We start from the raw sequence: 143165 nt of genomic DNA, 5'->3' as shown, positions 1-143165 counted from the left end.
AAGATGCTGGGCTCGCCAGGGCTTCTACCAGCATTTATTTATCAGCTGGAATGACTTCACGTTCCACTTGCTAAATTGGATTTCTTTCAGAAAAGGCAAGGGCGGCAGATAAAAGCAGATTTTACGGCCCTCCGATCAGAGGAAGTGGAATTTCATTTGAGCAGGTGAGGCTGGATGTCTTTCAGTTTCTCTTTTAAAACCTGGGAGGAAGTGGTGAGATGTCGAGGCCAATTCATCAGGCTCTCAGAGGCTTTTTTATTAGTCACTTACAGCAAGCATTTCCCCTTTACAGATGGTTACCTATCGCAACAAAAATCCCGGTCCAGGCTCAATGCCAGGCTGAGACTTGGGGAGTGGGGGGCAGGTCAACGGCAGCATCTCATTCCAAGTCAGGGAGAATTCACCAAGGTGCTGGGGGCGGTGAGGGGGGGGGAGCCAAAGGGGCAGGCGGAGGCTTGGGGACGGGATGATTCCACAGTCTGTGCAAAAAAAAAAAAAAAAATGGGCATCAACACTTAGCTCTCACCATATATGAAGATCAACTCAAAATTGATCATAGTATTCAATAGAAAGCTTAAAAATATAAAAAGCCTAGAAGAAAATTTTTGTGATCTTGGGCTATGCAAAGATTTTTAAAGATGGGTCACAAAAAGCATAAGCCACAAAACATAAAGGGTTGGTAACATGGGCTTCGTTAAAATCAAAAACTGTTCTTCCAAAAACGTTTCAGGCTGGGAGTATAGCTTCATGGTGGGGCACAGACTTAGCACAGCGAGGTCCTTGGTGAAGTCCCCAGCATCAAAGGGGGAAGGAGGAGGGAAGGAAGGAAAGGGAGGGAGAAAGGAAGAAGAGTAGTTAGGTAGGTGGAAGGAAGGAAGGAAGGAGGGAGGGAGGGAAGAAGGAGAGAAAGACACTTTAAGACAATGTGGAGGAGTTAAAGACTAGAGAAAATGTGAAATATATCTAAGAAAGAACTCGCATCTAAAATATATAAGGGATTCTCAGCTCAATGATTAGAAACAGACACCATTTAAAAACGAGTGAAAGATCAAAACAAAAACCTATTCAAGACACAGATGGTGAATAATGACATGAAGAAATGCTCAGTCGTTAGCCATTAGATGAATGCAAGTTAAAGCCACAGCAAGACACCTGTACATGCCTGTCACAACGGCAAAAGCTGGCACCAAAGGAACGAGAGAATTCACATTCTGCTGTTTCCTCCTCCAATGGGGGCGAGGAGCAACTAGAACTTCACCACCGCCTCTGGGATGCAAAATGGTGCTGCCAGCCACTGAGGAAGGAGGGCTCACCCTTCTTACACTGCAGTTCAATGTGCCGCTGCTGAATGGCCCAGCGATCCTGTTATCGGGGTTCACTCCAGAGAGAAAGGAAGAGGTATGTGCACAAACAGACCTGCATCCAAATGCTCACAGTAGCTTTGCTCTTGATCCCCCAGATCAGAAAGGACCCAAACATATAAACTGTGTCTGCAGGATGGAATGTTCCTGAAGGCAGGAAGGGTGAGCACTATCTATGCACTCACGCAGATCACACTCAAGCGTTTTGCTGGACAAAGAAAAGGTTGTGTGTTGTATGATGTTTTAATATGATCATCTGGAGAAAAAAAACAGAGTCACAGGGAAAGAGCTCTGATGAGTGGCGGGCAGTGGGAGCAGCGTTGGGCGCCTATGGACTACAAGGGTCCCTGGAACCTTCCAGCATGACCACAATCCTACAGCTGAACAATGGCCATCACAGAGCTAAGCTTTTGTCGAACTGCACTGAATTGGACACTTTAGAAAGACGACTTCACTTTGTAAATTGTCCGTGAAACCAACCTTGAACCAAAGGAATGAGAGAATTCATATTCTGCTCTTTCCTCCTCCAAATAACAATAATATATAAAAGCAATAATGAAAACCAAGGTGGAGGATCACAAGTTCAAGGCCAGCCTCCGCAACTTAGCAAGACCCTCAGTAGCTTTGTAAGACCCCATCTTGAAATTAAATAATAAAAAGGCTGGGGATGTAGCACAGCGGTAAAGTGTCCCTAGGTTTAATCCCCAGTTACCCACAATCTCCCTCCCCCCCACAAAATAAAAACAATGTCAGCAGAGTTATTCCAGTTACAGAAATGCACTCGGCAGCACACACAGCCTGTGTCCTCCAGGGCATCGGGTCTATGAAATCAGATAACCCTCCTCTACCTGCTGCTTCTGTCACAAAACAAAATACACAGAAAACAGACTTTTATTTTCCAAAATGTTCTTTTTCTAGGAAAAAAAGAAAACATTTTATTTCCTTATACCCTGTTTCAATTCACAGCGGAATAGAGGCAACTTGCAAGAGTGCTTTCAATAAAGCAGAGGCTATAAATTAAAAATAAGAGCCAGAGAAAATGTGTCTCCCAGGAGAAGGTCAAGAACGGGAGGAAGCTGGGCTGCAGCCAGGCAGGTCACGGGAGTTCACACAGCGATGGGAGAGACAGGTCGCCAGAGGTGTCTCAACAGCTGCTCTGCTTCTCACTGGGCTGGGTCCACGAGAGAATTCAAGTGGAAAACCAGGAGCAGACATGGTTTCAGAGAGAACGTTTCCCACGGCTATGGTCCCGTGTCACCAAGTTGTCATCTGGATGGCCTCTCTGCCTGCTACCAGGAGGTTCCCAGGGGAGGCCACATGGACTCCAGAAAGGGCCCTGGACAGGAAGTCTCCCTGGGTTCTCAGGCTTGCCCATTTCCTGCTGCTCAGGTAGAATACCTGGCACTGGATAACTGATAAGGAACAGACTCATTTCTTACAGCTCGGGAAGCTGGCAAGCCCCAGGTTGGGGGGCCTTGTTAATCCTGATGGACACCACGACTGGGTGGAGAGAGAAATCAGTCAAGCACTCTGGGTGTCTGTGAGGGTGTGGCATGTGGGACAGCAAATGAGGGGGCAGACCTGCCCTGACTGTGGGCAGCACTGTCCAGTGGACTGAAGGCTACACGGAACGCTGGGGGAAGCTGGCCAGCCAGGGGAGGCCAGGTTTGTCCTGAGCAGGTGCCACTGCCCTGCATGGCAGACTCCAGCTTCGTTAGCCCTTAAACAAGGACGCACACCGGCAACTCTCCAGGGAGATCTCAGGACCCCAGCCTCAGACTGGAGCTGATCATGGGTCCCTCTTATTGTGAGGCTCCTTGGACTCAGCAGCTCCTGGTGTCTCCAGTTCTTCAGCCTATAGATGGTGAATAGGGCTCACCATCCCATAAGTCCCCTACTGTGAAAGAAGTGTGTGTGTGTGTGTGTGTGCGTGTGTGTGTGTGTGTGTGTTCTTTCTTTTGGTTCTACTCCTCTAGGAAACCTGAGAAAGTCCTGGCCCAGCCAGGATCTTCTTGCTGAGTCATCCGTCCCATGTGACAAGAAGACAGGGCCACACTCACTTTTTTAACAAAGCCACTCTCCTGACATCTAGCCTCAGAATGACATTGGCCTATTCAGAAGGGCTGAGCCCTTCGTGGTCTCTAAAGGCCCCGCCTCCCAGTCCTGTGGCAGTGGGGGTGAGTTCCCATGAACCTGGGGGACACTTCACTCCACAGCATTACCTATGCAGGAACCTCACGGGCTGATGAGGATCTGGTCACCAGAGGTGGAGCTGGGTAAGAAAGGAGGACGCGAGCCTTGGGGTGGAGGCCTCCTCCCACCACCTCCCCAGCCTCCAGGAAGCACGCAGCTATGCTTAGGAAGGGCAGTGTCCTGAGCACTCAGAGCTGACCAGAGTCCCCTGTCTTGACTGACCCACGGGAACAGCCCTCTCCCTGGGGGTTGAAACGCTCTACCGTCATCTTGGAGACCAGGAGACAGAACCGGGGGAAAGGGAGCTCCTCTCAGAACCACGGGATCACGGTCATTTTCTCGCAGCAGGGAACCTGAGTGGGCTGGCACCGGGTCCAGAGCCTTCCCCATAACTGCCATCTCTAGCCCTGCTCCAGGGCCTGCATCACTCAGCACGTTGCATCAGCCTGTCTGAGGGCCTCCCATTGCGGGGTGGTGACAGACACACGGGAAAGACATAGGGCAGGATATGGCAATGGCTCCTCTCAGGGGCTGAGCTACGGAGGTGCTGCCACCTGTAACTGGAGGCCCTTAAGGTGGGAGGGCTCAGCACCTAAGCCAGTGTGGCCATGTCCTTGTAGAAAGGAGAAGTTTGGATACGGAGGGAGAAAAGCATGGAGGGCTGACACGTGAGGAACCCCTGAATCTACCAGAAGCTAAGTGAGGGGGAGGAGCAGACCTCTCAGCCCTCGGAGGGATCCAGCACAGCGACACCGCAATCTTGGACTGGCAGCCTCCACCGTGCATTGCTGGCCTTGAGCCACCCAGGGCAAGGTGCTTCGTGCTGGTACCCACGCACAGTGGAACAGGGCTACCTCGGTGCCCGTGGGGAGCACGGGCTCGGCAGTGGGCAGAAAGGAACAGTGGGAGATTCTCCAGAATTAAACTGGCACAATGCTGCGTTGCCACAGAGGACCCGGGGTGGCACCCTCCAGCAGGCTTATTGTTGGGTTAATTAAGGCTCTCTTAGTTCATCTTACTAGAATCTTTAGATTTCTTGGATTTTTAGATTTTCAGAAAACACTGGAATCGATCCCCACCAGGGGCCTTTTCTCACTCTGTTTTTGTGACTCTTGATGAGCAGAATAATACCGCAAAATAAGAAGGGACACAGCCACTAGAATGGCTCCTCTGGATAGCAAGGACCTCGGAGGATTGTCTTTGTCCTCAAGACTTACAGCACAGGCCCTGAGCATCGATCCTCTGGAAGGAGGGATTAACCCATTAGCAACATGGAATGTGTTTTGTTTTGTTGTTGGTACCGGGGATTGAACTCAGGGGCACTCCATCACTGAGCCACATCTCACTCAGCCCTGTTTTGCATTTTATTTAGAGACAGGGTCTCACTGAGTTGCTTAGTGCCTCGCCATTGCTGAGGCTGGCTTTAAACTTGCCATCCTCCTGCCTCAGCCTCCCGAGGAGCTGTGGGATTACAGGTGTGCACCACCACCCCAGCTGGAGTGTAATTTTTGATTCAAAGGAAAGTAAGTTGTCCTGAGAAAGGTCCAAGAATGCTGGAGATGGGTCCGGCCCCTCCTGGGAAGGCTTCCACTTCCCTGCAGGAGCCATGGTGGGCCTTGCAGGTCCATCATGTCCTTTGCTGTGGTTGAACGCAATTTGTCCCCAAAGGTTCATGAGCTGGAAGCTTGGTCCCCAGTGTGGTGGTTTGGGAACACAGTGGCACCTTCAAGAAATGAGCTTGTCTAAGGCCATTAGGTCATTGGAGGTACTGTCCTGGGAAGAGGTGATGTAGTTTTCCCAGAACCCCCAAGAGCTCCTGTGAGGGTGAGTTGACATAAAGAGCAAACCCAGACCCTGAGTCTCCCCACATCCCTGTCTGACCACGTGAGCTCTCTGTCACACACGAACGTATTCCAGGATGCCATCTACCATGTCGTGATGCAGCCAAGGGTCACCAGAGATGGGACAGGTATGGCCACACGATCCTGGACTTTCTACCTTCAGCACTGTGAGATGAACAAGCCTCTTTTCCTTACAAAGGAACCAGCCTCAGATATTCATTACAGCAACAGAAAATGAACTAACGGCCATATTTCTCAGATCCCCAGTGAGCATTTCCAGCAGCCACCAGGATCCCGACTTGGCACCTGTGGTGAGTCCAATCCTTCTCCAAACACCCAGGAAATAAACACTCTCAGAAACTCCACCAGCCCCGGAAGCGACCTGGATCCCTCCCCGAGGACATTCTGGCCTCTCACACACAGGTCTGCCACATACCCATCCCCTGCTCTTCTCTGACTCATGGTGGCTCAGGGCCTGTCCCCCTGAGTACCGAAGAGAATTTGTCTCCTTAGCTTACTTGCCCCAGTGGCCGGTGGCCATCGAGTGGCTCAGGTAGTGGAACCAGAGCCCAGACATCTCCTCTGTTTTCCTGTGTTCTTTCTGGGATGCCCCACAGACTGCATGTCACAGTCCCAATGTGACAGGTTCTATCCACTAACTCCGGCTGGTCTGCTCAAGGTGTCCTGAAGCAGAACGGAGGTAGCGCTATGGGTTCCTCACATCCGGGGGCTTCAGCTCTGTAGTCCTCCTAGGACACGCTGCACAGAGGCTTAAAACCTAGAGATGCCTCCTCTAGGTCCCGGATGCTAGGAGTCCAAGACCGTTGTCATCTGCTGGAAACCAGAGACCAACAGGGCCCCTCCCTGTGAGAGCTCTGGGGCAGAGCCATCCCAGTCCCTTCCTGTTGGCCGATGGCGCTCCTTGGCCTGGGGCCCCATCACGCCAACCTTCAGTGTTTCAAATCTCTTTCTGCTCCAAGGTCATGTCACCTCTCCTCTTCTGTCTCAAATCGCCCTTGGTTTCTCTCATAAGGATGCATTTAGGGGCCACCCGAAGATCAAGTTAATCCCCCAGCTCAAGCCACATCACGTCTTTCTCCAGGAAGGTGACATTCACTTTGCCACTGCTATGGATTGTGTCCTGTTATGGTCTGGACGTGAAATGCCCCTGTTATGCCAGATTCGTGGGACCCCAATAGACCTCCAGGAGCCGAATCCGATGCAATCACACAAGAGTCTTTATTGCAAGCTCAAGCCTGGACTCACAACCATTCCTGGGGAGTGAACCCCGGTCTTTTGTTCAGTGAGACCTTATAGGTTTTAGGGGGATACCCTATGCGTCACAACATCACACAGCAAATCATTCCATACCACGGGAAAGTCAAACAACTCTTAACATTGATTAGCACATTCACTGGTGAGAGCAAGTTGGGTAGGGGTGATTAGTTAGTACAAGAGGGGGATTCCTTTGAACTGATTGGTTTAGGCCACGAGAGGTATACGTGCTGAACTACATGGTTTCCCAACATGTTATCAACTACCATAAACTACTGAGTGGGTCATCTGGCATCCCAGGTATTTTCCCTGTCTCATGCTGATTGGAGGTTGCTAGGGGGTTGCTATGTGTCCTCACCTAGCCTAACTGAGTCAGGGACACCTAGCGCTGCAGATCTCTCCTGTTATTTGCAGACAAACAACTCAGCAGGGTGGGTATGTGCCGAGGAGTGCTCTGTGGGTTTTTCCAAGGACAAGGGTCACGCCCCTTCCTTAGGACAGGCTTTGAGGTAGAAGCTGCTGTTATTTATTTATTTTAAAAATAGAGTCACATTACTTTCTCACCCCTAAAGGCCACATGTTGGAGACTCGATCCCAGCCTGTGGCACTGTGGGAGACATGGGCACTTAAGGAGTTGTGCTCTAGTAGGAGAAGGCAGAGGAACATTTTTCAGTGGATCCCCGGGGCCTTTCCTCCATACTCCGTCCTGGCCATGTCCATCATGGTCAAGGAGCTCATGTGTAGCCATTGAATCCTTGGGCTGCTGGGGTCTATGTGAGCTCACACCCGTGGCTGGGGTCGGGGTGGGAGGGGAGTGGTCCCTCACAAGTGTCAAGGCTGGTAGTCAATGAGAACGAAATCCAGGCAGTGCCCAGCATGTCCAGCAGACGGGATGGGAGGAACGCTGTGCTCCAACCTCAGCACTCGAGGTCTAGAGAGAAAGAAGGCCGCTCTCCAGCTTCCTGTGCATGTGCGTAAGACCCTAGTGCAGCGGCCAGGAGCGCAGGCCCAGGTTTCCCACACGATGGAGACATTCTTCTGTTAACCATTAAGTGCCTGCGCCCTGCAGCCGATGAAATCACTTGCCCATCCAAGGACCCTGTCCTCTGTTCCCTCCTTTTAAGGTCTTGGGCTTTGGGGCAAGCTACTCCACAAGCTGGGAAGGTCTTAGCCATCAAGGTGGGTCCCATTAGCCAAAGTGAGCGCAAAGTTGACCTGCTAAAACCAGCAGAGTGAAGATGGGGAAAGGTAAGGGATTGCTAGAGCCTCGTCATGTCCAGAGTTCTTACCACATGAGACTACAAACCCCTTGATTGCTCAAGGCCATTTACGTTGGAGCCCAAAGTATATTGTCAGTCCCCTCTGACCAAGAACATGATGTGGACAACGTTTGTTTTTGCATTGGAATCCATTTTTATGTAACCAGTTGGATCAAAGTGAACTCACCAAGTTCCCCTCGGAAGTGACAGCTGTTTCAGAGGGAAAAAAAAAATAGTTTGATAAGTGATTGAGTCATAGCAGAGAATGTGAAGCATTACGCATGAGCAGGGCTTTTTTAAGAAGAGGATATTATTATTTGTTCCTTGGGAGGAAGCAGAGGAAGAAATAAGATGGAGGAGACAGGGAAGGGATCCTAGAGATGGCAGAAAACTAGGGCACGGGGGTCAAAATGGACCCCTCCCAGTCCCCGCACCCCCCCCACTCTAGTGCAGTTTTTAAAAATCATAAAACTGGACCACTGGTCAAATCCAATGTCGAAGTTTATTTGGGGAGTCGTGGGGGAAAATAAATTTCACTCTCGGAAGCAAAGGTATGAAGACAGAATGAACCATAACAAGCTCTGCCTACTGAAGATGTCCGAGTGACTTCCCCCAAATCAGAAGAGACCCTTGGTTCTCACTGAACTTTGGCTTGGGGACCTGGGCGGCAGGGAGCTCTCCATGACACCTGGGCTACACGGCTCCTGATATCACAGTATGTACATTAGCATTAATGCTGTCACAGATTGCACTAGGCCATCTTGTCCAGTCTCTCCCAGGATTTGGACCCTCATGTGTCAGGAATGTTCACTCTGAGCACTGCCACTACCTGGGACCCTGCCCCACTCTTGCCCAATGCAAGCCAGGCTCATCTGACCCTTTTGGAAAACCACCCAACGCCCACGTGCATCCAATACAACTCCCCTCCTCCATTTTGCTGGCTGCTCTACCTTTTGTGTATCTGCGAAGGTAGTTCCCAGGCTTTGCAGCATGCAGAGGGGTTGAACACAGCCTTTCCGGAGGAAATGCCTGCCTAGCCGAATTTCCCAACATGGGCACTCCAAGCTGCCATTTGCATAAGTGAGTAGTCATTTGTACAGATGAAATGAGCAGTTACATATGTGCAGATAGGTCCTAATAGGTACCGTATGTTTCAATTACCCATTTTCCCAGCCCCCCGGTCTGATTGGTTATTAACGCAACAGATGGAGGAGTTTAGCACCAGCAATCTCCCCAAGTGCCACCCTCCCCTCCTCTTCCCAGACCCACATGCTGCTCCTGGCATCCTCCCCGTCTTTGTCGTTGCAGAACGAATGCCACTGAGCGGTACCCACCACGCACCCTTAGTTCCGCTGATGGCCCAATTGCATTTCCTTAATGAGGGGGCCACACGGGAAGCCCCCCCCCCAGGCCCTCACTGTCAAAGATGCTCAAGTAGCAAAAGCCGGGTTTCTAAATTGCGTCCTCCATAAAAGCCAGCTTGTTAGGAGCTTTGTCAGCTGGAAATCTTTGAAGTTTAGGGAGTTCAGAGAGAATCCATGTCTGCCAGGAGGGCCCAGAGTTCCGATGAGGTCCTGGGTTCCTTGTGAGCCGCCATGGGAGTGTGATGACGTTCAGCACACACACATCCCCCCGGGACCCTCGGAGAGACTCGCCTCCTCAGAGTGGAAGCAGCACCCGGTGGCCAGCCAGGTGTCACACTGTCTCCTTGGAAGCCCTGCAGCCCAGGGAGGTCCCTGCGGTGGTGGGAGCCTCCTGGGCTGGGGGCCTGCTCTTCCCAGCTCTGCCATGAAGCCCATTCCTTTTGGACCTGGAGGGTTTTATTATTCATCGAGCTTGTTCACAGGAATAAAAGATTCATGGTCCCAGTGCATTGGACAACCAAACGGGTTATTGGCTTCTGGCCTGGCCTTCCGAAATCTTCCAGGTCCTTGAAGAGATGAGGTGAGGGAGGCCGTGGAACAGAGCCCGCTACAAAGTTTCCTGGAACTTCCCCACTTACTGAGTGCTCCCTGAAATGTCCTGCCATGGTCTCCCTCCCTCCAGCACATCTGTCACAGGCGGTCACCAGCACAGACTTTTCCAGATTCTGGGCCTGCGCAGGGGGGTGTTCCAGCCACAGCTCCTTTTAGGACCCTAGGTGTCTTGCACTCCATGTGTCCAGAACTGAGGGGACAACCTCCTCCCTGTCACCCTGCCCCTGGGCATTTCCCCTTCAGCCTCAGGCAGTGGACGCAGGAGTCTTCCTTGAGAATGCCCTGCCCCTCTCCATGGGCACCCGACCTCCATCACGTCCCCCCCACTCACCCTCGATGCCTTTGCTGAACTCTTACCGGTCTCCTGTTCCCCGGCGTCATCTACTCCAAAACCCACCTGAGTGGACACCGCCAACTCCCCCCGTTCTCTGCTGCTCTTCCTCCTTCTCCACCCCCGACTCCATCTCGCACGCAGCTGAGTCAGCTCTTCACCAGGCAGGCCAGACCACATCATTCCTCCACCTGTCACCTTAATGTCCTCACGCCTTATGACGGAGAGCACAGTCCTTAACACGGCCGGAGACTGATGGAGACACAGCCCCGTTGCTCCCCACATGACCCTGGCTCCCTGTGGTCCAGTCACACTGGCTTCCCATTTCCCACCACAGGGCCTTTGCTCATGCAGTTCTCTCTTTCTAGGAAGCTTCTCCATTCCTTTGTTGTCCAGGTAGCTCTCATTCATCCCTCAGAGCTCAGTTCCAGCCCTGCTACCTCTGGGACTCTCCATGTCTGTGGCTTCCAGTGCCTCTGGATTCTGTTGCCACCTCTCATGGCACCGTGACAGTCCCATTGCATATCATTTGATGGGCATCTAATCTGCTCTTGACGCTACGCCCCCACAGCAGCCAGAACTCCATCTGCCCTTGCTCCTGCCGGTATCCTCAGGGTCCTGCAAATGCCCAGCACATAGTGTGGGCTCCGTGACATCTGTGGGAGGAAGGGATGCAGGAGGAAGATCTCCGTGCTGTGGCCTCTGTCCTCTGCGCTGTCCTGCTGGCCGCCGAGTGCTAATGAAAAGCCTCTTGTTTGAAACTCAAATGATCAGTCCTGTTAAGCAGTTTTATTTTGCAGGCAGAATTTTTTAAATAAGTGGTGGAGAAAAACCAGAGGAATCATGGGTGAAGAGTTTGCAAATCCCAGGCCCCAATCCCCGCCCCCCCCAGGCCTCCCATTGACTGACATGGGCTATTTGCCTGGCATCGGTTCATCTAATTTCCCAGCAAGCTCAGCGGCAGGCATTTGCGTATTTTCTGTAAATGAGGAAATAAATGGAAGCCGAGAGAAGCTGAGCAACACCCTCAAAGGCACACAGTGGCAAGGGTCGAGGTTGGGGCTGGCCCCTGTGTCTGTCAGAATCCAAAGCCAAGCTCTTTCTGCTCAGGCTGCTGATGGCTCCCCACAGCCACACAGTGGGGGAAACCCAAGTGGACAGAAATGACTCGTCCAGAGTCAGGCAGCTGGAAAGGGACACAGGGAGGACATATCGAGCCCCAACTCCCAGACCACCACCACATTTTAGGCATATGCTACTATATCCAAATCTCACAAAAGTGTAGAAACCACTGAGGGTCTGCAGGAGACTTTAAGCAGCCTGAGGACGTACCGTTAGGTACAAAGGTCTCCATCTGTGACAGTGAGAGGGCTGCTGAAACAGCCTGAGGAGGGGCCACTTGCTAACACTCTAGGGGCGTGGTGGCAAGCTGCCCCACATCACACAAGAAAACAAGGGCTGGATGAAGGGGGGCTTCCAAGGGGGGACCCGCTGGCTCTCTTCCCGGCCGCCACAGCTGACTAAGGAAACAAGAGGGTCACCTAGCACTATAGGCTAAGCCTGTCCCCCAAGCTCATGAGCAGGAACCGTAATTCTGCAATGAGACGAGCTGGGGGTGGAGCTCGTGAGCAGTGCTTGGGTCATGGAAACGGGGCCTTGGCAACTGGATCTGTGCCATTCTCACGGGGTTGAGTTCTTGCTCTTTCAGGACAGAAGCGTGCTGTCATAAGGCTGGCCCAGGCCTCGCCGCTGTCCAGCGCATCTGCCTGCCCTTCCACTCCTCCTTGTGAGTTGAAGCAGCAGCTGCCCGATCTTGGACTTCCTGGCCTCCAGAACTGTGAGACAAAAATGATCTCTTTTCTTTATAAATTTCACAGTCTCAGCCAGGTGCAGTGGCGCACACCTGTGATCCCAGAAGCTCGGGAGACTGAGGCAGAGGATCGCGAATTCATGGCTGTCTGGCTCTTGGTCCATGTGCCTGTAGAACACGTCCCCAGAGGAAGATTCACCAAGGAAACCCCAGCTAAGAAAGGGTCTTGAGAAAGGGGCCAAAGTAAGAAGTGGTGTCTTAGCAGGAGTGGCCATGACAGCTGGGCCTTCCTGTCCTCCGTGTGTGGAGCCCAGAACAAAACCCAGGCTCCTGGGTAGGATGTCCCTCTTCTTTCTAAAGCCTTAAAGAGCAGCTCACCTGCAGCCTCACCCACAGATTTAAAGAGCAGCACATCAGCATCAGCCGTGGGCAGTCAGGCTTGCATGGACACGGCCCTGAGGCCTGCACAGTCAGGGAGGTCAGACTTCTGCATAGTCCCTGCAGCAGGTCAAGTTCTCCCCTCCACCTGCACTCAACTCCAGGGCCTGCAGAGAGCAGACACCAGCCGGATGGGGTGGACAGATGACAGGATTTCTTACGAGGTAGCAGCCCGAGATCAGGCACCAGACCTGGGGCAAGAGCAAGGTCAGGACTGTGCAGTCCAGTGGGATAAGCACCACCATTCCTCCCCCACCCCAGTCTCACCAAACGGGGTGCCTCTCCTGCTGCCAATCACTTCATATTTTCTTTCGACTCATATATTCTGGGGGGAAAAAAAGGCTACTTTCTTATTTTAATCAGCAAGATGATTTTTTAAAAATTATGCAACCAGAAATTATTAAAAGATATTTTTAAAAATTGACTAAGAATCCTACAGATACCCAGCAAGGTATAAGAGGACTCCAACTTCAGGAAAGGTGTCTGTGGGAGAGAGATCCCCCTGGGATCCAGACAAGAGGTCTGTGTGTAGGCTGGCACTTCTCCTACCCAGAGCCCCCCTCTCCTGCACCCCCACCCCACTCAGAATCTCCCTATTGTCTCTGGGCCAGGTGGTCTCCTCGCCACCCTAAAAATCCCTTACTGCCTGGTTAGCTGGTATTTTTGTGAAGTGGGGTGGTGGCAGGAGCACCCCATATCCAGCCATCAGGGGAGATGAGTGAACCCACACCGTGTGCAGCTCAGACATGTGCAGCTTTGCCCAAGACTCAGGAGCCCTGGAGGAAGTGAGTTGGATACTTTTCCCAGGTTGTTCTAATGGGACATGGCACCTCCACTTTGGAATTCCTAGATTTAGCTTGCTTTAGTAACTATTTTCCTTTTTAATGTATCCTGAGTTGGAGCTTTTCTAGATGCAACAGAAAAAATCTTTCCTGGGTGCATTTAAGCAAAAAAAAAAAAAAAAAAAAGGGAATTTGTAGGCTCAGAAAACGGAATAATTGGACAACTTCAGGTAAGTCTTGATCCAGGGATAAAAATCCTGTGACCCGGATGGGTTTTTGTCTCCATTTATTTACTGTCATTCTTCAGTGCTGCTTCCTCCTCTGCAGGCTGCCCCCCTTGTTGTCACAGATGACTGACTTGAGTGCCCAGGGCTCATTGTGTCTAGGCTTAAAGGCAGCACGAAAAGGTAAACCTTACTAAGCCGGCATTCTCAATGAAATCCTGAAATCTGTTCTGGTTGGAAAACCTAGGGTGCGTGCCCGTCCTCAAATCTATCAATCACCATTACCAAGTAAATGGCATTTTGATTGCTTGGTCTTAGGGCTGTCAACGCTACCAGAGGCTGGAGGTGGAGCAGGAGGTGGTCACATAGAGGAAACCTGCGAGGGGGTTTGGAGAAGGATGGACAGTGCCGGGGGCGGGAACACGTCCATTCAGCCTGCTGGAGTCGTGTGCAGCTGGCTGCCCACAGTAGGAGAGCAAAAGGACTTTGGAGAGATAGAGTGGTCCTCTCCACGCACTGCAGAGCTGTGTGGGGCGGGGAGTCCTCAGGGATTTGGGTGTCACTCTTCTCTGTGGCATCATGGTCTTTGGTGGGTGCATGACCAGTACCCAGAGTGGCAGCAGAGGGGTGGACACTGGAAGGAGTGGAAGGGAAGCCCAACACAACCACTCACGTCTCCTGGCCACGCCAACTCCGAGGTGGGGAAGGCTGGGCGGGGGTCATCTGTTCTCCGGGCAGCTGGAAGTGGGGACTCTGTTTTCCAGAATGCTTGGGACACGTTCCCTCTGGCTCAAGCTTAGCACCTGCACTACCTCTCAGGCATGTTTCTTTCGCCTTCCATTGACAGCAGCTGTGACCCTGAATGCCACCTGTGCCCTTCATCATATTTGATGCTTACAGACCCTGGGTGGGGCACTAACTGCCCCATGCTGTGCAGGCATGAAAATCAAGTTCAAAGAGGTCAACAGACTTATGCCCCATCCGACAGCAGGCAGGGACCTCCCCTGAGACTCGTGCTCCAGTTTTGATGTCCTTTTTCACCAATTCCACGTCCTCACTGTGGCTGCCCCACTGAGGAGTGGGGGACTTAGGACTGTGCCCCAGCATTGAGCCTTGATCAGGGAATCCATGCAGCTCTGCTGATGACTGCCTGGACCGTGACAGGCTTGGGGTAAAGGGAGTAGGAGAGTAGGTGGTGGTGGCGGTTCCCTGAACACAGCCAGATGCACACACTGATAGGCTCTCCAGAGCAATTGGTTCCTAATCAGAAATTGTGCATCAGAACAGAAATGCCTGGGGCCAGGGGGGTGGGCAGCTCCGTGGTAGAGTCCTTGCCCAGCAGACACCAGCCCCTGGGTTCATCCCCAGTACCACAGAAAAGAGAAAGAAAGGAATAAAGGTGGAAGGAAGGAAGGAGGGAAGAGGGGATGGGGGAAGGGAGGGGAGGGGATCCGTCTGCTCCTAGACATGCTCTCCTAGAGCACAGTCACCCGGCAGCTGGCACCTCTGGGCTCCGTGGCTTTGCCCTGTTGACTCCCCGCACAGCACGCCCTCCCCCTCCACCTGGGGTGGTGCTTGCTAGGCTTGCTGGGGGCTCCCTGGAACCTGCCCTCCCTGCATTTATTTGCCCACATCGGTGTTTTTAAATACTTATGTTATTTTGAATGTCCTTTGACTGTGTCTGTGCAGTCCCATGGCTGGCCCAGGGACTGCGGGTCCGCTTGGCTGACCCCTGAGGCCCCTGCTTTCACCAGATCTTGGTTCCGATACGACTTTTAAAGGCTGGCTGTGGGTTTTGTCTTCTTTCATTTTTCCAGGGCGGCGAGCAGCTGAGTCGCTGTGTAGCATCTCCTCCACTCAACTGGATATTCCCTTGCCACCAGGAAAAGGCGTCACAATAATCCTAACACATACTAAGCACCTACTAAAGGCCAGTGCAAAGTACTTTATGTGCAAGACCTCATTTAATCCTCGTGAGTTACCCTAACAGTATTTTTCAGGTGAAGATATAAAGATGTCCTTTTCTTCAAGCCTTGAGAGCAAATCATCTTTGAAATGCATCAGCTCTAGTCACACTGGCTGTGGTAACCAATAAACATCAAAGTCTCAGTGGCTTAAATTCATCTCGTCTATGTAAAATCAGCAGGTGCCTATATTCCATGCAGTGACTCAGGGGTCCAGGGTCCTCTTTACGACTCTGGACGCCCAACACCCTCACAGTCCTTCTATTCCAGGTGTGAGTGAGAATAATGAGAAAGGGTTCCAGGGCTGAGAATTTCATGCACAGGCCGGGAAGTGTTGACATCATGTCTGACCACATGGACAGGACTCAGTCTCATGACCAAACTGAGCTGCAAGGAAGTGGGAAATGGGGATGGCAGAGGGGAAAGAAAGCCCCAGAAGTGAAGATGAAGAAAGAGTCTGGAACAGCTCCCCAGCTTCTAAACTGGGCAGCCACATAAGTGGTGGTCCCATTCACTCAGTCCACACTTAGTAGAATGGCCAACTCCCAGGGCGCTGGCAACTCCCCTCACTGGCCGGGATGTGGAGCAACAGGGACTCTCCTTTATTGCTGGTGAGAATGCAAATGGCATGGGCACTTTGAAGAGAGGTCCACCTGCTCTTACAGAGGTGAACACACCGTGCCAGTTTTCACCCAAAGGTGCCAAACATAGAAAGCTACACCCAAATATTTATTGCAGCCTTATGCCCAGCTGCCAACACCTGGAAGCAACCGAGATGTCCTCCAACTGTGGCCCACAGGGACCATCGGATGTTATTCAGTGCTAAAAAGCAATAGAGCCACAAAAAGATATGGGGACCTTGAGTATATTCATATGTGAATGAAGCCAATACAAAACAGCTTCCTAATGCGTGGAAAAGGTGAAACCATGGGACAGTGAAAGGATCAGCAGAGTCAGGAGGGAAGGCAGGGGAGGAGCAGGCAGGGCATGGAGGATTTTCAGGCTGTGAAACTGCTCGGTGTGAACACTACATTCAGGGGCACACGTATGCATCGGTACAAACCATAGCATGTTTGACATCAAGTGACCCCTGACATGAACAAAGGGCTGGCTGCAAGGTGACGTACCAATGTAGTTTCAGCAATGGCAACGAGTGTGCCCCCTGGAGGGGACGTCAGTAATGGGGAGGCTGTGTCCCGTGGAGCAGGGTGTGTGTGTGGGGGGCTCTCCGCACCTTCTGCTCAATATGGTTGCGAAACTAAAATTCCATAAAAATAAAATCGACTAAAAAGAGAAAGATAAGATGACTAGGGGAACATGGACAATCAGATCCATACACTGTAAGTACAAAGAGCCAGCGGGGTACATGTTTAGGGCTGAATCTGTGAGTCACTAGATCAGGCTCAGCTGGAGTTCAACGTCGAGGCCCTGGGAGCTCTGAGGGAAGTGCAGGCCTTCCTGGTCTCTGCTCCTAAAATACACAGCCTCCACATCCCGCCATACTTCCCGAGTCCCAGAGAGCAGCGCCACTGATGGATGCCCACTGTTAGCTGCAAGGAGCCACATGCACCAAGACCCACCTAGCTCAGCGTTCTCCAGGGGAGAAGTGCGCTACCCACCCTTCCGCTGTCCGTGCACTCTCTCCCTTTCCATCTCCCTAAAGCCACAGTACAGGTGAGAGTCACCTGGGCTCCTTAGGCCTCCCCAGCTCCCTCAGTTTATCAAATTCACAGTGAGCAAAAGGGATCCCAAGGACTGCATTTCACAAAGAACAGAGGAGTCTGATTTCAGCTCTGAAGATGGAGGGATGACCAGGCTCCTGGCCCTGAGAGACCAGGTCTACGCTGCTCAGAGCACCCTGTGGAGGTCTCTCCACTCCCCAATCAGAAACCCAGATGCACAAAGGGGTCACCCTCTTCCCTCCTTCACGATGCGTATGTGACCTCCCGCCCTCAGAGTCCAACAGGTCACCTCCCAGAACAGGGCCATTTTGGTCCTCTCTTCTTTGCTATCTCTTTCTGAATCCTGGGTTTGATCAGCCAGTGTGTAAAACATCTGCTCTGCTCTGGACCTTGGGTGAGATGCACATCTGCCCCCGCAGGCTATAGGGGGAACACGGGGGGCAGAGGATGAGGCAAGAGGAGATGGCTTGTTGGTACCCCACATTGGGACAGAGATGCAAGATACCTCCATCCAGTCCCCTTGCTCACCTCCTCCCTGCAGGGTCCCAAAGCAAGAGAGCTCTCTGCAATGATCAAGAGCTAAGTGGGAGTAGGCACGGTGCTTAATTAACTGGAAACTCTCTGATACCAACTGTCCCCCTGCCTCATCCTGAGGGGAACCTGCACTAAAACAGACAGCTGAGGCCAGAGGTCTCAGGAGCCCCCTCCCCCACAGATCACCTCCCTTCCGAGTCTAAGTCTCGGCCGCCTGAGCTGGAGGATGGGCAGAGAGGTGATGGCACACACACACCCAGCTCCCTGGAGCCAGTGTGCCCTGGGAGGGGGCTTCCACCCGCCTGGCAGTGGAGCCCAGGGGCTGAGCTTTGAGGTGCAGCTCCTCCCAGCTCCTGGCTGGCCCTGGCTCTAGGGGAGCAGTGTCCTCTTGCCCTGCTAGGGTGGAGCTGGAAAGGGACACAGAATGGAGCCTGGAGAAGGCCTAGAGGAGGTTCCTCCCTCTGCAGCTGCCCACTGGGGACCAGGACTCCAGCCCGAGCTGTAAGTGGTCCTGTGACATGGCCAGCGTCACACAGCTACCCCGGGGTCACCGAATGACCCCTCTGTGTTCACCGCAGCACAGCAGAGGACTGTGACGGGGGCTGAGAATGAGCTTTGGAGTCAATGATGAGGGCAGTCAGCTTGGCTGGGGGAGGCCGCGCTGCAGGCCCCTGCAGCCATCTCCCCAGCACAAGGACAGTGGGGAGCGTTCAGGTCAAGGGCAGCGCGTCCAGGGCACCTCCTCACCGTGGCTTGGAGGTGTTTGATCCCCCAGCGGCTCGTGTGCTGGAAGCTCGAGGCCCAGCGTGGTGAGGTTGGGAGGTGACGGGCCCTTCAAGAGTGGATCCCAGCAGGAAGTCAGTAGATCACCCAGCTTCACTCTCAGAAGGGATGGGCCCATTCCTCAGTCCTCCTTCTGCCTCCAGCCAGGTCTGTTCATAGACCCATTCAAAAGCCACCCAACAGCCTCAGTGTCCACCAAAGGACGAAGGGGGTGTTTTACAGCGTGTGTCTATGCGAGAGGATATCTCCCGGCCACAAACAGGAACAAAGTTCTGATTCATGCAGTGGCTGGGATGGACGCATCCTACTAAGGGCAGGAGGCCGAGCACAGAGGCCCACATGTTACAGGACCCATTCTACAAAATGTCCTTAAAGAGCAAATCCAACAAGACAGGATTGGTACAGGGTGGGGGCCAAGGGCTGGGGACGCAGGGATTCTTCAGGGGTGATGAAAATGTCCTAATATTGCTTGTGCTGAGGGTTGCTATTGAATTTTAGACGTTAAATGGGGGAATTGTACATGAATCACTTTGTGCATCAATTATCTCAAATATCTGTTTCTCTCAATAGCTCTGTTTCCCTTTGTCCCCATCTGGCAATTAAGTCCTGTTCAATTCTTATCTGACCCTCGGAGCTGGGCAAAGAAGAAGGAGCCGGAGCCCACGGGTGGAACAGTGGGCCTCAGGGTGGGGCCCTGGAGGTGACATCGGGAGTGCTCCCAGCAGGAGCTGACTGTGGCCACGCAAGGCCCTCCCCCAGCCCGTCTCTCCTCCCCCACCCCTGCTGAGCACCCATGGAGAATCCCGGGTGACGACTTCTTTCCTCACCACTATATCTTCATAAAGCTGTTCTCTCTCTCTCTCCTTAACTGCTCTGAGAACTCAAAAACCTTCTCCCTCCACTAAGCAGGTTACTTCTTTCCACCCTTTGCCTCATTGAACAAGAACCTTTTTTTCTTCTTTCATTCTCCCTAAGAAAAGAGTTGTGATTATAAATGTAAAAAAAAAAAAAGTCTGATTGTATGACTATTTGTAGCCTGAACTTCATTTTAACGCCCTCTTAGTGGATTATTGTTTTCTAAGAGAAATGGTATGGGCAGGTGACATTTCTCAGGGACTTTATCTCCACATAGCCTGGGAACCTAAAGCCAACACTTAGAATGATCATCAAAGGAAAAAGGAGTCCCTCCTTTCTAGAACATCGGATTGGGGAGTCATTAACAAAACAGTTGAGTGGTTTGCCTGGCTGAAAGCTTCTGCATTGGCTTCAGGAGAGGTGTGATCCAGCTGTCCCTGGATGAACCTAGAATCCTACACTCCTGCTCCTTCAGAATGGTTTCAGTCTCACAAGACTGTGTAGTTGTAAGGTGCCTGCCAGCCATATCCTGGGTCATGTGCCTTCAGAGTCAAGTCTAGTAGTACAAAGGAAAACTGCCTTACTATTTCATGTGAGTCAATGACCTAATGTTGAGCCTCGGTGGCTCTGATTCGCCTGACTCGAGTTACAGGGCCATCTTTGAACATGCTACTGTAGCCGGGCTTACAGCAGCGAGGACCCCACACTGGAGACGTGCTTGAAGTTCCCTGAGCAGCAACAACCACCCAATTCAAGTACACTTAGGGAAAAAGGCGATTCTGTTCTAAGGATGTTCACTGAGGTCTCTTCTGGGAGCGAGATCTGTATTATTTCACAAAAGGTTGGAGTCCAGCCTGAGTCGCACTTGGCCTTTGATGTAGGATCTCAGGAGGCAGAAGATGGAGGGCCAGGAGGGTGAAGAGGTAGGGAGGTGTTCCAGGAGATGAGGGAAGCAGAGAGGGGGAAATGGGGTGAGGGGGAATGATGTAACCAGGTCTGGTCCTGTTGGACCAGGACATGGCACTTAAGGAGGGCCCTAGGCAGCTGCCCAAGACGACAGTAACTCCTGAGAGAATCAGCTTAAGGGCAGGCTTGTTCGCTTCACAGAGGTAGAGGGTTCCGTCCCTGGCCAGCCAGCAGGTCCCTGGCCAGCCAGCCCCTCGTGATGGAGAGTACAGTGGAGCAAGCCGCTCACTCCAGGCTGGGACCCAGAGGAGTGGCTTTGCCCGCAGGGGCCTCCGATCCTGCAGCACCTGATCTGTTCACCTCCACAGCCACAGCGTGACAAGGGGGACCCATCCCAGCAGACCAGACCACGCAGCTTGCCAAGGTGGGCTGGGGACAAAGGCGCTTTGCTCGCGGTTCCTCAACACAAAGCTCCTCTGATGTCCACAGACTTGTGTCTGACTACTGGCCCTTGACAGCCCCCGCGCCACCTTCCAAGATGCACTCACAACCTAAGCCCTTTATAACCAGCGTCCACTGATCCAGTCTCCAGGTGGTGGCCTCTGCACTCCCACGGGGCCCGCCACTCAGCAGTATGGATTTGGGGGTCCAGTTTCTCACATGTGAACTGTGGGGACGCTCAAAGAAGCAGGGCCTGGACAGACAGCCCATTCCCTGGGGGGGTCCCTCTTCTCTGTAAATCCACAGCCAGAGAAGATGCTGCCAAGGAGCCCCGAGTCTCTCTGTGCCTGTCCAGACGCGGCTTCGACCCTGGGCAGACGGCCCGGGGTAACACACCCTGGGCGCCTGCCTCCAGCCTCACGGCCCCCTCCTCTGACTCCCGCTCTGTCCCTTCCATCAGGAGCATTGCGGGTTCATCAGGCCCACAGAGAAACTCTTCCCATCCCGAGATCCTGCTTCATCCCAACGCAAAACCCTCTGCCCTAGAAGGTAGTATTGGCAGTCCTGGGATTGATGGGGAGGTCCTCGGGAGGCTATCATTCAGCAGGTCACAAGGACCAGGCAGGGTCTCTCTAGTCCCCTCATGCCTAGCCAGGGGGACGAGCTGGCCAGACCCAAGTGGGACCTGTGTGCTGTGGCTGCGGAGGATCCTCTAAGAGGGGCCACTTCCACCCCAGCCCCCGAGGCAGGCCCTTGGCGCAGAGTAAGCGAGGCCCACGCAGCCCGTGCTCAGGGAAAGCCAGGGGGCTCCTTGGCATGGTGTCGGCCGGGCCGAGGTAGGTATGCGGATGAAATTCACAGCCCCAAATCTCAGAGGCGAGGACCTGGTTATGCCTGGTGCAAAGCCCAGCAGGCTCTGTGCTTCCCGAGGGTGCGGGAACCACCCACTCAGCAGTCCTGGCTGCTCTGAGCTGTGGCTCTGCCACCCTCATTAAGGCCTCCTCCACATCTGCCACTGCAGAGGAGGACAGAGGCCGGGGAAGGACACACGGGCTTCTCTCTACCTCTGTCCAGAAATAACACTCCTGCTCCCGGCTACATTCCATTGGCCAGGTCCAGTCCTACAGCCTGGCCCAGCCGCAGTGCTCTGTGTGCCTGCCTGAAGGGGGGAGCCACATGCTGGTGACATGGCAATGGCCCACGCCCATGCCAAGGGCTGCAGATCATGGGTCACTGATGGAAGAGGAGCCCAGGAAAGAAGCCAGGCTGCCCAGGAGCCTTCCCTGGCACACACGGTCCCGGTCTCTGCACCCCCGTGGGGTTCTGATGGGCCAGGGTGCCAAGCAGAGACCCTGGCAGGAAAGAGCGTTTCCCTCCCCGTCAGGTGTCACGGTCCTTGCAATGCTCTCCTTTCCCTGCCAGGGAACTCCGCACATAATTGGAATCTCTGAAGAGCTAGAGATGGTCTTTGGCCTTTGGGACAGACAGGTGGCCTCCTGGGATTTGCACGGCACAGGGGCAGGTGCGCCGAGGATGAATTCCTGCTTTATACCTGAGGTCACCACGCACTCTCCCTGAGGTGGACAGAGACGGGAAAGGGCTTCAGCTCCCCTGGGTTGCCCACTGTCCCCAAGACAGGTTCACCTCCTGGAGCCCCTCTCCCCTCCCCTTCATCCATAGTTTTTCTGTCCTCGATTTCAGTTGTTCATGTCAACTGTGTTCCAAAGACAGAAATATTTGTCCCCATTCAGTGTGGAGACCACCTTCGTATACATTGTGTTACAGTAGGTGGTTGTGATTGCTCTGTTGTTATTGGTCACTATTGATGATTTCTTGTGGGCCTTACTTATACAGTGAACTTTGTCATAGGAGTGGACATACGGGGCAAAGTGTTGTCCACGTAGGGTTCCATACTGGCCAGTTCTGCAGCTCAGGGTCTCAGAACACACCTCCCATGGATGAGAGAGGTCCCCAAAGTGGCAACACTTGCCCCCCAGGGTCTCCCTGAGGACTGGGGATAACAGGTGCACCTGCGTGGTCCGTACCCCCAGGGGATGCCAGGTCCCGTCCCTCCTATTCTGAGAGTTCTTAGCCTACAGGACCATCCTGGGGACCCAACGGACACTTGGGGAGGACACAGGAGACTTGACAGAAGACCAGGTTGAAGGATTGAGATTTCTCTTGTCCCTGCATCTCCTGTAACCCTGTCCTCTCTCTCCCTCCAGCCAGGGTGGACATTTGGTGCCCTTGCCTTGGAGAAGGGATGCAAAGAAGGACTTTCAGCTTCCAAAGTCGAGGCTCTTGGGAGAGCGCCCAAAGGTCCAGATGGTAGGTGAGCCTGGGGGATGGGTGGATTCGGAGGAACCAGATACCTCGCCTCCAAGTGGGGCAGGAGTGGGGCCAGGAGAGGAGAGGCTGACCTTGGTGGGTCCCTCAGAGGGCTCCTGAGCCCTGGGCTCCCCTGGAGTCTCTCTAACCCAGGGTGCAGGGGAGATGGAAACTCCCGGTCTGACCTCAGTGGGCACCAAGTGGCTTTTCTGGGAAAGCACTGGGGGTAACAGCCTGAGAGAGGAGCAGCATTGGTGCTGAGTGGACACGGGCCCTGGAGTCCCTGGAGTCCCTGGAGACCTGCTTCAGGATGTGGGACCCTTGAGATGGGAGGCTCCAGGCCACCACCCACACTGCCAGCTAAGCTGCCTTACAGCTGTCTACCTTCAAGGGCCATCAAGCGCATCTCACTTCCAGGTCTCCTTGCCTCTAGGAACCCCATGTGATCGAGTTTCCCCTCGATGACTAGGTGCTGGGCGGCTCCAGGGTCTGCGCCCTGTGGATAGAAAATGTGGGAGGGGCCAGCTTCTCCTGGTGCAGGGGCAGGTGCAGGCTGAACGTCCTCACCCCCACACCCGAGACCCAAATGCTCCAAAACCCAACATGTTTGAGCACCGACACGACAGGGGGGAAGTCCAAATCCTGAGATTTTGTCATACAAAATAAGTATGTCATACAAAATGTCCTTCCCACTGTGCACACAGTCCCTTCCCCAGGATGCCTCATTGTGTGTATGCAAAGATCCCAAATCTGAAAAGATCCCAAATCTGAAGCTCTTCTGGCCCCACACAGTCCAGATAAGGGACAAGCAACTGTCACAGTTCCCATCCAGCACAGCCGTGCCAGTGGGAGGTGCTGCTGGCACTGGCCCTCAGCCAAGGGAGACCTGGAGTGTGGGCATCTCTGTGGCTGATTCGTTCTGTGGGCCAGACTCCTGCGTTCTGTCCTCCAACCTCACACCTTCTGATAAATCCTGCTCTGCTTAAACTGAGAGAGTGGACTCTCTCCTTGGCTCGCCAGGTGGCCCCCAGGATGGCTCAGCAGCAGCCCGTGCTCAGCACAGAAGCAAGCTAGGAGGACTGTGAGGGCCACAGCCCTTGTCATCCCCGGCCTGGTCCCACAGTTCGCAGGGTCAGCTCTGCGGAACCCACACAAAACCTCAGTGCCAATGAGGGCGGCCGAACCGTCTGCAACCTCCGTCCCATCCCCGGCGAGGGGTGACACAAGGACGTGGTGCTGACTTCACGTTTGAGCCAGGGGCCTGAGAGCTCTGCCCAAAGAAGCGTTTGTGCCTCCAAAGAACCAGCAAAGAGAGAGTCCCAAGTCTCCACCTCACATGCCTGGGGTGTCTTCCATCAAAACAGAAAATAAGTGTTGGCAAGGATGTGGAGAAATGGAACCCTGGAACCCTGGGGGACAGAAAACGGTGCAGGCTCTGTGGACACAGTGTGGCCGCTGACCCAAGAGTACAAACAGAATCACCCTTGAGGGCACGCACGGAGGAATGCAATGAGGCCCTGAAGCACCCGGGCTCGCAGCCATGTTGTTGTATGTGACAGCCTCCACTTGGGTGGGGACAACCCACGTGTCCATCACTGACAGGCAAACTGAGTGGACAAACCATGGTATTTACATGCAAAGGTGGCATCACTACACCTTTAGGAAATTCTGACACATGCCACCACAGGGTCGGGGGGAGGAGAAGTAGAGGCCATTACAGTAAGAGCAAAAACCCAGGGTCCAGAGGACACCTGTCACATGATGCCTGGCTGAGGTTCCTAGAAGGGACAGGCTAGGTCAAGAGGCGGAGGCTGGCTGGCAGGATGCAGGAGTCGGGGAAGGAAGCTGTCCCCCCGCAGGGGCAGGGTTGGCAAGATGAAGTTCCTGGAGACAGGAGGGGGTGCTGTTCGCACAACCACGTCAATGTCCTAAAGCTCCTCCGCTGAACATTCAGAAAATAGTTTAGAAAGTAAATTTGGGGTTATGTTATTTGATCTTGATTAAATTTTTTCAAAAAGCTGATTCTAACCCTTTCAGGGAGATGAGCAGCTAGAACCCCGGATATGGGCAGGGGCCTCAGAGTCAAAGGTCACCTTGATTCTCAGAAGGGAAACCTGAGCCCCTGAGAGGGAGAGGCACTTGTCCAAGGGGACAGACATTTCATCCGGGCCCAGGGATGCTCTGCCCCACCCTGCAAGCTCGGCTCTGGCCCCTGCAGCTGGATAACTGAAGGTGACTCACAGACAGAGACGGGAATGGAACCCGCTGTCCCAGATGCTAATTCAGTCTCCTCCAGCTCCAGAGGATGGGCTTGGAGGAGCCTGGTCATTCAGATGGACCCTGGGTCAAACCTCAGTTCCCAAGTGGTGGTATCAAGGACCTTTGCCAGGTAGGGCCTGGTGCGAGGGGTTGAGTCCTGGGGACAGTCTTCAGAAGGGGGTGATGCTAGTCTCATGGGTGAGTCCTCTTGGAGACAGACTGTTTGAGTACTCTGATGGATCCGTGCTTGGGCCCTCCCTCCACGTCCCTCCTCAGGAATCGCTTTTCAAAGAAGAGCCTGGAAAAGCTGTGGGCTTATTGATCGGCCTTGTTTGCAGAGAATGAATGTATTTCTCTGAAACCTTCCTCAAAGCAGATTACAGAATAGTAGGATCAGAGCGTTCCCATTGCACAGACGGGGAAAGTAAGGCCCAGAGACATAAGTCAGAGGCCTCCGTGGGATGACAGAAGTGGGTGTCCACTCTGCTGCACAGTGTTGGCCGTGGGTATATGAGACACTGCACAAGTCTCTCCTGGGGACCTGAACTGAGGATCTGTATGTGCACCAGGAGCGGGAGAGTGCTGTCTCCAGCACCTGAAGTCCAGGACCATGGACCCAAGCCAGGCCTGGTGACCTCCCGTAAGGGAGGCATCTTTACCCTGTAGAGTAGGTGAGGAAACACCCTCTAAGGGGTGAAGCCCGGGACACCAGCCCCTCAAGTGCCGCAGTCTGGCTGGGCACAATTCAGGAGCCACTTGTCAAAAGAAATGAACTTTATTTTTAGAACCACACAGGGCAAACAAAACAGCTCCTCAGGAAAAACCCTCAGAGCCCAACTACCACCACCGGCTTCCCACAAGCCTCTCACCCCAACACAAGCCTCTCTCCACCTCCCACAATCCTCCTGCTCTTGAGGCCGATTGGCTGAGTCATGTGGGCGGAGCCAAAAAAGTCCCCCAATGAGCAGCTTCGTGGTCTGAAAGGGCAGGGAAACAGCCCAATGAGCATCACCGCAGAGGAGCCAATCAGCTAGATGTTGCTGGGGCCGCTGTGAGCCAATCATCAGCCGGCAGGTGGAATTTGCTGGGGCCCCTTCCGCTGTGGCTCTCAACACTCAAGTACCAGAGGCCAGTCAGCTAAAGCAAGGGAAGTTCACCATCCCACAGTTCCAGAGGCTCAAGTCCAGATCCAAGATGTCGTCAGGTCGGTTCTTTCTTGAAGTGGCCAAGGGAACTCGCTCCCAGGCCTCTTGCCAGGGCTGAGGATGGCCATTCCCCAGCCCTTGTGTCTTCACAAGGACATTCCTCCAGGCTTATCTGAATTTCCGCTTCTGTAAGGACTCAGAATACTGGATTGGGCTCCTTTTTCTGAGATGCTGGGGTCAGGACCTCAACCTGTGAATGGGGGGGGGGGCGGGTTGTGATTCAGCCCATCACAGCCAAGGAGCCGAGACTGGAGGCCTGGGGTGTGAACATGGAGAGCCCAGGTGGCTCAGCCCACCCCTCTCTAGAAAAGTCAAGGCCATTGGCTGGTCTTTAGCACCTTCCTCTGATGAATCACGAACAAGACCCCATTGTGTCCACGGGAAGCAGAAGGAGAGTTGCTCAGCTCCAGCTGCTGCTCCTCCAGAGCTCAGCATCAATGAAGAGACCCCACAGAAAGAAGCTCAGACGGCCCTGGGCAGTGACGGCGGGCGTCCTGCATGTCACAGTGAGAGACAGGACAATCCAAACTGCTGGGCAAAGCTACTGTTCATTTACAAAACCGACAACAGGCAAGAAGCTAGATGATACTGGTGCTGACAGAGCTGTGGGGAAACAGCACCCTCATCTACCAACAGTGGGGCGCACTCTGGGAGTGATGTGCCGTCATCATGGGCCAAAATCCCAAACGCACCCCCAGGCGCAGCCAGAGTTGCCCATGGCCACACCTGTCATGCAGCTCTGGTCTCCCTGGGCTGGCTCACGTGGGCGGTGTCGGGTTCCACTGCCCTCCCAAACTTGTCCTGAAATCAGTGGCCACTGTGGTGATATTGAGGGACCTTCAAGAAATGACCAGGCCACGAAGCTCTGCCCCAAGGAGTGGATTCCTGCCACTCATGAGGCAGTGGTTCACTAAGGAGGGAGAGGCTTCCAGGATGAAAGGATGAATCGGGGCCCACCCACTCTCTCTGACCCATGTGGGCTTGTTTCTTCACCCTGTGATAGAATCTGACAGCTTTTCCCAGAGTCCTGGGCCTGCCAGCCTCCAGAACCCAGACGGAAGGAACCTCCGTGGTCCATAACTTACCCCAGGCTGGAGCACTTACCTACAGCAGCAGAAGACGGACTAAGACATGTACACAGTTCTGAATCACAGTGTTGTGATAGCAAAAGACTCCACACAGGGGCTGGTGAGGCTCAGTGGCCCAGTCCTGGCTAGCTGCATGATGCCTGGGCTGCGTTGCTGGAAGAATAAAGGAAAGAAAAAGATTCAAAATGACCTAAGTGTCCATTAATGGGAGACTGTTTAAATAAATCATGGTAAGAGTCATACAATGGAACGCAAGTTTTAAAAAGAAGAAGAAAATTATTTATGAGACAATATGAGCAGAAAAGAGGAAGAGGGAAGCACAAAGTAAACCAAAATAAAAATAAGCTATCATCTGTGCATAAACCTAAAATATATTTACCTACTTGTAGAGAGATACAGCACCAGTGGCCCAGAAGGAGGAAAGGAAGGGCAGGAAAAGCACATTTTGAAGTCTGTTTAACATACAGAAATTCCCTCTTTTAAAATATATACAATTGCAAAGAAAATTCTGACCAGCAGGCTACTGGCTTATTTGATGGCCTAATCCTCTGGGCAAGATGTGAGTCTTTCAATAATTTTCTAAATAAATTTAATTAATTTTATTCTCATTTAATGAATCAAATTAAACCAAGGTCAATAAGGGGAGGCAAGGGACAGAGACACAAGGAGCCGGGAAAGCCCCTCTCTGGCTGTCCTCCCCTGAACTCTGCCTGCCCTGGGCACAGTCACCCTTCCCTCGGCCTCATTCCTGGCCTGGGAGATGGAACAAGCCTCCCCAGGAGCCAAAGACCATGCAGCAGAAGCGAGAAAGCTCTGTCCTCGCTTACCTGCCACAGAGGAGGATGGGGACGTGCCCTGCCTGCTGCCTGAAGGGCAGGACCAGTCCTTGGAGGCAGCGGCAGGCCCCCACCCACTGGGGCAGTTCTGGAGGAACCCACCCACGGAGCCAGTGCGGCTGCCAGCGGCACCCACCTCCGTCCCCCACGGAGTCACCTCCCAGTTCAGGCCTCTGCAGGCCCGACTCTGCTCTCCTTGGTCCTGTGGCTTCTGTAAGCCTTCTTGTTCTTTGTTGGGGTCCCATGTGTGCCAAAGAGGGCCCAAGGGTCTGGGTGTCACTGGGGAGCTGCTTGTTGGCACCCAGGGATTGTGGGTGCTTCTTGCATTCCAAGGGCTCTTGGGCACTCCTCTTTTGAGGCTCACACACCTTCCTTTCTCTGTGTCCCCAAATTCCTACCTCACCTCCACATCCCCCAAGAACCTATGGCCAGTGAGGCTCAGCCTGAGGCCCTGGGACATGCAAAAGCAGTAGGTGGGTCCTGGCTCTCGCAGAGCATGTAGGGCCTCATGGCGGTCACTGTTACTGCTCACTTTCAGGCACACACCAGCACGGGGCCGGGGGTGGCTAGGCAAAGGACAGTCCTCTGCTCTGGCCATGCTGGCACTTCCCAGGCTTCTAACCCTGCCCAGGACCCCCGAGGGCTGCTGGGAAGAGCACACAGGAGACGACCTGGGCTAGAGAGTGACAGAGTAAGCTCCCAAGGGCAGCTGGAATGCAGGCCTAGGGGACAGAGCCTGTCCTGGCAGATTTGTTGCAAGAGTGATGTGGATTCTGCAGATAAGGAAAGCTGGGTTTTAGCCTCAGAGAAGCCTGGGAGCCCTGGGTGCAGAGGCCAGTCCACTTCCACAGGGGCTGCCATGGAGGTGGCTCCTCTCCAAGGGTGTCAGAGCCCTACTCAGAGGAGGGGGACACCGCGTCCCTGAGACCAAGACAGAGGAGCTGGCTGGGTGGGTGTTCTGTCCCCTGAAGACTCCCCTGCTGGAAGCCTGTCCTCACTGTGGCCACGTTGGGAGGTAAAACCTCAGGAGGTGGGGCTGGTGGAGGTCCTTGGTCACAGGGGTGCCTTCAGAAGGGATTGTGGGGCTGCTGTCCTTCTGGGCTCTGGTTTGGCTATACAATCTCTTCCTCTGCACCTGCTCCTGACATTGCCATCGGCCAGGGGGTGCTGCAGCCAAGGGGAGCCCTTACGGAGCCTGCACCATGTCGTTTGGACTTTCAACTTCAAAAACAAGGAGCCACAGAGGCCTTTTGTCTTTATAAAGTTAACCTGCCTAGGGTACTTTTTTATAGTAATGAAAAATTGATTAACACAGATGCAGACACAGGGCCTCTTGATCTAGTCCCTTGGGGTTTTTAGCTTTTCAACAAAATCACAACTTTGATTCCAGAATGAAGAGTTCCTTTCCATTCCCCAAAATGCATCCCAGAAAAAGCAAATAGAACCAGGAGGTGCTGAGACCACCTGGGGGCTTCGTGAAGTCCTAAAGAGTGTGAGGTTTGGGCACTGAGCACACCCATATCTGCCCCTCCACAGAGACTTGGACCAGAAGAATGAGACTTTAACATTAATGCAGCTTTCTAATTACATGTCTGCCCCAAAATGTTGACAATCACAAAAAGAGAGCCTATATTTTCAGGACTTTTCACTTAGTGGCTTAAAAGTGTCACTTCAATTAAACCAAAGTACAGATCTGCTTTCTCAGCCTCAGCTACTCATGACCAATCATGGTCTAGAAATACCCAAAGACAAATTTCATATTTTGAGAGAGCAAGAGACAGCGGCCACGTTCACTAACTCTTGTCACACCTCATGGTTACAACGGGTCTTCTTTGTTCCCAGTTATTGGCAATCTCTTTGTGCCCCATGTACAAATTCAGTATCACCCTAGGTGTGTGTAGAGAAAAACGCAGTTTGTACAGGGCTCAGTGCTCTGTGGCTTCAGACAGCCCCTGAGGTCTTGTGACACACTTCCCATGGACCAGGAGGCCTGCAGGGACATAGTGGCATCCTTCCTTCCCATTGTGGGTAGAAACAGAGTATGTACCCCAGTCTCGGGGAAGGACCTGAAGGCTCTGCAGAGAGGCCAGTTCAGATTCTGAAAGCCAGGCCCTCCCAGGACAGGACTGGGCAGCCATGTCCCTACCATGGGTCCACAGCAGGCTCTTGTCTCTGATTGAGTGCAGAGCCGTCCTCTGGGCACACGGCATGGCTGGACCCCGGTGTGACAGACATGGCATCTCTTGCCAGTTATTCTTGAATACTAAGGTGCAGAGAAGAGCAGGACACAGCCTGGGCCCTCGAGTGATGGGCGGGCTGCAGGCTGGGTGTGGATGTCCCCTGGGCGTGCACCAGCCATGCACCTGGGAGGACTCCCTCAGGTCCTTCTCCCATGCTCCCTGAAGACAGGAGAGTGACATCCTATTATTACAGGGGAGCAAAAGAGTGGACTTCGGGTCCCAGGGACAGTCAGAGGTTCGCAGGTCTTGTCATTGTCAAGGGCACCTCTCCGTCCATGCAGGCGACAGCTGTGTTTGGGAGCAGAAGCGCAGGCTGTGGGTTGTGGACTCCAGGGGAAGAACTGCACCCAGGGATGGGGCAGGGGGTGGTTGGAACCTTGTCTGGGAGGGGGCGGCTCAACACATGGTTCTTTGAAGCTTGACTTGGCCAATTTGTCTGGAAACCTCACTGGGTACCCCATGCTCACGATACCCAGTGAGGCAGGAATCATTGTCTTGTGCATTTGACAGGTGAAGGGACTGAGGCTGGAAGAGGTGCAGGTCACCCAGCCCTCAAAGATGTTGGTCCTGAGGTCCACTCACTCATTCCTTTGGCAAACATCAGCAAGCCCCCCTGGGTGCCATGCTCTGTGTCAAGCCAAGCACCCTTGGGATGCTCTCAGCCCGGAGAGCAGGCCAGGCGCCAAATCATCACGCGTGAGAGTCAGTGATTGCAGACTGTGCTAAGGGCCCTAAACAAGGGTAGGTGCGGCCACTCGATGGGTGGTTCCCTGGGGTGGGGGTTCTAGTGCAGAGAAACTTCCTGGGACAAGGGAACTTTGGTGAGCATAGGGGACCTCTCTGGCTTGCCAGTGGGTCCCATGGCCTTGATCCCCAGGCAGAGAAAGCATAAGTAAGCTGCAGAGTCACCTCCAGGCTCGTGGGCATGAGGAGGAGGCTGCTGGCCACAGGGGCACCTCTCAATCTACAGGCTGTGAGCAGCCATTGCAGCCACCGTGGACCCTTGGGGGAGCCTGGTGGAAGGTGTGTGTGTCTAGCCGCTCAGGGAAGTGCCTGAGAGGCCAGATGCCACGACTATTTTCTTGCTTAGAGAGGTTTCATGGCTGCAGGGACACAGAAAACTCTCCACTACAATAAAACCATACCCTCGGAGGCTGGCCGCCCTGCTCCAGGGTCCTTGTTCCAACTTCTGAGTTACCAGTTGGAGCTGCCCTGGGCACGTAGGCCCAAGGCTTCCACTGCTTGGGCAGAGTCTACCAACTGCAGGAAGAGGCAGAATAGGGGGCATTTGCTTGTCGGAGAAGAGCATTAGGTGCCAAGGTGAAGGTGACCCAGGTCCTTGCACCGAGAACCCTAGGGTGGAGATAGCCTGGCTGTCTCAGGGGAGAGAGAGCCATCTGGAGAGGGTAGGAGTGAGCTGAGGACCCGCAGGCAATGGTCCCCAAGATTCAGGGCCATCGAGAGTTCATACAAGTCCCAGGATCTTGTGCTTAGGGAAGAAACTCCAGTGAAGGGGCAGGAGGTGAGAGGCAGAGTAGGGGGCGCGGGGTGGTTTGAAAGACCCCACTTGAACTCGTGTTGAAATTCAACTGCCATTGTGACAGAGTTAGAGGTGGCACCTTTAAGAGGTGATTAGCCCAGGGGAGCGGGGGCTGTGTCCTCTTGAATGGGGGAACACTTTGTTCCAGGAGAGGGCTTCGGAACCAAGGAACCAAGGGTGAGTTTAGGGGGTTTGGTGGCTGTACCTATAATCCCAGTGCCTCCACAGGTTGAGGCAGCAGGATCACAAGTTGGAGGCCAGCCTGAGCATCTTATTGACACCTTGTCACAAAATAATTAATAATTAAAAAAGAGGATTGGGGATGTGGCCTAGTAGTAGAGCACCACTGTGTTCAATCCCAGAACCACAAGAAAGAAAAATAAATACGAGTTTGGCCTCTCCCTCTCCCTCTTTCTACCTGTCCCTCTCTTGCCATTCTGCCTTCTGCCATGGAATAACAGCAGGAAGGCCCTTGCCGGATGCCCGCCTCTCCGTCTTGGACTTTCAGACTCCAGAACTGGAACTCCACAGATTTCCTTTTCATTGTAAGTTGCTCAGTCTCAGATCTTCCGTGATAGCAGGAAACACAAGCTCAAGACACCACAGGAGCCCAGGAGCGGGGTTTGGCCGGCTCCTCGCTCTCTGGGCAGCTGAGTGTCCTCAGGGAGAGCAGTGGGGCGTTGTGTGGAAAGCTGGGAGCTGACAGTAGATGCAGGGTGGGGGAGGGACATTGTGCTGGGGTCACCATGGGTGGGGTGGGGGGGTTGGGGGGAGATGTGTGCTTGCTGCTCCCCACCCGGAAAACCTCGTAGTAGTGATGAAATTCTGATTTTGTGTCAGGAGTGACCCTTCTGTTATGAGGAGACCACCTCCCCTTCACCCTATTCACATCTCAGGGCAGGTCACCTCAACATGACAGGGACCCTAACCTTGGCTTTCAAGGGTCCAAAGCCAACACCCTACTGCAAACTATAGCAGATAAGGCAGCCCCAGAGCAGCGCGCCACTCCTGCAGTCACTGCATCACGGGGACGCGGGAGGAGAGGAGAGAGGGTGACTGAGGTGAGAGAAGGGATCACAATGGGAGCTGAGAAACCTGGTGCATGAAGCCAAACCCCATCACGGACCTGGAACCCCCACGCCCTGCTGGAGGCTCAGCTCATGGGCAGTCCTCACAGGGACAGTCCAGTGTCCCAGCAGGGGGCAAGCTGCAGTGCCAAGGAGCTGAGGTGACACAGAGCCCCACCGCAGCCTGCAAGGCACCTCGACAGCCCAGCATGGATGCCATTCAGCCCCGTCCAGCTCAGGTGAGCCACCACCGCCGCCCTCGCAGCCTGCGTGCAGGGCCGGGGAACTGGGGAGAGACTGCGGAGGACCAACAGCCTCCGTCTACGCGCAGGTAGCCACGAAGATCGCCAGCCGTCTGCCCTGCGAGGACCTTGCTGTCTCACATTCCGACTTGCTGGCTCGGGGGGCTTTGCTTTCACTTTCCTCATGAAGTGGAATTACAGATATTGATCTGAGGCCTGCTTTTCCCAAGTTCACAGTATGCCTCCGAGATCCTTCCTTGTCAGAACACCAAGCACTACCTTGCTCTTTCCAACAGGTGCAAACTAATCCATAACACGGAAACGACTTTTAATGACCTTCTATTGATAAATATTCCATTATTTCTATTGCCAGCCACTCTAAGTCGCTGCTACGGTGACTATACCTGCTGTCTCAGCCTTGTATCTTTGAACTCTGGCAGTATCAGATAGGTATGTCAAATGTTGAGACCTTTTCCTATTTTTGTCTTATTGAAATATCCCCACTATTATCATCCACATGTTGGAAATGATTTCAGCTCGGCCGTTAGAGGCAAAAGACTTGGCCAAGACTTGAAGAATGGCATATAGGTAGGGTGGAACCCAGGACCTCCAGCTGCCGAGACTGGGGAGCGGGTACACAGTGGCCTGAAGTGGAGGTCTCCTCGTTGCCACGGCAACAAGGGTGTGCAACGAGCATCCTGCGTGCTGTTCCTGCCTCCTGGGGCAGGGGCTGCTGGTAGCGAGTTGGTGGGAGACAGTAGGGTATGTCCCTGTCTGAAAGTGCAGCCCTATCTCAGTCCCACGACCTACTGCCCCCCACCCACTCGCTACCAGCAGCCCCTACCCCAAGAGACGGGAAATTCAGGGTCAACAGATCACCCTGGAGTCAAGGTTACCCGGTGAAACCGTCGGGCTTGCCCAAGCAGATGGAGACATCCTTCTCCTCCAGGCCCCATGACAGCTCTATGGGGGCCACAGCTGCAGGGAGAAGAGGCTTCCTCTGCACTCAGCACATCCCATTCCCCAGCCAAAAAACACAGCCCCGTTCCAGGGTCCAATTAATTCCTCCGGTGGACTTGGAGGCCCCCAGTTAGTAGGTAGAAACCGAGGTGGGGTCTTGGGGCTCTGTTCCGGTTTCCCCTCTGAAGTTGGGAAGAGGACTCTTTCTTTCTAGAATATATTACTTGAGGGCAGTATTTAAACTGAGCGTGTCAAGGATCGAGCAGAGTTCAGCACTAATTGGCCAGCAGAAGGTGAGTAATTAATTAATCTCCCTCCCCTCCGCAGGCCTGGCACGCATCCGCTCCTTGAACCGTTCCTTAACTCACTGGCACCCACACTGAATTCAATCACGCCTCCTTATTTATCACACCCAGTGACAGGTGGCTGCCTGCCTTTCCGAGACGGGAGCTCTGTGTGCTCCTGGGGGCATCAGGACTGAACTCAGCCCCCAGTCCCAGGCCTTGTCCAAGGTCAGATGCAGAATGTGCTCAGGGACCTTAGGGGGTGGCCAAACAGTAAATAAGCAAGTGAAGACATTTGAAGGAGCAAGGAGAGTCCTGGACCAGACGCTGAGTCCCAACTTCCTCTGCTCTGGTAGAAAGGGCCCTGGGGGACTTGCGGTCATCACCTTGACCAGTGTGGGTGGCTTTCAGCAAGACAGGTGTGCCACTCACAGAGGCCCAGATGTTGGACACAAGTCATGGGTCTTGGGAGATTCCCTGGGCTGTGTCCACAGCGTTGGCAACCCCATGACAGGCCTGACAGCCAGGCAGGGTGGCCAGGAGAGCTGCGGACCTGGGCTCAAGTTCGTGCGCGGCCACGGTGGAGCGGAGGCCTCCTTCAGAACACCTGACTGCTCTGACCACATCTGACCTCCCACAGCCTCCATGAGAACTAAAGCAATCAGGGTCAGGAGGTGTCACAGCTCAAGTGTCAGTGCCTACATTCAGGAGCCTGATGGCCTCAGCTCATGGCCACATCTTGATATTTTTGGCCTTAGACACATCGTTCATTGCCAGTGGTATTTCTTTTTATATAGGAAATAGAGTCATCTTTTAAATTATCATAAACTCCCAGTAAATGGTAGTCAATAATGCTCAATTTCCTGGCACACCATGAGGGCCGTAATATGTCCTTTGGGGAAGCCCATTTGCATAAGGAGCCTGGGTGCTCCGTGGTGCGCCCAGTGCCTCATGGGAGTGGCCTGTGCTGCCCAGCAGTCTCAGGCAGTGGTCATGGGTTGGGGAGGAGCAGCCTGACTCAGCAGACCGAGAGCTGGGCCTGGGCTATGGTAGGAAGACCAGGGTCAGACCTCCACTTTACAGAGTTATGTGGATTTAAAAGGCAGACTAGGTTCTTATGGGCATCAAGAAAGCCAGTCAGGAGCATGCCACCTACAGCCTGGGTGTGCCTGACCTCTCCCCCAGCTTCCCTTGGTGACGACTGTCCCAGATCCAGAAGGGGAGTCTCCTGTGTCTCTCCTTTCGTGGTCCCAGGTGGGATGTGTCGGCCTGGGTTTGGCTGGGCGGCTGCCCTCTGGCAGTCCCTCCTGACATTTGGTCCAGCTCCTGAAAGGCCACCCTGCCATCAGGAGCCCAGCAGGGCTGACTGTCTCTGTTTCCTTCAAAGTGCTTACGCCCTGCTCAGAACAGCTGCAGATACAACCAGAGGAGACAGGAGGAGGGGGAGCCTAGTGCTTCTCTGAGGATGATCCTGTGTCCCAGCAGGGCTCATCTGGGCGAGGCCCGTCCCCCTGCTCCCCCCAACCTCTGGCTTTAAAATTCCAGTATGGTTCCCTCTGGAGACACCCAGAGCTCCGGCCTGGACAAATCCCATCAGCAAACCAGCTCCTTCCTTCAAAGCAGCTACCCACTGGAGGGACCAGCTCCAGCCCTTTGTCCCTCCGCTCCCCTGAACTATGGGTCTCCCAAGATGGTGGGAGGCCCCACAAATCCCCATCACTGAACAAGAAAGGATGCATCACAGGGTGAACTTCCTTCATCCAAAATGCTCAGGATCAGAAGGGTTTCAGATGTGGAGCACTTTTGGATTTGGGAATATGTGCATAGATAAAATGGGCTGTCTTGGGGACACATCCAAGTCTACACCCAAGATTCAGTTTGTTCCACATACACCTCATACACATTGCATGAAAATAAGTTTATGTATTTTTAAAAATAATTTGGTGCATCCAACCAAAGTTTCTCAGGGTGGGACTTTCTTCTTGTGGTGCCATGTCTGTGATCAAAATGTTTCAGTGGTAAATGGAAGGAGCTGGAGAACATCATGCTAAGCAAAGTAAGCCAATCCCACAAACCAAAGGTCAGATGTCCTCTCGGATAAGTGGATGCTAACCCATAGGTGGGGGGGGCATGGGAAAATGGAGGAACTTTGATTGGGAGAAGGGAAAGGAGGAAGGGAGGGCTCGTGGGGGCAGGAAAGACGGTGGAATGAGATGGGTGTCATTACCCTAGGCACATGTATGACTGCACATATGGTGTGACGCTACATTGTGTACAACCAGAGACATGAAAAGCTGTGCTGCGATTGTGTACAGTGGATCCGAGTGCATCCTGCTGTCAAATAGACCTCATTAGAATGAATAAATAAATAATTTAATTTTTAAAAAAGACATAAGACATAGTGAAAACAAAGAAGAGTAAACAGAAATTCTTTACTGTCTGTAATTATGTTAATTGTGAATAAATCAACCTCCACTCCAATCAAACTATCTAGATTGGCACAATCAATTAAAATTATATATTAGAAAAAAAAAGGTTTCAGATTGTGAGCATTTCAGATTTCAGAGTTTGGGTGTGGGGTGTTCTCCTCTGGGGAGAGCTGAAGACCTTCCCCACCTCGGTCTTTTTCTATAGAGGGGCCCTCTGAATACCCTTCACCATGGCTGCAGAGCCCTTTGCCACTAGGGTAACACTCGCAGATTCCTGAGAGTAGGATATGGGCACGTTTTGGAGGCAGGCATTATTATTTTACCAAAGTGTGAGTGTGTGTGTCTGTGTGTGTGTGTGTGTGTGTGTGTGTGTATGTGTGTGTGTATCTCTGTGTGTGTGTGTGTGTGTGTGTGTGTGTATACATGTTCCTATCGGGATTTACAGAGTGCCAGAAAGAAAGAGGAAATCCAAATCTGTCCCCTGGAAAGCGTACCTGTCTCCTAGGAATCTCCTGGTGAGGCCATGCAGGGAAGGGCAGCGTAGTGCAAGTGGACTGAGACTTCACCAATATCTGAACCACTGAGTCCAACATCTGAACCACTCTATGTCACAGAGAGGTCAGACTGAAGCTGGTCTCTCCCTGGCTCCAGGGCACTGGACAACTTCAGATGCGTCACTTCTGAGCCTGCTGGGGTGTCACGGTGCCACCGGGGACACCGTGAACATACCTGGTCTTGGGAGTGTGGTGGTAGCTGAGGCTGAAGCAAGGACAAGGCAGGTGCCCCACCCTCCCCTGAAGAGGAGGGGGCCCCCTTCCTCCCCAGTCCTGCAACAGCTCGGCTGTGTGATCTCAGGTGACGTTTCCCTCTCTGAGCCTCCGTCTCCCCATCTGCAGAAGGGAGTAGACCCACCTCGGGCTGCAGTGAGGAGGACAGGAGCACAGCCTGCCCCCCATGTTCTTCCACACGCCCCGCTGCCCACGGCCACCAGGGCAACAGGGAGTGTCTACTCAGTGACTGAAATCCCCCTGTGGCCCTGTGGGACAGTGTCCGATGTCCCATTCTTCTAGCTCCTGGGACAGGAGGAGCGTTTTCTGGTGCCTGAGGAACATTTCGCTGACTTCTTTTAGATCTTCCTCACAAGAGTCTGCATGAAGTCACCGGGACTGTGACCATGCAGGACAGATGGCCGCGGTGGTCTTCTCTGACATCTCCTCCTCCCCTCTGCATGGGCTGATGCATGTCTGGTTCGGAAGGTTACCAATTACACGCACCTGGGTTGGTTCCTGACCAAATGGCCCACAGTCCACGTGGCTTTGATCTCCCAAGGAGCTGCTGGACTTTACCAGCAACACCCAGTTAAAATGCCTGTTTTGAAACACATTTGTTATTATTGTGGCAATTTCAGCCCTAAAGCTGGGATACGGGCTGCACTTCCGAGGGGGCCCAAGTGGGGGAGTGAGGGGGGAAGCCTGCTGCTTGTGACAGTAGGGCATGGTGGGGCTTGCGGCAAACTGCCACGCCTGGGCCCCAGGTGACCCCTCCTTTCTCAATTCTCAGAACTGCCGGGGCTCGGCCTGTGCCATCAAGGAGGGAGGTTTATGGCCCTTGGCCAGACAGGCTCCCAGATCAGGGTTTAGGAGGACATAAGACACAGGCTTTCTCTAGGCCACTCAGGGTGGGAGAGGGCTCTAGGGCGGCTGGGAGGGAACTCAGTGCCTGGCAGGAAGTCAGGAATGCCAACGAGCCTGGGAGCCCACCATGCAGCCACTGCTATTGAGACCAGAGGCCAGCGCGGAGCGCAAACCGGGGACTGCGGAGCTGGGCCTTAGCCTGCATCTCAACCTCATTCCTGTGCAGTAGGTGAGCACAGAGGCATGAGGTGGAGCAAAGGCCTCAGGCCCAGCTGGGCACTGCAACCAACAGGGCAGCTTCCAGCAGGACTGGCACCAAGGATCCTGTCCCTAGAGATGCTCACGTAACCGATTTGGAGACAAGCTGGTCAGAGGATTCTTTAACTGAATTTTTGTCAGCTGATATATAAAAGCATAAAAATCACGCCCTCTGGCGAACCATGTGATGTACTGATACACACACGCATCGTGCCCCGTTCAAGTCAGGTTTCAGGTGATTATCTCCTGGGCACTCATGGCTTCTCCAGGACAATAGCATTCGGAATCCTTCCCTCCACCTGTGGAACAAGTGGCACGTGACTGTGGGTGGCACGGGGGCTCCCTCCTGCCCATCTGTACCATGGCACCCACAGTCAGACTTCCCCAGCCTCCAGGAACCAGGTTCTAGCCTCAACCTCGGGATCAACATGTTTAGACACGGGGATGTTCTACCAGCTCTGCAGCCATGTGAGCCCGAGATGCTGTCAGACCCCCAGAAGCTCTGGGGGGGGGGCGGGATGGAGCCATGACAAGCTCCCTGCTCAGCCTCCTCCTACTCCCGGCCCTACCAGTATAAGAGGCAATTTTCTTTTCACTTCTTAGCATCTCTGAAGTGAGACTGTCTTATAATCATCCTGGTAAGAAAGGAGAAACGAGGGCCCTGTAATTTCGTTGACAGTCCCCACTCTGTCACCGTGTATGTGAAGCTACTGCGTGTCTTCCCTGCGGGCCTGGCCTGGGGTGCTGCTCTTCTCTGCAGGGCGCCCGGGGAGGGGAAGGACTGATTTCCCAGGTCTAAAAGTGCATCAGAATTCCTGGGGGCTGTTGAAGCCCTGGTCGCCACCCCAGAGTTTCTGACTCAAGTTGGGTGGAGCCCAAGAACTGAGATTCTTAGCAAGTTCCAGGTGGTGCTGGTTCTGCTGGTCAGTGCTCAATTGAGAACTACCAGTTATGGGGGCAGACTTGGGTGGGGAGACAGAAGGCAGCAGACTCCATTTCCCATGCCCAGGAGCTGGGTCATCCCTGGACAGGGCCGGGCTCACCAGGTTCAAGCAGCCCAGGTGTGAGTGCTGGTGGACCCCCACTCTGCAGAAAGGAAAGCTAAGTTTATGAGGGGCTGGTGGGGCCAACAAGCCTCAGAGGAAGGGCCTGAGCCCCTGCAGTCTGACTTCTCAGCCCTGCCACCTGCAGGCGGTGTCACGAGGGAAGTCTTTCCATCTCTTCTTTGTAAAAGGAGACTGACAGGCTCCTCTGGGCAGGGCTGCTGTTAGCGCCCAAGTTCCAGCGCAGGGCACCGTGCCAGGCTGCTTCAAGCGCTCAGCAAACAGCTGCTTGTATTTTTACCTGTTTTGACTCAACTCCTGCCTGGTTGTAGAGGAGAGGCGGGGACAGGAGCTGCCTGTTGGAGTAGAAGACAAGACGAGGCTTTGCTTTTACCCCTGACCTTGCCGATGAGAGCCCACCTGGGTGGAGCATGGGACACACTGGGCTCCTGGGACCAGAGCAGGCATTGACTGAGGCTCAGGGGCCTCGGGCCCAGAGGGGACCCTGAATGGCACCAACCCTCCGCTTCACACTTGAGAGACTCAAGTGCAGAGAAGGAAAGGGGCATCCCTAAGGCCTCGGAGCGGGCAGCCTTTTAACGTCCCATGAAGTGGGTCCTTACCGTGTGCCAATCTGAGCAGGGCCTGGGGAAGGGCCGCGACTGGGGGGTGCCAGCCCCGAGTAGGGGAGGCCCTACCTAGATGAAATGCCAACCAAGGTCACTTGAGAGCTAGGAAGGAGATAAATGGGCTCATCTGCCTGGGGGTAGACAAAGGCCACTTTAGATGGGTGGTCAGTCTCTTCTCTGAGGAAGTGGTCTTCAAGTTGGAAATTGGAATTAGGTGTAGCCTAGATTGTGGACCTTAAAGGATGGGCAAAAGCTTGCGTGTGGAAGGCTAAGTCCCCAGCTGGTGGCACTGTTGGGAGGTGGTGGAGACTTGGAGGGGCGGGGCTAGTTGAAGTCTTGAAGGGGAGATGGGGTCCACCTTCTCTCCCTCTCTCTCCCCCTCCCTCCCTCCCACTCTCTCCCCTCCCACCACCCTCTCTTTCCCTCTCTCCCGCTCTCTCCCCTCCCCACTGACTCTCTCTCCCATTCCTCCCACCCCTCTCCCTTCCTCCCTCCATCTGTCTGTCTCTCTCCCCCTCCCTCCCTCCCACTCTCTCCCCTCCCCACCTTCTCTCCCTCTCCCCCTCCCTCCCACCCCTTTCCTTCCTCCCTCCCTTTATCTCTCTCTCTCCCTCTCACCCTCCCTCCCTCTCCCCCACCCCCCCCTCTCTCTCTCCCTCCCTCTCTCCCCACTTCCTGGCCACCTTGAAGTGAGCATCCGGCCTCCTCCTTGCACATACACCATGATGAAATGCCCAAGAGCCATGGACCATCTAACTGTGGACTGAACCTCTGAAACTGTGAGACATAATGACCATTTCCTCCTCTTAAGTTGTGTATCTCAGGTATCTTGTCACCATGACGGAGAGCGGTCTGCAACGGTGACTGAAAGACCTGGCGGAGCAGCCAATGTTTATTTTAGCGCTGTGTGCTGGGTCCTGAGCCAACCCTTATGATGGCACCTTGAACGCCAGCAGCCCCACCCTAGCCACAGTTCCCAGAGCCACGGAATCAACCAACCATGGACCAACCACGCCCCAAACTGCACCTGTGAGAGCCGGCCAGACTTCTTGTTATTATTCCTAAACAATATGGCACAACTACTCCCTCAGCAGCTCTGTTGTTTAAGGTACTCTGAGTCAACCAGGGTGTCTGACAGTGGACAGCAGCTAGTTGGCCCTACCTGGGGAGAGGTGGCTCCCTGGGGTGCCGCTGGGGAGGGTGGGAGAAGTGGAGGAGAGGGGCTTAGACCACCCAGAGGAGTATCCAGTTCAGCTCCGGCTCCACCAGCTTTCAAGGCCCTGAGCCCCTGCCAGCAGGAAGGGAAGCAGCTCAGGTCAGAACCCAGGCCATGCTGGTCCACGGCTCAGTGCGTCCTCTGGACAAGGAGCCCTGGCCCCTATGGTTAAAAACGCACCTGGTGTTCTCTATTCTGTGCCATTCCACCCCTGACTAAAGGCTGATCTGTCCCGCTAAGTGGACTCCACCATAACCATAGGTCTGGCCCACAAGTGGGAAACTGCAGGACTCAGTTCTTCTGGCCAAAGAACTGAGTCCTGCAGAACCCAGGAGTCTTTAGGGGAACTCTGAGATGGGGTGAGAGTGGGCAGAGGTAGGGACAGGAGCCCAGCAGAGAGGGGCAGCAGCAAGGAGATGCGGGCTCCGCCAGGGTCAGGCAGATGATGCTCTTTGGTCAGGTGCTGAGACTTGCGGGAAGCGCGGGGGGGGGGGTTTGGCTGAGCTCTGGGGAGAGTCCCAAGACAGGCAGAGGCCTGGGCACCCATGGGCTGGCCATGCTGGCTGACGCTGGCTGGCCGCTTTGGAGGAGAGGTCTGCTGAGGGACTGGGAGTTAGGGCCGGAGATACAGGGACAAGGGACAGTGTCTAGCAGGATGTGGAGAGTGCCTCAGCACCATCTTCAGTGTGCCCACAGCATAGACAAAGGCAGGTATGTGTGTGTGTGTGTGTGTGTGTGTGTGTGTGTGTGTGTTTGTGAGTGTGTGTGTGTGAGCAGGACTGAGTGTGAGCAGGCACCTGACCGTAAGTGCAGGTGAGCATGCACCTGAGGGTACTGGGAGGGAAAGGGTGCACAAGAGCGCACTCCTGAGGGTGCATGTGGACAGGGGGCACCCACCATAGGGCCAGGTCCTCAGGAGCTGCCATTCTTCCCCCGGGTGGCCGTGTCTCAGGGCGTGGCTGGAGCATGGGGCCCAACACCCGGTGCTCGGCTCAACCTGCTGCAGGCCTGCATGTGGCTGGAGCCTCCTCTTCTCCCACCTCCTCATGGGCAAGGTGGGGGCTGCAGCCCCATGCTCAGGGCCACAGGGAAGGTCTGGAGGCTGCAGTGGAGACAAGAGCAGGGCTCAGGCCACTCTCCTGGGACCCCTCCTCTAATACCTGAGGCAATCCACTTTCTCTAACCTCTCCTGTTAAGAGCCACAATCAAGTCAGGATGGCGTCTGACATTTGTGCCCAGCCAGACTGCGGCACCCTCCTGCTGGGGAGACCACAGTGTCCGCCAACCACGACCCACAGCCTCCCCTGGGCCCCTCCACCCTGGTCCTGACCAAGCCTGTGTGGTGGAGCTAGAAACTGAGGCTCCCTGACTCCTGTGCCCTGCCCTCCGGCCTCCCCTCCACCCTGTGCAGCGGGCGCAAGGCAAGTTCCTGGAGAGCTAGGAGTGGACACACTGGAGGATCTGCCACGGGCAGGGGTCATGGGGCGCTGGCATCTCAGGCAAGACCCTGGCAAGGTTCCTGTGGAGCTGGGAGCCTAGCGTGGCCAGGGTCCATTTGGGATGTCTCAGTGGGCATAGGCTGCCCGTGGCGGTGGCGGGGTGGCCTCTTCCCTCACTCGCTGCCCTTCTCCCACCGTAGTCATATTTGGATTTGGAAGAGGAGACCCCTAGACAAGGGCTGTGGAACCCACACACCCTCTGGCCTCCTGGTCCTTCTGTGCCTCGGGTCAGGACCACGGAGAGACCTGAAAGTCTCCACCACCCCAGCCCCCAATCTCCGCAGCCACCTCGGCTCCCTGAGCAACGGGAATAATCCACAGCCTCCTCCAGGGCGAGAATTCTCTGAGTTCTTGCTGGTGCCCGGTTTCCATGGCAACCCAAAGCTCTCCTTTGCCACCTCTGGGAATGTCATTAGGCTGTGAGGGGGCGGCGATGAACAAAGCCACCGCGGTGTGTCAGCCTGCGCAGACGTCTGGGAGGGCAGCGCCAGGCAGAGGCCTTTTGTGTGAATCTTCTTTTTTCTTTCCCCTTCAATAAAACACACAAACCATTTATTTACCTCCATCCAAGGAAGGCCTTTTATTTCCCCAAGGGAATAAAAAACAAAACTAATAATATGGACCTCGGTGCCCAGGCGAGGAGTCAGAATGTAGGCGCCCGTAGTTTCAACAAGAGCAGCAGATGACAATCAGGACCTGGTGTGCTTCGTCCACGGTGACCTGTCCACGGTTTTAGGGCCTGTGGGGGGCAGGATGTGCAGCTCCCCGCACAGAGCGATGGGAGAGGGGGTCCCCAGGAGCACCCGACTCAGGCCCGGGCTCTATGGGGAAGCCAAGGGATTCTGCACGAGTGCTTGGCTCTCCGTCCTCAGGCTGCAGGGCTGATGGCCTGGAGAAGGCCTGGTGTTGTCATGCATGTCCTGTTGCTATCACTAAGAGCCACAGACCGGGTAGTTTATGAGGAACAGGGCTTAGGTAGACCAGGAGTGCAAAGTCAAGCTGCCAGCGTCTGGTGAGGCCCTGCTGACAGCCCGGCAGAGTCACATGGAGAGACAGCAGGAGTGCTAGCTCAGGAGTCCCCTCCTCTTCTTACGGAGCATCCAGATGCCACCAGGGGGCTGTCCTCGTGACTCCGTCCAACCCCAATCACCCCCAAAGCCCCACCTCCAAGAGCCATCAACATTCAACCTCGGGATGAAGCTTCTAGCACATGAACTTTTGAGGGACACATTCAAGCAACAGGGACGTGGGTGCCTCTGGAATCCACTCTCACGTGACCTGCACCCGTTGTGCCTCCTCTGCCCTGGGTGCTCTGACTTCCCCCTCCCTGAGGCCACACAGTCCATCCAGACATGATCTGGTACCTTCGTGTACCCAGTACAGGGTGAAGTCCTCAGTGTCACCCAGAGTCTCTCCAGTGTCATCCCCCAAAACGTAGCCTTGGGTCCAGCTAGACTGAGCCCCCACGGTGAGCCGAACACTCCATGTGCCCTCCGCCCTCTTCCGCTCTATTAAGGAGATCCCTCTGCCTGGAACGGCATGCACCTGTGAACCGCAGGCACCTGGGTCTGAGCACCTCCCCTGCGAGGTCTTCCCTAGCTCCACGTGGACGTAAGAGCATCCTTCAAAGTTGCCCACTTACCTGCGTGTCCCCTCCACTGGACTGGGATTCTCCAGGGACAGAGACTGATCTGGTTCCCTGCTGCAAAGTGTGACATGTGACATGTGCTCAGCACGGGACGGTACTGGGGAGTCTTGAAGGGTGGGCTGCTGCCTGCATTAGCACACGTGCAGACAGAGAGGAGAGAGCCCACAGAGGACAAGAGGGGCTTTCAGTGAAGCCATCTAGAGGTTGTGCTGCGATGGGCTCCGAGTCGTTTGAAGGCCACTCTGCAGGGGCTGGAACATGGTGCATGTGATATACACGAGTCTGATCTGATGCTGGACCGACATCCAGGCTCACCACATAGTTGCTCAGGTGTGCCCGAGGGCGGGAGGCATCTTGTCTTACGTTGTTGAGCCCCTTAACCCCTCCAGCCAGTCTAGCACCTAGAGAAAAATCCATGCCTGCAAACGCACCTGTTGGAACTCCATAAAGGTTTACCACAAAGGGACTTAACATGCTCCTAAAAAAGACAGAAAAATACAAAACAACCCACTCCCTGAAGGAAGCGGTTTAGAGAGATGAAAGCAGACATTAATGAAATAGAATATGAGCAATTCAGCATCAGGAGATTAGATCGATACGGCCAGAGGTCGTCGTTTGAAAAGACCGATCTAATAAAAAATTTCTGGCAATTCTTATCAAGAAAATCAGAGACGATATTTTAAAAATGATTTCAGAGAGAAGAGAAGGTGAGGAACTATAGACAAGAGTGATATTGGAAATGCACATGGGAGAGTGTGATCCCCAGGCCTTGGTGAGCCTGTAAGTCTCTCCCATTGTCTTCTGATGTGACCACCAGGGGAGGAACATGGCTTTAGGGAAACACAAAGAACTTAGAATGATCCCAGAAGCAGTAGAAAACCTAAATAGATCCGTAACTATGAAGAAATCACAAAGGAGACCAAAGACTCACCACTTAAAAAAACAAATAAACTCAGGAAGCTTATGGCAAGTTCTTCCAAATTAAAAAAAAAATGCTGTCTCTGATGTATAAAGTAAACATCAAATAAGGTGACATTATTTTTCCTTCATCTCAGAGAAAAACCCCAGCATCAAACTGAAAACTGAAACAGTAGGCCACGTGCACCCAGAGACTTAGATATAAGATAAAATAACAAGTCAAACCCAGTGGCATATTTAAAAATAATGTTGGGATGCTTCACTATTTAATATCGGAAAAATCAATTCATATAATTCACCAGCTTCACAGATTAGAGAAGAATATAATGTATGATTATTTCAATAGATGCTTCAAAAAGGCTTGATAAAATTATATATCCATTTGAGCCGAAATACAATCACAATCTAATAGTTGATATTCAACAAACATCAGGGGCTGTCATGAAATACAGAGCCATCCCCTCTTAGAAATTGGACGGAAATAGTACTTCCTGTCAGATCCCTGCGGTACAACATTATACCCAACGTCCCAGCCAACGCTCTAAGACTGTATAGATACGCATATCAATTGATAAAGGAATCACACTTCAAATAAAGAAAGTCAACATGATTTTCAGGCAATATCATTATCTCCCTAGAAAATCACGAACAAAACAACAGACCTAATAATAGGTGTCCGTAAAAGAGGAATAGAAATAGGGACAGCATTAAAAAACAAGGAATTTCCTTTAGTGCATAATAACCATAATGAAATGTAATAAGGACTCCACTCATGGGCTGGGGATATACTCATCTGGTAGAGTGCTTGCTTAGTATGCACAAGGCCCTGGGTCCAATCCCCAGCACCACCAAAAAAAAAAAAAAGATTCACTTACAATAAAAACAAAAAAATGCACATATAATATCTAAGAGTAAGCCTAATACAAACTTTTCAAGACCCACCTGAAGAAAATTATTATATCTTACCAATTGAACACAAAGGAAAATCAAAGTTCCTGTGGATAATCCAGAGGGAAGGGTTTGGAGGAGGAGCTTAGGGGCAGACTGCCTGCCCATCAAGAGCCAGACCCCAGGCTCCACCCTCAGAACAACAACAGGAAGGGAGGTAGCTTTTAAACTTGACATAGAAATGTAAAAATTACTAGGGAAATTCTCAGAAATGACAACATAGAGCTTGCTGTACTCCAGGCTACAAAGCTACAGCAATTCACATAGTGTGTTTGGTGGTTCAGAAGTAAATGACTGGTTAATAGAACAAAATAGAGAGTATGGAAACAGCTAAATAAATTTGGAAATTCATTCTATAACAGGCTGCCCACTTCACAAATAATATTTCTTTCTCAGTAGGAAAAATGAAGAGAATAATAAAAAATATTATGGAACATGGAATTGAAAAATATTTAAACTTTTACATACTTATTGACTTAGAAAGTTTTTCAAGACATATTGTAAGGTGGAAATGGTAAGTCATGGTGCAAAGGGAAGACTCTTGTTCCGTCTCTGAACTCAGATGCAAATACAGATGTTCCTCAACTTACAAGGACACCTCATAAACCAGAAATACCATAAACTGCCGTGCATTTACTACTACACCACAGCTTAGCCCGCGCTGCTTCATCATGCTCAGAACACTTATGTCCTATGCCTACAGGTGGGAAAAACATATAACACAGAGCCTATTCCATGAGAAAGTGTTGAATGCCTCGTGCAATTTGTTGGATACTGTAGTGAAAATGAGGAACCAGATGGGTGTGGGGAACACTGCACAGCCTGGCCTTGTCCTCTCTCAGTCTCCTGGCTGGCTGGAGTGGTGGCTCACTGCTAATGCCCAGGATCATAAAATCCAGGATCAACTGCACTATTGTAGGAGTGTGAACATATTTGCATAGAAGAGTCCAGAAGATGCATGCTAAACTATTCACAAAGGAGGTTTTTCGGGGAGGAAATTGGGATGGAGAGGAATTTAAAGAAACTTCTCACTTTGTTCTGTTTTCGTCCAGATTATTTTAATCCTTCATGCTGAAAATGTATGCATGCATTGCTTGGTCTTATGCATTCAACAGTAATTGTTCCGGAGAAGAAAAGCAAAGAACAATTTTTTTATGTACTCTAAGGAAGACCTTGGTGCCTGCAAAATCAGCCGGGAACTGTGGGGAGCTCAGGAAGCACCCTGCACCGCCTATCTGCCTCCTGACCTGACTGCTGGTCCCCAGAGACAGTGCAATCTCTTGCAGAGAGGGCTGTTCTCCTTGACCCTCATGGGCCTGGTCAGTTCCCTGTGCTTCTGGTCTACATCCCTCTGATGCTGCTCAGCTCTGGCCCCCCACCCTCAGCACCGGCTCCTCCCGCCCAACAGGGGCTGGAATCTGCTGCAGTCCGGCTGCAGCAGAATAACGGGAGGGGGGGGGTGACGACGAATAACTTCTGTAGATTGATACAGCAGGAATGGAAGCCGTTTATTGTAGGACAACAGAGCTATTTATACATTTTGCACAGCTTATCTTAATTAGCATAAACTAGATACATCAGTAAACCAATAAGGAATCTCCACACTTAATGGCTCGCTTTTGTTACTTCTCAAACCACTCCCTCTGGCATTTTGCCAGGCACCATCCAGACTTGTTTACGAACTCTAACATTTCTCTGGCAAAATACCACGTGTTATTTTGACTTGTCTATAGACCTTAACAGGAATCCTTCCAGCTGAAGTGTGCAGAACGTGGATGCCAAGGCAGGGTGGCCACAGCCCTGAACACGGGCACCCTTCCCCCAAGAAGCCAAGACCACGTTGCCGCCTCTCGGCCACCATCTTTCCTCATCTTCCGTCATCATCTCCTGGCCTTTAGGTCATAATTTATTTCACACGCCAAGCTGTTTCTCATTAGAACAAAGGAGAGAGGGGGCTTGGTCTTTGTCCTCTGCTTGCTCTAAACCTGGCACCTAGAAGTCGCCTGGTGCCCGGTAGTCTCCCTGGGCATCACATGGCTGGTCTGTACACGTACCACACGTGGTCAGTTTCCATGCTCCTGGAAATGTGGACGCTGAACAAGTATAAAAAGGAGCTACTTCTGCCCGGACAGGTCCTGAGTAACTGCCCTGGAGGGCCTGGGCCCTCTATATTTACAGCTCCATCGTGAATGGACCCTTCTGATTGTGGACCCCAGGGACAGACCAGGATGCCCTCCTGTTGAGGGCCACAGCCGAGTTGGGATGATGCATGGCATTTTTGCCAGAATGAGTGGTTGAGAGGTGATCTTCTGAGATGATGATGGTTATGTTAAGCTGTATATTCAATTGTATATTAGACCCCTGCCATCTGCCTTGGCCTGCTACTTTGGATTCCTGGGGAGTTCACGTTGGTTGGGGAAGTGCTGGAGGAGGGATTTCCGGTTGGTGAGTGGTGTGTCCCAGGAGAACCGCGTGCGTGGCGTTCTCGGGAGTTCAGAAATAAAGTTTGTTCCTGCTTGAATGGCTCATGATTTGTGCCCAGCCAGACTGCGGCACCCTCCGGCCCCTCGGGCCCTACCTGTTTCCTTTCTTCTCCTTGAGGTTATACCTGTCCTGGGACCACCCATCTGTGGGCCTCAGGCCATTGTCCTCCTTGGAGCCTTAGGTTTTATTTCCTGAATAATCTAATCCCCAAATCCGTGTGTCAGGATAATCGAGGGCTTGGCTGCAGGCACTGGGGTGGCCGTGGGGACAGCATCATGGGAGTTGCATTTTCCCACAGGCCTGAGTGCATGGGTTCCTCCTGCATGCCCGAGTGAGGGTCCCCCAGACTGAGGTGCTCCCTATCTGCTCCACACTGCGCCACGAGAACTACTACTGTCCCCAGACTGCACCTCATGGGTCCCTTCCCAAGTTTTGCTTCGCCAAAAATTCAGATTTCTTGAGGAATCCTTGATCTTGCTTTCCCAGCTCCTGGCAGGGCCTTTAAAGGTGGGGCCCTTGGAAAGTGGTCAGGATTAGAGAAGGCCATTAGATAAGGCATGGAGCCCCATGATTGAGTCCTAGTGACCTTATAGGAAGAGGGAGAGAGGCCAGCACACACAAGCACAATCCCGCTTCCTGTGACTTGCCATGTGATCTTCTTCATGGTCCTGGGACCCTGCCAGCTAGAATGTCATCAGCAGATGAGGCCACTAGACCTCATACCTCTAGAACCGTGAGCCAAAATGAACTTTTTTTTTCTTTATAAAGTAGTGTGCCTCTAATATTTTGTACTAGTAATGAAAAGCAAACTAATACATTGATCTTCTCTATCCTTGTAGCTTCTGTGTCAACGAGACGGCAATGAAGACAATCACCTCCTCACAGGGTGGTGGTGGTGGTGAGGATGGAATGGTGTGGGGTGCCTGGTACTGGGATATGAGGACAGCCAGAGATGGGAGCTGATGGCATCAGGAGATATCCATTCCTAGCAACACCGTGAGAAATCCAGCCCTGTCTCCCTTCAGGGATGGCATTTCCCGGTGCTGCTGGTGGGATTCCAGGAAGGGGATCAGAGAAGGAGAAGCAGCAGAAGACTGAAGGGCCCCTCACACTCCATGGACCCAGGGGTGGGCACGAGACTCACGCTGGGATGAGGGAGAGAAGAAACGAGGTCAAGAGCGACAGTGGCCCTCAGTGCCAGACAGGTGGGGCCGGGGGCCACCCCAGGCCTTGCTCAGGCCGGGAGCTCATCACTTGGCATCTGCGTATCAGGACAGCTGGCCAACCAGCTCCCTGGCCCCCTGCACCCCAAGCACCATGCCCTGCTAGCTGCGTGGCACAGACATTTCCCAAATCAGCAAGACAGCAGACAGGGGATGTGGGAAGACCCCTGTCCCTGCAGACCAACTGTGACAGCCCAGAAGAATACAGAGGCGCCCGGGAGGCAAGGTGTCTAGGAAAGAGGGCAGAAGAAGGAAACGGAGGCCCGTGCAGCCCCGGCAAGGAGGGACGGTGGCTGAGGCCCTCAGAGGACTCTGTCGTGATCCGCACGTTTAAGGAACGCGGCTCTAGTTTCATGAACCATCAGGCAGACATTGCCGTGGGATGGCTAATGTTTCCCAGCACTTACCCCCATACAATGCCGAGCTTTTCACCATGTTTAACCCTCACAGCTACAGTCTCTGCCTGTTGGACAGGTCCAGTACCTGAAGCTCCAAGAGATCAGAGCACCTGCTCAGAACACCGGGAAAAAGCGCCAGAGCTCGGGGCCTGAGCAGCTGTGTCTGCCCCTCTCTGTGTCCCAGAGCTGCACGCGTGGGAGGGATGTGTCCCACAGGGGATCCAGACCATCGGCCAAAGAAGGGGACACAGACGTCAGGGAGGTCAGTACCCAGGGCCCCCAGCCCAAAGCACTCCAGACGTCCTCGCCCTGAGCACCAGCTGCAATCAAGAAGCTCAGTCTAAAATTCAGCCTGGCCTGAGCCCTTGAATATTTCAGTTATAGAGTCATTAAAAGTAAAGTCCTTTCAGATGCAAAGTCACTGCCCACACGCTCCGTGACCCAGCCCCCAAGGTTGTATTACCATCTTGCATTTTCCCAGGTTCACTTAAAACAGTCATTTCTGACAATGGGTAATGAACTCTCCGGCAAAACCCATTTTTTACTTCTTTCCATCTCTGAGAAAACAGGGTGTGTAATTATAAGAACCTAATTATCAGATCTTTCAAAAGAGTCGGGTTGCTTGGGCTGTGTCTGTGGCTGCCAGATCAACAGCCCTGGAAACGCCACGCGCACAATATTATAATTATCATAATCAACCCCACTGCCCTCTTCATGCTGAATGGGGACCTCTCTTTCCAGAAGAGAAACACAGCAGACCCTTTTGTAATGACAAATAAGTAGCAGAACGAGAGGCCGTCGGTTTGGTGATGTGAGTGACACAGAGCCGGGTTCCCATCTCATTGCCAAAGGGTTTATTTGTCCTGCTCTGAGAAGCTGGGTCACCCTGGCCAAGTCACTGAGCCTTTCCAATCTCGGGGTCCTCCTTTCTGGAATGGGGTCACACGATGCTCCTCATGTGGCCCTATGAGGTGAGCAGAGTAATGCATGTCAAATCAGATCCCACGGGTGTGGCCCAAGATAATGCCTCACGGAGGGCAGCACTGTTTTTATCTGATAACTTCGGATTATTTTACTGAATTCTGTTGGTGGATTGAGACGGCGGTCAGCCCGTCATCAGCCCCTCTCCTTAGGTCCTTCTTCCTTGTCCAGTACCAAGTTCACTGCTCAGACCTACAGAGGTCACCTGCCACCACCCTTCTGTGGAGAAGCCTCCGTCATAGGGCTGGAGGCTGCAGTGTCACGTCCTGGCCTCAACGTCCTGGTCTCATCTGCAGCACTGGATGAGGATCCTGACCTCCAGCGGGGAATGCTGACAGAATGTGTCCTGTGTCCTCGCCAGAGGACCCACTGCTGCTCCACAAAGGAGCTTTCCTCCTCTGTGCGTGTGCCCAAGAGCTGCTCGCTGCACTGCACCCTTCTCTGAAGGAATCCGGTCAAGGGCCTGGTCCCCCCTGGAGCAGATGGTGAGCTGGCCTCTTGGTGGTCAGTAACTGCACAAAGCTGCAGTGAAACCTGGGGCCCCGGAGTCCCCCCTGGGCTCCTTCTAAGGCTCCACAGCTGTTTGGAAACATGAGTCGCTCACCAGGAACCTGCTTGGTGCCTCTCACATGCCAATGGTGGACTGGGTACTGCACCAGTCCAGGCCTGGCCTAGTGAGGGCCAAGCAAGGCCTCTGCTGCAGGGGAGGGTGGCAGCAGCTCCCGGGCCTCTTCTTTCTGGGCCACCTCACCTCTCTCTTGCTGGCCCCTCTCATTTCCTTTTCTCCAGGGCTTCACCGCCCACCATGCAGCCAGCCACATGCTCATGAGGTTAGTAATCAGGGTGTCAGCTGTGAACACCAGTTAGTCAGGGGCAAAGCCTACCTGCCAGGAAACCACCCTACAGGAGCAGAACTCCAGCTGGGCTGGCCACTTCCCTCCGTGCATGACAGTCCAGCACCTGCCTGGTCATTCATGCTCAAAACAGGCGTCCCAACCTCCGCCAGGCGTTGGACATCTCCAAGGTCAGAGATCAGCAACCGTCTCTTGCGAATGACAAGATAGTGAGGAAGCCAGGCTCTGCGACCCACACGGCTCGTTACAACTCCTGGAAGCTGCTCCTGTGACATCCACCGTGCGCCGAAAACAGGTGGCTCCGATCCAGGAGCTCAGATTATGAAAACAGGAGGTGGGCTGGGGACGGCCCCCTCTGCCCTGTGCACCAAGAAGGACCCAGGACCCTTCATGGAGGCACATCTGGGAATAAGGCAGATCCAGGGGGCCCTGGGGTCAGAGCAGGGCAGAGGGGCACACTGGCAACGACACACAGTAGTTCATCATGCGGCAGCCCCACTCCTGGACGGGCACTTTGTCCAACTGCACTTCAGTTCCCAGCTGCCTTGCAAGAGCTGCACTTCAGCAATGTCTACAGATCATGGAGAGGTTCTGAGGGGGGACATGACGTCCTGTGGCAACGGCCAGTGGAGACACACTGAACAAACACCCAGGGAGGACGCTCAATCACCTGCTGGCCTTCCCTGGGCCCGGGCAGGAGAGAGGGCTACCCACAGCTGCAGCAGAGGGCAGGGCCCCCAGGGGGAGCAGGGAGCGGAGCTGGTGTCCTCCACTGTTGGGCTGGGAGCCCTGAGGACAGATTCTCCTTTGCCCACTCTGCCTCTCCAGTGCCAGGGAGAAGGGCGTGGAAAGCCCTGGAAGCTTCTGGCTAGTTCTCTCACCAAGGACACCCAGGGCGTGCGCTGAGGTCAGCAGTGCTCCCCAAATCCTTGTTCCCGCCCTCTCCCCCACCTACCTGAGAGCGTCCCCGCCCACAGCCCCCACCACAGTGACCCTCAACTCTCTGTCTTATGTGCTCCACCCCCAGCTCCACCCCACCCCCTGGTCCCTGAGCCCAGCAAACCCAGCCTGCACGGTTCCCAGGACAGAGGCACCCACAGCCCTGGGCTGAGCCACTGAGGTCAGTCCCCCTGCAGGGACTCCCTCTTCCAGAGGCCAGGTTAGAGTGTCAGGGGTGGGTCACAGTCAGTGCAGCCTCCCCGAAGGTGCGGAGCCCTCTGCCAGCCCGACCCTCATCTGGCCCCGGGGCGGGCGGAGGGGCATCTCCCCTCACCGGTGCCTGCAGCAGCTCCTGCTTGGGAACCTCCCCGGGGCCCTGGTCTTGCTCGGGCTCCAAGACAGAGACCGGGCGCCACCTGACATATTGTATTTTCCTTGCCGACTGTGTGTGCCTCTGCAGGATGTCACTTCCTGCTCCTGCCTCTGCATCACGGGGAGGCATCTGCTGGACGAGGAGGGGAGGATGAGTGGTCAGAGCAGGACGAGCCTTGCTTCAGACCTGTGTGACCTGGAGGAAGCAGCTCACCCACGGCTCAGGATAAAGGCCGTCAGCTCCCCAGAGAAAGGGAGGGATTGCCTTGTGGCTGGTCTCCAGTGGGGCCTTCCACCAGTGGGAGCTGGTGGCCCATCCGAGCAGGCCTGCAGGAGTTAGCCTTGCTCAGACAAGACGGTCCTCACGACCTGCTCATGCCCTGTTGCCCATACTCAGTGCCCCGCAGCGGCCTCAGAACCTCCTGGCACACACACCGTCAGGAAGTCAGGGCTGCTTCTGCTATGTTCACAGTGTTCCACAGCCTAACTCACACCCTCAAAGTCATTCTCCTTTGAAAGACAAGGAAACAGAACACCTGAGTCACTTAGCAAACTCCACTTTGTTGATTTATTCAACTTTAAAAAATAATAAAAAATACCTGGGGCTGGGGATGTGGCTCAAGCGGTAGCGCACTCGCCTGACATGCGTGCAGCCCGGGTTCGATCCTCAGCACCACATACAAACAAAGATGTTGTGTCTGCCGAAAACTAAAAAATAAATATTAAAAAAAACTCTTTCTCTCTTAAAAAAAAAAATACCTACCATGAATCAGGCTCTGTTCAAAGAACCAGGGATATAACTGAGGATGAATGATACAAAGTCCCCCTGACCCCTGCATTCTCTTGAAGATGACATTCTCTTGGAGAAAGACACACAACAAGAAAACAAAATCATAAGGTGTTGGAGGCAACAGAAGTTCAGGAAGCAAATAGAGTTGGTAAAGGAAGAGACTGGGGTCAGAGAGGACCTCTCCTGGGAGCTAACACTGCACAGGAGAACCTAGAGTAAGACACGTATCACAGGCCACAGTCCTAACAGGAGAGACCCCTGAGGTAGCTGTTAGCCATATCGTGGAGGGCCTGGTGGATGGTTTTTCAGACTCTCAGTTTTCTTGGTAGCGAGATAAGAAATCCTTAGAGGACTTTGTAAAGAGCTTTTGAGCAGTTAGGAAGGTTACAGAAATGAGCTCAGCCTCCCACAGCTGGTGCAGCCTCTACCCCTCAGGCCCTGGTGTCCAGGGATGCACTGGCTCTGAGGGACCCACCTGGAATGGACAGTGAGCCCAGCACCCCGTGCTCCTTCCACCTGGCCACAAGGTGAGTTCATCTGGAGGGGAGTGGCCTCCACAGACCCCACAGCCTACAAGCCTCCATAGCAGCCCCACTCACAAGAGAGGCAGATGCAAGCCCAGCCTCAAGATCAGAGACCACACTCTCCTCCCCGCCAACGGGAAGAGGTGGAGCAGGACTTCCCACCTGCGCAGGCCTGCGGTGTCAACGTCAGCTGTCACTCGAAGTGGTTCAGGAAGAAAGGATCCCTTTATAAAGGATCCCACGCAGAAACCTTCATTTCCTAGTGAACCTTGATTGGCAAGAGCAAGATCAGCCAACACCTCCATAAATAAAGTGCCTGCGCGTCCAGTCTTCCCCAGTGTGACAGGCAGATGTGAGTGGAGCACCAACAGCCATCAAGGTTTGCTTAGCCTTTTGTTTTTTTAAGTGAGTATAAATGGTCATCAAAGTATTGGAGCCATTAAAATTTAGTTTTCAAAAAAAATTTTAAACTAAGGTCAGAAACGCACTGGCCAGATGGAATGAATCACCTCCCATTTCTGCTTTTCACCCTGCGATGGCGCATCGTGGGCTTCCTGGGAATCAAGTGCTGTTGCCTTTGATCACATCGTAAAGAGCTCCAGCCCTGAGCATCGATTAGCGTACAGGTTGCTTCCTCAAGAGTGCTGCACGTTGAGATGTGAAAGAGGAGGCTCCAAAGAAGGGCACGTTTTAAATCACTGACATGGAGCCGGCTGCCAATCTGTTTGGGGATAAATTCATGTATATGCCATGGAAATATGCAGGGCTTGTTAAAGAGGCAGAAAACAATATATCTCTTTTAACAGTATTTGAATGCCAGAGTTAAGTTCCAGACCCCATCTCCAGCCATAGCCCAAAGTGTGTCATTACCCCTCGGGGTGCTGGCTGCAGGGCTGGGTAGGGGACGACGCATGCGATAGGATTCGGTCTATATTCAGAAAGACGAATTTAAAACACTCATTATCTCAATTCTTCTCTTGGGGGAAAAAAGCAGGCTGTAGGGATGCCAAGAACTGTAGCCGGATCTGTTTGCAAGCTTTTTCTTTTGTCTATTTCTGTAAAGAAGAGCGATCCTGAGGAAGCCCGAGTGGATCTATCTCATTGTTTGCTACATTCTTGCTTTTGTACTTGCTGATCCTTTTGTCTGGGATGCCCTTGTCAGGCTATTTCTGCATAAATAACTTCTCCTTTAAAATCCAGCTTAGAGTTCTGTTTCCGGTATGGTGAATTAACTCCTAGCCATCATCCACTCTCCCAGAAACAACAATCATAAACTATGAACAGAATGCAAAAGCAACCACACACTAATGACTCTGGAGAGTGATTAAAAGCAGGCAATTTTGGAGAGCAGTCAAAACTAAAAAGGACTGACTGAGGATGAGCTCTCCAATTCTGCAGCTTTAGTCTGAGCTGGGCAGGGATCTTAGAATGGTGTCAGGCAACCCAACAAAGCTGACACAAAACCCGCTGTCTTTCTGAGGAACAGGAGAACAGAGTCTAGGGTGGTCATTGGCCACCAGAGAGTGACAGGAGGGGGCTTTGCAAAAATAAGAGATCTGAAGAAGGGGGTTCTGGATTCTGTGTATCAACTTTGTCTGAATATCTGACCAACCTCCTGAACCACACCTGCACGGACTCAAAGTAGCTCAGATACAGATTAAATACAGACCCACAAAACTGAGCTACTACCTGCCACAGGCAAATAAGAGATCAGGGGAATATAACAGAAATCTAGAGTTTCTGCAAGGCAATAATCAAAATGTTCAGCATAAAATCAAGATAACTCAACTTATGAAGAACCAGGAAAACGTGACCCATGTAGGAGGATAAAGAAACATCCACAGTAGTCAACCACAAATCTGGTGTTAGTGTTATTAGAAAAAAAATAATAAATCTAATAAAAATGAGGTAAAGGAAAATATGCTAATGAATAAAAAGGAAATATCAGAGGGGTGTGTGTGTGTGTGTGTGTGTACATGTGCACATGCATGTCACATGTGTGTGTGTGTGTGTGTGTACATGTGCACATTCAAAATGAAGCCTGAAAAACACAATATCTGAGATTTATTGTGCACTAGTTGGATCATGATGAACTTCCAGCTGTATCTGAAAATATTTAAAGCTGGGACAAACATTGCTCTTACCTTTACCAAAACAAACTGACAGCCATCTTAAGAGACAAAAACCTCATTATATACAGACACAGGGTGTATCCTATTCAAATTGCTGAAAACTTAAGTTGAAGATGATATCTTAAAGGCAGTTCAGAATGGAGAAAAGATACATTCAATTTTAATGGGAGGAAAGATAAGAGTGCATGCAGACTTATGCATCATTAGACACTATGCGACCCAGAAGACCAGGGAGTGAAGGGTTGAAAGGGACGACAGGAAACTGCTGCCAGCACACATTTTTATACCCAGCAAAGATATCTTTCAAAACCAAAAGTGAAATCGAGCATTTTTCAAACAAAAACAGACAGAACTCACTGCTCACAGACCCACACTGAGGGCAGCGAGTGTTAAGGGAAGATTCTCAGGAAAAGGCAGGTGGCCAGACAGGAGCCGGGAGCCACACCAAAACAAAACAGCAACACAGAAAGTGGGGGAAACAGGTAAGTGGAAAAGATCATATTTCCTTGTTTTAAACTGCATCCGATGGTAACTAGGAAGAGCAATAAGAGTAGCAGGGTATCTGAGTTTGTGTCCTATTTAAAAGTGGCATGTGTGATGAGAAGGACATTATTAAAGCCATGAAAAGACAATCCGGAGAATGGGAGGAGCTATCTGAAGAGGAACTGTACCCAGAACACATAAATCTCCAAATAAGAAACAGCCCAAGAAAGAGTAGGCAGAATATTCAGATAGGCATTTCACCAAGAGCATGTAAAATGGCAAGTAAGCCCACGAGAATAGGCTCAACATCATTAATTATTGGGGAAATGCAAACTAAAGCCATAATGAGATAACACTATGTATCTATTAGAGTGGAAAACATGCCCATTATTTTAAACTTACAATACTAATTGTTGTTGAGGACATGGAGCATCTAGAATGTGCATATATCATTGGAAAGTAAAATGGTACAGTCACTGTGGAAATCAAGTTGGCAATTTCTTACAAGGTTAAATATGTACTCATCATAGGACCCAGTAATCCCTATCCAGATATTTACTTGTAAAATGAAATGTGTATGGAAACATTAAAAATGATTTTATTTGCAATCAGAACCTTAAATATTCTTCAGGTGGTAAATGGATGAACAAACTGTGGTACATCCATACAGTGGGATACTACTTAACAAATGAAAAGGAGATTCAACGTCGTGAAAGGATGTCAAATTCACCATGCAAAGTAAAGAAGCCAGATTCATAAGGCCATGCACTGCATAATGTTATTTATGTAACATCCTGGAAAACAAAACCTATGGAAACAGAAAACAGATTCATAATTTCTAGCAGCTCAGAATGGGGGAGCAATTAAAAACAGGGTTCTGGGGGGAATTTGAGAAGTGGTTAATGAAAGTATTCTATACCTTGATTGTGATTAGAAACATGTAACTTGAGATGTTTTTCAAAATTTGCAGAATATATATATGCTAAATTTCATCCCTTGTATACTGCAAGGGATGAAATTTAGCATATATATATATATATATATGTCATATACCTTAAATTTTTAAAAAATGAAAAGGTTATTATGCTGATGAAAGTAACCTAGTGCCTTCTGCATGATTGCAATTAAATAGAATGCAGTCAGCTAAGTGAGGGTGCCTAGTGTTTAGCTGGCGCTCAGTAAAACCTGTCAGCTGAATGCACTCAGTTGTGTTCCACGTGGCAGCATATGGCCAACAATGGACCACACATGCAGTGATTCATCAGACTCTGACAGAACTGTCATTCCTGTCACCTGGTAGTGCTGCAGCATGAGTTTGTGGTTTTGCTGTGAACCCACTGCCCTGCCAGTTACATGAAGGCTCAGCATGTGCAGACTGGGGTGTGGCTCAGCATAGGGCGCCTGCCCAGCAACCATCAGGCCTTGGGCTGCACCCCTGCCCTGCATGCACATACACACACACACACACACACACACATACACACAACTATAACACAAGCAATCGTGGATGGTGCGTAACACCTGATCATGACATCAGGTTTTGCTGGTTTGGGATGCTCTGTGCCGCACCGTGCATCTCACACTAGCTGAGCATGGGCTCCTTCTATTTATAAGGAGTGTCATGGCCCATCTCGCTCCTGCTCCTCTTGACTGCACCTGTTTCCTGTGGTCGGCTGACCCTCCCGTTGCTCTGCTCCTCCTGGCCCTGGGAGCGCAGGCTGGGTGTGCAGCAGGTGCACCATCCAGCTCTGTGTGAGCGCCCTCTATGATGTTTGCACGACCATGACGTCACCTAGATGCGTTTCTCAGAATGCGTCCCCGTGGTTCCGTGGCACATGACTGGGAGTGGGTGCGTGGGGCTCGAGGCCCTCTGTGATGTTGGAGAGGACAACCTCACTTTTGTGTAAATTAAATGAGATGGTGGAAGCCGCAGGTAGAGGAAGTGGCTGCTGGAGCTGCCCTGAAGGGGCAGAGGGGGTCTCCCTGGCCTGACCCTGTGGCCCAACACACCTGCCCCTTGGCAGCACTGGCCACTACTCCTGCTGCCCCAGGGCACTGGGACTCCCTCCTCCAGGCAGCGTCTGCTCCACTCTCTGAGAAGAGCTGCTGCAGCCCAGGAGGGGCTAGGAGCCCTTCAAGGCCAGACAGGCCGGGCCCGGCTGCGGGTGGCAGGAGAGTGGTCAGGCCACCAGGCTGACATGGGAGCGGGGCTGATGGCAGCAGGCAGGTCCCCTGACTGATAACTGAGCGGTGCATTTGGCTTGGCTTTGGGTGGGTGATTCCGCTGGGCATGGCAGGTGGGGAAGGGTGCCCCCGGCCACCTGGCAAAAGCCTGGGCCCCAGCACTGGGAGTGGGGGCTGCCTCCTGCTCTCCCTGACACCCCCACCGGCTCCTCCCCGCCGGCTCCACTCCCACCCTCCAACTGGCCTTTCCTTCTCTGGCAGGTGCTGTCCCTGAACTGAAGGTGTCTGTGAACACTGCAGACAGGGGACGTCAGGGCTCTTATTCTGTGCAGGTCCGCGTTAAATGCTCTTCAAAGGAACCTGCAACTCCAGGGCAGAGCTGCAGAACCAGACTCAGGGCTGCATCCTGCTACCAGGAACCACAGGCTGTGCCCCTGGGGCATGTCACCTCCCTTCTCTGGGCTTTGGGCTCCTCCCCAGCAAAGTGGACTATAAACAAACCCAAGGGCACACTTGGTGACTGCACAAGTCCCCAGGACAATGGCTGGCCCAGGAGAGAAGGTGATTGAATATGAATGTGCTGCTTTCTCCCCAAATCAGCGGCACATCAAAGACCCAGGAGGCTCGCTTCACAGATTCGACCACCCACTTCTCAGACATCATTCATTCAAAAGGTTTTCACTGGGGCTTTCCTGTGTGCTGGGACCGGGCTGGGTTTGGAGTGGGTGAGGCAGTGAGCAGGATGTGGAATCTCAGCACCTGGCAAAGGAAAATCAGGTGAGAGGGCAGAGAGGGACATCCACGGGGACCTGCAAATAGCCCTCAATGAGGCTCAGATGGGCTGCAGAGTGCTGAGCAGAAACTTGAAGCAAGGAGGGGGGGCTACCAAGGCCAGGGACTGGGAGTGGCCTGCTTGGGGGCAGCAAGAGCAGGACACTTGGAGGGATGCAGAACAGGAAGGCAGATGAACAGCATGGGCCGTGCAGAGCAGTGAGGCTTCATGTCAAGAGCACAGGCTGCCCTGAGGAGCCGGGCAGCGGGGTGGGGGTGCTAGAGCCAGAGCCAGGGACCTGATCTGTTTTCTGGACATCCTTCTGATTGATTTGCTGAGAATGAATTGCACTGGACTGGACGATGCATGAAGCAGGAGGAGATCAAAGCCCGACTTCTTTTCCTCCCTTGAGCCCTGAAATCGGATGATGCTAGGTCAAATCCCCATCTTAGGTGGGCTTAGATGAGCCCCTTCGCCTAAGCCCTGAGCTTCTCATTGGCAAAATAGGAGTCATCTAGAGCATGCATCTTGGGGCTGCTATTAAAATGACAGAGGAGCTGATCCACATTCAGATCTGGCCCCGAACAAGCCCTCCGTCATGGGAGCCACTGCTGGTGCTGCCTTCTCCCCATCACGGTCACAGTGTGGCCCTGAAACACTACGGGACTTGCACAAAACACCCCCTCATTGTTACAGCCCATTCCAAGTCCACCACCGTCAGCAGCTCCAGGAGCACGGAGTGAAACAGGCCTCAGAGGATTAGTGCTGAGCTCGGTTGCCTGGCAACAGCATCCACATCTGCATCCTCCGGAGCCAGGCTGCACCAGTCAGAACAAAGGCAGCCCTGGTGAGTCACTATGAGGATCCAAGCCGCAGCAGGGCCTGCTGTGGCAGGGATCAGATACGCCCAGAACCTAGCTCCAGGGAGGGCCAGCCCCCGGATCCCCACATTCCTCATAACTCCCTGGCCTCCTGGTACAAGGAGGTTGAGAGGTGCCAGCCATTGCTGGAGTCCTCTGCATACATCATGTATTCCCCGTCTTCAAACGGTGACACCCCCAGCTTACAGATAATGAGGCTCGGGAGGGTCAGCGTTCCGACGCCATCTGTGCTCAGACGGCTCAGTCCTCCAGGCCACACAGCACACCGCCCAGACCCACTCCCCCATCGCCCTCCCTATGGAGCCAAGCACCCCGGGACACACCCATGCTGGACCACAGGCAGGTCCCTGAGGGACCACAGCTGGGCTCCTCCACACACACTAGCTCCTGCCCCTCCCAGGGCCTCTGCTCAGGGATGGACCCACACCGACCAGGCACGGGGGTGTCAGCGTGGATGCTCCTCTTCCTCTTCAGCCTCAAGCCAGCTGACAAGCCCCCACCACAGCCCTTCACAGTCCCCCCTCTCCGTCTTCAGGACAGGCCTAGCCATGCCCCCTGGACTCACCCGCAGACCCTGCCTCAACCTCTACTCTCCGAACTCCGGAAGCTCTTCCTAAAGGTTAAATGTGACCCGTCACTCTTTTGCTGAAATCTCTATCTGACTGTGTGTCCCACCCACAGTCTGAAGCCCAGGCTGACCAGGGGCCTCCAGGGCTGTGCAACCCCAGAAATACCAGTGCCTACACCTGCTGCCCACAAAACACACACACACACACACACACACACACACACACACACACACATCTGCACTCCTGACACTGAGTTCCTGAGCACCTCTCTGTTCCCTGACAACAGAAGAGCTGGGGACAGCAGGTGATCTGAGCAACTGAGGGCCCTCCCGCCCCCCCCCCCAGCCCCCAGGTTCCATGTCTCCAATCCAGGTCAGGCACAGCTCAGCCCCTATCCTGGACATTCCCGTCACCCTCAGATGAGACCCCGCTTGGCACCTGGAGGCTGACTAACAGTGTCACATGAGCCCAGAGGCAGTGGAGGTAGCCTCTAAAGATAGCAGGAGGACCCCAGGCTTTTAGACAGGACAACTTATTGTCACCAACAAGGGGACTTACTCTTCCACCCTGTGGGGCTTAAAATATGCCCATGGATTCTTCAACCCTCTCTTCAAAGGCTGGAACTTAGTCCTCTCCCCTGGGTGTCCACTGGGCTCAGTGATTCATTCCTAACAAATGGAAGTAGAAGGGACAGCATGTGGCTTCTGAGCCTGGGTCACAACAGTCTCTCCAGCCTGGCCTTCCTCTGTGTCTTGCGTCCCTCACTTGGGAAGACAGCGGCCAGGTCCTTTCTGGGACCCAGGATTTGGGTTGGGGGTTTGGTTCAGCCCCGGGAGGGCCTGTGGATAGACATCGACCTTCAGGTAAACAGGCACATGGTCTGCAGGGGGCAGCAGGCTCAGATCCGGTGTCGCCTGTGTGTGCTTTGGAAACAGCAACCTCATAAGGAAGCTCAGGGCTATTTTTGTCATAACTACCATTATTATGAGGATGTCACACAGCACTAATTGTTCCGGAGCTTTCCTGATACTGAACCCACATCCGCTCCCCCCGCCCCCAGCGCCTGTGCCAGCCAGGTCTTTCCACCCACAGGGCCATTGCGCTGGCCACGAAGAGCAAAGTGGGCCTTTGTCAGCTCTGACAAGACCTGCGTGCCATCTGAGACTGTGACTCCGGAGAAATCGGGGCCGAGGAGGAGGGTGCTCACTAATGCACCCCACCATCACAGGCTGAAGGAGCCCCGGCTTCCTCCTTCCTCCCTCCAGTCAACAGCATTCTAGAGCCTTCTGTGGGGCACAGAGAGGCCCTCTCAGACCACCCAGCACCCACCCAGCACTCCCCATCCCCCCTGCTGTGTCCCCTGGGGACGGACGTCCCTCTGCTTGCTCACACGGGCAACAGTCTCCCTTCCCCACGGTTCCTTCCCACAGCTTGTAACCCGGGCTTCACTCCAGGCCTAAATCACCTAGTGGAAAATTCCCCGACTGCAGCACTATTCACAAAAGCTGATACCCAGACCAACCTCTCACCCCTCAGTGGGTGGAGGCAGGAGGAAAACGTGGTGCATACACCATGGACTATTATCTCACCTCAGAGAAGAACGAACTCTGTGGTTTATAGCAAAATTGATGGAAGGGAGGACATCCTGTGAAGTGAAATCAGACACAGGAAGTCGAGTCCTGGGTGCTCCTGTAGATGAGGGTGCTGAAGAAAGACCCGGCTGAATGCACATGGTGATGCTGGGAGGTAAGGAGGCAGTAGGGGAGGCTGCAAAACAGGCACCACACAGAGTTCCTGGGGAGTAAGTTCCAGTGCTCTCCATCATAATGGTTGGTTCTGGTTCCTGACAGCCTAGTATATAGTTTATAAGGATAGGAGGAGCTCAAGGCTCCCAGCATAAAGAAATGAGGAGGTGGCACTGCTATGTGGTCAGCCTGTGCTGCATACGCATGTTGAAATATCTCACTGTACCCCATTAATATATACCATTATCACACACATTAGGCAGCCATGAAGGGAAGGACATCCTAGCCTTTGTAACAACATGGATGAACCTGGAGGACATTGTGTTAATGTAAAAGGAGCCAAACTCAAGAGGGCAGGCACATACAATTCCACTCGTGGGAAGTCTCTGAGACAGACTTCCTGCAAGCAGGGAACACCACAGAGGCCAGGGACAGGGGAAACAGGGAGTTGTTCAGTGGGCATGAAGTTTCAGTAATGCAAGATGAGAAAGTTCCAGAGATCTGCTTTATGGCATGGGGCCTATGGTTGACACTATGGTATCCGGCAGCTTGAAATTGGCAAAGAGGGTGAGTCTCACGCCAAGTGCTCGTCCACCAAACTAAAAAGTACAAGTGCACAGGAACCCTGGGGCTGTTGGAGCCGTCTGTGACCTTGGCCATGAGGATGACGTCCCAGACGCTTGCCTTTGTCCAGTTCATCAAATCCTACATGCTCAACACGTGGCACCAGTGACCTTCAAATGACCGCGTTAGAGGTGCCATCTGAAACGGAGACAAACCCCCTTCCTGCTCTGCATTGGGGACAATCTCTGGCCACTGTGGCTGATCTCCACCCCGCCCATGCTGTTGCCCAAGCCCTGTGTGTCCCTCCCTCCTGCTCCTTGGACCCTGCTCTGGCTGACTCAGCCGCTGGACCTGGGACCCTGAGCACAGAGAAGGAGCTTCTACCCAGCTTTTCACTGGCAATCTCCTAAATTCCCAGAGGAAGGAAATCCTCATAAAGCACATTCTAGAATACTTAGGAGAATCAGGAGGCAGCACAAACCAGCCTCTTCCTTTGTAGCTCATCATCCTCAAATCAGACTGGACGTCCCCCAGACTGGGAATGAGGGACACTGGAGCAGCCTCAGGACACCCCGGGGTGCCCCTAAGGAGAGAGCTCAATCTCTCCTCCCAAGTGAGCCCCAGGGAGGGGGAATCCCAAAGAGGTTTATGCAGCTTCAGAACAGCAGGGACCTGCCCCCAACCTCCCACGGGAGCCCAGGGAGGGGCAGGACATCACAGAAACTCATGCCCATGAGCCTTGAGGAGAAGACACCCAGGCAGCGCCCAAGAGAGGGGGGGCACTGGCTCTGAAAGACAGCACCTCTGTGTCCCCTCCCCTCCCCTTCTCTCATCTCCAGGCTCTCAACAGTCCTGGGCTGGTCCAAAATCGAAGTGGAGCCACTCACCACGGAGGGACAATTCTGGCCAGCAATGGACTGCAGATGCAGGGACAGTTCCATGGGTCGCAATGGACCTGGAAAGTACCCATGGCCTGGTGACATCACAGCCAGCTGTCCCACGTCCCTGAGCAGCGCATTGCTCCTGCGTTTGTGGTGATGCGTATGCAAACACCCACAGCCACCCACGGCAGGCGGAGCAGTGCGATGATGCTCCGTCAGTGATTCTCAGAAGTTGTCAGCAAGGGCTGAGGGAGGCTCGCGTCTTACTGCGCTGGAATCCTTGCCCCAGAGAGGGCTCCTTCCACCTTTTATAGCTCAGCGTGAACAGCTGCCAGGGGACGCCAGCAGCTGCCTGAGGGTAGGTGATCCAGGTGGAGTGATTGACAGGCGCCACGCCCCTCTGTAGCTCACCACGCCCCTCTTTTCCCAGGACGCAATCACATCCAGAGGTTCTCAGAATGCATCCCTTCTTTAAAGGGCTGGTTCACCCAGGCGTCGACTAGCCAGAGTGAGAGGCTCCGGAAAACCCGTATGGCACACTCCTGGCTGTGTCCAGCCAACCAGGGGAGCCCCGCCCTGAGTATGGGCAGCACCGTCCATTCAGTGGGCTGCGGCCACGGTGGGATTCAAGGTGGAGCGACCGGCGTGCACACCCACCAGCTGGATTCTTCTTGAGCGGGCGCAATTTTTGCTGCTGCCATCGCCCTGGCCGCCAGATCCAGGCCCTCTGCCTGTCCACAGGGACTCTGCAGCTCCCCAGGGGCGTCCAGGCCTCCAGCCTCCCCTCAGGCCTCCTCCCTGCTCCTCCGGTTCTGAGTTCCTTGGACAGAGCCGCTGGCGGTGTTCCGGCTGTCCAGCCTGCAGAGGGCATTGCGGGTGCCTCTCCTCTGGTCCTGGGAGCCACCTCGAAAGTCCCAAGTGTGGTTACACACGCAGTAAGCCACGTGTGGCTACACAGAACAGATTGTCCCCAGAGTGCCACTATTTTTTCTTGTTGCTCTCCTTCCTTGAACCCTGGACCCAACCATCACCACATGGCCATTGTCCCCTACACTGCAGCAACGTCCCCCTAACTTACCTCCTCTTCACGCTCCCCAGCCTTCTCTGCCCACGGCCACCAAGCAATCCTTTTAAACTGGTTGGATCACGACACTCTCTTCTGCTCAGAATCCTTCAGGGATGTCTCATGTCCCTCAGCCCCAAAGTTTCCTTGGTGACCCACAGGGTCCAAGCCCCCACACCCAGACCTCACCTCCCAGGGGTCTCCTTGTGTGCCCTGGGTGGAGTTCCCACCTCCTGGCTGTCCCCCAGCCTCTGAGTGCCCTCTCCCCTTGTATGTGCCGCGAGTGATGGCCAGAAACGCTGGACTTGGCTCTTCTGTCCTGGCTCCTGGCTGCCTGGGTGCCCCACCTGAAGCCGCCCCACCAGGACTCTCGGTCCTCCCAGGTGCTTCTGTCCTCTTCTAGCCCCCACCGTCCCCTGTGTGTGTGGTCACTTGCTGTCCTCCAGCCCTCTCCATTAGAATGCAGCCCCAGAGCATGACTGCCCTCTCACATCCATCTCCTCACACCTGGGACACACCACACTCATGTGATCCGTGGGTGTTCTTGGAATGACCAGATGACCCACGTTGACAGATCGCCCAGGACAGCCGAAACCCCGAGTCTGGAGTGGATGCTGCTGATACCGTGGTTACGGGTGACAAGTCCTGCTCCCTCCCATGTTGAAGTGTGACATTAGAGGAGCACACCGAGGGGTTGACTTAAAAAGGGGGTCACATAGACCTTTCCCAGGAGGGAGTAGGGGCCACAGCTGGTATCCCGGTATCCAAGAAGCCAGGGTGTCCTGCCTTTTTAGGTCCTAGGCTTCGTTTGTTCTCCTTCCCTCTGCCCCTTGTCTCTCCTCCCTGCCCACCTGACCAGGCCCAGCAATGCCTGCGGGGGATGGCCTAAGGTGGGAAACAAGTGAGCTGAAGGGGAAGGGCATGACAGAGCAGCCCAGGACACATTAAATAACAACTTCATGAACATTCAATCCCTCCCTTCTCTGGATCTGACCCCTGCCTCTCTGCCTACTGATTCTGGCTTCAAGGGGACCATCCTTACATAAGGGTCAACTCCTTTCCAGTCAACACGGTTGACAGAAACGCCATCATGCAGCATGTGACTCTAAGTGAGTTACCAAAGGCTCAGTAGGTTGGGGTGGGGCAGAGAGGAGAGCCTACCTGGGCTAATCTGGACAGAGGTGTCCTCTGCCTCACCCTCTCCAGGAACCTCATGGTGAGTGTCTGTCAGTCCATCCTCCGAAGCCGCCTGCTAGACTCTCCTGTGGCCTGATGAGTGAGTGACTGGCTGGGTGTCCCCCAGCTGAGCACAGGCGTGGCTACCTGGAGCAGAGCAGCCGCTGCCCAATGTTCCCATCTCAGCGGGCAGCTCCTCCCATCATTCTTTTACTCATAGCCTCGTGCTCTTCCATGGGGCCACCTGGTCAAGGGATTCACTTCCCAGGGCCACGGTAGAGAGCGCCACAGCCTGGAGGGCTCCCAACAGCAGAAACATACTGTATCCATGGTGGCAGGGATGGGAGCTGAAAGTCCAGGTGTCGGTGGTCAGCACCCTGGAGACCAGCAGGGATGCCCTCCTTGCCCTGGATGGCTTCTGGGCACCCGTCCGCAGTCTGTCACTCCACAGTGTGCAGCTGCTGCACTCCCGTCCTTACCTCCGCTGTCACCTGAGCCCTCCCGCTGCCATGCCTGGGACATCACACGGGGCCCTCTTCCTACAATGGTACCGGTCATGCCGCAGGTTACACAACGTTACCTCAGCTTGACTGGACCACCTGTCGAGGCCCAAGTTACAAATATAGTGAATTCACAGGGATCAGGACTTGAGCGTCCCTTCTAGGGAGACTCAACATGACCGTAACATCTGCGGGTGATCTCAGGGCTGGCTCTGACCCAAACGAGCAAGTACCCCGTAGGACAGAAGATGCAGCCTTGGCGCAGGCACGGAGGAAACAGGAGGACCCCCTGGAGCTGGTTCATGCAGACTCCAAACATGGGCCCTTGCCCTCAAGACCTGCTCAGAACAGCCTCTGGTGGAATTTGTTGCTTGAATCCAAATGGTTGCTGCCCCCCCTGCTGATGCCGTGAATCGAGAATGGAGAGCTCTTCCTCAGAGTCTGAAAGGCACGGCCTCTCCCCCCTGGAGACGGACCGACTTCCCCACGTCAATGCCCACAGCGTCCCCCATGCCTCCATCTGAGCGGCCCCAAGCCCCGGGGCTGCCTGCACACAGCCCTGGCCTCTCTGGCCTCCACAGGGAAGAGACCAGAAGGAAGGGAGTGTGCGAGGAGACTGGTACTGACCCAGCTGGCCATGCGCCCAATGATGGCTGGGCTCCTCCAGAAGCCCAGTGGGTGAGAAGCCACCACCAGGACTGAACATGACATGGGGAGAGGCCAGAATTTGGATCCAGACCATTCAACTCCTCTGCCCTGGATGAGGTGTGCCCCAGGCCAGAACAGGGCTGCACAGGCAGCTGGCCCCTGGGGTAGGGGGGGTGTGGGGGGGGAATCTTCCCGATCCTTTATGCGGACCACTCCCAGGAAATCCTCCCATGCAGGACTGGCACTTTGGACAGTCGACCTTCGTGATGATGATTTGCTAAATACTGGGATTAGTGATCACAGTAGTGAGTCCAGGAATGGGAAGGCTGCACCCCACTTGCAGGCTAGTACATTGGCCTGCCACCATTCCATGGGTGATGGCAGAAGGCACAAGACCCCTGTGTCAGGGACACAGGCCACAAGCATCATGCCCAGGGCGGTCTCCTTGCTCCCCAGCCCCCAGGGTGGCCAGGCAGCACGACCCAGGCAGATGGTGTACTGTGGGTCAGCCTGGTGGACTGGGGAGCCTGGATCTTGGGGTGGGGTCCACGGGCAGTAAGCAAACCTGCCCTCTGCCCCAGAAGTAGGCACCTTTTTATCCCCCGTGGCTGTTAGTGGGGAGCAGAAGCCGTCAGAGCCTCTACTCATGACATGGGCAGAAAGGGGCACCTCACAGAGGACCACCTCTTAACAGAAGCTCCCAGCTAGCAGTGAATGATGGATCCAGATGCCTTCTCTGTCATAGAACAACCTCCCTGCATTCTTAGAACCTTCTCCAAGGAGCTGGAGGAAGGAGGATGGAAGAGCAAGAAGGAGACAGAGATCTTAATGGCCCCAGCCTAGAGGTGGTGAACCCGTATGCCACAGGCCAGAACTCGGTCCCTGGGCCAAACCTGTCCAGCTTGGGAGCTTGGGAAGTGCAGTCTGACTATGTGTCTGGAAGGAAGAGGGAAATGAGTGCTTTGAGGAACCACCACCAAGACCTTACCATTCTGTTTTGATTCTAATCTACACTATGCAAAGATTTTCTAACAATTTCTGGGAGGTGGAAGTGGGAGTCGAGAATAGGACACAAAACAGAAAGAGTGGGGAGAGGACAATACCTCCGAGCGCGCAGAAAGATATTTATCTAACAAGAGCATTAAGTGTCTACAACTTCAACTTCCAAAGTCACCCAACTTCCTACGCTGCCCAGGCCAAAGTGTCTCCTGGGATGTGAGACGGTATTAGTCCATTTTCTGTTGCTATAACAAAATACATGAAGCTAGATAACATGTAAAGAAAAGAGATTTATTTGGCTTACAGCTTTGGAGGTCCAAGAGCATGGTATCAATACCGGTTGGCTTTACTGAGGGTCTCCTGGGCATCACTCACTACGCGGCAGGTGGCGTCGTGAGAGAAGTGTGTGTGAATGTATGGGACCAGGGAGGGAGTGGGGAGGGGTAGGGGAGGTCCTGGGCACTGAATGAGAACAAATTATCTTCCGTGTTTTTATAACTATGTCAGAATGGATCCTTTGTCACGTATAACTAATAAGAACCAATAACAGAGGAGACTGGCCCAGCTGCTCACTGCTCCTCCGCTGTGAGGCCCGGAAACTGTCCCCCTCCTGAGCCTCAGTCTCTCCCTCTTCACCCACAAAGTGAGGCCCGGGCGGAGCTCACTGTCCCATCACGTGTGACGAGGGAGCCATGGAGACCTGGCCCGGGGAAAGGGGTTGTCAGGGACACCGTGTGTGGGTGTCTACTTTAGAACATGGTTTTAGAAACGGTAGTCTCGGGAGGAGCAGAGGGTGCTGGAGGGGACAGCTCGAGGACCCTGTCTTGAACCGGCTTATTTCAGCCCGTGAGCTGCAGGGAGGCTGAGGCAGCAGGCCCATCCAAGGCCTCTGAGCCCCAGAACTAGAACCCAGGCCTCACCGCAGGGAGGCCGGCCCTTCCTCTGCCCCACTGAGTTTCCCCTCCGCAGCTCCCAGGATCCCCGGTGAGATCGGCATGTCACCCAGGGTGTGCCGCCCCCACGGGGAGCCTCCAGCCCCCGCCCCAGTCCTTGCTGTGGACACCCCCACGTGAACTGAGACTGGGGGACATTTCCAGCTCTGTCACTGGCCCGGGGATCTGTTTTCTTCAGTGAACAACTCTGGCATCACGTTACAAAGCCCGGGAGCGTGGATGTTTGCTGTGTTTGGAGTTAGAGGGTGACACACTCTCACGAATCCCAGTCTATAATTTAGAGATTTTAAAAATGAACTTCAGCATTTCTATCTCAAACTCCAAGTGGGAACCTCTCCTGCAGCCCCGTCTGCCCAAGTCCTGACCTTCACTGGGACATGAAGACTAGCTGCACTCTTCTTGAGTCCAGAGATTCATTTCACTGGCATCCTGACCGTTTCTTAAAGGCCACGTTAGCAGAGCCACGAAAGTGATGCTGGACAGGAAATCTGCTGGACTCTGGGGTCCAAACGCCTGGGCTCTCTGTCTCGGCCTCACCAGGGATTTCAGCTGTGCTGACCACCAAAGGGAAGGGGACGCGTTTTCACCTCAGACACGGTGCCTCTTCTGGGTTTTCTATACTGGCAATGACAGCAGGGCCCACTGAGGTGTCTAAGCTTCTTCCAGAAGCTTCTGCCAGCCTCCATTCCACCCATGGTAGGCCCCGTCCTTGTTGCCCCCCATCAGAGCCGTCAGACCCCTGTTCACCCCGGCTGCTCTGACCCTCACCTTCCTCCACCCAGACTCTTCCAGCAGCACCCAGCCAGGACCTCGGCCAGCCCTCTCCTGTCCCCCCTGCATATCTGGCTGAGGCTTGGGGTCAGACACTCTCTGCTTGTCTGCCTGGCTCCATCTGACTTTATCATAAATTCCTCTCCTCTTCCCTGGTTCTTTATTAGCATTGCTACCCACCCTCGTGACCCAGACTAGTATGTCTCCTACAGCCTCTATATGTCCATTTTCATGGACATATAGAGTGTGCGTGATTCAGCTCCTGTGGCTCCTGCTTCTCTCCCTTGGATCCTGGCCCTTCTCTAACTTCCATGTGCATTACCATTTGGTCCAGTGTCTCCCTGTTGGAACATGCGGCGGTGTATGCACCTCGGGTGTGACTCCTACCAGCTGCTCCCCGGGGTGGGCACCATATTTTATATGTTCTTGGCCCTCCTGATGGGCACCCAGGACAGCAGAAACTTTGCTCCCTTTCCACACAGAGCCCAGCAGTGACTATCTCAGGACATTTCCTTGGCAGACCTTGGAGAGCACTGGGCTGGGCGGTAGACCTAGAGGTGGGCTACCTGGGCCTTGTGGTGTGGGCTGGCCTAACCTCACTAAAGACCACTTTCCAGAAGGATCCTGCCCATTGATGCTCCACCACATTCAGTGCAAGAATGTTCTGGTCTCCCCGCATCTGCACCAGCCCTTGAAATGACCACCCCACTAACGCTCGTCATGCCAATGGGAGTAAATTATCACATTGTCATTCACGATTCCGCCCCTCGTGCCTGGTGGGCTTGAGTCTCTCCTCGTGTATTACTGGGCCATTGGGGTCCCCTTCTGCGAAACAACCGCTCATCTTCTTTACCTCGTTTCCTGCGGAGTCCTTTTCTTTTTCGATTGACTTGTAGGGGTTTTTATGTATCACGGGCATTAGTAATTTGCTGATGATCTGAGAAACAAGACTGTTTGTTTACTCAGCCTATGATCTATTATTTTTCTTGATGTAATTCTTCATTGAAAGAAATGACTCCATTTTTTGAAAGTCAAATTCGTTTCTTTTCTTTTCCTCTCTGGCTTGCCAAGACCCCCTTTTAGCTCACAGTTCACTCCTGATGCCACCTACATAGTGTAGCTCAGACAGTTGTGTGCCCCAGTGCTCTCCTGCCTACATAGATGCAGGTGGCTGGAGCCCAGATGGGCGTCGTCACCCAGGGGCAGTGATGCTCTTCTTAAGGAATGTGAAATTGGGATTAAGAGCCTGTCAATCAATCATCTCCCTAATGCCTATAAAATTTGACAGCTGTCAAAGACCATTTTTTACTGTGATGAAGACAGCCTGCCAAGAGATGCCAAAGACAACAGGCCCAGTGAGGGAAACAGATGAGGCACGGGAGAGCTTCGTGAACTCCCTTTCTCTCCTTTCTGGCTCCAAAAGCCTCCCCCGAGACAGCCCGCATCTTCCCATCCTGCATCTATTCCCAGTGACCTTTCCAAAAGGTGATATTTGGACATTTAAATACTACCTTTACATCAGCCATGTCCTTTCTACCACATGGACTAGTATTGACTTAATGCTTTTCTTTAAACTGACCCAATATATTTTCTTAAAACTTTTTATTGAAAGAGGAGACTTCCTATCAAGTCTGTAAATATAAAATTAATACTCTGCGCTATACTTAGAGGTCATGATGAAAATAAAGATAATTAAAACTGTGAATTCTAGTTAGGTACCATGATATGCTGAAGGTAGAGAGATATAAAAATACTTTGAGAGAAAAAGACCTAAATGTAGGCCGTCTCCTTAATGTAGTCAGAATGAATAGAAATTTAGGAAAGAGAATGGCCTTTCTTGGTGTTATTTAATGCTTTACCCTAGTCTTACAGAAGCACCTCCGGGGCTCCTGGTACCTTCCAAAGCTAGTGTTATAATGAACCACTTCTCTTTCTACCTTATGACCTTTTGATTTCCTTCTCCTAATGGATTTCTAATCATTGCAACTAAAAATTACATAACAAAGTGAGGCATCTGCAGCTACACTGACCAAGTTTTCTAATTTATTATTAAGAAGCAGGCGGGGGCTAGGGATGTGGTTGAAGCGGTAGCCCACTCGCCTGGCACGCGTGCTGCCCGGGTTCGATCCTCAGCACCACATACAAACAAAGATGTTGTGTCCGCCAAAAACTAAAAAATAAATATTAAAATTCTCTCTCTCTCTCTTTAAAAAAAAAAAAAGGAACCAGGTGGATGGGAAAATGGCACACGTCACTTCCTCTTACATACCATTGGCCAGAATTTAGTCATATGATCCCCTTCTGGATGCGAAGGACTCTGGGAAATGTCATCCACCACTCAGTATCAGCTTCTGTGCAACAACTCCTTTCTATAGAAGGGATGCATACATCTTTATGGACCATGCCACACACTGTCACACGCACCTTGCACAGGGTTGGTTGGGCATGTTACAGGAACTCAGCTGAGGGAAGGGAGGCGGGGAGGGAGGGAGGGGGAGAGATGGAGAAAGAGAAGCTACACTATTATTTTCCTTTCAGTGGGAAAATATTCTATTTGCACTTGAACGTCTTACTCTTTTATGAGCATGAATGACTTTTCCCACAGATAGATTGAGAGTTAGAATAATTCAGTGAAAACTTCATGGTTTTTTTTGGGGGGGGGGGGCGGGGAGGGGGCAGTCTCATTTTCACTCCAGGGACCTCTATGGGAGTACATCGCATATAGATGATTTCTGACATGTCACCTGGAAGTAGATCGCTGGAGAACAAATCCCCAGCTTTTGAAGTCGAGTTTCTCTGGGAACCTATGTTTTAGACATGTCATATTTACGAATTCAGATAACATACATCAAAGACTTGAATGTGTATATGTGAACGTGGATGGTGCCCAGAACAAATCACAAAACAAAATACCTGGAGATGAAGAATCCCTTGGATTTCAGATGAGCTCCCTCTGGGTGCCAGAACAAGGTGTCAAAACTGGTGGCTTCAACAGCAGAAGTTCGTGGTCTAGGCATTCTGGGGGCAGGAAGTCATGATCGAGATCTTGGAGGGAGCGGCTCCTGCAGGTTATGAGAGACTCTTCTACGCCTCTCTCCTGGCTCCAGGAGGTTGTCAGTCTTGGGAAGTTCTTGGTTTGTAAATGCATCACCCCAATCTTCTCTTTCTCCCTGTGTGTGTGTTTGTCTCTGGGTCCAAATTTCCCCTTTTGATAAGGACACCAGTCATGTAGGATGAGGGCCTCCCCAATGATCTTCACTTGATCACCAATAAAGACCCTATTTTCAGGTAAATTCACATCCTGGGGTGCTGGGTTAGGGTTTGAACTAATGGAATACTGAAGTACATACTTCAAGCCCACGGCCTTCCTTATGTTAAGACCAAAGCATCCAAAGGAGAGACGGCAGGAGCCATGTGAGAGAGCAACACCCACCGCTCCAGAGTTGAGCAGCCTCCGCTAAGTCATCAGGTCCGTAGTTAGAGGAAAGGACGCAGTTTTTGAATTATCCAGCCTTATTTCCAAGGAATTAAAATAACGACAGAGCTCCCCCAGGGTGGGCTTGGAGCTTGGTGAGGCGATGGGAGTGTGGGTGTCAGGTGGGCTGCCAGGGTTGGAGTCTGGGTTCACATCCAGACAGTTGTGTGAGTGTGCATGTGTATTCCAGCCTCCCCGAGCATCTGTGCTCTCATCTGTAACCCCGGGGATGTGACTCCACAAAATGATCATGGTGACCCAAACAGCAGTGTGCTTGATAAGCACTGGAGCATTTAAGGCAGCCTTCAAGGTGGACCTGTTGCCACAATCCTGGTCTACCTTATGAAAGTCGTGCAGTGGGTGGCCAGGGCCACCACCTAAATGGACTTAACACTGCTCGCTGCATGGCCTTGATCCTTCTCCCTCCGTCTGTCCATCTCTTCCATCCATCCATCCATATCTGTGCATTTCCAATTGAGTTGCAGCCATTAGCACACGGCCTTCCTAACCCTTCAGCCTGCACGCCACTAACCTTGTTTAATATTTGCGTGGAGTTCTTTATGATTTTGAAGTAAAATGTTAAGAAAGTGAAATGCAAATATTCGAGTACTGTTGATGTACAAATGATGCACCTGGGGAATGCAAGCACTTATCAAGCTGCAGAGCATTTCTATCGCCCTAGAACCTTCTCTTGACTTCCCTTCCCGTGCAATCTCTGTACCCAGTCACCTGCAGAAGGGCCATTGCCCTGGTTTCTGTCATTAGTCTACCTGTGGCAAAGCCTTGTATGAATGAAGTTGGACGGTATGCACTCTGTGGGGTAAGCTTGAAGTAGCTGAATACTGGAAGTAAATAACTCCAGCCCACAGCCTTGATTAGCATATTTCTGAGATTTGTCCACGATATTGCATCCACCAGTGGTTCCTTCCTTCTGTTGCCGAATGTCATTCCACTCTAAGTTGATAGCACAGTTCATCTATCCATTCTCCTACACAGGGGTACCTGGATTTTCTCCAATATTTACATTATTATGAAGATGCTGCCATGCTGTTCTCAAAGGAGTCTTTATGTGGACTCATGTTTTCATATTTCCTGGGCATACAATTGTTAGAGAGTAGGTGTATATTTAGGGTTTTTTTTGGTTTTTGTTTAAAAAACAAAAAAACAAACAAAAAAAACTTCCAGACTCTTTCCCAAAGTAGCCGCATCATTCTGTATGCCCGCCACACTCTCCTAAGATTTTGCAAAGGGACCTCATGGTGGCGGTCCCTGAGCAAGACACACCAGAGCAGGGCGGCCTTCCAGGAAGGAGACTGGCTGGGAACTTCTGCCGTGTCCCTGAGAAAGACAACCGAGCTTTCAAGTACTTCCACAGCACAAAGACCCTTCCCTTCTTTACAAAGGGTTGTGACATGGCGTGACTTTGCTCCTGTATGTTCTCTGAACAAACCCAACTATCCCAAGGATGCCAGCTGGGTCCACCAAGACCTGAAATGTGGAACATTTTCACATCCGTGCCAGTGTGCATTTTTCGAGAACTTAACTCTGACAAGGTTGGCCTATTCAGGGCTGGAGGGGACAGCCTGGGCTGAGAGACACCGGGGATTTAGTGCTGCTTCTCTGTTCTCTCATAGCCAGCGGCTGTGGCAGGGAGTCAAGTCCTTGGTCTTTGGCCTCCTGGCTGGGCCCCTCTGCAGCCTGGTTCTGAGTGCTATCCCAGGAAGCTAAGCTGGACGGGATCTGCAGCCCTCTCACCAAAGCCGCCACCCCTTAGCACACCTGCTCAGTCCCCTTTTCTGTGTCCACTGCCTGGGAACCTTTGGACTGTTGGAGGTGCACCAAGACCTGGCTTTGTGATGGGAATGGGTTTGCGGACCTTCGGCTTCCAGGGTGCTTGATTCTAGAATGAGCCATTTGTCAGCTTTTCCCCTGCTGTGACTACATGATGTGACCAGAACATTTTTTGGGGAGACAAAGTTTATTTGAGGGCTCACAGTTTCAGAGGTCTGAGTCCATAGAAGGCTGGCTCCATGCCTCAAGGCTCGAGGTGAGTCAGGACATCCTGGCAGAAGAGTGTGCAGAGGGACGTAGCTCACACGGCGATCAGGAAGCAGAGAGAGCGATCCCCACTCACCAGATACAAAACAGACACCCCACAGGCCCCAGGGACCCTCCTCCCCCAGCCACACTCTGCCTGCCTTCAGGTACCACTCAGTGAACCCCATCAGGGGATCAATCCACTGATTGGTTAGGGCTCTCCTACCCCAATCATTTCTCCTCTGAACCTTCCTGCGTTGTCTCTCACGTGAGCTTTTGGGGGACACGTCACATCCAAACCCTTACAGGCTCTCTGCCACCTCCCAGGGGCTGATGTTCTTATTTCCCACTCCCCTCGTACAGTCCCCCCTCCCTACTTAGCAAAGTGAGGCCGACCTTCCGTCCTGGTGACCGCGGTGCTTTGCCCTCTGTGGCCTAAGCAAAGGGGAGCCAGCTCCCAAGGGGCCTCAGCAGGCAAAGGACACCTCACAGGCTCCCTGCTGGGTTCATTAAACCGTCCATCCGGCTGTCTGTTTGTCTGACTCAGAATTCAGAAGGGAGATATTTGACTCCAGGTCAAGTTTATTTGAACTAAATGATGAAGTCAGATGTTTCTGACACACAGCTTGAGCTGGCTGATGGTTTAACCAGACAGCCTTGCCATTTAGGCACGTGGCAGAGATTTTGTCAAAATTGAAAGTGCTTTCTGAAGCCCAGTAAGGTGATAAGAAGAGGACAGAAGTTCCCGAAACAGCAACGACCAGAGTTTGAGGAGATGGGAAGGCTCGTTACCCCCGTGTGACCGTTCCCCACTGTGTACCTGTGTCAAGTCATGATACTGAGCACTGATTCCTATAAGGATGTAAATATTATGTCTCCGTAAAAAGTATTGAAAGAGCTAAATGTGCAGCCACAAGCTTTCCAAACAAATTTATCTAAAGCACCTACTGGAACATGATAGATAGTCAGTTGCATCTTCTGTAACTGCTTAAACTTGTGATTTAAAGGAAAACGTGCCTCGTCCTAAAAATGTGTAAGGGAAAAATATGGCTTTTGGAATTCTTGCTGTTTCATGGGGAGAAGGAGCCAGCATTTTGAAGGCTGCTATCCCGGCCATCAGCCGTCCTCCACCAACTTCCCAAGGAGTTTCTGCCAAATAAACAGCCTGTCCACTCGAGAAGACTCTGATGAGCCGAATTCTCTTCCTGTCATTGCACTGGGAGGTGGGCAGGGACCCTGTGCTTTTGGAAAAGGAAATTCGTTTCAAAAACCTCTGATTGGCGTCTGTGAAGCCATTTGATGGGCCCAAAGGAAGGACATGCTCAGGAGCCACAGAACAGCCTGGGCTCCTTCCTGCTGCGGGCATTGGTGGCCTCAGTGGAGGGAGGCTTCCTCCCAGAGCTGCAGAAGGTGTCACAGGCCAGCGCCTGAGCAGAGAGTGCCACTGCTTCTTCTCTGCAGTGCAGAGCCTGGACCCCCTGTGCAGGGCAGGGCCCCTTCCAGAGAGGAGGCCTCCTGCCCTTGCTCGGGAAGCCTGGTGAGCCGGATGCAGACTTGGGATCCAGTCCAGCACGGGCAGCTCTCATCTGTGTGGCTGAGAAAAGGGTCAAAGCACAGCTAATTAAAAGCACCACTTCTCACGCTGCAGAAAATACAATGATGACTTTAACAGATTTTGCTATTTTCTTTCCAAATGCAATTAAATGCCAGCTCCCCTGGCTAATTCTCAGCCCAAGTGGCTGATGCTATTTTATCTAACTCTCATGATTACAAAGCAGAGATTGAAAGCTAACAGCAAATGTGTGAGGGAGAGTGCGTTTTCCAGCTCATCTAGTGTAAATGAAGTTTTGCTCCTGTTTTGTTTTTTTGTTTTGGTTTTTTTTTCCCCCTCATAGGCAGCTGGATGGTGGTCAGAGATATGACTGGGCACAATGACCACGTTCCTGACGGGACTGGCCTCCCCACACACTGTGAACCCCGGGAGCAGACGCTGTGCCATGAGCCTATTGGGTCCTCTGCAAGCTTTGTCACCGTGTGTCTTCTGAGTGTCTACCTGGGAACCTCCTGGGAGCAGGGCCAGGTCCTCCCCAAGCAGAGAATCCAGGAAGCCTGGGTGTCATCCACAGGGCATGTTTGTAAGAATGAAGGGCATCACCTTGGAGCTGCGTTTGGCCAATGTGACTGTCATATTGAAGGCAAGTCCTGCAGTTCAGCCTCTCTGCACAGGGGTGGACAGGGGACAAGACCTGGACTCACTTGGACTTGGAACATGGTCATTATAATGACCATACAGTGGCCTCTTGGACACGCAGTTTGGGGCAAGGGAATAGCCCATGGAGCCCGTGACAGTTTGCTAGAGCTGCCATAATGAGGACCCCAACCAATGGCTTTACGCGACTCCAGGCAGAATCTCATTGTCTCCATTCTGGGGGCTGAAAGTGCAAAATCGGGGCGTTAGCAGGGTCGGTCTCATCTCCAGGCCGTCTCCTGCTGCGGGTTCTTTCCTGTGAGTGCAGCATGGATTGGCACTAGAGGCACCACCCCAATGTCTGCCCTCCCAGGACTCTCACCTTGGCCTTCATCTCTGTGTCCTGGTCCTCTTCTCACAAGGACACCCGGGATATTGGATCAGCGCCCACCCGCCTGACTGCCTTTTAGCTTGATGATATCTGTAAAGATGCTTTCTCTAGATAAAGTCACTCTGAGGTAACAGGGGTCAGAACTTCAGCATATCATTTTGGGGGACACAATCCAACCCACACCAAGTCATTACTCCATGAGTTTCCTGCGCTGCCTCCCGGGCTCCAGGCTTGAGAGGATACATGGGCTCAAGTTTGCTTTTCTGCAAATTATTATCAGAGCATCTTCTTCAAGTCCCCCAAACACTTTGCACACTTTCTCCGGTGATCTTCACAACACCCTGTGAAGCAGGAACTAGTGCTCTCACTTCAGCGTTGGGGAAGGGAGGCGCAGGGAAGACGGCCTGTCCAGGATCGCCCAGCAGACAGCGGTAGCGCTAGGATTCTGCACAGGTCTGTGACTCCAATGCCGGGTGTCTAGATGCAGCCCTTTGTAGACAGCTTCTTCTGTTGCCCTTTCAGCAGCTTACTGGTCTGAATTGGGTTGTTCTTCCCTTTTTTAATTAATTTGACAATTTGCACAGGAGGGAATAAATTACCAACACAGAAAGACACATTCTTCTCATCAAGTGGGTTTATTTGGAGCTGGCGGGGGGGGGGGGGGCGGGGGGGGGAGTGCCAGCTCAGTGGAGGTGTGAATGGTGGCTGTCAGTCTTGCAGGGGAGCAGGGCTGGGGTCTCCAAGCCAGAGGTGGAGGGCTGCAAGGAAGGTGGAGAAGATGAGCATGGGCAGCACACAGGGCTCCATGCCAGGGTGCAGGGTCAAGCGCCCAGGAGTGGGAGCAGCCACCCTGCCTCCATGGGGGCACCCAACTCCCTCCCAACCTCCATTTCTTCATCTATAAAATAACAAGGATGACACTGGGCATTTCCATCTGCAAAGCTGAGTGGTTGGTAAAGCCATCACCTAGTTTAAATGACAAAAGAAACAAAGTATATTTGGAGGAAATGTGATACAGATCAAGTTTGAGGTGCCTGAGTTGACTTAGAAGTCATTGGAAGAGAGGAAAAGTTTCCTTCCATCCATTCAACCATCCATTCCCAGGAGCTCACAGACAACCCAGCGATGAAAATAGACTGATAATTCTGTGACAAACGGAGGCACAGGATTTGGGAGTATCCTGCCTGGTTTGGGGAGATTAGGAAAGACTTCATAGTAACAGTGACACCCGCCACCAGGTCCTGAGGACTAAACTTGAATATGCCTGACACGGAAGAGAGCTCAGAGCTGAGCAGCTTCCTGGAGAGAGCTTACCCAAGGGAGAAAGGAGCTGGGTGTTGTGATTGTCATTGTTGTCACAACCAGCCCTGCACCAGGTATGGGGTCCAGATGGAGAATGGGTTTCATCTGCGTGTTGGTCAAGGTAATTCTTTCTACTATAGCAAATAGACCCCCCAGACTTCACTAAGACTGTGAAATCCATTTTCCACTCATCTGACAACCCAAGGTGGGAAGCTCACTGTACTCCACGTGGAGATTCAGGGATGCAGGCTCCCTGCATCTTGTGAGTCCACCATCTCCTATGGCTGGATGGTCCTTGGCCTCCAGGCATTGCAGTGTGGGAGGCTTGGTGAGGAAAAGAGAGCCCAGAGTCCCCTCACGTGCTTCAAAGTGCCAGCCCAGAGCTCGTCCACTTCCTGTTTCCCACATTGGAATGGGAATTACTAGTACATGAGAGACGAGAAGCAACGGGGCTGGAAAAGATCATTCCCTAGTACCCAAGGTGACCTTGGTGGTGTTGGTGACTAGCCCCTGCTATGGAAGGAGCCATGAAACTTTCTAGAGAGCCAGCAATCTCTGACACATCAGCATCACATTTAGCAGCAGATGCTGTAGGGAAAGATCACCAGGCTGCCACAGGGCTGCATGGGGTAGAGGGGGGTACCGTTTGCTAAGTCTCAGGGGTGCAGACAGGAGCAGTGGGGAACCACCCACCTCCAAGCCAGACATGACAGTATTGCTCAGATTTGTCCTTCAGTGCAGCCCATGTGTTCCCGAATGGGTCCCATCGTGGACAGGGCAGAGGTGTGGGTAAAACATAAAGGAAAAGAAAACCCTTTTGGTTAAAGCTGTCGAACACCCAGCCATGAGCAGCAGCGGCTGCAGTGGTCCCTCTTAACAGAATAAAATCCAAAGGAAAGAGAATGAGTTTCTGCTCAGTCCAGAATCAGCAGGGAGCCAGAAGAACCCCAGGGCATCACGGAGCTGCCCATCAGCATCTGAAAATATCTGGGCATCCATGGAGCCCAGCAGTACTCAGCCCAGGTGAGAGCCCACCTGGGAACTCCCAGAAATACAGGGAGTAACCTGGGGGGGTGAGAACTTTATGGGGGCCAGGACCCTGCAAGAGCAGATGGGGTATGTGTCTATGGCAGGTTGTATCAGATCCCATAGTAATGGCCAGTGGACAAATCCACCTCGAGTGTGAAACCGTGCAGTACTCTCCTCCAAACAATGCTGGCCTTCAGGAAATCAAAGGTAGCTTCGGCTTTACACACGAGTCTTTACAAATAAACGAAAAGAAGTTGGCACACAGAGAAACACGGCGTTAGCCAGCACAGGGCACACGCCTGTGTCCCAGCCACTCAGGAGGCTGACAGAAAGAGGGCAAGCTCCAGCCCAGGTGGACATGGAGAGTCCCTGTATCAACATTAAAATAATAAGAGGGGCTGAGGATGTAGCTCAGTGGTCCAGCACCCCTGGGTGCCACCCTCATTACTGCAAAGAGCAATGAGAAGAGTGTAAGATGGCCCTAAAGAGTGTCTCTAGTGATGTCAGAAACTCTAAACGTCAAAGAATTTCATCCATCTGAAAGAACCGTACGTGTGGGCTAGAGATGAGTGGATAAGCACACTGGAGATGTAAATCATACTTCCCACTGTCAGAGAAAGAAGCCACAAGCAATCAAAACGGGAATGCTGGAATAAACCCTGAGGTGGAATAAACCCTGTGTGGCATTGGTGTAAGAGGGGTCAAAGTCAACTCGGTTGTGCTTGAGACAGGTGATAGATGGTAGATGATGGATAGGTGATAGAAACATAGATGATAGGTAAGTAAGTGGGTGATAGAAAATAGATCATAGATGAATAGATGATAGATACATAGATTATAGATAGAGAAGGATATATGGATGATGGATGGATGGATAGATGGACAGAAAGATAAATAGATAAGTGAGCTAGGATACAGCCATAATTTCTTGGTTCAGTACGCCAAGAGGGTCTGCAAACAAGTACCCTCTATAGCAATGAGCATACCTAATGTTCAGATCTTGGTTTCTATTTCTCTTCCCCAAGAAAGGAACCAGTTTCCCTGGAGACACAGTCAATGCCAGGATTGGGAAGGGGAAATACCAGATGAACCTGGAGGATCTTGCAATGACTGAAAATTTTTAAAATTTCTTTTTTAAAAAAATGGGTCTTATTGGGCTAGGGATGTGGCTCAAGCAGTAGCGCGCTCGCCTGGCATGCGTGCGGCCCGGGTTCGATCCTCAGCACCACATACCAACAAAGATGTTGTGTCCACCGAAAACTAAAAAATAAATATTAAAAAACTCTCTCTCTCTCTCTCTCTCTCTCTCTCTCTCTCTCTCTCTCTCTCTCTCTCTCTCTCTCTCTTTAAAAAAAAAGGGGGGGTCTTATTAAAAAAGACACAGGAGACAACATGAAAGGTCACCCAAAGACAAAAGTTGGTAGAACTTGAGGAATGAAGTAAGATAGTGTTGAGTTTAACCCAAAGAATAAGCAAAGACCCATGAGTTTATGCTGATACAATACATCACTGAATAATAAATGTGGAGAAGGGAAGCCCTTCCTTACGGGGTGCGGGGTTAACTTCTCAAACACGGCTGCAGCTGGTGCTGCGGGGCATGTGCGAGCTCAGGAAGAAGCAACCATCCGCATCTTCCTCAAAGTAACTCCCCCAGATTCTCCTGGTTGCCTAGGGAAAGTGTGTTGCATCATAATGAACACTGCGACCTGGCAAAGGCCACCTGATCAAAGAGTCGTGGTCAGCACGGCAGCAGGACTCAGGTCCCCAGGGTGCTCTGAACAGGGCACACCCCTTCTGTGTGACTCTCCCCCACATTCTCAGGGCGACCCTGGGGAACCCACTGAGGGACCAGCACCCTTCACAAGTGTCAAAGTCCTGAAAACCAACCAGCTGTCACAAACAGAAGGTCACCAGGAGATGTGTGAATGCCCTGAGGGATCTCAGGTCACATCCTGGACCAGAAAAAAAGGATCTTGCTGAAAAAAAAACTGGTGGCAGTTGAGTAAAGCCTGTGGTTACATTTTTCTAATGCATGTGAAGAGTTTGGTCAAAATCATTTTAGGGACATGTGGCAGACTCCAAAGCAATACTTTAATTTCACCCTAAAAATGCATATAATCCACACTCTCCCTTGGATGTGCCGCTGCTAGATAAACCCCTGTCTGTACCTCTTTGTGTAACCAAATTTAACAACCAAAATCAGTTCATAGGCTGGGGAAAGGGCAGACTGAAGCTTTGGGCAGGGCCCACCCCACAGATGTAAGGAGAGGCTGGGCCAGGCCTGCGAGCTCCAAAGGCAGAGAGGAGCAGCCGGCCTGATGCCTCCTTTGCCCCCACAGCATCCCTGTCAGACGTGTAGTATCCACATGACTCCAGTTTACAATGAGGAAGCTGAGGTTGAGTGAGAACCTGGCCTTGGTAGGCCTCCAGGGAGGGGTGGCCAGGTGGGCCAGGTCTGAGGCCACTTGGCTGGCTGAACGCTTGGAGACAGGTCACTTCTGACAAAAGGATGGAGTTGGGACCCCCGCTGTGCTAGGCTGAGCGAGATCTGGGGGAAACCCGCCCTTGACGTTGCCATGGAAACCAGCCCCTTTCCCTGTGTTGCTCGCTGCTGTTGCTCGCAGCACTGGTTTTTAAGGAGATGGTATTGTGTGCTTCTTGGGAATAGGATCAAGGCTATTTCTTCTTCCACAGGACTCGGCAGTTGAATAGAGCGTGTCGTGAGGTGGAGGGGAGATAAATTGATACACTGGAAGATCCAACGGGTGGTTTTCCAATTTTTCAGAAAAAGAAAATATATATTTATGTCTCCCAGCCCATCTCCTGACCTGATGGACAGCAGGGCTTGCCCAGGAGCTGTCTCTACTTCTTCAACACCTGGCCACTGTCTGTCCATTCCCCTCCTGCCCTTCTCCCCAGCCTAGGCTGTGACCCGAGGGGAGCAGGGCAGCCTGTGGACCCACAAGTTTGATCTCTGCATCCAGCGCTGGCTCAGGGAGAGGGCTCTGTTCCTTGAGGACAATTCCATCACCCGGGAGGGTGGCCCATGCAGCATGCCTCCCCGGAGCTCCTCCTGTCACCGGCAACCTGTCCTGCAGGGCCCATTGAAGACCAGGTTTTCCAAGACCTCCTGGTAACAGCCACCACGCTGGCTCACCCTCTGGTCACAAAGCTTCTAGAACAATCGGGCCCCCTTCCCATCACCTTTGCTACCCAGCCTTGGTCCCATCTTACTGGGAGCCTCCAAAAGAGGTTCCCTTTGTGGATAAACAGATTTAAACATGTGCAAAAGCCATGGGGAAGGGCGCTGTCAATATGGTCATTGCCTGGCTCCCTCTGGAGCGTGTCCCCCAAAAGGGCTCTGTAAGACCCCATTCTCCAAACTGAGAGGAGCTTTTTCCAGATCCAGCCTCCTCTGGTTCAACCTTTGTGACCAACCTGCCTCTCCAGGGATGTCCAGGTCGGGAGAGAGGCGTCCTCTTTGGTTCTAACTCCCCAGGAGCAGCACCCGCCTAGGTCGATCCTCAGAGAGAAGGGCTGCCGTCATGGCCGACCCTTCTAGCACCGCTGCTTCCGGTGGGTCGCCACAGCAGACTCGTCACACGGAATAGATAGCTCCGGTTTGTTTTTTTGAGCAATGGAGTGGCAAATCTATTCATAACAGGATGTTGGAACATGTGTTCATTAAGTCTTCAGTTGACTTTGTGTAATTAAAAAATACACTGGGTGTTCACGGGCTGGCCATGTGGGTCAGCCGCCTCCTGGGTGGAGGCCAGCCCTGCCCCAGGCCTCTCCAGCACGTGTCTCCTGGAGGCAGGCTGGATGTGAAGGCTGCAGGTGGGCGTGGGTTCTCACGGCCTGCACAGCAGGAAGGGCAGGAGCCCTGCTGTCCTCCTCCTCTCCCACCCATCTGGCCTTCGGCCACCATCCCCAGCATGGCAACAGGCTGGGAGCCTCCATTGCCAACTGTGGGCAGAGTCCACCCAGCTCTGCCTTAAGTGGCCTGCCATGGGCACAGTCACCAACCGTAGGGCAAGACACAGAGACCCGTGGTCACTGTGACTGGTGGAGCTGTTAAGAGACGGGTGGCAAAACACCTGGGTTAGAGTCATAGCTCTGTCACTCACCAACCAGGTAGCCTTGGGCAAGCTGTTTCTCTGCTGTGCACCTCCACGTCTCCATCCTGAGATGGGGACAATTAGATGATACTGATGGCCATGGTGTTGGAGGCAGGGCACCTACCCCCTGGGACTGGCAGGAGGGTAATACGAATTAAGAGACAGAGAGCACTAGCACCTGGCAGAGAGCAAGGACATCTAGATGGGTGCTATTCCCAGCATGGACCACCTATGCGGAGTCCTGCTAATGATAACTGCAACTTGACCTTCTAGGAATTAGCTATGACCTTGACAGTGTTACTCAGGGTCCTTTAGAGAAAGGAAGCAGTTCTGGGGCCAAAAGGGTCCCACAAACCTTGGTTTAGATCCCAGTTCCTCTACAATGGCCCGAGGGTAGGCGCTTTGTCACTCTGAGCCTCAATCTCTCCACCTCCTATCTAGTAGGGTCAATAACCCCTACCTCCAGGGTTGTACTAAGTCTCAAGCTAATTCTGAAGACGTCCCATGGATGCCCATTATCCCCCTCCTCAAGCTGTTGGCCAGCCACCAAGTGCGTTGTGTTAAAGCCATTGTCAGACCCTACCTTTGCTACATTTCCACATCCAAGTCTGGCTCCAGACTTCAGGGTAGTGACTACTTAGAGCGGTTGGAATGCGTCACCCTAAAGATAGGTGCTGGAAACATGCTCCCCACACACAGTGTTGGGAGGCGGGGCCTGAGGGGAGGTGTTTAGGTCTTGAGGCTCCAACCTCGGGGACAGAAGAACACCCATTACAAGGGACCTGAGTCCATGAGGGGAACCTCTTGCTCTCTCCCTCCCTCTCTTGGTTTTTCTGACATGGAATGATGCACCAAGAAGGCCCTGGCCAGAGGCTGGAGCTTGATGTGGACATCCCCGTCTCCAGAACGGGGAGAAATGGGTTGCTCTTCTTGATAAGTTATCCAGTCTACATTCTGCTATAGAAACACAAAACAGGCTGAGATGCCACGTGCCAGGCCGTGCTGACCAGCAGGGGCTGTGGAATGAACACGGGGCTACAGGACAGGTGGCCATGCGCATCTCCTGGGCCTTACCTAGGACCTCAGCGTCAGGTCAGACCTCACTGGCCTGAAGGTGGAGGTCCCCAGGGTCCCATTCCAGCCCCTGCTGCATAGGCCACTCTGCCCCCAGGGCTCACCCACCCCTCTGGGGTCCCCTACCCGAAACATCTTCATCAATCTCACTAAGAAGAAGACTGAGGCTCTCAGACACATCTATCTTTATTTGTTTCCTGTCAGAAAATTTTGAGAATTACACCAAAAAATACTTCAGCCTCTGCTACCTACTGACAAAAATACACCACAAAATTATAAAGCGCTCAGCGGTTTTGCTAGGGACGATTTGTTATTCCGCTTCAGATGACAAATGAATTTACAGGTGACTCAGGTGATGGGAGGGTGGGGGAAGGAGGGAGAACAGATGAGAGCATTTGGCAGGAGAGCTTGAGCGATAGTAGCCTTATTACCCAGCTGTCGGGTACGATGATTTCAGCAACAGAGCAAGCCACAAAAATACCCTTTAAATGGCCTGTCACAGACTAATGGGGAAACAGTGACACATCTCAGACAGCCAGCTCTCCAGCCAGCCCTGGGCCTGCTGGACTCGGAGCTACAGCGCCATAGGATGGGCCTCCCGGAGCCTTTGTGAGGGGCCTGGGCGGGCCCAGGAGGTTCCACGGAGCAGGCCTGGGTGATGCCAGATGTGGCCCTTCCTCGGGAGCTTCTAGAACTCGGTTGGCTGCCACCTGAGGTTCCTGGTTGGGACCCGGGTGCTGCCACTGTTAGCACTGAACCAACAATGGCCGAACACCTGGGGCCTGTGCTTCTAGTGGCCGAGGGCCAGCGCCTGGCTGGGCCTTCCTGCTGAGCCGCCTCCTTCTCTCCCTCTCTGCCCTGCCAGTCACAGGCGTGGGCAGCATCCAGCTGTGGCGCTAGAGAAACCTGAAAAAGGCAAAGAAAAACCTGCCCACGTCTGAGTGTCTGCTTCTGCAAGTCACTAGGCCACCGGGCGAGCCCTCGGAGCCCAGCGTGGGGTGCCCAGCCCTGGCACCAACACCCACCCCCGGTTTGTGCTCATCTTGCAAAAGGCACCCGAGCTCAGCCGAGTCTGCTCTGGGTTGTGCGCATCCTGGGCTTAAAAATACCAAAACCAATCCTTCCTCCCAGCCGGGCCCCTCCTAGCTCCCCGAGCTCCTGTCCCGCAGACCAGAGGCAAACCAGGCAGCCCCGTCTGCCACCCACTCGCACCAGGCCCACGCCGAGGCTCCTGCAGCCTCAGCTCCTCACGCCCTCCAGATGGAGCCTGCTCGCGCTTTCTGTTCCTTTTCTTTGTTTCTCTCCTTTTCTGTTTTTTTTTTTTTTTTTTAATTTTCCTGACAAAGAATAAGCAGTGGCTTTGAGAATATCTTACATGGGAACAATCAACACGAAACATGCCTTTGTACATGAGCCTGACTTGGGGACGAATCAACAATACCAAGGGACAAAAAGGAACATCGGTTCAGACAACTCCAGTGCACGATATTTTCCGGAGAGTGCCGCCCCACCCCCCGCCCGCCCCACCCCCACATCCCAGGAGTACAGTGTTGTCTTGTAACTCGAGCTTGGCTGAGCCTGGGGGGGTCCCCTGCCCACCGCCCCCCCCCACTCCGGCTCGGGTAGGCCCCTAATGGCCCTGGGTCTTGGGCGGCTTGGGCTCATGAATGACAGCGGCCGCCGACAGCCAGGGCCCGATGGCCCGGGCAGTGCTCTGCTTGGCCACGCTGTAGTGGCTGATGACTGTGTAGAAGCGGCTTCTGGAGTTGGGGTCCTGGGACGAGTAGTAGGCATCCAGGGAGGCCGGGATGCAGCGCTTGTGCTAGGGAAGAAGGAGACCGTCAGGAGCGTGTGGCCAGCCCACCCCTTGACCCACACACAGCTCAGCACACAGTGGGTGACAACCTCCACCTGGCCTGCCCCTCTCCAGCATCGTCACCCTCCCATCACCATCATCAACACGGCCCCTTGGAAGAAGCCAGAGGAAATGAACCTGATGGTGACCCCAACCCAAGGCCAACCTCCCCTGCTCCTCCACTGTGGGGCTCTCAGGCCCCAGCTCCCCTCTCCTGGCCCCAGGGGTTTCCCGGGCTGCTGCCCATGGACCATGGCTGCTTATTTTATGCTCTTGATTTTACATTTGTATCTCTTTAATTCCAAAAGTCTTGGTCCCTAACAACATAAATGTATCAGTGCATTTGTATTATCTTATAATATGAGTAGCACAGTCACAAAATAACACAACATTCCCCCGCAGAATTAGTCCACTGCGTGAACTTCTTTGACTCTGCTCTGCGGCTCTCTATGTCCTTAGAACACAGACAGTCCCGGCTTGGAAGGGTTGTCATTTTCTGACTGGGACCATACAAAAGCACCCCTATAGGCCAGTGTTTCTGCCTTCCAATTCAGTATTCAATCAGTGGCCTGAGACACTCAACACCTGGTTATAGGACAGGCTTTGTGGGAGAGGATTCTGCCTGGAACCAGATGAAGGTAAGGATCTGAGCCCGGTCGCCCCGTGTGGAGCTGTGGTGCTGCTGGGTAAGTCAGATGCAGTTTTGACTTCTGTCATTTTCATCTTATGAAAGGGTCAAGGGCATCTCTATCTTCCACTGAGGGTGGATGTCCATACCCTGTATCCCACAGTCATTTGAGGTATTTAGTTTCTTTGTAAGTTTATGTCCTCAACTTGATATAGAGCGAGGTTCTTGGTTTAGGTTGTTTTCAATTGTCAGGGTTTTCTTTTTTCTTATTCTTAAAAATTTTTCAGATACGTCAATCACTCATCATCTCATGACAACATCTAAGAAGACATACCCAGGGGCGCTGGCTCCTGTCCCTGTGCCCTCACTGCCCTTCCCTTTCCCCGAGTGACCGTTTTTAGTAGTTTTTGGCTAATCCTTGTGGGCTTTCTTCATGACAGTACAAGCCACGCCTCTCGCCTTCCCTTTCCCACACCCAGGCAGCTGCTCCATCCTTCCTTACCCACTGGCTCCTCCACCCCAGGGGCCTGGGCCTCCTCTCCTGTCCCCACAGCACCACGGAGCCTGCCGTGTGTCTCCCGGAGTTCACTCAGTTGTCCCCAGCGCTAGCTGTTCCCAACCTTCAGATCCCAGCTTTTAGCAGTGAGGGGGGTGGTCTAGGGAAGTCACAGGGCAGAATCCAAGGACCTGCCCACGTTGGAAGGTGACTGGACCACACCCCCCCATGGGGAACCCTCTACAAGGCCAGCTCCAGCCTTTCCTCACCTGGACAATGGGGACGCTAGGACCTGTTTCTCAGAATGGTTGTGGCCTGACTGAGACAAGGCCCAGGAGAATGGCTAGCAGAGAGCCTGCCTAAAAGAGGGTGACTGTAAAGATGAATACCACTGCCTGTCCCAGTTCTGAATCACACTCTGCAACTGACGTGTCGAGGCCCGTCACCTGGCAGGCCTTTGGCCAGCTGACCAGACGGAATTCTCTCCTTAAAACCTCATGGAAATCTTTGGGGCATTACCAGCCCCCATTTTATGAGCCTCCTCAGCTCCCATGTTGCAGGTAAGAAAGCTGGGGCTTGGAGGGGCCCTGAGGCTCTTCGAGGTCACGTGGCTGGCTCAGTTCTTTGAAGGAGGTTTGCAGTTAGAGCAGGGCCAGGGAAGGACATGGAAACCTCAGAAGCACAGTCTTTACCCCTGTGCAGGGTCCTGCAGAGGTGAAGACTCTGCCATTAGCCCAGTGGCTCACCTCCTGACCTTGGACAGCGCCGACTGGGCAGGGAGCCTGATGGCCCGCTTGAGGCTGAGCCCCTCAGGAAACCCAGAAAACCTTGCTGGACACACAGTGGGCAGAGTGGTTGTCATGCCCAGAATTTGGATGCTGATGAAGACATGGATCATCCCCCAACCACACCCACCCGCCAGGGCCTCTTACCTTATAGACAAATCCCTCTGGACAGCTGTGGTCGTAGGTGAAGGCTTTGTAAACCACCAGGAACACGATGCAGGCGAGGAACGCTAGGGCCAGGCTGACGAGGATGGTGACCTGCAGGAAGACACACCTGCGTCACCCTCGGCTCCGGGTGCCCGTTCCAGCCCATGCACGAACCTTAAACCCAGGGTGGTAGGCAGATGGCCTGCTAGGAGTGCGGGCAGGGACCCAGCACACTGCTCCACTGGGCTTTGTCAAAGACGTGCAGCGTGCGCCAGGGCCTCCGTGCCTCCTTGGGCAGGATCATCTTGAGGCTTTTTCTGGACCCCACTCGGGACAGACTTTTCCTGTACACTGGGTAGGGAGTGGGGTTTGACCGCTAGGCCCCCTTTCCAGAGCTTCCTGGCTCTGTTGTGACCACCCCGTCACCACTACTGAACTCCATCTCAGACATCAACCGCTTGCTCCACCTCGTTGTGGACACTAGTCCCTAAACCTTCCCCTAGGCTCTCCTCCCACCTGGTGGCCATCACTGTGCCACCAGGCCAAAGACCTTGGTGCCCTCTGCCTCTCACCCCACACTCTTCTTCCAGGAGAGCCTAGCACCTCCGCCTTCAGATACCTGGTCCAGAGCCGACCACTCCTTACCACTCCCACCACTTCCGCCTGGCCAAGGCCACCCTCACCTCTCACCCACGGGTGGAAACAGCCTTTAACCCGAGACTTGCTTGCCCTCTCTGGTGTGTCCGACCCAGCAACCAGAGAGATCCTAGGCATCCAAGTCGAGGCATGTCCTCTTCCTGCATGCAGTGTCCTTGGACACCTCAGACTAGAAGCCCAGCTCCTGACCACTACCTACAAGCAAGCTTCATAAACCCTGGGGAAACCTGATGGAAGTCCCCCAGGATTTATCAGAAGGGAGCAAGTGAATGATTCCCGAGGCAGCTCCAGGTTTACACTGGCCCCATGGCAACCCCTGTACGAGGCAGACATTAGGGCGTCTAGAGCTAGGAGTGGAAGTTGTGTGCATTGTTTTTTAACAGCAGACAGCCCTTTGAGTCAGTCAGCCTAGAAATGTTACAGAATTCCTCTCCTGGAGAGAGGCTCCTCTTGATTCAGAAGAAAAACCAAACCATCTTTGGGGATCTTCATCCTATTTCCACCCCAAGGCTTGTTGGTGAGTACGGAGAACACAGGAGGCTAGGACGCTCCGGGCAAGGGGCGCTGCTTGTCGGCAGCTTGAATCCTGGATGGGAGACATGTGGGAAGGGGAAGGGGAAGTGGAACAGGGCGGTGAGTCTGAATCCTCTGGTGGAGAGTCCATGAGGACTCCCCAGGCGTGTGTGCGCGTGTGTGCGTGTGTGTGCGTGTGTGTGCGTGTGTGCACATGTGTGTGCGTGTGTGAAGGTTTCAGACACAGGTGAGTGCCACGAGGTTTTAAACTATTATTGGAGCAGTGTGCTGCCCTCCCCCTCCACTCCCCAGTTCCTCTGCTGAAGCACTGGACAGGAATCAGCCTCCTGCTTAAGACCAGGGTGAAGACAGTGCCGAGTGCAATGATGGGGACATCAGACCCAAGTCCCCAGGCAAGACGTGCAGCCCGCACGGAGACGTCCGTGGAAGCTGAGCCTGGAGCAAGAGCTGCCCCCAGCTCAGTCATGTGCACACAGACTCCCCAAAGATGTCATCTGAATGGCACAGGAAAGGGGGTCGCCCAAGACCACTACCCTACCCACCTGGTCAGTAGATGTTTGTAAAGAAACTAAAAATGCCCAGATTTTCCAATAACCGCAAGGCAGGAACAGTCCCGAGTCCATCAACTGGTGAGTTGATGGTCAGCTAGTGGTCAGTCAGCTCCACACCCACAGAGCCCCCTCCATGGATTTCATCAACTGTGGAGACCAAAATAACTGGAAAGTAAATTGCTTCCTTACTGAACAAGTACGGACATTTGTCTTGTCACCATTCCCTAAAGGACACAACATAACAGCGTTCACCTTGTGTTAGGGAATTATGAAGAGTCTAGAGATCATTTAAAGTACACAGAAGGGTGTCCATAGGTCCTATGCAAATACTACGCGTTTTAGATAAGGGAGCTGAGCATCTGAGCATTTGGTCAGTTATAGGGCTTCCTGGGTCCAATGACCATGACTCTTGAGGGACAACTGTATATGTACACAAGGGAACATTATTCAGTCATAAAAGGGCACGACATATATGTTACAAATGCAGACAGACCACAAAACCACATGCTAAATGAAAGAAATCAGGTGCAGAAGGTCAGATAGCAGATGACCCCACTTGTATGGGATATCCAGAATAGGTGGATCTATAGTCGCCAGGGACTGTGGAGGGGGCAGTGGCTGATGGCCTCGGGGTTTCCTTTTGGTGGTGATGAAAATGTTTTGGGGCCAGGTAAGGGTGATGTTTGCACAACATTATGAGTGTTCTAAATGCCACCCACTTGTTCACTGTAAAGTGATTGATTTTGTATTAATAAACTTTGACCTCAATTTTTAAAAATAAATGCTCAGGTCCCAGACAGCAGCCTGGCACCCACAGTTCTTCCCCAGAAGTGGGGAGCCATCCTCCTCAATGGTGGCTGCAGAGCCACCTTAAAGGACTTAAAGATGTGGCTAACAGCCCTTGACCTCACAGAGTGCTGCCTGGGCCCAGTCAAGAGGGCTGCTCCCAACATCAGCACAAGACATAGCCACGTGTGCGCCAGCCTGCGACTCACAGCTCCTGCACGCAGAAAGGAAGTCAGAACCATAGCACCCACCCCTGCCACTCCAATGGCCTGATGGGGGGTCCAGGGAGTCCCAAAACACCTCCCACCCCAGTGACCATGCACAGAGCCCCAATCTCTCAGCCAACTCGGGAGCAGGGCAAGAGGTCCAAACTCAGACACAGATGACCCGATTTGGGGCTAGACACTCCCCCGGCCAGCAGCAGGTTGGTGAATGGGCCCACCCTTGACATTCCCTGTGCTAACAACCCAGGAGGAGTCGTGTCACCAAAGTGTCACCGCAGCTTGAAAGTGTGAGCAGAGAGGCCTTCAGCAAGTGTCACTGGGACAAGAGAAGGGAAGAGGGAGGCCCTCTTCAGGTACAGTGGCCTCAGTCCCCCTTCACATTAGCAGCATCTGAGGGCCCTTTCAATGCTGGTGGACTGGGCTGCCACAGCCTCAAGGATTCTAATTTTCGGGTCAGGGCCATGGCACTACTATGAACTCCTTGGGTGACGGATTAGACTGGGCAACCAGGGAGGCGCAGCTCCTCTGTGTGGTGGTGACCGGCTGCACATGGTTAGCATCGCCTGGGCAGCATTTGAAATACTCCTGATTCTCTGATTCCACCCTAACCAATGACATCGGGACCTCTTGTGGGCGTAGTTCAGGACTCAGGATGTTCTGAAGCCCCAAGATGCTTCCCTAGTGCAGGCAGGTGGCGGAGAGCGCTGTGTGGACATGGGACGGGTGGCCCCTGTGACCGGTACCATCAAGTTTGCTGTGCTGAGCGGGTGCTGGGGCACAGCCACTCTGTTTCTGGGATTCTGCCCAAGCAAGGCCATTTCACATCAGATTGGGTCACTCGTTCCAGACCGGAATTAAGATGCTGTAGCTAAAGAGTGTGCCTCCTGTCCTGAAGTTTGGTAACTTCTGCAGCTTAGGCCGGCCATTCCTGGAGAGACTTGGAAGGCTGGAAAGTGGCAATGGATCAGGTGTCACTGTCCCTCAAGACCTCAGAGTCTTCAGGCAAGGGAGAGGTAGACAGAGGTGGACACAGGCACTTGCAACACATGGGGTGGCACTGTGACCAACACAGGTCCCAAACGCTCAGGCCAGACTCGGGTCATGGAGTAGAGTCCATGGCCCAAGGAGGCTTGTGAGAGAGGAGGAAGGTGGACATTGGAGCTGGGCCTGAATTCCTGAAATGGAGTCTCCGTTGGTTTTCTAAGTAGGGTCAGGAGTCGGAGGCTTCTGGCTGCCTATGGGTGGATTTCCTGTGGGCTGCTGCACTGGGCATCCTACAGAGCTGGCCGCCTCAGCTGGCCTCAGCCTTTCTGGCAGGTTTGTGGAATTCAGAGCCCCCATGTGCTTGATCCCTGCAGTCAAGCTCCCAATGGGGCGGGTGGGCCTTCAGGGCCTGGGAAAGAAGCCCCCTTCCCAACGAAGCCCCTCTGGACCCGAAAGCCTGAAATCCACGTCAATATTTATTGACTGGGTTTATAAAACTCCATTCCTTGGAGACATTCTAAAGCCTTTAGTTTCACCTCTTGAATTTAACAACCTGGCACTAGCAATAAATAGCTCGTTAGCTTTCCAATGTTGGATGTGACTGGTCCATTAGACGTGATGCTCACCACATGAAGCCCCCTGCTCACCGTCCTCCTGCTCACTCACCCTCACCCACGCAGTGTGGTAATGACAGGGCCGACAGCGAGCCAGGCACTGGCCCATGGTCCCTGTCCTGGGAGGTGCGCTAGGCAGAGTCGGGCATCGAATGCACAAAAACCCAAATGGTGACAAAATCAGAAGGGACCTGGAACAGAGTGTGCAGAGGAGAGGGCATCCTGAGAAGCAGAGCCAGGCAGAGGGGACCCGGGCCCTCCCAAAGACCCCCAGAGGAGACGAGCACAGGCTCCCCAGAGGACCTGGGAGGGGCTGTCTGGCTGTGACTAGAGGACACAAGGAGACACAGTCAAGGTGCAGCAGGAGGGACAGGGGCCAGCCCTCAGAGGCTTTGCAGGCCCGGGCCACCCCAGCCCGGCTCCTGCTCGCCCTCCAGCCTCACGCCGGCCACTGTGGGGCTCACCTCCGTCCTCAGTCCCAGCCCACTCCTGAGTGTCTCTGGCCCTGCCTGGAGTTCCTCCAGGGTGTCCCTGCTTGAGGGCCAGGGAGAAGGATTCCTCAACCTCCCACCTGGCCTGGCTCCTGCCCCTCCCCTGCTCAGGGCCCAGCTGGCTCAGACTCTTCCAGAGCTCCAGGCTCAGCCTCACCTCCATGGCCCTCAGAGCCCCACCTTCTGAGAAAGCCTGGCAGCCAGCAATGTCCTCCCTCTCTGTGCCACACACAGAAAAATCCTGAGCCACAGTGTCAAATTGCAAAAATACCCCCTCCCCTGCCACACACACACTCCCCCCAGATGGACACAAGCCGATGACTTGCATGCGACTAAGCAGACTATGTTCAGGGTGGAGCCCGGAGATGTCACCTTCAGCCTCTGTCCCTCCCATCTTCTCAGTCCCACCCACCAGCAGCCATGCACCCACGTCCAGACAAAGGCCTCTTCACCTGGGAAAGAATCTTACAGCAGCAGCAACTGAGACATAGCGGGCTTCCGTTACTCGACTGAGGCCACGTGGGCACTGAAGGAGCAGAGCAGATTGGAATCGGACGCTTGGTGCTCGAAGGCCTCAATCCTAACCGCTACCTCATTTGGCCTTTTGATGAATGCGTCTGTCCAGTAGCAGCTCTGCTTGCAGGAGTGCAGTGAAGCAAGACATTACACACAACACATCCTGGAAACTTGTTCGGGGAGGGCACATCACTGAAGATGTGGAGACCCAGGAGCTCGAAAGAGAGCAGAGAGAAACGAACATGCTCCCACTGCCCACCCAGCCAGGACTAGGGCCTCACGAAGCTGGGAAACATGAACGTCATTACCATTCGGCTGAGCACAACCTCGGGCAGGTAGTACCTGGTGAGTGGCCCTGTCTAATGAGGAGGGAGAGCCCAGCAAGCCTCAAAGCACCCGGACTACTGGTGTCAGGGAGATTATATTTTGTAGAAAGATGAAAATAGCCACCTGGCAGGCATTCGTCCTCTGAACATGGCAGCAGGAACCCCCAAAGATAGAACTGGGTGGTCCCCAGCCATGTTCCTGGCTCGGCCCACAGATCCTGCCCAAGAGGCTTAAGGGGAAAGGGTGAGGGGATCATGGCCTCTGTAACTTCCCCTCAAGTGACAACCTGGCTTTCCTAGCCCTTTCCCTAGTACCGAGTGGTGAATGGGGCAGGGTCTTTGAAACCAGTCGTCTAGACAGCATCCTGGGTGGTCACGTGTGGTGTGAAGCTATGCAAGCTGCCTGCCTTGGGAGTCCTCCTGTTACTCCCTGTGAAATGGGTTGAAGTGGTGACTTCCTCACATTGGCTACTAAAAGGCTACACAGGGAGTGGAGAGGCTAGGCCTGGCCATTATACCTGCCACCCCATGGGGACGACGTTAGCACACATGGAGCGCATACATGCATGACACCTTTTCTTGTCCTTGGGACTCTGTGGGGTAGGCACTATCAACATGTCCATTTTACAGATGTTGTGTTAGAGGTAGGCAAGGCGAATTTTCATATATGAACTCGGGTCTAACTCATAAGTCCGGCTTCCCAACCAAATGGTAGCCTGCCTAAAAACCTACAAGCTCAATAGAATTTTTTTTTATTAAAAATGTACTGGAAATGGAAGCATGGCTCAGTGGCTCAGAGCCTAGCCATGGGAAGAAAATAATTAAAAATAGCCAGATGTGGTGATACACACTTTTAATCCCAGCAAGTCGGGAGGCTGAGAGAGGAGGATCACAAATTCAAGGCTAGACTCAGGAATTTAATGAGACTCTGTCTCAAAATAAAAAATAGAAAGATCTGGGGATATGGCTCAGAGCCCCTGGGTTCAATCCTCAGTACAAAAAGTAAATTAATTAAAAGGTATTGCAGCATTATCATGAAGATGATATTGGAAAACCAAGATGACACCTACTGTAATCTCACCGGCCTCAACTCATGTCCACACCTCTCTCTCCTTCCTGTCCACGCACATGTCAACACAAAAACCTTGGTTCTTTCTGCTCCACACCATTTTACATGCTCGAGGTCCCTCCAGCTTTCTGTGGTCACACAGGACATCCTCACATACACATCGAGACCACCCAAGAACCAAGAGGGTCCTTAACTTCCCCATCTGCAAAATGTCCCTAAATCATTACACTGATCTATCCCAAACTGCCATGGGGTGCATCTAAGATGAAGAACACCGAAGGAGAGCTGGCTCTGTCAACACTGCAGTGGTGATGAAGGCTTCCTGTTGCTGCTCCTGTTATAATTGTGACCACCAGGGCTACGTTGGCTCAGTTATTTCCCCGGCACCAGGACCATTGGATGTCATTATCACCTATCCCCTGTCCCACCCAGCTGAGTGACTGTTCCTGAAGGCAGGGCCATCTCCCCCTCCATCTCTGAGCTTCCCAGGGCTTGAGGGTCCTGCCCTTTAAGGCTCCTTGCCTGGTCTGTTCTCCCTGCTGCCTAGGGATCTTCCTCAGTTACTCTTCTGAACATCTCACGGAAGCTGCAAGCCCTTCCCTGACTTTCTGTCTCCTGGCATGTAGGGTCTGTGACTTCACTGGGCCACCCAAGGCAATGACAAGAAGCAGAGTCTTGAGGCCCGGGCCTCTGTATTCAGATCCCCCACTCTGCCCAACACCCTGGAGTCAGCAGGCTCCACACACACCTGAGAGGCTCGGATGCAGTTACCTGGCACCTGTGCTTAGGACACCATCCAAAATTCCTTGTCTGGCATCTAAAGAGAAAAGGACGAGGAATTCTCCAGCCTTGGTTATCAAATACAGTTGTCTTTATATATCCCCAGGGAATGGGCTCCAGGAACCCCTGCAGACACTATTCCTGTGCACGCACACTCAGGCATGGCCACGCTCACACAGGCATGGGCACACACACAGTCCTTGTGCCTGGAAGCTCTTGGCTTTCTCCTATTGGCCCCCACCTTTTTCCACAGAGGATCCCGCAACACATACACACACACACACACACACACACACACACACACACCATCCCAGACCTTTCCCTAGAGCACGCAGCTTCTCTGGGGTGCCCACAGCTGTCGGTCCTGGCCATATGCATATGTCTCCATGTTATCATGGCTTCTTGACCTGCTAGTCTGTGCCCCGAGACTGTGAGCTTCGCACGAGAAGGAACTCTGCCCCAGTGACCTCCTGCCCAGCTCCAGGCCTGGGCCTGGCACAGAGAGCACACAGTGAGCCTTGAAGTGCGACATCATTGATTTCAGCCAATCCCATCAGGGAGCCAGGCTGTCTCCTCTGTCCAGAAGGCCAACGATCCAGATGCTGCAAGGGTCTCCCTGCATCCCAGCCAGTCCTCCGGCCTAGACATGGCCTGTGTCGGTCTCCATGGAGACACTAAAACCTGCAGCTCAAAGAGCTTGTTTCATTAAGCTACTTCCATTCCCTCAATCCCCTTTCTTGGCAGAAGAGTTGATTAAAAAGTGGGGAGGGGGCCAGCTCAGCAAAACTGGTTTGGAAAATGAGAAACCATCTTCTCCAAATTCCCATGGATGGCACTGCTAGGCGCCAGTGGGGACTCCTCAGCCAGAAAAATGAACCTAGGTCCTCCTGTAGTTCCCGCAGGGGTAGAAAATAGTGTCCACCATCATCACCAGCCTCCATACATGGCGCCTGCTCCCAACACACGGCCATGCTCCAGGGAGACAGCATTTCCATCCCCTACTCAGTGACAAGGATGAAGGGATCTCTGCCCAGTCTTCTACCTCCTCACACCTCCTTCCTGACCAGACCAGATATGCCAGACCTGGGAGGGCTGTGGAGGCTTTTCTATAGGAGGGTCCCTGCAGCAGGCCTGAGGCTGCTCCCTCTGGGGCACACTGGCCCTGCTGGGCATCTGCAAACTGGGGTTCTAGGAGTGTTCCCGTTCCTGGGCCGACAGGGCAGCTCCCTGTGCCTGAGCTATGTGCACAGTATGGTTTAGGCTGCACATCGGCCTTCCTTAGCATCAGGTATTAGGGTCTGTAAACAAGTCTGGCATTTTGCCAGAGGGAGTGGTTTGTGAAGTAAAGCCAGCGAGCCATTAAGTGTGGAGATTCCTTATTGGTTGACTAATGTATCTAGTTTATGCTAATTAAGATAAGCTGTGTGGAATGTATATATACCCCTCCTGTCCTACAATAAACGGCTCCCACTCCTGCTGTATCAATGTACACAAGTTGTTCGTCACCCCCGGTTAGTTTGCTGCAGTCGGACTGTAATCAGGACCTTGGGCAGGCACTCACCACAAGGTGACTATGTGATCAGCCCCAGTAAAGCCCTGGGCACTGGGTCTCTACCGCTGACAGACATGTCACAATTGTTAGTCAAGTGGGGGTGTCAAGCACTTGGTCTCCACTCATGGAAGTATGTGCCTGTGTCCCTCTGGGCTTGGCCGAGTGCTCCTTCTCCCTTGGGTGATTTTGCTGCGGGTCCCTTTGCTGGAATAAGCCAGAGCCAAACACACAGCTGTATGCTGAGTCCCTGAGTCCTCCTGGTGGGCCCCTGAGCGTGGTGGGTCTCGGGGACCTCCAGCACAGCGCCCGCCTCTGCTTGCTTTCCTGACTTCCCCATTGTGCGCCGGGTGTTTCAGAGCCTGGAAGGAGCTCAGCTTTCCAGGGCCCTGTGCCTTAAAGGCAGGCACCAGGGCCCAGCCCTCCCGTTTCCCTGTCTGCTTCCCAGAGCCGGGGCCCACTAACACCTCTTCTTTTGTTCTGGCCTCATGGGTCAGGATGAAGATAGGGTCTATTCTTCCTGCGTAAAGGAGCAGGCCACCTGGTTTGGGGTCTGTCCCTCTCCTTCTTTGTGGCATCTGGCTGAGGCTCACTCAGTGAGCCTAACACCAAAATTGGAAATGGGCATCCTTCCTCCACAGTCTACATGAAGCTTTTCCCTCTGGTCATGGGCAGCAGTACCCTTTGGGCTATTGCTGAGGGCTGAACATGCTTTGGGTTCACGTGGTGGAAGTGTGGACACAGGTGTGGAGATGTGGGAGATGGAAGAACCCTGAAGCAGTGGGCCGCGTGTGCAGGGCTAGTCCCGGAGGCTCTGCTTTTGAAAGAGAGTAAAGATGCCCCCAGGGGACCCTAGTTGGTTCCCATGAGAGAGTGCAGTCCCTCCCTGCTCTCTGGCTTCCTGTCTCACCATAGGATCCCCCGCTTCTACCAGGATGGCCACAGTCAAGGTGACCTCGTCAGAGCAGATGCCATGTCATTGAGCTTCCAGACTCCAAACCTGTCAGCTAAATAAAACTCTTTTTCTTTTTGTAAGCCCAGCTTTAGGCATTTTGTTTCAGCCATTGAAAATGAACTCACAGCAGCAGGCGACCCCTCCCCAGAGCAAAGTGGGCACAACAGGGTGAGAAGATGAAGACTGTCCCGGGCCTCCTCCTGAGCCACATGTCCTGGCTTTGCTCACAAAGGAAGCCTGCCCCTGGTTTCTTGGATGCTGACCAGGTCAACGGAGCAGGTCTGTGTCTTGCATTTGGAGTCTGTCTTTACATACGGACCTCCTTAGCAGGGAGTCCAAGGAGGAAAGGTGTGGGCACAGAAGCCCCCCTATCCCTGAGCATCACCTGATGCAGGTGAGGAAGGGCTGAGTCTGCATCTACTCAGCCAGTCAAAGTGCTCCCCAGTGTCACTTCTAAAGAACACCCAGAAGCCAAGTTCTCCCTCAAGGCCCAAATGTTCTCGGGCCGGGGGTACGTTTCATGTGACTTTGGTTAGAGCACCTAGGTTCCCATCCGACCCTTCTGACCTGATGAAGACATAAAAATAGGTAATGGCCAGAGCCCTGTTGGGAGGTCAGAACCCCCCATGCTTGCATCCCAGCCCCTCACTTCCTGGGTCTCTTATCACAGCTCCTTGGCCTTGGCTATCTCACCTGGGAATTGGGGTCACAGTAACTACCTTCAAGCACCGACTCTAGGAGGGAAGGAGAGCACCCCCATGGGAATACTGTGCTGGCCACAAAGCCGGAGCCAGAGACCAAGGATCTGGGGGAGCGAATACAGCCTGGGGATACAGTCTTGCTCCCTCTGCCTGCCTCGTGGTCCCCGTGTTTTGAGTGGCCTTTTTCTGTGTCCATCAGGCTGCATTCACTCAATACTAATGACTTCATTCTACTTTGTATTCATCAGACTCAGGCACGTCCCTGGAGAGAGGAGATGACCAGAGTGCTGGCTGACCTGTCTGGCTACTGGGGAGAAAAGAAACGATTCCCTTCAGGTTTGGGGAGATATGGGGATGAGCTGGAGCCTGCCTGTGCTGCTGGCCAGAACTGCTCTCCACTTGCAGCTTCTCCTCCTACTGTCCTTCCCATGACCTTGAACAGGGTGACGTTCTGAAGCCTCAGTTTCTCCAGCCATAAAATAGGAGTCAGAGCAACGCCCCACACTCAAGCTGGAAGGTGCAGTGAGGGCTAGAGGCCGCTGCTGGCTTCATTCTGAAATGGTACACGTTCAATAAATGCCATCCGAGAGACACATCGACAGTTCCTATCAACGAACAGTCCTGGGTGGAAGCGCCAACCCCAAATGACAAGACGTCTGGGAAGCAACACCTATGGGTGGCCCGTGTACTGCCCTCATCTGTTCCATTCCTCAGCTGGGGGACATTCCTAAAGAGGGCGTTGGCTTGGCCACTGGTGCACCCCCAGGGCTGAGATGACTTCACTGGAGGGACTTACAATGTTTTAAACATGGTATGGTCATTTTAGCTTCACTTATTATTAATATCTTTAAACCAACCCAATAAGGTAGGCCCCCATCACTTTTCCTGTTTTTATAAATGAAGAAAATGAAATGCAGAAAAGTTGTCATCTGCCCGAGGACACTCCAATAACCAGTGGAGTAGAAGAGCTTTGAATCCAGGCCCGACCCAAAGGCTATGTGCCCTCCTAAGGCCACCGGTGGCCACTACTAGAGTGGCTTCCTGGAGTATAAAGGGCCTCCCCTCCCCAAACCAACCAGATGGGTCATCATAATGTTTGATCAGCTCCCACAGAAGCCCCTAAAAACCCATTAAAGAAGCCCATTCCCTAAGGCCCTGGTGAATCTTGCTCAGTAAATTGCCTTTTGAGAGTAAATGGAAAATGAAACATCTGTGGCCTCAAACTTTATAGGAGCCATGATTCAGGAGTCTCTTTCAGAACTCAGAGAGGAAAATTCCCCACGGGGAGGAGGACTGGTATAGAGTGTGATTCTGGGGTGTGGAGTCAGGAATTCATTAATATCTGTGAAATCCTTGAAAGAGAAAAAGCACCATTTAAATTGGAGCATTCCAAGGCAATAACTCATTTCCCAATTTAATGTGATATTGGCATAATCGTTAGAAAGAAGAAATGAGGGTTTGGAGCCCTGTTTATACAGGAGATAGATCTCTGGCCCCTGAAGTATTTTTCATTTTAAAAGTTCAAACTACCATTCAACTTGGGCTGGAGGATACCAAGATCTTTGACGGTGAATCTCTTGCAGGAGAAGGCTGAGGCCTTAATTCACAAGCTTGTGTCTTTATAAGGCAGCAAAGCAAATACAGAATAGATCTAAACATGTTACCTACTATAGCAACCTGTCAAGAGCACAGAGCAGCCAGCCACCCCTGCTCAGCCCCTCACCGAAAGCACAAAGCAGGCCAGCAACAGAAGGAAGTCCTAAGGGCCAGGTGGGAGTTCTGGGCATGCTGGGGAACCTGCCCCAACCACAGGGGACAGCAGCTGCTTGGCTTCAGTTTGTCGTCAGGGAACAAGGCAACGAGGTCCTACAATGACAGGCCCGATTGTTCAAGAATAGACAGTGATCCTGAACTTCACGTGAAATTTACCAATTTTTAGACTGGGGGCAGCAGGTCCGGTGAGTGCTTTCATGAGTCTCTGTTCACTGCTCACTTTAAACCTTTCAACAACCCAGAGCAATAGAGCTATTGATCCCTATGTGGTAAGAAATAAGTTTCCCAAAGCAGTTAGCCCAAGACGAGACAGCCAGTCCTCCTTAATCTGCCTTGGGCAAGGTCCAGGGAGAGGTGGGGAGTGTGACTGGTCTGAGGCTCAGTGTAGAGCCAGTTCCCAGGGGCCACCACTGGCAGCTGTGACCAATTATTGGATGGGACAGGGTGGGAAGTCAAAGGGGTCTGGAGGTTGTACACACAAGGGGAAAAGGCCTGCTGCCTCTACCACCGTGGAGGGATCTGGGGGAGGGGAGAAGGACTTAACATTCATTGAGCATCTGCTGCAGGACAGGCCCGTAACTTCATGTGTATGGCTTTACTTTACATCCATTAACAATGGTCAGATGAAACGGCTATGGTTCTCATCTGCCCAAAGTTCAGTGAGGCTAGGAGCCTTCCAGGACCACACAGCCAGGCCAGAAGGAGCCTCTTCTTTCTGACATTTGCTCGACACACCTGGGCCTTCCTCTCACTCGGGCTGTTGAGCTTCTACCACAATCTTGTGGATCATCAGCCTTTTGGAAAAATGATCCAGACAAGAAAACTCCCACAGTGTTAACAGGGCCATTTTTCACAAAATGCAACTCGGTAAATTAAGAAGTCCTATAGCCTTGCTGTCTCCACGGGAAGTGACTGTATCTACAACTCTGTCCCAACACGCAGGCAAGAGGGCTTTGAGCATCAACATCACCAAGTTTATTTACTGTTTCCTTGAAGATGATTTTAACTTATTATTAAAAAAAAAAAAATGAGAGCCCGTTGACAGTTCCACCTACAGATGGCACAGTATTTAGTTCTGGCTCTTCAGAGACGAGCACCCACAGTCTGAAAGCACAGCAAGGGAGCTGGGAGGAGAGGCCAGGCAGACTGACCTAGGATCCGACATCTGCTCCATCCTTTACCTGCTGCGTGGGCCTTAAATAAGGAATGCCACATCTCTGAGCCTCAGTCTCCTGATCTTCAAAATTAGGATCCATCATTTCCCAGGTATTCTGGGAAGACTTCCAAAGATCCCGGAAGCAGAGGTCCCCTAGGGCTGGAAATTATTCCTGTGGTGATTAATTAAAGATCTTCAGAAGCAATTACAAATACAGCCAATTGCTCAGCTTCCTGCCACTAAGTGAGCCAGAGGCCTGGCTTTGTTTCATCAAGATGGCCTGGTGAGTCACAGCCTAATTAACTTTGTCATGGTTTTACTGGGACAGACATCACCACTCTCTGACTACATGTCCCTTATAAGCCACTCTGACTAGAACACCAGGCCAGCATCTGACCCAGGATCACAAACATGGCCTGCTGGGAGCCACAGAAAGATACCTCCACTAAACCAAGTACGTTCCCTTTCCCTCCACTGAGGTCTTACGGTGGCGGTAGTTTGGGTCCACGGGTTTGTGTGCATATTCAACTCTCACCTCCGCAGCCCAGGCAGAGTGAGGGGCTCCATGGCCCAGAGCCAGCTGCCAGTGTCTCTGTGTTTATGGAAAGCTCTCCTGGAAGAGCTGTGGACAGAGCCCAGGGGGAGGTGAGGCTCAGGTCAGGGTACTTCCCGGATACAGAAAATGAGGGCAGCAGGAGATGCAGAGAGGATGCAGAGCTCTTTGCCACAGATCCCCAGAAAGAAGTCTCAATGAGCCAACTAAGGACACTAGCTTGACACCTCCCTGGGCCCAGCCAGGTTTGGACTGAAATGACTGCTCCTGGTGGGCTAAGGCCTTGAGGACACATCACAGGCAGGGCCTTCTGTATCTGGCAGGCCTGGGCTACCATAGGTGCTGCACACATCTGTGCTGAGAAAACAGACCCCATGTAACCTGTGTACTCACCTCATTTTTGCCACACCCCCACCTTGTCCAGAAATGATGGAAGGCCACTGGGCGAGTAACCTCTACCACGCATCAAGTGCTCCCTATGCCCCGTTCTGCCCTAAGCACCTCACACAGCTCCTCCACTGTCTTCAGTTATTCTAGGCTAAGCATCACTGTTTCCGTAGGAAGGGACTGTAAAAATCCAAAATCCATGACGTCCCAAAATCCAAAGTGCTCCAAAATATGAAATTTTTTGAGTGCTGCTCTAATGCCATAAATGAAATTCCATACCTGACCTCACACATGTCACAGCCTAAATGCGAATACAACAAAACTGCTCTCTGAGATCACCTTCAGGATCTGGGTATCGGGTGTGCATTGAGAAATGAATGAATGCTGGCTGAGACATACGCAAATATTCCAAAATCTAAAATCTGACATACATGCATTTTGGATAAAGGGTGCTCGAGGGTGTGATATCTGTGATAGGTATCATTGTTGTTGCAATGAGGTAAGTGGAAGGAACGAGAATGGGCATTAAGTTGGAGACAGTAGGATAACAGTACCCCAGCTTGAAGTAGATGCATAATAAATTAGATCAAGGTTTTCTAGAAACCTGAGGAAAGACAGGCACTGGAGCAGCAATAGTATGCACAGAGTCCAGAAGATAGAAACGAATTGGCAGCTCAGAAGATGCACCAATGGTTCCTGACTTACGTGGCCTTGGGTGAATTCCTTCCCCTTTATCCTCTGTCCAAAGGGAGTGATTCCAATAATGTCCCATCGGGGCAGTATGAAAGTCAAGGAGATGACAAACACAGTAAGCATGTCTTCTGAAACCCGGGAGATGTTCCCCCAGTGCCCGCCCTGCTGTCTTGTTTTGGCCTTTTCCCCCTCTCCACTTATTGGAGGAGGCACCTTGGAGCGTGGGTGTTGAGCGTCAAAATCATTGACATTACTGAACAAGGAGGCTCTGGGATTTTCGAGTGCACCTGCTCCTGAATTTCATGAGCAGTGGGCGGATGAATGGCTTGATGAGTGCTAGCCTGGCTTCCATTCGAAATGAACATAAAAATTCAAGCAGCAATGGGCTAACAGAGATGATAGGAAAAAAATGCTCCATGTTCCTAACCAAAATGCAAATCAAAACCACAAGGAGACTTCACATCAACTATCAAAAAGACAAAAAAATAAAAATAAAAAAAACAAATACAAGGGAGTATGGAGAAAGAAAGCCTTGCCACTGCTGGAAGGAGTGTGTGTGAATCAGCACAGCCACCATGGAGAAGGGGATGGCGGTTTCCCAATAGAAAAACCCTAGACAGGGCAGAGGGGCGGCAGAGGAAGGGAGGGGGCATGGGTCATTAATGATGTGGAACGTGATGATCATTATTATACAAAGTCCACATATGAAGACATGGATTGGTGTCAATATACTGTGTATACTACCAGAGATATGAAAGATTGTGCTCTATCTATGTAATAAGAATCATAACACATTCTGCTTATAATTAAAAAAATAAAAATAGAACTCCCATATGACCCCGCAATCCCACTGAAGGGAAATGGAATCAGCATGCTAAAGAGACTTTTTCCTGTCCATGTTGACTGCAGCACTACCCAAAATATCCAGGTTATGGAGTCAACCTAGGTGTCGATGATGGGCAAATGGGTCAGGAAAATGTATTTTTACACAATAGAATATCATTCAGCCATATAAAAGCACACATTCTGTCCTTTGCAACGACTTATGGGTCTGAAGGATCCTATGGTAACTGAAATGTCAGACCCAGAAAGACAAACATGGCATGGTCTCACACAGAGATTGTCTAAATTCTGGATTTCGTGGAAGCTGGGAGTAGAGTGGTAGTTACCAGGGGCTGAGGCCAATAACAGAGGAGGAGAAGGCTGGCAAGTGGGTACAATGTTAGAGTTAGATGGGGACAGAGCCTATAACACAGAAGGGTGAGCATCACACCCAATAATGCACTATGTGTCTCAAGAGAAGATTTTAATGTAATCACCATAAGTAAGTAATAAAAGTCAAAGATGATGGATGTACAAATTACCCTGAGTTAATGATTACCCAATATAGACATGAATCAAAGCATCACCTGTACTTCATAAAGATGTACAAATATTATGAGTCAATTAAAAACGAATTTTTAAAAACCTAATAAGAAAAATGAAGAAATTGATTTAGGATAAATAAGAATATATGAATGACTGATATTTTCAAAAGATTTGAGTCATTCCAATAGATGGGACAAAATGAAAGGGGCCTCCCACTCCCAATCCCCCACCCCACAATGCTGTGTTTCCCATCTGCTCAGTAAGTCCCTCCTCTCCATCATCTCCTGCAACTGAGAAGTGCGTGGATTCTCCTGGCCTCGATTTTCCCCCAGCTCTTCAGAGAACTGAATTGGAGAAAACCTTATTCACATGTTACAAAGTGAGCCCCAAACTGGTGACCTGGAGGGATGCCAAATGAATATTAACCCCGGAGCCAGGCACCTGGCTGCAGCAAGGTGGTCTGGGAGAGACCTTTAGGAGGCACACTGAGGAGGAGTGTGATGGAGGTGGCACTCCTGAGCCAGCCTGGAGGAAAGGGAAAGTGTGATCAGGTGTCAGGCGGAGAGAGCCGCCCACACAGAGGCACACAGTGGAGGCCCACAGAGGCACACAGGTGGATCGGTACTGGATGGTGAAAGATGGGCTTCTCTGCTGAGCAGAGGCAGCCCGCAGATAAGGTGAGGGTCAGGTTCAGAGCTCACTGGGAGATCTGGAGAGCTGGCAGGCGCTGAGCACCCAACGTTCACGGCACAGTTACACTTGAATTTAAAAAATCATGATGGCGATTTGGATGGAAATTGATTTGGAGGGGTGATATTCGAGAGGAAGGAAGACACAAGTCAAAGGCTATAAGAATAATCTAGACCCAAACAAGTATTCACAACCCAGAGTACTTCACAGCTGAAGACTGCACTGGCACGTGGGCAGATACCAAATCAAGGAGATGAACTTACACTTTCTGGTGCCAACTGTGTTTTGATGCTATCTGTATGTTATCCGAATATCCTATAAAATGAGTATCTCTACCTTGCAGATAAAAGACTTAAAACTTAGGGAGGTAAGGAAATGAGCCACAAGCAAAGCAAGTCTGATGGTTTCCCCAGCCCATAGATCAATGTGTTTGAACTTTGCAGACCTGCATCAGAAACAGGAGCCAGAAGCAAACAAGAAAGGAAAGACAATCTGTTCCATCTTATGAGATATTGTTCTCTAGATTCAAGAATGACTAATGGATGCATAAAAGGTAATTTGTAAATACAGAGCCCCAAGTTCTATTAATATTCAATGATAAATGGTGATGCTTTAGAATCAAATTCACAGAAATAGAAATTTCCTCTGTTTGATAGCATCTGGGAACATTAGATTGTGCATCATGACATCATGAATCACCCACGTCACATATCCCAAGGCCTGGGACATGGTAGGCACTCTTTGAATACATATTGACTGAATGAGGCCACTTGGAGAAAAATCACCGAAGGGAGTTACATGAAGGGAATGACGATAGATGTATTTCAAAATACAATCTCTCAAAGTTTTAGAGAGGCAATTGGGTGTAAATAGATTTTGTTTATTATTTCTTCACGTTTACAGAAAACTAACACACTCTCTCAACCACACTAAGCCAGAAAATTCTACGGGTCTATTATTATTATTATTATTTTAAACTTAAACAGATTATGTCCCAATGATTTCCAATTTTCTAGAGCCTGAAAAAAGAAAAAGGCACATTGTAATCTTTTATTTGGAAGCAGCATAGCATTATACCAGACCTGACAGAGATACCACAAAAAAAGAAAATACAAACACACAATATGATTTAAACAAAAATCTTTAAATAATATCCTGGAAAACAAGACTCAGTGGTGCATGATGAACAAATGAGAATATATAAGAATGGCTTAATATTTCAAAATACCTTCATATAATTTACCATAATATTGAGTCAAAGACTAACTATGTGATCATCTCCACAAATGCAGAAAGGTTATTTTGGGGCATATCCATCAAAATTGAAATGGCAAAATACTAGAAACAACAGACCTCAAGTTGCTGATCAATGCTACTAGACAAGAAAAATAACATGATTGTAAAAATTGGAAATAAGAAATAACATAAGAAAACCAAATATCAGAAGAGGAGAAGCAATATTCGACTGGGGAAGATGAAATAATCATATATCTAGAAAAACTTAAAGAACCAAATGTTTAAACAAATCATCAGAAACAATAAAAGAAATTGGCAATTGCCTGGTGGCAAACAAGTGTACGCAATTCAAAGGCAAGAGCTGGACTGTAACTCGGTGCTGGAGCCCCTGCCCAGCACACCTGAGGCCCCAGGTTCAACCCAAACACTGCAAAACAGAAAAACACGAGAAACACCAAAAGCAAATTATTAAACATAAACAAAAACCAGTTAGGAAAATATAGTGAAATAAAGTGTTCCTCTTAGCATATCAGCAAAACGAGATAAAAATACAACAAAAACTGAAAAGGTGATTTTAAAGCCCGGTTGGGAGCCATGAGAGTTCCACGAATGGTATGTTAAATCTTGTTTCCAGACAGAAGTCTTTAGTATTTTAAAGCTGTTGCTTCTTCTAAGATTAATCTATAAATAAACAATCCAAATTAAAAAGTAACAGGAGTGCTTTGAAGACTAAAAACAAACAAATAAACATGTATTTGGAAAGGTAAATATGCAAGAATGGGTAAAGAATTTCAGAAGAGTAAAAGGAATGAGGAAAGAGCAGTATAGGCAGATATTGAGGTACATCATAAAGCTACGTAACTGAAGAAATTTGGTTCATGATACCAAACAACTGTCAGAACAGTGGAAGAAAAGAGAGAACCCACATGAACTTAGATACTTATGGAAACGCAGTATCTGAAAGAAGGTCACGTGACAAAGAAGGAAAAGGATTAACTAGTGACTGTCAAACATTTGATCAATAGTGAGCTAGATGTGTGTGTGTGTGTGTGTGTGTGTGTAAGTAAGTAAGTAAACATCACACTGAATCCCATTCCATTTTTGAATGGAAAAGTGCCATTCAAAAAGAAATAAAAATTGGATTTCTACCTCACTCTTTACTCAAGAGGCAAATTCCAGATAGAACAGCATTTGACATAAAAATAAAATCATAAAAGTACCAGAAGAAAATGAGTTTAGGGTAGAAGAGGCTTTAATACTTACAGAGACAAATGTATCGATGTTTTCTTTATGTCTTCTAAAGTTAGTAATGAATTTGAATTAAGGCAAAAAGTAAAAAAAAAAATCCTATAGGATTGAAAAAGAGGTTTTGCCATAAACAAGACCAAAATGCAAAACAACAACTGAGAGAAAAAAAAAAACAGGCGAAGTAGAAAAACCAAGTTTGTAGCTTTGGGAAGAGTCACAAAAATCAGTAGGGAGGAACTAAAAGTAGTCCAACCAATAGGAAGCTTTCCAGGAAAGAACCAAAGGCCAAACAGCCAATCAACAACAACAACAAAATGCTGGCAAGGATGTGGAGGAAGGGGAGCTCTTCACACTGTTGGTTAGAATGCAAATTAGTAGGGGCATCAAAGAGAACAGGGTTGTCTTCAAAAAGCTAAAAATAGGTCTACTATATGACCCAGGTATCCCACTCCTGGGTATGTATCAACAGGAAATGAAATCAGCATCCCAAAGAGGTACCTGAATGCCCATGCTCATTGCAGCTCTATTCACAATAGCTAAGATATGTAACCAACCTAATGCCTATGAACAGACAAATGAACAAAGAAAATGTGATAGACATATACATATATGTATACATATATGTATGTGTGTGTGTATATATATATATGACATACATACAAACATATATGTATGTATGTATACACACATATACATTCTTACACAATAGCATATTATTCAGGCATAAAGAAGAATGAAATCCTACTATTTGCAGCAAAATGGATGGAAATGGAGGACATTAGGTGAAATAAGCCAGACACAGAAAGACAAGAACAGCCCTGCATGTTCTCTCCCACTGTGGAAGCTAAAGTCCACCTGATTGTAGAATAGTGATGATAGAGGCTGGAACAGGAGGAAGGAAAGTGGATAAAAGGAGGTTAGATTTGATCGATGCTCACTAGATGTGTGTGTATGTATGTGTGTGTGTGTGTGTGTGTGTGTTTGTGTGTGTGTGTAAGTAAATATCCCACTGAACCCCATTAGGAAGTTCAATTAATATATACTAAGCAAAAAAAAAGAAAGAAAGAACGTCAAAAGAGGGTTAATTTCACCAATAATGAAAGATACGCAAAGTTAAAAGATGAGGTCTTGTTATAGTTGAGATCTGGAGTGTGCTCCAAAGGCTCATGTGTTGGAGGATTGGTCCCCAGATGGTGGCACTATTGGAGGTGATAGAGACTTTAGGGGAGGGGCTAGTTGGAAGAGGTGGGGCACTGGGGGTGTGCACCCTTCCTCCACCTCCCTTTTTGCTCTGGGTGCCATGGGCTGAGCATGGCTCCACCCTGCCCCTCTTCACCTCCAGCCCGAAAACAATACAGCCAGCTGACAGTGGACTAAACCTCTGAAATCAGAATCCAGAATTAATCTTTCCTCCTTTAAGTTGCTTTTCTCAGGTATTTTTGTCACAGTGACCAAAAGCTACTATTAACACACGTATCATTTTCTATCTATGTTATTTAAAATTTTTAGTTTATAAAACTTGCTGCTGGCAATGTGGGAGGAACACATTTTTATGCATCGTGGAGGAAGTATAAATTGGTGGAAATATTTTGGAAGGCATTTGGCAAAAAAAAAATCTACTAAAACTGAGGATTTATCTATCCTCTGGCAAAATTCCTAAGGTTAAAGATGCCTCGGTCCCTCTGGGTGGCTATTACAAAATACCATAGACTGAGTGACTTATAAGCAACAGAAATTTATTTCTCACTCTTCTTGGGCCTGCGAACTCCAAGATCAAACTGCCTGCGCATTGAGTATCCGGCCAGGGCCACTTTCCGGTTCCTAGGTGGCACCTTCTCAATGTATCCTTACATGGTAGAAGGAGCAGGTATGTTGCTTAACTACTTTATAAGAGCCCTAATCCCATCTGTGAGGGCTCCACTCTCATGACCCAATCACCTACCCAAGGGGTCCACCTCCTAATACCACCATCATGAGGGTTAGGGTTTCAACACCTGAAATTGAAGGTGACCTGCACTTTTAGAACAGAGCACAGTGTGTGTGTGTGTGTGTGTGTGTGTGTGTGTGTGTGTGTGTGTGTGTACACAAGGCAAGGAAGTTTCCTGCAGGATGGTTTTAGTAGCAGAAGAATGAAGGCTAGAGAACAATAGTGAGCTAATTGAGAACCACGATGAAGCATCCTCAGTCTACAACCACGGACAGGAACAAAGATGTCCAAGTGCTGATGTGGAAAGATCCCCGAGATATATCATTAAGAAGAAAAAAAGTAAGATACAGAAGAATGTGTATAAAATGATCCCATTTGAGAAAACGAAAGAGGATGTCAAATGTCATTTGCATATATAAATATAAATACTGACATGAGGAAAATGTCTCTGGGTAGGAACATAAAAAATGATTCCTGGGCGTCCAACAGAATGCTCTGCACTCATGGAAATGCTTTGTGAATCTCAGCTGTCCAATACGACAGCTCCCAGGGTCACGTGGCTATTAGCACTTGAAATGTGGCTCACACAACTACAGAATTAAATTTTGGATTTCATTTTGATTCATTGAAATGTGTATGGCCACACTGGCTCAGGGGTATCCAATTTGGACAGCATGGACCTAGAAAATGGATATTTGGGGTGAGAAGGATTATGAAGGGGAAGAGAGGGAGCTTATGCTTCTCTAAACTGTTGGATTTTGTGTTTATCTTATTAAAAAACAAAAGTTCCCTCAAAAAATAGAAGCAGCTCAGGAGGCTGAAGCAGGAGGATCACAAACTTCAAAGCCAGTCTCAGCAAACTAGCAAGGCCCTAAGCAGTTTAGAGAGACCCTTTCTCAAAATAAAAATTAAATAAATAAAAAGGCCTAGGGACGTGTCTCTGAGGTTAAGCGCCCGTGGGTTTAATCCCTAGTACAAAAAGTTACCTTTTTGTTTTTTTCAAAGCCTCAGAGCCCACAGGGACCATAGAACTGAATCAGGGCTGTTTCTGTCCTCAGGGTCCAGAACCATGGAAAAAATACATCAAGACTGAGTTGTTCAGGGGCTGGGGATATGGGTCAAGCGGTAGCATGCTCGCCTAGCGTGCGTGTGACCCAGGTTCGATCCTCAGCACCACATACAAACAAAGATGTTGTGTCCGCCGAGAACTAAGAAAAAATAAATAAATATTAAAATTCTCTCTCTCTCTGTCCCCCTCTCTCTCTCATTTTCTCTTTAAAAAAAAAAAAAAAGACTGAGTTGTTCAGATTTCACCCTAAAGGCTGAGTCTCAAGCAGGGGAAGGAGGTGACCACGTGTGAGCCTTTGTTTGTCTTTGTGTGGTGTTTGTTTGTTGGTTTGTGTGTTTGGTTCCAGGGATTGAACTCTGGGGCACTCACCACTGAGCCACATCCCCAGCCCTATTTTGTATTTTACTTAGAGAGGCTCTGGCTGTGTCATGGAATGTCAAGACCCCAGACGGGAGCTGGAAATGAGGGAAGCAGTTGAAATGTATGCAAGACCTATTTTTATCATCCTCTATAGAAAAGGTAATAAAGCTATTTATGGACCTGAAATTGCATTCAGTACATTCTGCTTGAGCATGAAACAATCATATTTGGTCTGTTTAAAGTCACGCAGAGCCAAGGGAGAAGGACAAAAGAGTGTGCTTTTCCTGCCTCCTGCCGCCACCCCATTTTTTATTAAGCCTTCTACCACCTTCAAAGTCTTTTGGTCTTCACCTTCACTAGTTTTCCTAAGGCTTCAAACCTCCAGGAGATTGCAAGGATAAAAAACTGAAATGCTAGACAGATCTAGCTTATGTTGCTGGCACAACTGTGGTCTGATTCCTGATTCTAGACCCAAAAAACATGCTGGTAACTTCTAGACAGAGGTTTCCTGGCCCTGCACCATGGACAGTTGAGGCAGGATGACTCTGTGCTATGGAGGACTGTCCTGTGCCTCATACGATGTGCAACAGCCTCTCTGACCTACTGCTGGGTGCTAACAGCAGACACAAAGGTACCCACGGTTGTGGCAAGCAACCTTGTCTTCAGGTGTTTCCAAAAGGTCCCTAGGGGACAAACTCATCCCTGGTTGAGAACCACTGTCCTAAAACGTCATGGCCACATGACTCTGGAGATCAGCTCACACAACCACCCATTGTACAGATGGGAGAACCGAGGTCCAGAGACCAAGGCCCAAAACAGGTTGCTCCTACTCAGTTTGGAGAATTCGGAGATCAGAGGTTTATTTTTAGTTTTAAGAAAGGCAATGGAAAAACAGAGAAATTCGAATTTAAGTCAATTTCATCTAATTCAATATTTACTTATGTCCTCTCTCCCTACGTCCTACATATAATCCAGCGGAGAATTTCTGTGTAATAATCTGGTTTTCAAGCCACAAATGCTACTAAAAATAATAATAACTCTCCCAGCATTTTCATTTTCCATGTGTTCAGAAGTAAGAGAAAATGTCTAATACACATCTGAGGCCACTGCAAGCCAGGAATCGTGCTGGCACGTCATGAGGAGAAGCATTATGCCACTGGTATCCCCGTTTTTGCAGAAAAGGAAATTTAGGCTTCTTAAAATCAGATGACTTGCCCAAGATTACAGAGCCTCTAACCATCTGAGCCCAGGCCTGTCCCACTGCCAAGTAAAACAGAGCTCAGAATTAGAATGAATTCATGGCGATCACCCTAAAGAAGAAAGTCCTCCCGCTGCCAGGGTCACAGAGCTGCATAGCTCGTCAGCATCCTCAGGAGGAAGCTGGGCCTGCATGGCAGTTGCTATGACAACCAGTTTTCCTATAATTATAGAACACAGTGGTGACATGTCGGGCTGCGCACGCAGTCACTCTGCTAGGGCCTGTCTTCCTCCGACAGCTCCAGGAGAATAAGCATCATAAATCCAAAAACACACACAAAAAAATCATATTTAGTGTCCTCACACATTGCAGCAGCAGAGGCCCAGAAACTGAGAGCCAGGAGCGGCCCTCCCTCCTGTGCCTGGGATCATGAAGCGGGTCGTGTGGCAAGCTTGAGGAAAATGGCATTTCTCTCTTGGGAACTGTTTTCTTATTTTCTCCTTTTGGATCAATGCTTCTCAGGATTTGGCCAAACGGAGAATTCAAAGACAATAAAGGAGAAAAATACAACCCGATACCTGGCAAATGGGTACGTGCAGCAAATTTTTAGTATTCTAGCTACCACTTTTCAGTATAGTTTGATTTAGACCCTTCCCCAAAGGGCAGAGTTTCCAAATTCAGAAAATAATGTTGACCAAGAGTGCATTTGTGTGCATGTGCGCGTCAACACTTGGATGCCTGCCTTCTGGGAGAGGAAATTCCAACTGCCCCTGACACTGTGTGACCCTGACCACCTTTACTAGCCTCTCTGATGCTCAGTCTCCTCATCCGCACATTAGATGCAAAGCCTACTCATTGGGTACATTAAAGACAAAGTAGGAAGCAACTAGCAAACTCTGTGGCACATCAGGGGTGTTCAGTGAAATGGAAACTTATTATTATTCCTTAATTATAAACAATAACCTTAAGATGTTATTCCACTTTCCATGAGCTAGGAACTGGGATGCCCTTATGAAGCCCTTCCCTCACCACTACCTTCAGCAACCAACCCAGACAGGTCGGAGGGGGAAACTAGAAAAGCTAAGTCCCAGCAGGAAATGAGACCTGAACTGTGTCACGGGCAGAAAACAGGATGGAAACAGAGGTAGAAGAGACTGAGTGGCAAAGAGCCGAAAGTATAGAAGGCAGCTTTGCAGGGAAATGAGAACCCTGGGCCCTGGGGCCTGCAGGCAGTCTGTGACAGAGGAGCAGGAGCTACAGCAAGGGTGACCTGGGAGAGCTGCCGTCTGTGCTAAGGATTCCACCCAGTGGATCCAGGGAAGAAGGAGCCGTGGAGATTTCTCAAGCCAAAAAAGCAATCTGGTGATCTACTCTGATTTTGCTCATCAGAGGTAAAGGGGATGGGACAGAAATGGAGAGTGAGTCAAACTGGTCTCGTGGAAAGGGGAGCAGCAGCTGAGCTGGGGCAGCATCAGTGGGGATGACAGGCCCACGGGGACCAGGCATGGCTTCCCACAGAGACCCACCATGGCGGGGGCACTTCATCCAGTAGGATGACCCACACCCCAGGAAGGACACTACCATGTGATGACAAAGGGAAGCTCACATTTATGACTACTATGGCCCAAGAGAGTTAATTCCTATTGTCTCACCCGGGCCTCACCACGAGCCTGTGATGGAGACATCATTCTCCCACTTCACAGACTGGAAAACAGACTCAGAAAAGAGAAATGATTGGCTTCAGTTCACATAGACCCACCGTGTAAACCCAGCCCGTGTGTCTCCCCTTTTCATACCCTGCCTTCTGCACAGCGATGCCCTGGCAGGAGCAGTTGCAGGGTGGTGTTCCCTGGTGTAAATACTCCCCCAGTGGCTGACTCTGATCTCTCAACAGTCTGACAGCTGGCATCATTGACTTACCCAGGTTGGTTTGCATCCATGACAATGAGAAGCCAGCAATAGAATCCGCCCACTCAGTTGCCCTCGGAGTCATTGACCCTCCCAGCCTTCATCTGACCCCTGAGTCTGCTCTTCCCTAGAGAGCAGCATGTCTATTTTCTCCCTCTGGGAAATATTTTGTTAAGAATAATAATAAGCCACATTTTCTTTTCCACTATCAATTAATAGCAATATATGCTCTTGAAGGTCACTCTAAGATCACAGCCTTCAGGCCAGAAGAAAGCATCCAGCCAAAACCAGGCCAGCATCTTTGCTCTGATTTTCAATAAACTCTAGCCAGAAGTGAAATAATAAAAATTAAATGCCGCTGCGGCCTTTCTTCAAGTGCTCCTGTGCAAATTCTTCTTACATCAGCTAATGGCTTGCTCCTCGCCCAGCAGGCAGGGTTCTTAATAGCTTGCCTAAAAATGTTCCTCAAAATTAAAAAAAAAAAAAGAGGAGAGCAATAAAAACCAAGACAACAGATAATAAAGTCAGATCTCTTGTCTCTAGATGCTGCTGTCAGCAAATATGAGAATCCCCCCCGACGGCCGACAACCCTGGAGATTGGATGAGAAACTGGTGGAAGAAATGGCAGAGCCATAATGAGGTCTCAGCCCAGGAGGAAGTGGGGTCCGGAAGACGGTACTCACGAGAAGGTGTCATCGGCAGGAAGCTGAGGAGGAAACAGAGGCCTGGCTGTAAATAAGCCTCCGGGCCAGCGGTGTGGCCTTTCCTGGTCAGCGCAGCTCCTTGGTTCACTCACTTGGTTCGCTCACTCACCCCTTCCTTCCTTCGTTCCTAAAGACATCGTTTAGTGCCAGTCCTGCTGAGGCACTGGCTGGGAACCTGGGTGCAAAGAAGAGCCACCAGTCCTGCCTCCAAGAGCTTAGGGTCCCATTAGTGGTGGCCCCAGCAGGGACTGGAGGAGGCCAACATCTCAACTGGTGCTGGAATCGAGGGGGGTGGACTGGCTTCACATGGGCCAGCCGGCGCCCTTTGGGCCTAGCATTGAGGGATGAGTGGGGAAGTGGCCTAACGGCCAGAGCAGCCAAGGTTTCCCTCCTAAAGGGACAGCAGGGACAAGGCAGGGAAGCACAAATGGCCGTGTCAGGAGGGACAGGTGAAAGCTCTGGGGAGGGCAGGGGACCTGCGAGAGCAACAGAAACCAGGCAGGATTCTCAGCCTGGGTAGGAGCCCAGGTGGGAGCCGAGCTTTGCAAAGTCTCCTCCTCTGGGGCCATGGAGGGACGGAGAAAGGAGGCCAAGGACCAGGGAGGAGGTTGGACAGGTGACACCGTCAGCCTAGACCAACACGTGAGTAGAGGGACAGCCACTGGAGACCCTCAGGAGGGAGGGGCTGGACTCAGCCCGCACTGAAGCCAGTTCTGTTTCCCCACACCTGATCCCTGTTAGTGTTGGAGGAAACGGGAGTGAACCTGAGACCCCTCGCCAACTGCCCAAACCCATCCCTTGGCCTTACCTTCCTGCAGAATGAGAAGGAACATCCTGCAGATGCCTGAGGAGCTGCTCGTCTGTGGCTGGGCTCTGCTCGCCCCCAGCTGCATGCAGCTGCCCTGCCCCAGCTCCACTCAAAGGCAGGCACCTGGGCTCAGAGCCTGGGGGGACATCCCTGCTCCACAGGCTCTGGGTGTGGCCTCAGGGACACACTCTGGCTGCTCTGTGGCTGCTGAACTCCACAAGGGGGGCAGTAACCCCCAGCCTGCAGCACTGAGGCCACTTGGCCGGATGGCACACAGAAAGTGCCAATCACAGCTGGGGCCCAGCACAGAGGCCCAAAGAGTGGATGGATCCGTGCCTGGATGAAACGACTTTTAAAACCAACACTCTATAGTGTTAGGCCTGACATGTCAACTGGGGAGGTTCTGCTTCATTTTTGTTTCGTTTCTTGTAGGTGATTGATTTCGATAAGAGCCCACCAATGCCAGTTTTGTTTGTTTTCAAAAGAATCAGGCCCCTCCCTTCCAGGGCTCCCCCACCTCACTCTTTCTGGGTGTGCATTTAACTGAGAGGAGAGGTGGGTTCCGGTCCCCTTGGATTGGTGATCCTGGGTCTGGCCTCCCCCACTGGCCTGGCTCTGGGCTGGTCTGTGGGCATCCCCACCCCCTGCGCCATCAACCTCCCATCTGAGCCCACCCAGGCCGCAGCCAAGGAGCCAGACTTCTAAGCCCTGAACCAGCTCGTGTGGTCAGGAAGGAATACTGCACCCATCCCAAAAGACTGGGCCCCCTGGAAACACCCACCACCACTCCATGCCGGGCCCTGTCCTGGGAACGGGGGACACAGAAGAAGACCAGGCATCTCCCTGGATCCGAGATGAAGGAGGCTGCTGATGTAGGGCAGCCAGGAGAGGAAAGCTGTAATGGAGGCACTCAGGTGACCCCACCAAGCCCGGGGGGGTGGGGCTGAACTAGGGGAAAAGGGCAGCCGAGGGGCCTCCGAGGAGGGGACAGCTGAGAAAATGGCCAGAGCATTCCTTGTCTGTCCCGCACTCTGGTGAGCTCCTTGAGAGCAGGGATATGGCCACCTTTGTGTACCAGCAGCAGACACCGAGCCACACCCAGGGCAAATGCCAACACAAACAAGGAAAAATGGCCTGATCAAGGGCAATAGCCGGTGGCACTGAGGCCTGGCAGAGAGCGGGAACGTGGAGCCAGGGAGGTGGGTCCCTATTTTGCTCTCTCACTTCCTGGCTGAGCAGGCTTGGGAAGTCCACTTCACATCCCTGAGCACCCAAAACAGGGATGATGTGAGTATCCAGTTCACAAGAGGATGATCAGGACGAAGAGTGGCGCAAAAGCATCTTTAACACATGATATGTGTAGAAAAATGGCCCACAAAAATACAGACTACACTTATAGTAGGCAAAGACATGGCCCCGGGGTCCCTGCTAAGAAGCAGAGGCCACCTGTAGACCCTGAACTGGCTACCACCTCCAAGAGTTCTCCAGGTTTTCCAAGTCATGTCACATGGGAAGGTCAGGGCAGGGAGCTCGGAGCCCAGCCACCAGACAAATCCAGCCAATTAGGCAGGAAGCTAAAAACCCATGAGAAAGAAAAGGGATGAAAACAGGAAGGAAATGATAAATGATCATTCATTAAGCCCTCAGAGTGCACCAGGACTGTTGGTTACCGCAAGACCGCGGCCTGCTGTTGAGGACAGTGAGTCAGGTCAGGGGGTGAAGGGCTTTCCCGTGGTCACGAAGTTAAAGAGGAAAAGGTCATCGCCTGAAATCCTCAGGTGAGCCCAGCCCCAGGTATTTCCAGAAAGTCAGCCATTGGCACAATGGCTTCTGAGGCAGCACGCAGCTCCCACTGGAAGACCAGCCCCGAACAAGCCCACCTGGAGCGCGGCAGACACAGCAGCACCCTCCACAGCCCAGCACCCTCCACAGCAGCAGCACCCTCCACGGACCAGCACTTCCCTAACTAGTAGCCTCCATAAATCCGGAACCTTCTAAAGCACCACCACCTTCCATACAATCACCTCCTCTGTGGCATCAACACTCTCCACAGCACCAGAGTTCTCCCCGCTGTGGGTCCCCTGCAGGGCCAGACCCCTCCACAGCACCCACCTGCTCCCCCGGGAGCAGCAGCCCTGGCGGAACCCACATCCTCCACGGCAGCAGCACATTCCCCACCACCAGTGTCTTCCTCAGGACCATGCTGCACAATAGCCCCCAGCACCTGCATCTGCACCTGCGCCTGTGCCCACAGGCAGAGTGACCAGGCCCCAGTGCCCACACGGCTCACACTTCCCGGTCCAGCGGCTTCCATAGCACCAGTACCCCACAGCCAAACCGGCCTTCGGAGAGCCAGCTCCAGGGTTTCAGGTGCCCTCCTTTTGGCTGAGGCTGGCCTGCTGAAGACCCTGCAGGCCTCTGGCCTTTCACAGGGACTCTAAGACCCTCCTTGGTTTTAGAAGTGACAAAAATCCCTGTCGATTCTTCTAGTTGATTTCCCACACTTCACCTCTCCTCATTCTGCTCTCTTCTTCCCCCACCTTCAGTATAACTGCTTATAAACTGCTCTCTCCAGGTCAATTTTGAAATTCAAAGTGACACACTGTCCCACCTCTGTGAAGGGACTGCAGTGGTAGGGGGTACACTCTGGTCCTTCCTAGGGTCCCCTGAACCCTGGCAATATATCCTAGAGAAGGATCCTGCACTGTTGGCCAGCACTGTGAAGCCCACCCACTTCCAGAGGCTTCTCCAGGTGAATCTCCATCCTTAGCCCAGACCATTAGTTGCACCCAAGGGCGGCCCACCCACCCCCAAACCTTCCCTGGACCTCCAGGCACTTTATTCTCAGTGTTACCTCTGTGAAAAGGACTACTTTTGTGGAAGGAGGTCCCCAGGCCCAGTCAGATGCAACAAATACAGGGAGTGCCCAGTGCTTTCTGCAACCAGAAGTCAGTTCTGTGAATCCTCCACCACAGCCCACCTGGGTCCTGGGGCCTGGGAGCGCTGACTCAGCTGAGACCCTCAGGCTCTTCTTAATCACCCCCAGCCTCCTCCCCACTCCTGTCTCCTCTCTCCAGCCACAAACATCTTCCACAAAGCCCAGAGGGAACTTTCTGGAAGAAAGTGGGGGGAGGGGACAGGCTAATTAATGCCGGAAGCTTCACATGAGCAAAGGAGAATCCGCTTCATTCCCCCGTTTCCTGTTCCAGGCTGCAGGGCCCTCCTCCACCTGTGCCTAGCCCTCCCTCCTCCACCTGCGCCTAGCAAAGGGCTGCCCTGGCGCAGAAACGGCCCCTCCTCTACACCTCCAAGGCTGACTGAGCTCAAGTGTGCGGGCACTTCCAGTCCTCGGCCCCTGACCAACTTGCTCCCCACGTCTCAGCTGACTCACTCCTGTTCTAACATGTCTATTGCAGTGGCGAGTCCAAGGGAAAGGCCAGGCACCAGCCCTGGACACTGCCCGGCCGCTGGGCATCCAGGTGAGCAGTCACCTCCACTCTTTGAGCCCTACCTCCCCTTTGGGAAGAGGAACTACAGTTGTCCCCCTTATCCAGGGGAGATGGACTCCCATTGGAGGCTAAGACCTCAGAGAGTACCGAAGCTGATACGAACTGTAATTTCCCCTATAACACACACCTATGGTATGGTGTGGTCCGTCAGTTCAACACGGGGATTAAAAACAGCAACATCCTGCGGATCTCAGCCCCGCACCATATGACCCTTTTCTTCCCGTACTAAACCAAGGACTTTCATCTTCTCACTTTATGGTGGGTTGGCTATCTGCTGGCTGCCTGCTAGCCTCGGGGCTCTTGCGCTTTGGGGCCACTCCTAACTAAAACAAGGGTCACTAAGCACAAGCACTGTGGTACCATGACAGCCCATCCGGACTGTGGCTGGCCCCAGCTGCCCACAGGCACCTGCAGGAACACGCACATACCTGCAGGAATGAGCATGGAGCTGGAGGGGTGCTGGGGCTTCTCCATGCTTGGGTGTGTGCACCAGGCCCGGGGCTCAGTTGACCTATCCTGGCCCCAGGGGCCATGAGAAATATGCCCGGATTTACAGGGGAATTTTTAAAAAAATCTTTACTTATTTTTTAATTTGTTCTTTTTAGTTATATATGACTACAGAGTCTATGTTGACGTATTTATAAAAACATGGAGTTTATCTTATACATGATGGTGAGATTCATTGTGTTGTGTTCATATATGTACAAAGGAGAGTTACGTCAGAGTCATTCCACTGTCTTTCCTATCCCTATCCCTCCTCCCTTCCCTTCATTCCCCCTCATCTAATCCCTTCCCCTACTTTTTTGTGTTAACATCCACACATCAAGGAGAACATTTAATGTTTGGGTTTTTTTTTTTTTTTGGATTGGCTTATTTCAATTAGCATGATAGTCTCCAGATCCATCCATTTACTGGCAAATGCCATAAAGTCATTTTTTTTTATGGCTGAATAACATTCCATTGTGTATACATACCACAATTTCTTTATCCATTCATCTGTTGATGGTGGTTGGTTCCATAGCTTAGCTATTGTGAATTGAGCTACTAACATTGATGTGGTTGCCACAGCCACTGGGCAGACACTGAGGCATAGTAAAAAGAGCATCCCCTGCTTTCAAAAAAGGGAGCTGGCATTTAGAGAGTCCCACCTTGCAGGAGCTGGGTGGCATTTCCACCCAGGGTCACACACCCAGCAGCTCTAACATAGATTTAGCACAGAGAAAGATAGTCAAAGGTGGGAGCAGACTGCTACGTTCATCTGCACCCTCTCTGCCCCCTCCCCCATTCATATAACTAACCAAGGGCTGCTTTCACTTTCAAAGCCCCCTCGGCCCTGCCTGTCCTGCAGTCCCAGTTGACACAAACAGCCCCTGTTACTGTGCACCATCTTCTGTACAAGTCATGTGCTCTACATTGCAGCCTGCAGCAGCCCCACTACTGTCTCCATGTGATAAGGAGTTTAATAATGTGATGTGGCCAATGTAAAGCGACACAGGGCTCCAGCCCCACCAAGCCGCTCCAACGTCCACACACAGAGCCTCTATTTCTGCCGCCTCCCAGCTGTCCTGTGGATGGGCCTGCATCTGTTGCTTCACTCACCATCCTTGTCTGAGCCACGAGTGCTTCCTGCTTGGACAACTGCAGTAGCCCAGCTGTCTCCCCACTTTCCTTTTTGCCCCTGTACCCCACTAACCACATACTAGACCACATGCTTTTCCTAAAACTCAAATCTGGTCAACCCTCGCCTTTCGGACCTTCTTCAGTGGCTTCCTATGGATGATCCCTCCTTGTGGCCTGCAAGGAGTTGCTGCGTTCTGCCCCCTTCCTGCCGCACCCCTCCCTGCCCCCGACCTCTCCAGAGCCCCACCCACTGTCCTTATGGTTCTGGGCCAGCCTCCCTCCAGCTGCAGGGCCTCGGCTTGAGCAGCCGCTCCCCCACACACTCCAATGGCTCAGCTCCCAAGTGACCCACTACAGGGCTTCCCTGCATCTCTGCAGGCTTTGCGGCCCGAGATGCGACTTCCCTGCATCTCTCGTGGCCCGAGATGCGACTCCCCACAGCCAGCAACAGGAGTTCACCAGCGACTTCGCGGGACCCTCCACCAAGAACTAGACAACCAACCCCTGGGTTTCTACCACCAAGAAACCCTTTTTCTTCGCATTTGTTGCAACCACAAACTTGATGAGTTTCCACTGTGTTTCCTGAGGACTCTGAAAGAGCAGGAAGAAGGGGGCAGGAACATGGCAGGAACAAAGAGGCACTTGCCAATTCTCAGGTGCATCAGAACCTTCTGGAATACAAGGCCCGAGGAGGCCCTTGCCCTTCCATTGTGCACCTTGCTGGAGCCGGTGTGGCTTGGAGAAGTCCTCAGAGGTGGCCTATCCCTTTCCCGTGGGGCAGTGGTACCTGCTCCACCACAGCATGCTGAGCAGGCTGCAGCCACCCCGCCCGTTACCCGGACACCCGGAGACACTGACCGTGAACTCGGCGATCTTCGGCACCCGGAACTTCCCTTTGTTCTTCTGTTCCGGCTGATACTCCGTCCTGGTCTTCACGATCACCTGCAATGAGAGCTGGCATTAGCACCCAGAGACCACGGGGCTTCCCTCCCCCTCCCCTTCCTAGTAACTAGGGTCTATTATCCATGCATAAGATGGAGAAATGGAGAACCTTCCCTCCCAAACAAACACACACAAGAGAACATTCCAATCACCCGTACTTCCCCATCACCACACAGGGGAGAGGTTTGGTGGTATCATTCCAGGTGTTTCTGTGTGGTGTGTGTGTGTGTGTGTGTGTGTGTGTGTGTGTGTGCCTAGATCAAATACATTTGCTACCTAGGAAAACACGTATCCTGCTTTTGTAAAATGAGTCATACTTCATGATCTATCTTATAATCTGCTTTTATCAGGCAACACTGTAGCTTTTTCCTAGTTTTCCAGTGTAGAAAAATGTACGATTTCTTTTCTGTCTTTCTTTCTTTCTTTCTTTCTTTTTTCAGTGCTGGGGAAGGAGCCCAGGACCAAGCACAGGCTAGGCAAGCTCTCAACCACTGAGCTACGCCCCCAGACCTTCAGCAAGCCTTTTAATATTTTACTACATATGTAGATCACAATTGGCCTTTGACCATCAAGGTTTTTCCAAAGTTCGGGTTGTGTAAACAAGTTCTGATGGACATCCTACCCCTGAACCTTGGCACACATTCTTAATTCCAATTTGATTTGGGGACTTGCCAAAAGAAAAAATATAGATGCGTGCTCAATCTATTGTATCTTCTTATTTTTCTGAAGTCTTGACTGTTTTTGCAGAGGTAGTTCATCTGTTACCAAGATATGCTGTCAACCTGACAAGACATTTATGGAACTCCATCCCACAGCGCAGGCCGTGGAAGGAAAGGGGACCTGACAGGTAATCAGTAACTGTTGCCAGGTGCTGCGGCACAGTGAGGGACACGGAAACAGAGCCTCAGGCTCTCACCTGAAAATATGCATAAGAATCATCACCCTAACCATATCCCCTTGTAATGAGATTCCTATGAGAGTTAAATGAAACGAAAAGGGTTGATATTTTAAACCATTTAGTTATATGCGAGAACTTCATGTACCTTGCCTAACTACCACCGCTGCTCCCATTCTCCTGATAAGGAAACTGAAGCTCAGAGATGCCAAGTCACTTGTCCTCAGCCCCACAGCTAAAAGAAATAATCTGCTAACCAAATTCACCCTTAATTCTCATTATAGCTTAAATAAGCAGATTTTCACTGAAAATCCCATCACACTCCCTGAACAGTCAGATGTATTGACTGGAGAAAGACTTCTTGTCTGAAAAATGTTCTCTAGGGTCCATGAGGTGTGCCATAAACTCGGCGCAGCTCCACAGGAGGGGTGGGGGACACTTCTGTGTCCTGGACGGCTATGTGGGGTGCTGCCTGTGTTGATCAGAGAGGTCCAGCCCACACAGAGCCCCTTCAGAGCTCTTGTCCAGAGGTAAATGTCACCTCTGGGCCCAACTCTCTTCACAGCCTCCTCCAAATAACAAAACCAGAACTTTGGCTTTTTTTTAAAAGGAACGTGGTGCAGGCACCGTCCGAGGAGGGCTTCTGGGGAAAGGAGGAACCGAATCCTGCCAATGACTCAAAAGGGCCTGGAAGAGGACCCAGCATGGGCAAGCACGCAGCCCAGCCACACCTCGACGTCACACCCGGAGGCCCCGGTGGGGCGAGGACCAAGCTAAGGAGCACTTGGACTTCTGACCTACGACCTTGAAAGGCCACACATGTGCATGCTGGCTGCAACAAAACTGGCAACACGTCACACAGCACTAGAAGACCACCAGCCTCCCGTGCCGCCAAGCGCAGCTCAGCCACCTCTTGGTGTCCCCTTCCCGTCCAACCCAGCCATCAGGCTGGCTCCAGCATCTCCATGGCCCACATCAGCCATTAAGGAGCCCTCCCACCACCCGGCTACACCAGCGTCCCTCCCAGAGCTTCCCAGAAAGCGCACAGCTGTTTCCATTCATCTGTGAGAGTTGAAGGACCCCCGTGTCCTGCCAAGGCGGGGAGTCGGAAGGCTGGACCAAGACCCTCGATGTTGGGATGGGATAATGGGTAAGAACCATAGGCAGGATCACCCTGATTGTCGTCGAAAGGATAACCACTCGGAGGGGCTTCTCTGGCACCCAGGTTCTTCTCCGATCCAAAGCTCCCTGCCACTCCTTCAGCAATTCCCTGCTGTCCTACTGTGCGGCAGCCAAGGGGTTTGTGGGAGTTTCGCCTCTCTGGGAATATCTCAAGGATGGGCCTCGTTGGGCTGAGTTATTGGGACAGCACTCCCTGAGCCAATCAGGGAGTGCTGTCCCAATAACCAGGCCGTTTCATTGGCTCAAACATTGGCATGTTGTCTGATTTGACCAATGAGATGGGCAGCATTGACTGGGGACCAAGTCAGATCTACATTCTGAATGTACTTTCCTTTGAATGGTGTAGGGAGGCCTGTTCTGCAACTGCTGTAGCCATCGTTGATACTTGTGAAATTTACCTCTGGACAAGAGCTCTAAAGGGACCAGAAGGAGGACAAAGGCAGTAAGGGAGGGAGGGCGGAGCTGAGGGAAACCCAGAGTGGACATGGGCCCTGGTACCATCTGCCTGCTGGACCACACCTTGCCTGAAGCCAGCCCCGTGCCAAGCTCTACAGTTATGGGAGCAAACACATACTCATTGGGATTTGATCCAATTTGGATTGGGTTTTTCTATTGCTTGAGACTAAAAGCTTTCTATCTGATACAAATGTGTTCCAAGAAAACCCAAGAAAATCAACTGAAAAGCTATTAGAATCCAGTAAGATCGCCAAATACTAAATAAGTATACCAAAATCAATAGGTTTCCGAGATGTCAGCAAAAAAGTCAGCTCAAAAAAACTACAACAGATCTACTGAACGATGTGCCCAGGAATATTTGGTGAAGCTTTGCTCATAAAAGCCCCAAACTGGGAACAACTCAAATGTCTGTTGGCAGGAGAATGGAGACGTTGACTTTATTCATAAAACAGGACACCACTCAACAATCCCACATGCACACGGGTAAGCCTCACGGACATTGGATTATACAGAAGAAATCAGACACAAAGGTACATATACACTGTGTCATTTCACTATTAGCGGCTTATAACTATGTATACTATGTATATAAGTGTGCACCTTAAATGGCATCACATGCCGTTCACCATTCGCCGTAGGGGCTGCAGGGTTAGGGCCATAATCCTCTCTTCTAATCCACATCTGGCGTTTCCCAAAACTTTTATGAAATGCTGCTTATGATCTGAGTGACTTTCTAAAGAAAACACTTCTTTTGACTTTAGCTATTGTCACTTCTGAAACCAAAGATCCCAAACACAGGCCCCGGGTCGGGTGTGGGGGGGGGTGCCTTAAGTCATGTGAGTCCTGGTCATTGCTCCTTTCTAGCTAAGCACACCAGCCCCAGGAGCAACCCAGCCCCTGTGCAGGGCTTCCCCTTTGTCCCTGCAGAAGTGTTAGCCCCATAGAGACCCAGCGCCATTCCCAAGGCCCACTTGCTGGGGCAGAATGGACAGTGCCTACCCTCATCCTCTCTGCGTTTCTGCAGGACAGATCATCTCCCGCTTACGTTGGTCTGAGACGGACCATCGATCACTCACTGAGGAGTGTGTGGAAGTGAAGCACACATTCAGTAGAGACCACACCTCAAATTTTGAATTTTGATCCTTTCCCAAGCCAACAATACTGGACGCTCTATGCTGGACCGTGGCAGCTAGCCAGAGCTCCCTTTCGGCCACCGGCGGGGGAGGGGAGATGGCCATACCCTGCAGCGTACTGTGCTGCTAAGCTTCGGTGTCGGGTAGGTCAAGTAGCTTATATGTCTGACTTATATTTTCAACTTACAATGGTTAAAGGGACACAGCCCCATCGTTAGTCAAGAAGTGTCTATAGTGGACAGGCCTGTTTCCCCTCTTCCATGAGACCTTCCCTTCCTTCAGGTCCACGGCACTCTTTCTCTGGGTTCCCCTCCTACCACGCTGACGAGGCCTCCTCAGGCCCTCCACCTGATCTCTCAACGTCTGGACTGATCAGGGCTCGGCCATGGCCACTCTCCTGTCCTACAAGCCTCCTCTGAGGTTCTCACCACTCCGGCTGTCACTGCCCTGTCCATCTTGCTGTCTGTGACTCAGCTGTATGTCAGCACTCAGATCCCACCCAGCACTCAGTTTTCCCTACTGGACATCTGCCCTGGGATCCATGCACCTAAAATTACCACGGCCACAGTCGAGCTCTCGGGCCCTGACCACGATCCCCAGCAGCCTTGCCTCAGAGGTTTCACGCCTACAGAAGGCTCAGCTCAGACCATGGCAGCAGGATCATCCCGTTGTCTAACCAAATGAAGGACAGAACTCTCTCATGATCTCTCCCTTGGAGTTCCCAGTTCTCATCAGAACTTCCTCCTGAGTCGCCCATGTGCCCGACCACCCTGCCTCCCTCAGCCCAGGGCCCCGCTCATCCCTCCGAGCACCTTGGCACGGGTCAGCTTCCTTGTCTCCACTCACGCCTCTCCAACCCCGGCTGAAGTTCTTTTCAGGCCAAGGGACTGCGATTTCACAAACCTTCAGAGACACCCAGGAGGCTGAGTAGGGCGGGTGCATCTCAGACACAGCTCTGATCCGCCAGGGACCCGGGCAGCAAGGGGAGGGAGTGACAGCTGAAGCCAGAGGCCCTGAACCCAGTGAAGAACCCTGAGGATTCATGGGGATGGGGGTACAGAAGGAAAAACCAGGGAATGGGTTCCAGGTGTGCATCCTGCAGAGACAGCTCAAGCACCATGGAGAGCCCCAAGATGGGGGCCAGGAACAGGGGGTACAGTCCTGTGATTTTCTGGAATCCACCAGCTGTCAGGGTTTGCAGGGACCTTGGTGCTTTGTCCCTATGGAGTGAGGCCAGGACACTTACCTTCTTTATATAAAGATACAGAAAAAAAAAAATTGCACCATAAAGTGGAAAACATGAGAAACGTTAACCCATCGTTACCCTTTGTACCTTGGAGGAATCAGCTTGCGTAAGCAAAGAGAGAGAGAGAAAAGAAAAAAAAAATTGCTAAGAAAGGCTCTATGCTGGGCCTTTATATTTCCCCTACAGTAAAAAATAAAAACAAAACAAAAAAATGGAACAAAACAGAGCCGTGAGCTCCTTGATTTATGACAGAAATGAGCGGAGGTGGGGTGGGGGTGGGGAGAGAAGAGGGAACATCCTCCTTGGTCGCTTTATTACTGGAATCCTGGTTTTAGGTATTTGGAAAACGAAACCCCAGGTTTCAACATCACTGTGTGGGGGCCAAGGAACAATCTGGTTTCTGTTCATATTTACCCTTTCACTCCCCATTGTCCTGTCGGCTGCTAATGGGAGGAGCGTGATTTAACGTCATTGGTGTTGTGTTAAAGGGGATGAATCATTCACCCCAGAAGGACCCTCATCTGGCTGCACCCACCCCCCTCTCTGGCAAGGCTAATGACACAGGGTGGCTCAGATGGCGCAAAGTACAGATCATAAAAATTTAAAATACTACTTCCCAGGAGTATCAATAATGAAGAGGTCCCCACGTGGAGAGGCCCTGGGATTGGCAGGGACGATAAATAAAAGTGTCCAAGTGCTGACAAGGGGCCAGATTGTGTTTTAAAGAGCTGGAGCTAGACTTGCACTGGCCAAAAATAGATCCACGCCATGGCCTCAGCTCCTCCCTGCTGCAGAGAGAGGTTCAGGGCAGGACAAAGCGCCACCGGCCGCTGAGCACCCACCAGGCGCCAGCCCCACGCCGGGCGGCCCACCCAAGAGGATTCACTTTATTCTCAAGACTTCCCGGAGCACGTCCTCTGATCCTGAGGTCTCTCATCGAACATCACGCTCTTCTTCCCATTGTCCTGGTGAGGTCAGTCACCTCCTCAGGACGGACCGACTGGTAACGGGTGCAGCGGGTGTGCAAGCGCAGGCTTCCCAGGCTCTTGGCTGTGAACCACGTACGTCCTTAGACACCAGGTGCCTGGCCAGGGGCCAAAGCGTCACAATCCTGTAGAGCAGTGAGCCCTCGCACTCACTCCCTGGGGAACGGTGGTCATCACACCCACTGTGCCAACGAGGAACCAGCATCTGAGAGCAGAGATGACCCTCACATGGCCACTAGGAGGCAGGGCTCAGACTTGAACCTGAGGTCAGCTCCAAGTGCCCGCTCACACCTGTGCGCTGACCTGCGGGGCCTGAGCATGACAGGGCCCCACTCACGCTGTTGAATGTGGGGAGCAATCGTCTTATCTCAGAAGAGAGAGGCGAGTTGCCCAGATGGTTTCCGTCCCCTCGGGCACTCCCCACGTCCTGCCCTGTCCCTCAGCACCGCTCTCTCTGTGGGTTGAGTCTTTCCCTGGCCCCTGGAGCTTGCTACTGAGCAGGAAACGCAGGCACAAGGTTGGCACACAAAGGACCTTGGCCTCAGCGAGGTCACATACCCCTACCCCCCAACTCACAGTCAGGGATACGGAGCCCAGAGACGGGAGGGGTGTGGCACAGGCCACGGGAGGGACTGAGTCAAAAACAGGCTGCTCACAGGAACCTGCAGCTCCCAGTCCAGCCTCTCCCTTGCTGGGCTTGGCTTTCTCAGAGGCCAAAGGAAAGCTTGGCCAGCGTGGCCGCAAATGGACCGTCTGCCCCAAGAAGTCTGTGGCTCAATTCTATGGCAATGAAAGTACAGGGCAAGATGAGGGACTCTCTGAGGGTCGTCTGTGGTCCAGAGGCCCAGGGCACTTCATAGCCCACTCCCTCTTGCTGCCTGGGGCTAGCACTATGCTCTCCAGGAAGAGAAGACTTCCTCTTAGGACTGAATTGATGATGATAATAACACTGATAATAACATCAACAATAGTAACAGCTTTGCTTTAAGCAGTTACTGTGATGAACATTTGGCAGGCATTGCTTTCGTTTTATCCCTTAAAACAATTCTTAGATGAAAATGTTATTCTCATGAGGAAAAGGAGACTCAGAGTGGTGAGTAACCTTGCCCAAGGTCACACAGCAAACAGTGGGTAGGGTTAGCATCTGAATTCAAACTATGCTGCTAGAACGCCTCCCTGTACCTACAGGGACACTGGTCCATTCCATGGTGGACAGAGTCAAAGTGAGCAAGCAACACCAAGCTCTCCCAGTCTGTTTCACCATCTGTAAAATGGGGACAGGGGTTGAAACAAAAATCTGATACAAGTTCATGGTTAAAAAAAAATTAAAACTATAAGATAGAATCTTCAAATGGACCCCACCCACCCCATCTCTGTTTCCCAAGCATTTAACAGCTTCTTGTTGAAACAGTTTTATGAACTATAAGAATATAACATATATACACATAAAGTCCTTCAGATTTGTCCATGTTATCACAAATGACAGGATCTCTTCCTTTTTATTGCTGAATAATATTCCATTGTGTGTTATCATTAGACAACACAAACGTGTTAAAAACATCCCACTGTACCTCGTGAATATTTGCAATTATCATGTCAATCACAAATAAACTTCTTAGAAAACAATAAAACATACACACACTGTGCATGTTCCACAGGGGATCCCTCCACGGCACTCTCTGAAGTTCTGCCTTTGTCCCACATGAGCATGAGGACTGTACCTCCCTCCCACAACCGCTGCCTAGTCTTCCACGTCCAGCACCGGAGTCCCCTGGAACAGCCCTCCCACGGAAGAGCCCGAGTTCTTCCCAGTTAAAATACAGATGATTTTTAAACCTCTGCATACATACATATGGTTTTGCATACGTAAGAACAGATGCCCTTGGAATGAACTCCCACCACAGGAAGCTTATCAGTCCAATGGTCTAAAGAGTTTGAATTCTATAAACAATGCCAAAACACTTTCTGAAAAATATCGCATCGAGTTATATAACCAACAAGAGTGGACTGAAGTCGGATGTGTCCCCAGCGTTATCAATGCTGGATATTATTTTTTAAATGTTCTGTAAAATAAATTCTCTTGCCAATCTGATACGTAAACAATCTGTTTATATTTTTTTAATTGTGATTTTATTTTTTTTAATATTTGTTTTTTTAGTTGTAGTTGGACAGTAATATCCTTTTATTTTTATTTATTTCTATGTGGTGCTGAGGATCGAACCCAGGGCCTCGATGTGCTAGGCGAGCGCTCTGTCGCTGAGCCACAACCCCAGCCACACATAAAATTGAGATTTTAAATTCTAGAAAAAGTTTGACATGATTATTGGTCATTTTTATCTACTTGCAGGAGCCGCCTTGCCAGGGCCTTGGCCCCAGCATGTGTGCTGAGAGTCTCTGAAGATGGGGGGCCCTGGGGACTGGACCTGCAGAGAGGTGCCCTTCTGAGGCTCCCTGGGGAAAGGCTGACATTTCTCTGATCCTGTGTCTCAGGGAGAGAAAGAAGCAAGGGAAGGGCGGAGAAGGCACAGAGGCTTCAGGGAGGAGAGTGGCCATCCCCTCTGCCCAGTATCCTTCAAACCCCCCCGAAGAGCCGCAGACCACACAGCTCCAGACACTGTCCCCTGAGACCTTGTCATTCCCAGCATGCTTCACTTTTACAGTCTCCTAACAAAATTCCCTTCAGTGGACATGATCTGGTGTCCAGTGAAAGAAAAGAAATCCATCAGTGAGCTCTCTCTGGGCCAGGCCCTGAGCCAGGGCTAGGAGACAGCGGTCATGTCTATTTCCTGACAGGAACCCTGCTGCTTAGATACCATGATCAATTTGCAATTGAAAACTACGCAAAGCCCAGAGAGAGTGAGCAATTTACCTAAAGCCACATAGTAAGTGGATGGCTTAGCTGAGATCTAAACTCACTTTGTAGAACTAGAAAGTGCACTCGATCCACCACACAAAATGTGAGCATGAGAGACACCAAAAACTGGCCTCTGAAAGTCTGCATTCCTCACAAGCTGGTGAGCTGACCTTTTCCGGGATGCCTGCCCGGGGCCCTGCAGCTGGCCTGCCTCTCCATGGTTCCCTGGGCTTTGCCACCAGGGGCTGTCCTGACGGCTTTGCTCTCTGCAGACCTGCCGTCCACTCCTGGACACTGCCCAGCACGCCTGTGTGCAGATCCTGGCTGCACCATCTTCTCATGTGTATCCTAGGACACCAGGCCAACTCTGCGAGACTACTTCTGCATCTGTAAAGTGGGGACAATGGGAGCAACCTCACAGAGAGGTGTAGGGCTCTCTGAGCTGGTGGAGGGACACAGAGAAACCACAGGCCCCAGGTGCATGTTCTGGAATTGGGTGTCTACCAGTTCACGTCCCAGTTTTTCAAGATCTTGCTCCCATGATTCAGAGAAAGCCCCTCAACTGCTGAGCTTTGAGTCTGTGTCCCCGCTGGTCAAGGGTAGAAACTGAGCCCGGGTTAAGCCAGATGGGGAAGGGGTCTTTTTCAGGCAGCATTTCCCAAGGGCCACCATGTGTCAGTGGGCTACTGAGATGACACAAAGCCAGTGTCCTCAAGTCTGGGGGCAAACGGAGCAGAGAGATCAAATCCTCCCCACAGCCAACCTGGTACCAAGTCTCAATAAGTGCATCACCTCCCCTCTCCCGGGGCCCTGTCCCCCATGGTGAGCTCAGCAGTGACCTCCTAGCTGGCTTGTGCCATCTGCTCTTTTCTCTTCCCCCACCACCCACTGTGTGACCGCTGCAGGAAATAAGTCACCTGTTTGGGGTAACTGTCTGGCACTGTGTGGAGAACAATTGGAAGGAAAGAGGAAGAAGCCTGAGGATCAGGCAGGAGACAGACCCTGTCCTGCATTCCCCTGTGCCCGAGGCAGCCAGCATCACCTTCCTAAGACAGAACCCTGGGCCGCCGCCCTCCTGCCCTGAACTTCCAAAACCATGCGCCAGGCCCCACGGAGCCAGAGCCCCCTCACCCCTCTGCTGAGCATCCCCCTCAGTGTCTCAGCCAGCCCAGCTCCCCAGTGTGTCCCCCATCCTCCTCGGTGACTGCTGCTCGCTGGTCCCCCTACCCCGACTCCCCGTGCAGGGTCTCAGCCGGGATTCCACAAGGAACCGCAGAGCTCCCAGCCACCCTCCTACACAATCAGCCCTCTCAGCTTTACTCCCTCTTCCAGGAAGCACCTTATCCTTTATGGCCCTTCTACAGTCTGCATCTGCACTTCCATTTGTGCGATGGCTTGTTTAGAGTCCCTCTCTCCCTCCAGACTCGGAGCTCCCTGACGCTTTCGTGGCTGCACACATGTGGCCTAGCACAGCGCTTGGTGCGAAGAAAGCACACAACAAGGTTTTCTGACTGCGTGACTGGGTGGGTGGGTGGACAGCTGGATGGCTAGAGGAGCAAGTGACTGACGGGTGGAGGTGGAGGGGACAGGTGGCTGGATGGCTATAAGAGCGCTACATGGAGCCATGGCCGTACTCATGGGTGGTCAGAGCCGGGCACCAGGAGAGCTTCTGTCTTACGGGTAGAGTAAGGGTGAGAGGCGCATTCCACCCAGAAGGAGGGGCGTGCTCCAGGAGGAGGAGGCACAGAACAGGGACACTCCGGACAACTCCAGGAAAGGGTTTATCAGCCCTCGGGATGGTTGGCATTTGGGGCAGGATAATTCTGTGGGGCACAGGGCGAGCCACCATGTGCTCTGCAGGATATTAAGCAGCATTCCTGGGCCTCTACTCAGTGCTGCCAGGAGAATCACCCCTCCAGTTCTGACAACCGCACCTGTCCCCCCTGGAGACAAAGCGACGCTGTTGAGAAGCGCTGTGCGAGAGGCCGTGGCACGCTGAGTTCTAGGTGTGGAGCAGGAACAGAGGGAAGGAGCGCTGGCAGAGAGGTGGTGGCGGGCTGGTAAGGTAAGGGCTTGAGGGCGACATCATGTGGTAAAGAGGGACTGCAAGGGGTTCCAAGGGAGATCAACTGGCCACAGCTCTGGGGAGGCCCAGGGCAGTGCAGAGAGAAGGGGCAGGGACCACCCACGAGGCAGAGGACAGTGGTGGGCACTGGACAAGAAAGAACCCTGGAGGTGGGGGTGTCGTCTCTGGGGAACCACCCAGGCCCCACCTGTGGACCCAGGAGCCTTCCTGGGAGGGAGCTCAGGAGGAGCAGTGGCCATGGACATGCTTCTCAGCATCACAAAGGAGACTGCTGGAGTGCCTGGTGTGCTGGGTTTCCCCGGGCTCTCCCACTCTGACAGTCGCTGCACCGACCTGGGCCTGGTGTCCCCACCAGCAGAATGGGTGCCTGAAGCTACTCCACACAGCCGCTGAGGAGATGAACTGAAAGCCAGACAGCAGAGGCCAGCTCGGCCCAGACAAGCCCATTGCTATGGTCTGGATATGGTCAAGGGTATCCCAAAAGACGCATGTGATGGAAACTGAGAACTCAGCACAGCCAGGTGGCCAGTGGCAAGGTCTCTAAGAGGTGGGCCCTGGTGAAAGGCCAGGTCAGGAGGTGCTGCCAGCAGAAGGGATGAAGGTAGTTCTCCTGGGCCCCAGTTAACTCCTGAGAGAGTTGTGAGTACATCTGGTTCCTGGATCTCTCCTGCTTTCTCTCTGTGATGTTCCCTCACACATGTGACCACCATGATGCCATCCAACAAGTTGTGACACAGTCACAGCTGGCACCATGCTGTTTGAACTTCCAACCCCAAAACAGTGAGCTAGTAAGCTAAATAAGCCTCTTTTCTTTATGAAGTTCCAAGCCTCAGGTATTGTGTTATAGTAAGAGAAAACAGGCTAAAGACCTCATTCTCTCTGTTGAGCCTCCCAATTTTATTTCCTCCTGATGTTCACACTCCATGCTACTCGAGATTATTTAGTGAATGAATCCAAAGATAATTTTGAGTTTTATACACCAAGCTCATTCCATATTTTACATTTTCCAAAGAGAAAAACCTTGATTTAACACTGGACTCAATAACTTCAATGTTGAATCCCCCAAAACATTTCAGCTTCAAATAGTTACCATATGACTGGGATCTAATCAAAGGGTTAAAACCACACTGGGGCTTACGTCACCTCCTCCACATCCCTGGGAGGTGAGTCTTAACATTACCTCCCTGTCTCACACTCAGAGAGGCTGAGGCTGTGTAGTTTGGGAAATCCACTCCAGTCCTTAGTCAAGGTAGGCTGGCGAAAGGTGGAGAAAAGATGTGATCCCACTTGAGATTCAGACACGGGTAACCACAATACTACCCTAAGCATTTAGAGAGCTTTGGCTTCTTCATGGGAATTCACTTTTAATACATTTTTCCTAATGTCAGGGGGAAGGCATGTTTGCTCTTGTAAATATCATAAACTCTAAATATTAGCACACAAAACTGTTAATAGAGTTCCCCACTCAGAGAAGACAGAGACCTGTGGGAGGAAAACCAAGTCACTCTCTGGTGAATGACTGAATTTGAGACAGGGACAAAATCTATGGAATCCCAGGCCAGCTTGTTCCTCATTCCTGTGGAAGTGGAAGGTTCTGGAACAACATTTTCCAGATTCTACATCCAAGATGCCTTTACCAGCTCTTTGCTTTGGGAAGTTACATTACTGCTCTGTGTTTCCGTTTTTAAAATGTGAATCAAAGGGCTGGGACTGTCGCTTGGTGATCTAGTACTTGCTTGCATGTACAAAGCCTTGGATTCAGCCCCAGTACAAAAAAAAAAAAAAATCAAAGTTGCAACTCCAATATTCTATTAAGCTATTGAGAAAATGGAAGAAAAATGTGTGTGTGTGTGTGTGTGTGTATGTGTGTGTGTTACAGATGACTGAAGACAGCCTCTAACATTTAAAAAGTACTTGATGACTGTAACTATTTTTCTTTTATAGTTAGTTTTGTGCCGGATGCTTTATGAGTGAGACCACATCTAACTTCATTCTGACCATGGTGAGGTAGGCAGGATCCTGCTCACTTGAGGAACCTGAGGTCCACCCAGCAAAAACATTGTCATAAACATCAGAGGGAGCCTGTGGTATGGCCCTGCAGGGATGTGCCCCTGTGGGGATTTGCAGGCAAACTGGGACCCACTGCATGTCTCAGGATTCATGGCTTCCTTTTACAAACACGCATGTCCATCGTGGGGATAAGGTGCTTATTTATTGGCCATCCTTTGGGACAACTTTCTGATATGTCTGGACTAAATACTCAGTGCTTATCAGGACTGTCTCCTCCTTCACTGAGGAAAGAAAGTACCAGGATGGGAAGAGTAAGGGGGAAAGAGACCACAGTGAGCTCTGAATGACCTGCAGGCTTGTGCAAGGTTAAGAAAAGTGACCCCATCACAATCCCTTCTCTCTGCACAACTGCCAGGAAACGCAGGTCTGCAGGCTGTAGCTGTGAGCCTCACAGAACCCCAGGAAAACACTCCCCTCCTCCTTCCCCAGGTCCACTTATATCTGGCTTCCAATTCCAGCACTTCCATGGCTCCTTCTGTGAACTTGGATAACTCACCAAACGTTCCTATAAATGAGAGTGCATGATTCCTGATTCCCAGGGCCGCTGCACATCTAAAACAGCGACTCTCAACCTTAGCTGCACATAGAAGTGTCTTAGGGAGATTTCACTAACATGGACACTGAGTCTCACCCCAGAGATTCTGATAAAATTGTTCTAGGGTGTGGTCTAGATATTAGGGGGTTTAAAATATCTGATGATTCTGATATGTTTAAAAAAAACTGAGAAGATCTGATGTGCATGTAGCAAGGACTAAATTAATCCCGTCTCTTCACATTTTGAGTGCTAACTTCTTGTTCAAAATTTATTTTTAAAGGCTTTATCAGTTTCTGAGAATGGCCCAAGAAATCCTCATGTCTGCCCCCCACCCCACTCCAGCACCATCTCCTACTGACAACCTCTGCACTTTCAAAACAAATGACTCAACCCCAGCCAATCAGCAGGCTCTTTATCTAGCTTTGGCTCCTCCTCTCTGGATTGGATGGAGCCAAGTGGTAAGACGCACAGTGCCCTCCTGGAGATGCCAATGAGAAAAATCAAACAGATGGAATGATCCATTGTTCACTCTTCATCCTTTGCCTCCAAATCTCTCATATGATGGCCCAAAACTCACATTATAAACCCCAAGCACTCTCAGGTGGGCAGTGAATGACTGTTTCTCCCATCTGTGCCCATAGGATGACAACCCCTCGCCTTTGTATGAATGCCCACCTCCATTCTTCATGGGCCACTCCCATGTCAGGAGATGTGCCATCAGCCATCACTCACCCCAGCCACGCCTCTCTCGGAGACATTCTGCTCCAGGCATGCTGTCCCCAAGGCTCCCCACACTTTGCACATGTGTGCTGCTGGCCTCAAATGCCTCTCCCTCCATAGTCTTCCTGGAAGGTTCTTACTCACCTTTAAAGTCCCAATCCAAATGTCCTCTGTAGCTTATCTAACTTGTCCCCCAGTCCTATCCCCAAGCCCTCCCCAGCCTCTTCCCACTTCAACAGAATTTAGCTTGTTCCACCCATGCACTCTCAGAGCCTTTGTGATGTTCAGGTACAGCATTCACCATGACACATTACTTTCATTTGTCATACTGAATAAGTGTTCTGTAATTTTTTTCTTTTTATAACCAACTCCTAGATAGGGAACAGGGCCTTAGCAGGTGCAAACTGAATGCTTGTTGGACTGAATCCAATTCTCTGTCTTCAAATGTACACCAGTTAATTCTTGAAACACCTCCCAAAATAATCAAGGCAGGTTTTTCCTCTGTCACTATCTAGAAGCTTATTTGTATTCATCGGCTGTGACAAAACTTTAACAAGGAAAGCCTGATTTGCTTGCCCAAGCATATAGACACAAACCAAAAAATGAAGAAACACTTACCATAAATCTGAAATAATACAAGAGATGTCTGGTCTCTGGAGAAAATAGCTATGTTTTACAAGAAAGGGGGCATCCATGGCTGATGGGGGAAAGAAAGGGATTGGGATGGGATTGCGTGCCATTTTATTTCCTGGGATAGGGGTGCTAGGGGGATGATGAAGGGAAGAGCACCTCGTTTACCTTCTCCGGCGCAGGCAGCTGTAAGTGATTGACCTCCAAGGGGGTGATGAGGGGGACGGTCTGGAAGCCATCCTCCACCGAAGGTGGCTTGGTGCCCTTCTCCCCAGGGTTACTGTTCAGCTTCACCATCCTCACGCCTTTCTTCCCAGACCTAAGGCAAGCAGTGGGTTCTGGTTACAGCAGGAGGTGAGGCAGGGAGAGAGGGCTGGCGACAGAGAAAACTGCGCTGTCCTCAACAGCTCCACTTGGGCGGCTTTCAATCTAGTGATCAGTCATTGATCTTCCGCTAGATTTCCTGACATGATCCCCATTGTCCAGTAAAACTTCTTTAATCATCAGAACATGCCACCTGCCCACAGGGCTCAATAGCCCTCAAATTGGGGGAAACAAGGAAAATCCCAGACCTACATAAAAAAATACAAGCTTAAAAAATACCCAAACACTACAGCTGAAATATCCATATAACCCCAGAGAAAAGCTTATTCTTAGTGCAGAACGAAATCCCATTATTCTGGGTCCCCCTGCAGTATGATAAATTTCAGCTCGCCACCCTGGTTGCTATTTCATTACATAGCTTTCCTTCAGCAAACCCCCCCCCCAAAAAAAGACAATGCATTCACTCAATGTCTCCAGGTGTACCCTTCACATCACACGTAGACTGCACATGACGTTCAATTTCATAAAACAAAAAGAGGCTGGCTTGAGCTGATCCTGTTATTCAGCCATGGATGCCTCCATTTCCTCAATAGCGGAGGGCCATTTTTTTTTTTTTTGGTTCCATGGAAAGTTAGCGGCCCCCATATTGCAAGATTGCCAACTAAATAAACAACCCGCATTTATTCCTCTCCAGCTCCCTTGGAAGTCAAACAGTGCTTGTACCCCACCCTCAAAAGCCAAGCACAACTGAATTCCTCTTGTCAATCCTGCTGATGGAATGTTACCCCACAAAACGAGGCTGCTGTGGGGAGGACCGGGTGGTAGGATTTAGAGGGTATTGGGGAGTGGTTTCAACAAAAACAAATGCCTACTTACTGTGCTGCACTCTTGGGGTCAGAGCAGATTCAAGCCAATTTGAGGAGGAGGACAAACAGGAGTCCTCCCGCCCCAGCTCGAGCCGTGGTGCTGAAGGACAGCGCCTTGCGTGCGTCTGGATCCGAGCTTCTGCGAGCGAGCGAGGCGCCAGCGAGCGGGGAAGATCTGGCAGCTGCCTGCCTGCTCCAATCGCGCCCCCTCCCACCGGGACGGCTCCCGCACCATCTGTCATCTGGCACCACCTGCTGTTTCTCATGCATGGCCACAACCACTGCATGGGACAACGGTTTCAAAAAGTGGGAGGGACTCTGGCCACATCAAAAACAATACACATTTTAAAAATCAATCGACATTACATAAAAAGCAATCCTTGAGCCTTTGGGAAACTGGAAAAGCAGGCACATTTTTAAGAAGGAATCACCTCCTCAGACCTTCCTGAATAATACAGAGAAGCAGAAGAACTCCAGCCCTGCACACTGGTCTGACCCACGGTCAAAACAGAAATGAAAGATTATTTGCTGTGTTTTTCCCACATGGTGGGCAATTTTCTGGTCCCTTTCGGGCTGTCTCTGTCATTTGCAGAGCATGGTTTGTAACAGTGCCTACTCTGGGGTTGGGGTGAGGTGCGAGTGGGACACACAGAGAAAACATCTGGTACAGAGCAGGGTAGTGACGTTGCTGCAAACACTGAAGCCGCTGCTCCACAACCACACCGTGATCATACAGGGCAACGAAGGCCACAGAGCTCAACAGCCCAGAACTGGGACTTGAGCCCCACTCCATCGCCACCAAAGTCTATATCCAGCACGTGGCTTACAGCATCCAGGTTAGTGTGTGGAATCAGAAAGGGCAAAGAGCAGTGTCACCTCCACCAAATTCTGAATATACCAATCTTGGACCTTCTGCATTCACTCTCTGGGCCTTTGCTCCCTTATCTGTGAATGAGGACAATAACTCCCCTCGAAGAATGGTTGTGAGCATGAGAAGAGAGTATGCCCGAGGAAACCCCTTTGGACGTGGGAACCAGATCCTGAGTGGCTGAACCACACCAACCTTAGGGACTGCACGCATCCCCTCTTCGAATCCTCCAAGGCCAAGACCATTGTCGCTGGTTTCTCCCAGCTGTGGTTCCAGCCACTGTTGGTTGTTCGTCCCCAGCTGAAGTGCTCTTTAGGATGCATTTTACAGGGTCCATCTGTCTTGGCATTTGTCAGTTTCCTCCTTTGCTCTCAAGAGCCCTCCTTTGCGTGGTAATTCGTTTGGTCACCCTAGCCAGTACTTGCATGTAAGCATGCACTATTCTAACTAAAAGCCCAGAAGAAAATAAATATATTATCTGCATGTTCAGTAATGAAATAAATGTGTGTGTGTGTGTATGTGTGTGTGTGTGTGTGTGTGTGTGAGAGAGAGAGAGAGAGAGAGAGAGAGAGAGAGAGAGAGAGAGAGAGAGACTGCTGAGACAACTCACTTTAAACATAATAATGTACATACATTAAAATTGAAAGGATGAGCTTTGGGCTTTCAGCTCAAAGGAGCCAAGGCCAACTATCTTCCATCATCCTATATCCAACATATCCATATCATCCAGATTCAACAAGATGAAAGTCATGTAACCAAAGTACACTGGGAGGAAACATGGGTACAAGATCCACCTGGACCCCAAGACCAGTCCCCTAGTTCTTTCTTCCAAAAAGAGATTGGTGGTGAATTCACCAAGTAAACAACTGGTCCAGAGGCCTGAGTTCTACAGCAAAACTGACCAGTCACAACACCCAGGCCCCCCCTGCAGGAATGCATTCCACCTCTTCTCTGGTCATTAAGGCCCTCAAGGGAGAAAGAAGCAGAGAAACAGCAAAGTGGAAATCACTTTGGATGTGACCATCAGCACTGCCTAACAGATGAGCACTGACATTTAGCTGGAGAACTCTGGGAACCCTTTGGGAAATGAG

General features: G+C 51.7%; 1 protein-coding gene and 1 long non-coding RNA gene across 2 annotated transcripts; both read right to left on the bottom strand.

Annotated features, from left to right (window-relative positions):
* Positions 1-87594: 87594 nt before the first annotated feature.
* Positions 87595-141402, bottom strand: Nsg2 (neuronal vesicle trafficking associated 2). Its single transcript, XM_005334107.4, has 5 exons — positions 141217-141402; positions 140185-140335; positions 125140-125223; positions 91338-91448; positions 87595-89248 (listed from the first exon to the last, which is right to left on the bottom strand). Exons 2-5 carry the CDS (start codon positions 140311-140313, stop codon positions 89057-89059), a joined length of 516 nt encoding a protein of 171 aa, XP_005334164.1. The 5' UTR covers positions 140314-140335; positions 141217-141402; the 3' UTR covers positions 87595-89056.
* LOC144378495 (uncharacterized) lies at positions 91455-124486 on the bottom strand. Its single transcript, XR_013440217.1, has 3 exons — positions 119153-124486; positions 93071-118519; positions 91455-92580 (listed from the first exon to the last, which is right to left on the bottom strand). It is a non-coding gene; the product is annotated as an uncharacterized LOC144378495 (long non-coding RNA).
* Positions 141403-143165: the final 1763 nt, after the last annotated feature.

The sequence above is a fragment of the Ictidomys tridecemlineatus genome, chromosome 1, assembly GCF_052094955.1.
Source record: "Ictidomys tridecemlineatus isolate mIctTri1 chromosome 1, mIctTri1.hap1, whole genome shotgun sequence".
Classification (NCBI taxonomy): Eukaryota; Metazoa; Chordata; class Mammalia; order Rodentia; family Sciuridae; genus Ictidomys; species Ictidomys tridecemlineatus.
This window is presented reverse-complemented; position numbering and strand designations above follow the sequence as displayed.

Bases quoted from the DNA above. Each gene is read 5' to 3' on its own strand.
- Nsg2 (XM_005334107.4), bottom strand. From the start codon at position 140,313: ATGGTGAAGCTGAACAGTAACCCTGGGGAGAAGGGCACCAAGCCACCT. The intron at 125,224-140,184 runs GTAAACGAGGTG...CTCTCATTGCAG, and splicing joins AGCTGCCTGCGCCGGAGAAG to GTGATCGTGAAGACCAGGAC. The intron at 89,249-91,337 runs GTAAGAGGCCCT...CTTCTTCCCTAG, and splicing joins CAGAGGGATTTGTCTATAAG to CACAAGCGCTGCATCCCGGC.